We start from the raw sequence: 144179 nt of genomic DNA, 5'->3' as shown, positions 1-144179 counted from the left end.
GAGCAGCCGGTGTGTTTGTGCAGTGAACTCAAAAGCAGACACGGGAGAAATTAACTGATGATCAAACAAAAAGCATGCCTGTATTATGGCTGATACAAAAAAAACCCAGAAAAATAAGGAGAGGCAAAACAAGGCTGAAACTAAACTGAAACCTAAACAGGGACTGAACTAAACTAACTACAAAGACAATGACATGAGACATAACATGAAACCTGAACAGGAGTATGTAAAACCTTGAACTTGAAGTAACTTAAACATGAAATGAGCATGAACCTGAACAAGTGAAAGCAAACACTCTGTGACCTGACCTGACCTGACCTGGAGACAAACAGACATCCCAACACTAAACAGAGGAAGACAGAGGACTTAAATACACAGAAGGGTAACGAGGGAAGTGGAAACAACTGGGAAAAGGAAAACTAAACACACTCAATATGGAAACTCCAGACCTTTCAAAATAAAACAGGAAACATGGAAAACATGAACTAGGACACGCAAGTATGACACAAGAGGCAGAGAGAGAAGCAAGAGAGAGAGAGAGAGAGAGAGAGAGAGGAAACAGACACAAGAGGAAACATAGGTGACATAAACAAGTAGACATGTGTCAAACATAAACTAGACTAAAACTCAACTAAATCCTAACTAATAATAACAACACAAGAACTTAGCATATTTCCAATATAACATAAGAAATCAAACATATAAAATACATTAAAAATGATCCTGACACTTTATTTTTTACTTTACTTTCTCACATAGCTTAATACAGGGCTACCACATAACACAAAGGTAACATACTGTCTCTATGCTATCATTCTGTTCAAAAAAGTTTGACTGGCATCAGTAACTTGTCAAAGAAATAGAAGCAGTCCCATGTGACCAGTGATTCTTCCTTTTACAGTGTGATACATGGTGTCATTATATCAGCCTGCCATATTGTCACAGTTCTGAAACATCTCGTTTGGCAGTGCAATTTAAACTTTTCATTTTAAAGTCTGAATGTCCTACTGAGTCATTCAGCAATTCCTGATTTAAAGCTATAACTTTGCAGACACTTACAAAATATTATGTCAGCTGCCTACTGGTGAATTGTATTGCTCACCTATTGTCATGTTGGCCCTGTCAATTTCCACATTGTATCAGAACCTGATTTCCCTAACCTGGATTTTCCGTGGTCTGTATGAGAAGTCATGCTGCATGTATCACATTTAGCAGAAAATATCAGATCTGTGTCACCCATGACGTGTGACAGAACTCCAAATGTGGAGCTTTTCAGCTGTAGTGTGACTGTGCCCTTGTCTTTCCATCTGTCTACCCTGGCTCTCTCTCTCTGTGTACCCTGTTGGTTGTGTCTGTCTGCCTGATTCTGTCACCTTTCTATCATTTTCTCAGTGTCTCTTTCTCCCTCGTCTGGTCTCCTTGACTGCCCCATTTAAACTACTTCTGCTTTCCCTCTATGCTGTCTCTCCCTCTCTTCTTTCCTTGTTCCTTCTCTTCTGACACCATCATTTTGTCCCCTCAGAATTGGTCTCTGCCTTCAATCCCATATGGATTAACATACATTACACATTTCACAGGGTGCTGTGTAATAAAAGACTGCATTCAGCTTGTCACTCCGAGAGCAGAAAGCAGTATGTACCTTTCCCCAAGGTCAGGACAGACCTGAATAGCCCACCTTAATTCATTTTGGGGGTGTGCCAGTATAGGCTACTTTGGCATGCCGTCTTTTTTTGCATCGCCTAGTGGCCCAGGTGTTGCTTTTAGATTACACTGTATGCTCACAAAGGGGAAGAGGAGGCCTGTAATCAGGTTAGCTGGATAAAGACACACTACACCTCTCCTTCTTCATAAAATTACACCTATTGTCAACACTCAGGACCATTTACCTCTGAGGCTCTCTGACAAACAATATGGAGTAGTGCCTGACTATGTCTGGCTATGTGTGCAAGGGTAGACATAAGAGTGATGTGGCTGGAGGTGCACTGACTTTTGGAAGAGACAAGACAGCAGGCCTCTGTGAAGGTGTAAATAGGTAGCTGGAACAGCAGCACAACATGACAAAAGGATACCATGTTTGAACAACTACCTACACCCTTTTCCATCTTCCTGGGATTCTTTTTTATTTTATTTTTATTCTATCTATCTATCTATCTATCTATCTATCTATCTATCTATCTATCTATCTATCTATCTATCTATCTATCTATCTATCTATCTATCTATCTATCTATCTATCTATCTATCTATCTATCTATCTATCTGTCTGTCTGTCTGTCTGTCTGTCTGTCTGTCTGTCTGTCTGTCTGTCTGTCTGTCTGTCTGTCTGTCTGTCTGTCTGTCTGTCTGTCTGTCTGTGAAACTATCAGAAAAAACTCATTCAAATAAACTGGATCAGTGCCATTTCACACCATTACTTCACCACCCCAGCGGTCAAAAAATAATTGATAGTGTTATAGGAAGACCAGGCATATATCATTAACTTTTATATCACAGTGTTTCTGTGGGTGAATACTAAATTGAACAGACCTAAGGGCAATGTACAGAAAGACATAAATATTGCTCTGCTTTTTGGAGTGTAGGAAATTCCAATTATTTTTGATATTCCCATTGAGTTTGATTGCTCCATTAAAAAACAATGTTAAAAAAACAATTTACAATTTAAATGTACAATTTAAAAATGAATAAATAAATAAAAGAGCGCATTCAAATTCTGGGCATTCATATTTAAACTGGAACCTTGTCTAGTTTATATTCCTGGAATTTACTTTCCATATTCTAAAACAAATCCACAAACACCTCTTTTTAGAAAATAATATCTTGTGGTTTTTGCTTTTGTCTGAAAACTTTTGAAGCATTCTGCCTTCTCATTAGGCTACTCGTCAAGTTATGCGCTGGAAATGCAGTATTTTGCTTAAAAGGCAAGGCAGGAAACATTAGTGTGAGGATCAGACTGGATTTTAGCTCCAGTATAACAACCATGTCAAACCTTCAACATTCCAATTTTTCACAGACTGCAACTTGGTTTCATATATACAGTTTTTTTTATTGGTTTGGCGCAGTTTTCACAAGCAATTGGTACATTTTCAAAACTCTTAGTACTTATAGCACAACAGATCATCAAAAGTACACCTTTTTCAAACATTTCAGCATATTTTCAATTGTGTTAGTACAATACACATAATGACGAAATATCTTTTTCTTTTTCTTTTTTTTTTTTTCTTTTTTTTTTCTTTTTTTTTTGGCCTGTCCCGTTTGGCTCTTTTGCCATCAGAATTGTTGTCTAAAGGCAAAGAAAGATGCCCAACGGATTTACTTTACCAAACTGACCATCCCAGCCTTGCCGTAATGGTCCATTTGATTCACCTTTTATTGTTTATTTTATTTTCACTTACTGAATACGGGACAGACTTGACTGGGGGAAAGAAGGGGAGAAAGAAAGAGGGAAAGAGAAACAGCTGAGAAGAGGGATGGGGGAGAAGGGCAAAAACCAAAAACCAACAGAATGAGCAGAAAAAAAGAAAAAAAAAGAAATAAAAAATGCATATATCAATCACCTGGATCACCTGCTGAGAAAGAAAAAAGAAAACAAGCAGAAGAGAACAAGAGTAATAGAATAAACAGCATCACAATGATATATGGGAATATGACAGTAAATACTAAATATTAAACATTATTGTGCAGCACATAAGATCAACAGAACACAGTGTGCTTTGAGGTAGGAGCCAAAAAGGGTGTAGTTTGTGGGTGTGATCACCCGTGTGTACACCTGTGAGCATGGACGCGCTTGTTTTTAAAAGGTTCCTTCATGTAATGATCTGCTAGAGGGTGTGGGGGGGCCACAGCCCCGTCCTCCAGGGCATGAAGCAGGTATGGAGGAGATCAAAACTCCAGACATCCAGAGGCCCCCAGAACACAGACAAAATATCATTTTCACTACACAAAATAAGTGTTTCATCTAAATAAATGTTTCGTTCACAGTTACTGCCTTTCATAATGTTGTCACTATAAAATTTTTGATTTGCATCTCTTATTATTCAGTTTACAGTTTTTTCTGAATGCTTAAACCCTAACTGTGATTCCTGTAGCACAATCTCTAAAACTATTCAGACTTATAGCAAAACCACTCACTGAGTTTGCAAAACTAAAAGCACAAAGACTGCTTTGCACTCAGTTTGCAATTTTGTAACACACTTTGCAAAACTGTAGGCACAATTCACTGCACAACACTCAATTACCAAATTTCCAACACACTCCTAGCAAAAGTATACACATGTATGGCTATCATTAACACTAATTTGCCAACTGTCTGGCACACTTTCACATGTGAAAACTTTTTTAGATAATTAGTTCACTTTGCAATCAGCCTAAGCACTATAATACAGGTAAGCTGTGTGTGCGGAGTACAATGGAGGGAGCAGAAAGAGTGAGAAGTAGAGGAGGCCGAGGAAGAGGACGTGGAGGTGAAGAAGTAGGATGAAGAGGACGACAAGGACAAGGAGGAGCAAGAGGAAGACGAGGAGGAGGGAGAGGAAGATGAGGAGGGGGGAGAGGAAGGGTAGGAAGAGTAAGAAATAGAATTGCTGATGACATCAGAGCTACAATAGTGGACCATGTAATCAACCGTGGAATGACCCTGAGGGTAGCTGGCCAACGGGTCCAGCCTAACTCGAGCCGCTACACTGTAGCAAGTACCATAAGGACATCTTGAAATGAGAATCGGTTAGTACAGTCACTTCGCACAAAGATTTGTAGCACTGCCATATGCCAATGAGAAACACACCAATACCATTGATGTAAAAATACTGAAATTGTTACTTTACAGAATTGCTAGATGACCAGATGCTGGGGGCAGAGGAAGCATGTTCACTGCAGACCAAGTAACCCATATAGTCATTATGGCGATTGCAAATAATCCTATACTTGGAAATAAACACTTGTGTTTGTTTTGATGTACTTGAAGTTTGGATCCCTCTATGCTTATGGGTCTATGACAGAAGTATGAGCTCAAACTGACATAGCCTACCTTGTGCACAGAGAAAGCAAAAGCCAGATGTGTTTTGTATTCATACCATCAGTGTGCAGTTGGCGCATTGTGTGCTTAGTAGATGATGGCTTGTGTGTACTGTTTGATACGGAAACACCATTTTTACGAAGGTGTGAAGAGTTAATCTAGCTGTGTTTGCTTTTGCAAGAGAACTACAATGTTTTGATTATTGGGTGACAGGTTTTCTTATTTGTGTGAAGAGTTTTGCAAAATTAGCCAATAGTTACAAAAAATGTGCTTAAGCAATCAGAAAAAACTGTAATACATTTTTCTGTCATTTAATTCAACCGATCTTAATGTTTAATCAATGAATCTTTCATTATGTCCATGGATTTTCAACTTGACTGATTGTTGTCTGGTCATTTGTAAGTTCCTTTTCAGAGGAACAATGTCCAGGTGAAACAACTGCGTTCAGAATATATTCAGGTACAACACTAAACTGGCATGCAATTACTGTAACAGAGGGTGATGGAGCTGGACGCTGCTGTGAATCATCACAAGTATATTTTTGTTGATGAGGCCGCTTTCAATCTAGCAAAAACTAGACACAGAGGACGTAACCTTATTGGGCTACCATCCACGTCCCTGGACAACGTGGGGGGAACATCTCAATGTGTGCAGCTATATCTGAAGATGGTGTGGTAGGCTGTAGACCAGTTCTAGGGTCATACAACACTGAACACCTGATAGTTTTTTTTTAAATGAACTGGAGCAGGCCTGTCAGGGAGAAGACATCGTCTATGTTGTTGTATGGGACAATGTCAGCTTCCACCATGCACAGCTGGTTCAGGAATGGTTTCAAACACACCATATTCCCCTTTCCTCAACCCAATTGAGAAATTCTTCTCTACATGGAGGTGGAAGGTGTATGATCGCCATCCCCATGAGCATGTCTCCCTTCTTCAAGCCATGTGTGGAGCTTGTGGTGATATAACTGCTGAGCAATGTCAAGCCTGGATTCGTCTTGCCAGGAGATTTTTCCCACGGTGCCTGAACAACGAAGACATCCACTGGGATGTTGATGAAAACTTATGGCCCAATGTTAATGACCGGCTTGATTAATTGTATAAAAGTGATAAAAATAAAATAAAAAAATATATTGTGCTTATGTAAATGACTTGTTGTTTTTTCTCCCTTTTTCATGTGTGTGTGTGTGTATATGTGTATATATACATATATATATATATGTATATATATACATGTATATATATATATATATATATATATATATATATTTTTTTTTTTTTTTTTTTTTTTTTTTTTTTGGTTATGCCTGAACATAAGTGTAATATTTGCTGTGTAAAGTTTTACAGTTCAGTTACACTCATTCATCACCAAGGACAATTTGAAACGCTTACCTTGTATTATTTGCTCCTGAATGAAATGATTGGTAAAAGTACTACGTTGAAAAAAGATCTTACTGTTTTGTCTGGGTGAGTAAAGCAAATGTTCTCAGAATATATCACAATGATCATATGTTCTGCAACAATGATTAAGTGGAATGAAAATATGTGCAAATACAATGAACTCATGACATCAGATTTGAAAGAATGACTAGTGGTGTTACAAATGTGATCAAATGTGAGTTTTGTACTGAGAGATTTGAAAATGCACACTTTAGTTGTGAAAATAGTACCAAACCAATTAAAAAAAAACTGTAAAGTAAATGTAGAGCTTCGATTAATGGACAAAATAGGTAAAAAAATATTTTACCTGTCAGCAAAAATGACTGAACCCCAATGCCAAGCAGACACTAAAACTGAACAAGAAGGATCCTGATGAGGGTACAACACCTTTGAACTACTTCCCTCCTGTCTCTTCTCATTGCAGCAAAGCTAAGTAGGAATATTAGTCAGCCTACGAACAAAGCTTAGAAGGAGCAACATCAGCAGATCAATGCACAAATTACCGGTTGATGCAGTTGGCTAAGACTCTAAAACTAGGTAGAACAAGCTGAGCATCACCTGGATAGATTATAAGAAAGCCCCAAATACCCCACACATTCAAGTGCTTGGTACTATGCAAGGCTATACAAGGTTACTGATAACCTCCATCAAGAACTTGGTGTGGCAATGGAAAATAATGCTGGAAGCCAAGGTCAATATACTAGTCATCTCCAAGTGCAGTAGCTCCTGTACACAGATGACATCATGCTTAAGTCCTGACCCATTTTACCAGAATCTACTGAATTCACAAAGAGGGTGAATGTGATCAGGACTTAGCTTATAGTTACCAAGTTAACATTACCAAAGGGAAGGATAATAAACTTACAGGACTAAGTTTGCTAAGAAGGAAGAAAAAGATCTAAGCTATGAATGTGTTTTTCTTGCCAGTCATCAGATACCCAACTGCAGTACTTAAATGGCCACAGGAGGAGACAAAACCAACTACATGTCAAAGCAAAAAAAAAAAAAAACCTCCTCATGATGCACGGAGGGTTTGTGAGGAAGTAAAATAGGGTGGGAGAGGATTAGTGAGTGTCAGAGTCACACTCCAGGATGAAACAAGAATCACAGGCTACATAGTAACAGGCTGTAAGATATAACCTGAGACAGCATAAACTCAGAGGCATAAGCAAGTGGCTGGGACAGTGGACAGAAACATCTCTGCCACATATGGATTACAAATCCCCAAGTCCCAGTGAAACTCACCTCGGAAAGTGGTTAAAAAGAGCAGAGCCAAGATCCTGTGGGACTTGTTTCAGACAGAAAAGAGGCTGCTGGCTACATATTGTTTGTGCGGGTATATATACATAAATAAAGCAATGTCAGCACCACCTATGTGTGTTTGCCTGATATAATTTTGTTGATGTTGCACTCATTTTATTTATTTTATTGCTGTGCATTGTAAGATTTCTCAGGGTGTTCCATTTCCTTTCGTTTTTGTCCCCCGCATGCTAATCCTATTTTACAAAAACAGGTGAGGCTGCACGATGTAGGCAGGGAAGCAGGTGACATACATCTGCACCATTAAGCCTCATTAAACCTCTGGGTGTTCGCTTTATGCTGTAGATGTTTCGCAGCTCTTGTTTTTATACATCAAACCTTGTAACCACGCAAACAAAGGAGCTCACTAGGATTTGTTTTGTTTTCTGAAATAAAGATATGGTGGGAAAAAAGGATTCTTATTGAATATTTTGATTTTTTAGGAAGTTTTCTGATTGATTAATTAACCATAGCAACAATTGAAAGTAAAGTCTGAAATGGCAATCTGTGCATTTTCTTATTTTTGTAAATATGTGCCAGTAAGGCGTATCAATTATGGATGATGAATAATGTATGTAAGCGCTAGATCTGTCTGCAAACTCCACATCCCGGAGTTGCGTATTAATTGATTTCATGTAATCAAACTTTCTTTGCATGTTTGCAGCGACTCAGTGTTACCAACTGACAAACTGACTGGATTGGGGATTTAAAATGAATAACACAAATCAGCTTACTCACAATAACACAAAGGTCCGCTGAATACAGAGAGGCTCTGTCAGCACTTTGCAAGAGGCGGCAGCAGGAAACGAGTTTCACTGACAGTGTAAATCATAGATCAGTTCATTAACAAAATGGCACTGATGGATTTACACTGGGGTCAGAACATTACCAAGCGCCTGGAGGATCCTGGCTCTTTTCTACAACCTTGTGCAATGTTCCACCTTTGTATCCTTTTTCGCTGAACATTTTAATTCTCTGTTCCACACCTCAGGCACAAGTAGAGGAGATTTTCACCTACAAAGGCCACGAGTGAGAGAAGCTTCCTTTAACTGGAAGGATGGCAGAAAACTTCACAGCCCAACAAAAATGTAAAAAAGGAATTAATGTGGCAAATACACCACCTTACATCGGTCCATCCATTTTCTTGGGGTTGTGGGGGTGTTGGGGGAGAAGGGTGGGATTGAGACCCTGGACTTTCTGCTAATGGCTCAGTCACGCTAGAGAAAAATGGGACAGCAACCTCCTTGCAGCAAGTAAAAATCACTGATTTTCCAATTATCGCATTGAATTTTATCACCTTTGGTTACCGTAGTAACTAGTTTCAATTGCAAGGTCACCTGGTGGGAGACAACTGTTTACTGCTATGTCACATCATTGTCAATAAAGATTTCAGATCATTTTACACATTAATTCACCAGTTATTGACAGATGGAATCAAACTGTGCACTGCCAACTTAATGCATATATTTTTATGTGACCAGGTAAAGCTGAGCAGAGGATGAGTGGGCGGCATCGCCTCCACATTGCCAGAATGTTCATGCCATGTGCATTTCAATATAAACAGGAGGCCTTGAATCTTACTGAATGCAATATATGGATAAATAGTCAAACTCCCAAAGTGCCTTTTGTAAAGTGCATCTAATGAGCATAAATAGGTGAAAAGACAAAAAAAACCCAGACTGATGGAATGAATATGTGATGATTATCGTTTTACGCATTCAGTAATAATGTGTGGCTCACACATAACATATGGGATATGGAGCTGTGCATGAGTGATTCAAGTGAGTGACGAGTTTTTAGAAAAAAATCATGTGTGTATGACAAGCTGGAATAGTAACCGGTGACTTACAGAATACTTCTGCCTCCACAAAAGCTTCAGCTCTGGCATGAATTACCTTTGTTTTGAAAGTCAAAAAGGGCATTCATGATGTATACAGAAACTCTTCAGTAGCATTAGATTTGTATTATGAGATATAGTATAATGGTTTGATCTCTGGGCAATTAATTTATAATTTATTTTGCCGGTTTTGACTAATGACTTGCTTAATTGCTTTACTTTCATGATGTCACATTTATTCACATCTCTGTGCTTGCACAATCACTGTGTTATGATCATTTATTTATAACCTTATTTATTAGCTGTGTCTAAATCCAGCTTAAAATAACTTCCAGCCAACCCAAAAAGATGTGTGTGTTGTTATCAGAGCTGCTCAGTGTTGGTTGTGCTGTTATGGGCCTGCTGTTGCTTTATTGTGGCAGCTTTTTTTTTTTTTCTTCTGAGAAAGAAACAGCCACTGCCCGTAGAGAGAAACTCGGTCCGTGCAAGGTCAAATAAAGGTGAAGCTCTTGGCCGTCTGGCCCCAGCGTATATTCTGCTTCACTACTGTGTGAGAAGTGTATTCTGGGCTGTGCTCTCACTTCACCAGAGTGGAATGAGTGTCACTCCTCTGAGAGGAGCTGTCACAGGCAGGAAATGTGCTCCAAGAGGACAAAGGCAAAGTGTCCACAACTGACGGCCAATATCTGACACAGAGAGCTGTGAAGAAATGAACGGATGCACGAAAGAGAAAAGCAAAAAGGCAATCCCTCTTAACTAGAAAGCTGGGGAGGGGGAGATTTTATCAAATCTTGCGGCAGGTATTTATTCGACATGAATTAAATTCTGTTCACAGAACAGTTTCTCCTTCAGGATATACAAGAGCGAAAATAGATTTACAGTTTACGCCTGGAAAATTCTGCACCAGCAATAAGTAAACATGATTAAAACCCATTAAGTAGAACGTGGTTGGAATTTCAGCTGTGTGTTTTTGTTTCTTTGCGTTTGTTTTCCAGATTCATTTAAATGATTGAGGTCTGATATGGGGAATGTTTCCATCATTATAACAGTTTGATTTTGTTTCTGAGCTTTGCATCTCAACTCCTGTTCAAGATGTACCTTTGGAGCAAGATGCCCATTATTTCTGATCTGTTGGGTAAGAAGAAAATGAACAAATTACAAAGTTTCCCCATATTTATTAAATGTAGAAAAGTAAGAGAACATACACACAATTTATAGCAGTGATATACCACATATCTGATACCACAATGTTAGGGTTATTCCTATAATATTATATTAATGTTGCTCCTGAACTATCGCCACAGCCAACCAACCTCAGTGTTGGGATGTTAGAGCTCTGAAAAATATGAAATGCAACTTTGTAGTGCAAACAGTAAACGGGGGTGGTTAAAACACAGAACATTAACCCCGACACTGGTGTCTGTGTCCTGTGGAGGGGGGTTGACTTCGGACCAAAAGAAAATGTGGAATTATTCATTTGTGCTCAGTGGATGTAATATTTTAAAAAAGATTTGGTTGTGAGTCAGAATTTGGTTAAGTTTAGAAATTATAAATTAAAATACAACATAGTACAACAAAACTAAATAAGACTAAAAAAATAAAACAAGTTGGGTTTAGAAAAAGGTCATGGTTTCCATTAAAATAGTCTTTTTTATGTTACCCATTTATTAAAAAATAATTGTCATTATAGCGAAAGGCATAAAAACAAACCCCCACGTGCAGTCTCTTTCTCCAGGTACAAACCTTTGTCAAAAGAGTTATCAGTAGAGATGGCACGATACCACTTTTTTATGTCCGATACCGATATCATACATTTGGATATCTGCCGATACCGATATGAATCTGATATAGTGTTTTTTAATCAACAAAACTGTTTTTTTTTAAATATCTTGCTGCATTTTGTATAAGTTCATACTCAAGTTTAAAACAACAACTACACTAAAGCTATTCTGTTATACCTATATGCAAAAAAAAAAAAATTTCATAGTTCAGCAATACTGATCAATCTAATAAACTTAAACCTACACCATCCTTCCTATTCTGGTATTTTAAAGAGTACTTAGCGTAAATATTAAGCAACCTAACTAATAGGGTTCCAACTCCCAGCAACAACAAAAATAAATAAATAAAAAATAGGGAACCACCCCTCACGCTCCACCTCATGATGCTTAATCGACGTAATCAACCTTAATTTGATGCAGTGTGAAAAAAAAATGCACAGAAATCAATTATTTTTCAAGAAATATTAAATAGATTCAACATCTTTCTTCAACAAAATTGCAGACTGCACAGATGGTACCTTCCCAAAGGAAAAAGTACTATAGCTTACTAGGGTATATATATTAGACTTAATAGTCACTATGTACAGTAATTGACTTCTATTCATTTTACATCAAATTAAAACTTTGGGTGTCAGATAATTATTTATTAAAAGCTAGACATTTTAAATGAGAATAAGAAAGAAAAGTATGTCTTTGTGCCCCCTTTTCCCTGTTAATGCCCTATCGGCCCCCCTGGCTAAACTTTGCTAGATCCGCCCCTGCACAGTTACCAGCTGTAAGCTATATAGAAAAAGATCCTGGAGTAGAAAGTAATAATAAATAAATTCTAACAACAGCTGATCAAGCTTAAACGTGCTGCTGTTGTTCAGCTGCTGGTTTCCTCTTTCTGGTGCAAAGTGGGCCAAAAACAAACCAGAGAGACGGACTCGCGACAGAAAAGCCGATCAGCTGATCGTTAAGCAGTTTCATGATTGAAGTAGCAGCAGGAGAGGGAGGAAGAGAGAAGAGGCAGTTGCTCCATATGTTGTTAAGCTTATCGCTAAAATGCTTTACAAACATTCAGAGATGGACTTACACACTTGCTTTACTTCTCTCGGGGATAATTTTGTCGGAGATGAAATGCCGGGTTGCTAGCGAAGCTCCACATGCTATCCAGACCACCGACAGGTCCGGCATGCCACAGCGCTCTATCACGTGATGCATACTGCTCCGACGTGCTAATGTTCTGAGGTGAGTTACGGCGTGTTGCAAGTTTTGTGAGGTGCTTTCGTGATATTTAATGGATCGGATTACATTTTTTTATTTTTCTCCGATATCCGATCCAGTAATTTAGGTCAGTATCGGACTGATACCGATACGTAATATCGGATCGGTCCATCTCTAGTTATCAGTCAAAAAACTGATGTTGTAGAAGCAAGACCATTAAATATCTGATATGATAAATAATTTTGAATGGCGGACAAGGATGTTAGGAACAAATTATTTACAGTCCAGCTATGAGGCTCCTTAAGACCCTCCAGATGAGGCAGTTTGCTCGAGCTATCAGCAACCAGTGCTTTTCTAATACAGGTTTCACAATATCCATCACACTGGTTCTTCTTTTGTAGGCTGGAGAGATTAAAAGAAAGTCAGAATTTCAGTAGTGAGCAGGCTTTGGTAGTTCAGAAGAATATGGGGATGATTCACATGCATGTATACCTGCTCTGGAAGCACCACGTCATTGCCAGCGGATGCTGAGACACACAGTCACCTGCTGAGGGGACAGAGATTTTTAGAGTGAGTCAGCGGTAACAGAATGTTTTGAATGAATCAGAGCACAATCTGTCCTCTGTGCACTTGAGAAGCTGAGTGGCATCAATAAAAAATAATCCAAACAGGGCAGTGAGTCAGTGGGAGATGTCTGCAGAATCTCTCTCTGTCTTGGACACTGGTCCAAGCCTGGATAAAATCGATGGTCTGACTGATGTTATGGGTCAAAATATTCCATGAATAGAATAGTTTAATTTTGATCTTCTAAACCTGCTGCTAATAGGGCTACAAGCACAATCACACTACCCTAGCGAGGATTAAGATTTTATTTATATAATTTTCACCAAGAGTTGTATTTTTTAAACTGAGGTTTTCTGTGAGGATATTGGTCCGAATAAAAAACCTGATGAGCCTTGCTCCTATCTATGTCACCTATAGATGGAAGAGTTTTTTTCTCCAATCAAATGAATATAAAAAGCACTCACTGTAAACCTGCATAAAGATCTTTTACACCAGCGGCTCATGTGGAAAGCAGTTATCAGGGATTCTGCTGTGTCAAAGTAGTAAAAAAGTACTAGGACTTTGTTGCTAAAGTTACAGTAGCTCGTTCATGTCCTGCCAAAATATGTAGTATTTGCCTCGTGCTACCATCTTAGTTTAGAAAGCTTTGTATGATTTCTCTCTCACATAACGTCCTGATCCAAAGCAAAGTGCAATGTAATTATACTAAAAGTTTGTTTTGTGAAATATACACAGAGAACTATTTACATCATTTAGCGCTTTTTTTGATTAAAGGGCATGCGCACGTGCATGGACTTACACGTGTGCTCGGAGATGCACATGTGCACAGTGAGTGCATTTCTCTTTGTGTTCCTTATGTGGTTTCGTATGCTCAAGAATTATTGTGCGCTTATACGTGTGCACTCGATACTGAAGACAGAGAAACGTGCATTGGAAGCAGAGTGGTGGAGGCAAGGGCAACATGACAGCACGCTTGGCTTGTTCAGCTGGTGACCCCGCTCATCACCTACCTCCAGGCTCTGCCTCTTCAAAAAACAATAGAATATTTACTGTGCCCGTCCAAGCAGTGGGCTGTGTGGATTGGAAGCCGCCCAAAAATTCAAGTTTATTAAAGTATCTGTATGTGGGAGACTTGGTGTATATAGCCAAAAAATAAATAAATTCTAGATTCAGCACCATCAAAGGCGTTGAACAATCACATTACTGCATGCTTTGTTTTGGTGTGGGGGTTTGTACATGACAGGGATTGTTTCAGCCATGCCTCCGTTGTAATTTAACAGGAGTTTATACTATTTTGTCATTCTTTAGCTTATGTATGTTTTTTAAAAAAGGACAGAGAAAACTTTTTAAAAAATGGTTAGTGTTTACAGTGATGTTTTAACTGAGTTTGATGTGTTTTCTGTGGTTTATTTACTCCAGTTTTATCTGAATAGAATCATCGAAGCATTATACTGTATTCAATTATAAATTCCCAGATAACATAAAAGTAATCCATTAGTTGCACTTATGAGAATATGGTGTAAGGTGCTAATATAAAAATGAAGGCACTAATGTGCTGCCTTTAATTTGATACTTCCCTGCAGGACCTGTTATGTGCTCTAAAAGCATTTACTACTCTACTGTAGGGTCGTACCTTTGTTGCCTTGGGTGCAGTTTATGGTAATCAGACATTATCTTACAGATTAAATGGTGAGATATGTTTGGTATTGTGTAGTAAGTGTGCCACAAACTCCGTAATGCCATAATCATGTATGTGGTAGGATACAGACTTTGAAATTATGACAGTAAGTGATAAAAGACAAATTCAGCTTTGTTTCATCTTGCTTTTCATCGTCACACAACCTGTACCAAACTGTCACAGCCTTAGAATAGCACAGTTTGCTGTAATATCTTTCAGTGTAACAAAAGCTGAGTTTGCACGAATACAAAAACCTGAAAATTTCAGGCAGATAAATTGTAAGGTGAAGCGTGAGTGAGAGTGTGTGTGTTTGTGTGTGTGTGTGTGTGGGGGGGGGGGGGGGGGGTGCAAACAAAACAGAAAAATGATAGGACTGAAGTTCAGTTTAGAGGCCCACTCAAGGCGATGCTAAATGAGAGAGACAAACGGCGCCGAGTTGGAAAGGCGTATCTGATGAGATTCTGTGAGCATACACCACTCAGAAAACCTCTGAATGGTAGCAAATTGTTAATACAAAAGATTCATTGATATGACTCAAGCATTGAATTATACACTGTCAGAGAAAAATATAGCAGAAGTGTCTCTTTTGTAGTAAAAAGCCAATGCATTCTCTAAAAGTAATTTATTTGGGCATTCATTTTGCTCTTTGTTTACACAGGGCAAGTTAAAAAAACAACAAAAAAAACGATAATAATATCCAGAGGATATTGCTGGCTTCTCTAAAGTATTTTTTTTTTTCTATTAAAATATCTTCTGGTTTCAATTCAAGTCAGTTTAATTTATATATCGCACAAAACCCCAACAACAGTTGTCTTAAGGCACGTTGTATTGTAAGGTAAACACAATAATACAGAGAAAAACCCCACAATCAGACCACTCCCCATGAGCAAGTACTTGATGAGAGTGGGAACGAGAAAATCCCTTTTAACAGGAAGAAACCTTCAGAAGAAAAATACTTTGTGTTTTGTTTATTTTATTGAATAAATGAAGCATTTATTCAATAACAATGTCAATGAAATTAATATTCTTTTAGTAGTAAAAGCCTGGCATCAGAAACTAATGTTGGCTGCTCAATAAATCAAAGCTCATTGACCAGAACTGGATATTATTCTGATCAGTTATGGTTCTTGATAAACTTTTGACCACTCAACTGGAGCTTTGTTTTCCACTGCAACAGCCACGCTGGATAACAAGCTTTAAGGCAGACTTGTAAAACTGAGTTGGGAGATAGATTGTACATGTTTTACTTTAAAGAGCGATCCATGAATCCATTCGCCATGAGACATTTGTGTATTCAAAGATTTTTAGTTTGTTTTGTTGTTTTCTTTACACATGCCAGTAAAGCTGTGAAGTCAATAACAGAGAACTTCAGAAAGTCTAAGAAATGAAAAGAGGGCTGCAGCTACAGTGCACCATATATTTCTTCATCCAAAGCTCAATGTGATGGAGCTGAGATGGAATCGCTGAAGCACTATACTGTATTAAATTATGAATTCCCAGATACCATAAAAGTAATGCATTAGTTGTACATATGAGACTACTGGCCTAAGGTGCTATTATAAAAACAAAAGCAGTTATGTGTTGGTTTTAATTTGATACTCCCCTGCAGGACGTGTTATGTCCTCTAAAAGCTTTTACTATTCTGCTCCAGGTTTGTATTGTGGGTGCTTTAGATGCAGTTTATGGTAATCGCCGGGAGTGGCTACAGACATTCTGTATGTTAGTAGAAGTACAGATAATAGCGTTAAAACATACATAAATACATAAAGTGCTGATTCAACTTCTTTACTCAAGTAAAAGTGAAAAAGTACAGGTTCTGATATGTACTTAAAAGTATGAAAGTAAAAGTAGGATTATTCTCAGTCAGTTTTAGTGGCTCAGTGTGGGGAAAAGACTCAGTTCACAATCATTTCTATTTAGAGCTCCAGCAATCCTCTGTCTCTATGTTTTTACATGCTAGTTTTTATTTTGTGGCCTGTGTGCTTGTGTAGAAAACACTACTTTGTGATGCATGAAATAACCTGTCAATATTTTAAATGCTAACATGTAGCTAAATGTACTTTTTATATATTCATATTCGTTCATTTTTATTGTTGCCATAGGATCAAGGGAAGAAAATGATGCAGGACTTTGTCACGGCACTTTTATTGCACTCTTATAAATGTGAACTTGAATATAGGTGAAATCAGAGCCGTTCTTGTAAGTGTGCCCTAACCTCTGTTAATGTTCTTGTATGTGTCTTTCAACTCTCCTGAAGCCCAGATCATATTTCATGTTTTTATTGAAAAGAGCGCCCATTTGAGTTCATAATCGCCTCTGCATTACGCCAGGGGCTATTTCTCTCTCACGCGCGTCTGATTTATGTTTTAGTGATCTCTGCTTGTGGGCTCACATACTGTGTGAGTGCCGCTCGTGTCTGACCTGGATATCTCCGAGCGTTATAAAGTACTACAGGGAGTCTCGGGGTTTGAGAAATTGTGTGGATGGGGCAGTGCTGTGAGTATACATCTATTGTTAATAGGCCCTCAGCCCTAAGGGCCTCCTTCAGGGCCACATTAGGGGCTTCAGTAAACTGTTAGCCTCAACTTATTGTCAGTAAAAGAGCAAACCGTGGATACTGAAAACCAGGCGCAGTGGTGATTTCTCCATCTTCCATGCATTAGATATACACCGGTAGCCCCCTGAGGTTGATGGGGGATTTTGTCTGGTGCAGTGAACGCAATGCTCTTGGTTAACCACGTCACATTAAAGTTTTTGGTTGCTTGTTTTCTCATCTTTCCACAGTCCATCTGAGGGAGGTACGGCTGCTCTGTTAAAGCAGACTTACTTGTGGTTGTTTTCCAGAGTGTAATTTGCACATCAGGGAGAATGTTCCAGCTGTGATGAAAGGAAACTGATTTATAATTCATGAAGTTGTAAATTACTGTGCAACAGGCTAATGGGATATGTGCTGTTATGTAATGAAACGCAGCATAATGAAATTTAGGAATATTGTATGACCCTTTAAATGGCAACTCGAGTTTTTCAATAAATTTGGGCGTTAAGCTATGCGTGTCGAGTTTGTTCCGCTTTACTAGAAATAAAATTAGAATACAGACAACCACCACTGTGTTCAAAGTAAGGTGCTCTTTAAGAATTTATATCTACCTGGCAGCCTGAAAATAAATCAGTGGTATTATAAACAAAACAGCCTAACTCCGTTCTGAAATATCCAGTGCTCTCTTGTCACTGTCAGTGGCTACAATGGAAATAATTGACACTCTTTTGAAGTGATGCTTAAGACTCGGTTCCAGCGCAGGTCAGACATTCTTGAAAAATAAGTCATTAAAACTGGGAGATAAAAGAAAGGTAGAGGAGCAGATAAGCAGAGAAAGAGTGGACCAAAAAAAGACAGCACAACACAAGCACAAGCATGCTAAGGAAGCACGACTTCTTTGTTCTAACACCACGCTCAGGGAAAAAGGCTACATCAATGATGTTGGCTGTTTCCCTCAAATAGCATAAAAGAGAGGGGGTGGGGGGGTATGAGAGCCAGGCGAGAGGAGGGAGAAAGAGAGTGTAATCCATTTGAGATTCTGGAAAGGACTCAGTCCTCCCTGTCACTCGTCCATCCTTCCCAGGAAACACAAAGAGCATTATGCATGAAGCCCAGAAGGTCTCCGAGCACGCACCATGCTGTCGCCCAGCTCCACCATACAAAGTCACTCTGACACCATTTCTCCAGGAATTCACAATGCTGCATAACACAATGAAATACATCCAAATCAATGAGGGGTTAAGAGGTGATAATTCTTACAGCTTTCAGCCTTGACCACCTCCTCAGCGCTCCTATTGAAGTGTGACTAACAGCCAGTCACCTTTCAGATATGACATCTTTTTCCCTGTGGGTAGAGTTTGAATAAAAAATAGCATGGGGGAGAAAGATATGAAAGATATTTAAATCCATTGTCCTTTTCTTTTGAAGTCTCAAAGTGCTGTCTTGGGTTTTTTAGATTTCTGTGGGTTTTCTCTCATGTGCAAGTGCAAAACTTCCTTATTCTGCTCTAAAGTTGAGCGAAGAGATACAAGATAGGGATGTGGCAACCACCCAAACATTGTGCAGGTACCTTTTACAGATAAAGTTAGAGTAAAATCCACAGAAGGGAGGGTAAATAAAAAAAAGATAAAGGCTGAGTCAGATCATATGCCGAACAAGCTATGTGATGGCATGCCCCGATAAGACGAAGAAACAAAGAAGAGCTGCATTCACCTTTCTGTGTGTGTGTGTGTGTGTGTGTGTGTGTGTGTGTGTGTGTGTGTGTGTAAATATATATATGCATACACTTATATAAAATGCCGGCATGTTAGGCAATCTGGGACTGAATCAGTCGTAGATCCTAGCGTTCCAGACATCCATGCTGATGGTAACATGTCCTATTTTTGACTGCTTCCCATAGTCATCTTAATGCTTAACAACCATGTAATGTTTTGTGAATCAACTTCTGAAAAAGCTACCCATTTTATAACACCTGAAAGACTTTTGATGGCTTAGTAATGATAAGGAATAAGGTGTAGTACTGATTAGGCAAACAAAAAGAGCATGCAACAAATGCAACTGTCACTCACTATTGTGTAAGCATGTGCAAACAATTTTACCATACAGTAATTAAAAAGGAGAGATTTATATGCAAATTTGTATTATTATTAAAATCAACATGAGGTCAGTCCATCTCTTTAATCTGAGCATGGCTCCAGAATACCATAATCACCTCCTGAGTTTTTCAGATTTATAGTATACTAGAGATGGCACGATACCACTTTTTTATGTCCGATACCGATATCATAAATTTGGATATCTGCCGATACCAATATGAATCCGATATAATGTTTTTTAATCAATAAAAATGTTTTTTTTAATATCTTGCTGCTTTTTTTATAAGTTCATACTCAAGTTACAAAAACAAACACTAAAGCTATTCTGGTATACCTGTACTGTATGTAAAAAATACACTGCACCCAAAATATTTCATAGTTCAGCAAAACTGATCAATCTAATAACCTTAAACCTACTCCATCCTTCCTATTCTGGTATTTTAAAGAGTACTTAGCAGAAATATTAAGCAACCTAACTAATAGGGTTGCAAACTTCCAGCAAAAAAAAAAAAAAAAAATAGGGAACCACCCCACACCCTCCACCTCATGATGCTTAATCGACGTAATCAACTTTAATTTGATGCAGGTTGGAGAAAAAAAATGCACATAAATCAATTATTTTTCAAGAATAATTAAATAGATTCAGCATCTTTCTTCAACAGAATTGCAGACGGCACAGATGGAAAAAGTAGTATAGCTTACTAGGGTATATTAGACTTAATAGTTACTATATACAGTAATGGACTTCTATACATTTTTCATCAGATTAAAACTTTGAGTGTAAGATTCGGATAATTATTTATTAAAAGCTACATATTTTAAATGAGAATAAGAAAGAAAAGTATGTCTTTGTGCCCCCTTTTCCCTGTTAATGCCCTATCGGCCCCCCTGGCTAAACTTTGCTAGATCCGCCCCTGCACAGTTACCAGCTGTCAGCTACATAGAAAAAGATCCTGGTGTAGAAAGTAATAATAAATAAATTCTAACAACAGCTTATCAAGCTGAAACGTGCTGCTGTTGTTCAGCTGCTGGTTTCCTCTTTATGGTGCAAAGTGGGCCAAAAACAAAGAAGAGAGACGGACTCACGACAGAAAAGCCGATCAGCTGATCATTGATCAGTTTCATGATTGAAGTAGCAGCAGGAGAGGGAGGAAGAGAGAGAGGCAGTTGCTCCATATGTTGTTAAGCTTATCGCTAAAATGCTTTACAAACATTCAGAGATGAACTTACACACTTGCTTTACTTCTCTCGGGATAAATTTGTCGGAGATGAAATGCCGGTTTGGTAGCGAGGCTCCAAATGCTCAACCACAGCAGCTCTATCACGTGAGAACACTGCTCCTACGTGCTACGGTTATGAGGCGAGTTACGGCGTGTCGCAAGTTTTGTGAGGTGCTTTTTGAAATAACGGATCGATTACATTTTTTATTTCTCTCTGATATCCTATCCAGTAATTTAGGTCAGTATTGGACCGATACCGATACGTAATATCGGATCGATCCATCTCTATAGTATACCTATTCTTTATTTTCAACTTTGTAACATTTTAATGATTGTAACCTTATTTTTTCCATCTGTGAATCGATTCATGTCTTTTACACACTTCAGAATATCCAGATATCAGGTTATAGAGCCTTTTCCACTCCATAAAATCCACATTTTGGCTCCTTAGATCAACGCATCGTCCACGCAGGAAACGAAGTGCACATGGGCTGCGTTTAGGCTACTGGATTTTAGGGGACATCATTCATCAACCACAAAACAAAGATTTAGATTAAAGGGATTACTTTTCCTGGTGAACTCCAGTTTTACAGCCAGGTGATGCCTGTTCCCGTGTTATTTTGTGACAGATGAATCAGACATAATATCAGAAGTGATTGAAGTGTTGAACTTGTGCTTTTTAGCTTTTCACTATAATTGTAAATTGGAGGTCCAAAGAGATAGTGCAAGTGAAAGAGGGCATCATCAAGCAAAAAAAAAACAAATAAACCTAACCCTCTCAGAGACAAAAACTGTCTGGTGCATTGTTAGAAAAAAAAATAATTCACTCAGCAAGACCAAGATGATTGAAAGACGACAGAAGACAACTTGAAGTGCATGATGAGAGAATTATTTCTGCCAAAAAAACAACTTCACAACATCTAAGCAAGTCATGAATATTCTTAGTGAGGTAGCTGTATCACTGTGAAGTTCTACGATGTAAAACCACTGGATGCACTCAAGAACAAGAACGTGAGTTTGAAAACATCTAAAAGAGCCTGGACGGTTTACGTTAGTAATATTTTGACAAAGTAAACCATTATTATCTTGTACCAGAATGATGGGATGAGAAAAGTATGGAGAAGGAGAGAAAAGTTATGATCCAAAAAGTAACATATTGACTGTCAAACACGGTGGAGGCAGTGTTTATGGCTGCCAGTGGAACTGAGCTACTAGTGTATACCTGACTGCTGATAGAAGTAGGAAGAAGAAAATATAGTGAAGTGTACAGGGCTATACTCTCTGCTTAGGTTCACACAAATGATGCAAAACTGATCAGACAGCACTTTATAGGGTACATGGATAATGATCCAAAGCAAACTGCAAAAGCAACCAAATCTTAGTTTCTCATGGTAAAGAAATTGGATATTTTTCAGTGGAAGGTCAGACACCTGTTCCACCTAACAGGTGGATGCTTTCATGTTTTCATTAATAAATACAAAACTGAAGGACCCACAACTGAAGCAAGCTGCAGTAAAGGTCTGGCAAAGCCTCTCAAGGGAGGAAGCACAAACACACTAGTGATGTCTATGGGCTGTAGACTTCAGGCTTATGTTGACTGCAGAGGATTTTTTGATATATTGTTGGATTGTTCATTTGAGCCTCTAAAAATAGGAGCGTATGTATTAACACAGCTGAAATTTTTAAATGATTAATGTAAACTGGCTTCTGTAAGACTGAAAGCTGAAAGTCTGCACTTCAGTAGCATCTTGATTGCTTGCTTTAAACTCCACTGTTATGGTGTCGAGAGGCAAAATTACAAAAATTACAAAATTGCATAATTTGTTGGACAAAGCATCTTTACCCAACAGATTTTGGGCTTGTATATCTTTTTTTCTTCTTTACTCTACATAAAAAGCAGTGTGTTCCATTGCTCTTATATGACTTCTGCATTATGCTTAAAATTGGCCTGAGATGCACTGTTGTTAGCTGGTAATTACACATAATTACCAGCTAATAATATAAACTGCAGGCTGCGCTGCTTCACAGGAAACTGCTTTTGTTACCTTTTGAGAATCAGTCCTTTGTCTGCTTGACTGGGCTTATCATACACGTGGCTTTAAAATCAGTCTGAAAGAAAAATCTGGTGTTTGTTGCTCGAGGCTCTGTGTTGTCCTGACAATGTTTACAATGGCTCATTTTGTGAAACCGGTAGTAGACAGTTGTCCCTGGCCTGAAAGTAAGGTAAGAAAGAAAAAAGTTGTAGACCCCTTTACTATTTTATCTTCCCTCCACAGCATGTGAAGAGAGCAGACTGTAATGCCAGTGCGCAAGAAAATATTTATGATTTTATTCTATCCATCCATTCATCATGCAGATGTTCAAAGAAGTTGAAACTAAGGAACGGCGGCTTGAAACACACATGTCAATTTAGAATTCTTCTGTGTCACACCACAGCCCGAGCCAGTGCAGGCAAATATTGGTTTTGTGTCAAAAAGCTACTTGAAAGTTGGATGTGTTAATCTTCCTGCTAATGGCCTAGCAAAGGCCTCCTTATTATTCTAGTCCCAGCCTCCCTCTACTGAGGGTGTCTTCACAAGGTTAATTAGTGGAGGGTCCCCCGAGGTTCCCCATGCGATGTGGGCTTAGGATAGTGGAGGTGCCTCTACACAAACAAGGTTAATGGAGCCTCAGATAACTCCCTCCTACTTTTTCCCTCATCCACATGCATCCACATGGAGAGTGTTACTGTGCTTTATTCATTCATCTGCCTTTGAGGTGGAAGGGCTGTTTGCCTGGGAAGTCTGAAGTATAAGGTATTAGCCATTGAAATGACATTTGCATCTGCTCGTGGTCATTGCTTATTTAAGTAATGTTTCAGCTGGCAATGCGAAATGGCAGTATGGTAAACAGCCAACTGCTGTTTCCAGCAATAAGAAGTTAAATCATCATGTGTCAGCATGCAGAAAGAGCAGCAACGGGAGAACATTTTCAGGGCAGAAAAATGCATTTGGATATCATTTTTACCCGGAAAACCATTTCGGGAACTATCATCCATCAATGATCTCGCAGCGTAGCAGCTTTTCTGATGTAGGCAATAATGTTCTATTGAGCTAATCCCAAGCCCACGGGTGTATATGTCATCATTTCCCGAGAGACAGAGGCGGTAACACAAGGCTTAAATCAAAGAAATAACCCAAGAGTGGAGGAGGCCCTTCGAAGGTCACTATGTCACAAAAAAAACCTTTGCATCCAGAGTAAATGTGAGCCCACTCCGAATAGCACCCCTGAATAAAGTGTGTCTTTAAGTCATTCCCTACCGGCACGCATATCTGAACGTCTCTCCTGGGATGGCAGGCATGCAACTGCAGATGGTAATCGCAGCGACTCGCACTTGGATGATAGCTCATGTGCTATTAACGTGTTTACTTTACATACCACATGCTAAGAGAGCAGGCCAACGTAGATTTGTGTGTGTCCGCCTACACATCTTGTTGTCCAAGTTGAGATAGCACCTCAGAGGGAAAACGACGGCAAGCTGCTTCTTTGAGGTCACAGGCGAGGAGGGTGTTGATATGCTGGAGGTCTGTAAGGGGAGTGAAAGGCAGCAGAGGAGCAGGTAAAAGTTTTAAAGCATGACCCAGTCCTCCTTTGGTGACGAAGGTGGCACAGCAGGTGGTGAGGCTTGTGAAGGGATCTGGCTCCTCTTACACTCATATGCACATCTAAGCACTCTCTCTGCCTCTGCTGGCCTTGTCACCACTGAGCTCTGAGTGTTGGTGTTTGTGTGGGGAGGATGTGCAGCTTTTTGTTTTTTTCTGTGTGTCCATGCATGTTTGTGTGCTTGGTTTTGTTTGGACTATGAATTCCATGCTCCCCAGTGCACTGAGCCATGCTGTGTGTGATACTGAAGCCTGAAATAAAACAGGGCCATCTATTGAAGCCAGCTTTTTTAGATGTCACCCCTCCTCGTGCTGTTGAAGTTGAGAGTTTGTCAACATTTGCTTTCCTTTGTGGGAATCCAACTAAGCCTCTCTAACCCCCCGCTCCTTCTGCACTGCAGCAGAACCCCTTAATGCAAAGGATCTACTTAGTATCGCCGTTGCTACATGCATTTCCTCCCAAGCATTTATGATTAGCAGATCAATCACCTCCACGAATGCTCGGACTTTCTGCGCTATCGCAATATTATCTCGCTCCAGCTTTGATCAAAGCTAGTTATTTCCACCCAGGAAGCAAATGCAAAACCTGCAGGAGCATCACGCGCTCACAGGCCCAACACTTCACAAGCTTTGTTTGATGCATCTGTCTCTAAGCATGGGACTGACTATGTTATTCCACAACACATTAATGGAGGGCCTCCAGCTGAGTATGGCTGACAGACATCTGGGGGAGAGAGACAGCTAAGATGTGGCAGCTCCTGTTGCTGTATTGATTCCCTCTCCAGCTCTGACATTCAGAGCAGACACAAGCCAAGCTTTGGCAGTCTTATGTTCTTGGGCTGTTATGGATTTTACGGTAGAAAAGTGAAAGTTATAGAGGGTAATGCTGAGGTATGTCAGTCGACCCTTGGGAAAAGTCTACCCCGCTTTTCTTCCGGAGTAAAATATGTTTGCTGTGTCATAATCTTTCCAAACTCTCTGGGAGAAATGAGGATAAAAGAAAGGTCTTGGACTCATGCATATGCATTGTCGTGACATTGTGAACTCTAAGGGTTAGCACAGAAAATGATGAGTAACTATGTTTGCCGTCTGTCATATCAAAAGATGTGCTGAGCACAGGGTGGCAATGACCCGATCCCACTCTTTCACTTTCTCTCTTGTCTGATCTCTGTCGCTCTCAGCTCTCCGTAGCATCTTCCTTGCCTATTTTAATTTCCCTGTCAGGCAGTCTGCTTTCTGTCTGTTTGGCTAAGCTGCAAGATTCCTTGCTTGTTGACTCAGCAGTTAAGTGCATTAATTCCCCATCTCTCTCGTTACTTTGGCATTCTGTCAGGTAGAAAACAAAACTCTCCTCTGGCTAGTCAATGCCACATGATTCTGTACATAAACATAGTATAAAACAGCCTTTAAAACATGAGTTTTCACTGAGATCGCCGCTCTGTTACAAGCCTACTTTTGGAACTTGTATGCAAAGTTAGTCCCTTACTCTTAAATGCTCGGCATGGACTTTTGGCCTCACTGCATATATATATACATTTATTCAGAGAGGTCACACTTAGTAAGTTGGTGCTTGTCCATTTCTGCTTTGTGTGAATGGAGACTGAATAAAATGAACACACTGATCTGCATTCAGTCCAAAAAATAAAGGGTCATTGAAGTGTCCAGGTTCTATGTCAGCGTGACACTGACAGACAGCCAAGCAAACCTTCTGGATGCTTTTAGTTTCATCTTTCTCTTCCGTGTGATCTGCTATGCTGTCCAACCAGTCACGTTAATGAGAGGGGCAAAGTGTTGCTGAAACGGCCTCATTGACGTTTGAAGAGGTATAGTCAGGATCACTGTGGAGAATTCTCTTTTGAGCTCACATGCGGGAAGTGTGGTTAACAGACAGCTCAGAGATAAGCAGAGACACACAGAGAAGAAGGGGCAGAGAAAGCCGAAACAAAGAGACACTGGAAGAACAACAAGGGCAAGAAACGACTTAAAGTAGCACGGTCAGTGCAAACAGAGAAAAAGAGAGAGGCACCCGAGACACGAATTAAAAAGAAAAAGATGGCAGAGGAGCAGAGACTGACAGTGTGGTCCAGACTCTGGGCATGCTCAGTGTGTCAGCTCCTCGCCTGATCACTGCAGGTTGTTAGCCAACCACCCCTCTGCTATTTTGGTGACAGAAGCATCAGGGCTAACCGCACAACCTGTTGGGAACTGTGAGTTTTCATCCCTGGTATTTTCATGGCTGTCAAGTTATTGAGTGGAAACTGACAATGGATAATTGAGTGAAACCACAAATTAGTTGCCCTGCCTGCACACTTACTCATGTTGCTCCCGGGAGAAAAAAAAGGGTGGGGGAAAAAAAGAACGATAAGACAAGATCACATATGTTATAAGATAAGATAAGATAAGACTTTATTGATCCCACAACGGGGAAATTGTTGCGTCACCTCAGCTCAGGTACAGATATCAGAAGGAAATACAAAAATACAAATAAGTACAATAAACTATATAGCTTGATATAGCTATTGTACCACTCACCACCCGCTGGTGCAGGGTCCGCTCTTCGGCAAAGGTTTCTCCATTTGGTTCTGTCCAAGGCGTCCTCAGGTTTCAAAAATAAAACTATGAAGACACTTAAAATAAATTTCCTGTGGTGGGAAACTATTTTGTGCAACTTTTTTGTATTTACAGTTTTGAGGGATAAGCCTCTTAAATTTCTCTAACTAGAAATATATGTTAAAAAAACAAAAAGGATTTTCAATTTTTTTGTAGTTTATTGCACTTTTTTGCAAGTTATGTAATTACTATGCACTTAATGCATGCATATTATTAAAATGTGGGCTATAATCGTTGTATTGATGTATATCATCTTAAGGGCAGGGATAGCTCAGTAGGTAAAGTGGTCACCCCATGATCGGAAGGTCGGCGGTTCGAATCCACTTAACGGCTACCCTGAGGTACCCCTGAGCAAGGTACCGTCCCTACACACTGCTCCCCGGGCGCCTGCTTAGTGGGCTGCCCACTGCTTCACTGAGTGAATGGGTCAAATGCAGAGAAAAACAAGTAATTTCCCCATGGGGATCAATAAAGTATCCATTATTATTATTATTATTATTATTATTGAAATGCTCCCAAAAATGGCACTACAACATATAAATTTATAAAATATACTCTGGCGGACTTGGTTCTATAGGTCTTAAAGGGTTAACAGAGTCCTGCAGACTCCGAAGGACCTCAGTCTCCTCAGCAGGTGGAGTCGACTTCTTATACAGGATGTCTGTATTTGTAGTCCAGTGCAGTTTATTGTTGAGGTGAACACCCAGGTACTTATAAGAGTCCACTATCTCAATGTCTTTCCCTTGGATGTTCACCGATGTTGTAGGGGGTGACTTCCTCCTGGAGTCTATGATCATCTCCTTTGTCTTGCCAGCGTTGATTTGGAGTACGTTGGTCTCACAACAGCCAACAAAGTCACTGACGACCCCCCTGTATTCCTGATCATTCCCGTCTGATACGCATCCAATGATGGCTGTATCATCTGAGAACTTCTGTAGATGACAATCGTCCGAATTATAACAGAAGTCTGAAGTGTAAAGGCTGAAGAGGAAAGGTGAGAGAACCGTGCCCTGTGGTGCCCCCGTGCTGCAGATTACCACCTCGGACACACAGTCATGGAGCCTCATATACTGTGGTCTGTTGGTAAGGTAGTCGATGGTCCATGCAGTCAGCTGTTTGCCTACTCCGGCTCCCTCCAGCTTTCCTCTCAGTAGTGCAGGTTGGTTGGTGTTGAAAGCACTGGAGAAGTCAAAAAACATGATCCTCACAGTGCTCCCCGCCTGCTCTAGGTGAGAGAGGGATCAGTGTAACAGGTAGATGACAGCGTCATCCACCCCCATTCCAGAATGGTAGGCGAACTGCAGGGGGTCCATCACTGAGCCCACCAGTGGCCGAAGGTGGTGCAGGATGGTCTTCATCAGATGAGAAGTCAAGGCAACAGGCCTGAAGTGGTTGGGCTCCCTGGGGTGTGCAATTTCTGGCACCGGAACCACACAGGAAGTCTTCCACAGTTCAGGAACCCTCTCCAGGCTCAGGCTCAGGTTGAAGATGTACAGGGCCACCTGACAGAGCTGGTCTGCACAGTCCCTGAGCAGTCTGGAGCAGATTCCATCCGGACCTGCTGCCTTCCTTGCCTTCGTCCTCTTAAGCTGATTTCTCACCTGATCAGCTGTGAAGTAGATGTGAGGCTGGGCTGGAGTGGGGGGTGGGGCTGGCTTTGTTGTGGGTAGATGTGTTATGTATCTGAAATGAACACAAGCTGCTTTAGTCACACTGTTTTGTGCTATAAAACATTCAGCCATTTTCTTCCATTTATCCAAATCAGAGTAAGTGGAAGGGAAAAAGATGAGGTACACGGTGGGCAGGTTGCTAATCTTTCACAGAGCTAAAACTTAGTGTTAATTTAGAGTGACTAGTTATCCTAAAGCCACTAATTGCATGTCTTTGGACTGTGGGAGAAAGCTAGATTACTCAGAGAGAACCCACACAGACAGGGGGGAGAACATGCAAGCTCCACACCGAAGGGCCCCAGACCTTCTTGCTGTGAGGTAACAGTGCAACACACATCCTACCTCACGATTCACCTGAATCCTAGTGAAACATTTTAAGAATTTTATGTGTGATTAAAATGTTTTTTTTTTAATTAACTTTTGTTTTAGTCAAAGAAAGGAGGCACAAACAGCAAATACCCTGCTTTTCTGGTGCATTTAAAAAGTATCACTGACTTGAAAATCAGCACGTACTTCTAGTTGTGTATTCATATATGTAGATATCGTTGTACTTTGTGAACTGCCCATTGAAAACAAATTCAATTTGTGTTAGAAAGTTTAGGTAGTTTTGAAAAGAATACAAAGCAACAATAGCTGCTTTGTATTCTGGGATTAAAATGACATGATTGCTCCGAGTGCAGACAAAAACACAGGTTTTGTTCTGAGCGACAGGACAACATCTCAAATTTAAAAAAAAAGCTGAATTGTATTAGTTAGGGCCATTGATATTCTGACAGTCCTGTTTGAATATCAGTTCCTTGGAGAGAAGAAAATGTCCCTGGTGAGAGAGAGAGAAAAAGAAACAAAATGCTTTAAAACGCTCACGCGAATCATCTTTTAGTCATTCTGCTGGGCTCCCACTCTCAGTGATTTTGTTTTTTTTAATACTTAAGTTACACACGCCACTCTTCACTGACACAAAGACACTGGGTGGACTTTTTATACATTCGGTAGGATTTGTTGACACACCCAGATATTATGCTGGTGCAGCAATTTTCACTTCATTTGTGCAGTTACTGTGCTAAGGTTTTTTTTTTTTTTTTTTAAAGCTGGCAACCACAGAATATTTTCAATGTGTGAAATATGGATCACTGACTTCCAAAAAGCTCTCACCCACAAGCTGGGGGGGAGGTTAAGAGCAAAAAAAAAAAAAAAAAAAATCAAATAAACATGAGGCAAATTCTCTCCCCGTTGACATCAAAGTGGCTCACATTTGCAAATTTTTCTTCTTTCAAAGTTTTTCAGGGGTTTATCATTTCAACTTACTTATTGACCATAAAAGGTCTCCAGAAAAAGAAAAAAAAAGATCCTTTGGTTGTAGCTGTTCATCATCATCTCCTCCCCTCCGTCATGTCCTCTCTAGCCTGCTGACACTGATGGTTTCTAAGTGAGTATCTCATCCAACTCTCCCTCTCTCTCTCTCCTCCTGTCATAATCACTGCTCTTTATGATCGGTTTGCCCTCTCTGCCCTTTCAAGATGCGGCGTGTAATGAGGGCTCTGGAGAACTATGTGAGTGGGCTATTTAGCTATTCAGACAAGATCAGCTCACACATCCCACGCTCTCTCTCGCTCGACTCCCTACCAATACCTTTCAGCTGAGTGCAGTGATTGTTTGTCCTGCTCACAAGGTCACACTGTGGATGGAGCCGGAGCAGCTCCGCATTCAACATCCATGACGGGCCTTTTAGTGTCTGCTCACCACATGGAAATTGAATGATTAAAATGGGCGATTTAAATATTCAATTCGATACTACTGTCAAATTATTTTGTATAGCTTAATAGCTGCAAAGGCAACATAAAGGGTCAGTTTTCTCAAATTAAAATAATAATTATAACATAAAAGACATATTTCCTCCCACCAAAATCTGTGCACGCCGTATGAATCCATCATATTTTACACCACCAGCAGCAGCTTTTCTTTTTTTTTTTTTTGCAATACTGCCAGAACTCATTAACCTTGAGTTTCAAGTACTGCTTGTACATGCTGTTTGCAGACACATTAATAAGCAGCAAATAATATTATTTCTATTAAGGCCCCCCAAAAAACTTGAAACTTACTCTGCAACCTTCCCCACCCACTGGATAAACAAATTATGTCCATGAGTGCTTATAGATGAACCTGTACAAATTCTTCCTGCAATTCATGTCCAGTCTGCTTGTGTGGGTTTTCCTCCCACAGTGCAAAGCCAAGCATGTTACATTAATTGTGGAGTTGATCCCCAGTTAAGAAAACGAATGGATGCATTTCCAGCAATGAGACTGAAACTAATACACACACACATCCTCCCCATCCATCCAAGCAATCAACCCCAAACGCAAAACAAAGACTGTATGCACTATGTGAGTCAGCACATTATAAATCCAAGTTATACATATATGCAGTAAAAATGTTTAGTTTGTTTGTGCTCTTTTCTTATGTCCTTTGATTCTTAACATTAGTGGAAAATTAACTCATATTGCTGTTTTTAATAATATGATTTATTATGATTTTCAGTTGTGATTGTTCATCACACATTAGTAACATAACTATTTTAAATCATATCCAATTTACCACATAAAAGTGTTAAATTGGAACAGATCGAAAGCGCATCAAATCTGACTTTTTTGACCCAATGCGACCCATGTGCGATCATGCTATGACAGTGTGAACGGCACAAATCCGATATTTTCAAATCCGATCTGGGTCACTTTCGTATGTGGTACTGAATCCGATACATAGCTGATGTTTCAGAAAGCAACTGCTGTGTGAACGGTCATGTCGCATTAAATCCGTCTTTTACGTCACTGACACAAGACAGACGCCAATTATCAGCGCCCGAGAAGACACTGTGAACGCTTCCTGGCCATCCAGTGTAGATGTTGAAACTGTTGGGAAAACAACTTTGAAGAAACGTGAACATTTTATTTGTACTGTATAATCTGCAGATTCTGACAGAAATCTGCAAATATCCTTTGGAGCACCGCTCCTCTCTAAAACAGCAATAAGGATAATTATTAAGGCCATATGTAAATAACAAAATAACTTAAAGCAAAATTGGGAAACGTAAAGTCCGAAACAAGTCTTTATATTAAGGGTCTAAACAGAGCGCGTTGTGTGTGACGTCTTCTTTTGCTTTGAGGGTTCACACTAGAGCGCATTTGCTGTCACATTTTATTTGTAGTGTGAACAAGCAGACAAGAAAATCGGATTTGATCAAAAAATCGGAACTGAGCATTAAGACCTGCAGTGTGAACGTAGCCTAAGATTCAAAGCTTATTACATTAGAAAAAAGGAAAAAAAGAAAAAACCTGCATGTGTAACATGAGTTTAATAATAGAATCTAAACTCTTCTTCAGTTGGTTAAAAACCACAAATTCCCAGAGATATTCTGAGGACAGAAACTCAGGGTCCTGTGTGGCAGTTGTAACACTGCACACGCTAACATGTACTACTTATGTAACGTGTAAGGGAGAAAATGAACATTAAAACTTAATAACAACAAGTTTTACAATCTTTGGTTTTACCCCACATATTGCTCAGTTACAGTATTTGGTCTAATGCTTAGATGACCCCATTAAGACCTCAGTAAGATCTAGATTGCTCAAAACAGCGATGCCCATCTTGCGCAGTGTCCACTGAGGGACACATACCAGGCTGGACATTTCTTCCTGTTAGAAGCGAGTTTTTCCTTCCCACTGTCACCAAGTGCTTGCTCATAGAGGGTCATCTGATTGTTGGGTAATAGAGAATAGAGAAGTCACAAGTTAGGACTAGTAATACTCCTAACTTTACAATATAAAGCGCCTTGAAGGATTTGATTTTAGACAAAGAGAAATTGCTAGATCGTTAGATTTTTAATCTACTCTGTTCTCACCTCTGTCCCTGTAGTTTAGACTAAGCGCAAACAATGTCCATGCCTGCTAAACGTGCACACCTGCCTCCACCGTGTGCATGCGTCTTTTAGAAGCACCGCCCACCTCTGATTCTTGACCTATGATCGCTCATAGGCTTTCAGCGTCATCTCCCGTTGGACTTGCGTGTCAACATGGCGGCTTCCATGGCATCCCAGGCTGTAGCGAAAGGACTGAGGATAGCTACTTCAAAGCACATACTTCTTGATAAAGCGAAGGTAGCGTCACAGCTTCTCTTGCTGATGTTACGGTCTGCTGCTCGGGCTGGGTGGCTTCGTCGCTGACAGCGTCTCACGGCTAGGGTTAGCAAGTTAGCATGTGTGAGCGGACAGAGGTTTGACAGATCAAAGTTGAACAGTGTGACAGTTCACAGGTGACGTAACAATGCCGTCTTCAAGTCCTGCAGTAGCTCTAATCATGGAGGCTGTTAAATATACGCGCTGCTCTACAAATGATAGTTATTCGGCAAGAGCTTGTTTGAGTAAAGCTTTTCTAATGCGCTCCTGCATGTGAATGTTACTCGTGTACACTGTCTGTCACTATAACTGTGAGTCTGTAAGTTTGTGCGTTTAAGATATTTTTAATTTTTCTTTATTGCGTATAATTGAACTGCAAGGGTCTTCTCGTCAGTAAGTTATTTTGCATGCTTAGGTTCAGCACTTCTACAGTGGGCTGTGTGACCTCTGATGAGCAAAAGTCATAGTGAACAAAACCTCCAGCCTGGCCCCATTTCAGATAAGACCCGAGTAAAAAAGGTTAACCCTTGCACTTTGAGCTTCCAGCATGTGCGTGTGAGCTGGCAACAGCAGCCAGCAGAATTCGCCTGATTAGAGTTGTCTAAGTACACAGTGGCAAATGCTTACAGTTGCACAGTTTCTCATTTAGCAAACAAAGCATTTGGTCTGGTAATTGCAAAGAGTCTTAAACATGCTGCCAGAGCTGCAAGACATAAATCCCCACACCCCTGCACTGTATTGACTAACAAACAAACCCAGTCACACAGAGTTGTGCTTTCATAATACATTTCAAAGCTCCAGGACGAACAGATGAATAAATTAGCATGATATGCTGTACTGTCAGTTTGATGCTTTTCTGCGCAGTCGGTATCTGAGAACTGGTCTTTCAGGTTGAGGTGCTTGCATAGGTATTTGGAACATTAGTACAAATCACCATAGTGGGTGGACAAAGCAGGGACATCTCATGCTGTGTTTACCTTTCATATTTACTCCCAGATGGATTCAAATGGATGGTAACTTATCATCAAACAGATTTCATGTGCAGTGTGGTAGAGTATTTTTTTATATAGGTGTTGTACCTGGAGGAAAGGTGATTGACTGAAAAATAATTGTGCTTTATGCTGATAGAAAAGAAAATATGTAAATTGAACTTCTTCTTTTATCCAAATTTGTCCAGATTAGCTTGGTAAGCTCCTAATACTAAAACTATTAGACATAATTACATGCTACGTCTCAGTATCAGAATTCATTATTATTGCTTTTCAGCTTTAATATTATGACTTATTACAAAGTATTGTCAGAAACGCATGGAGGTTTTCTTTTTGTGTTTTTGATATGTCTTGTGTTAAACTAGTTGCTTGCTTCTCTGCAACCATTACTAAAGTATAGAGAGGCCAAGTAATGGCCCACACTTTACTCCGATTATAAACCTGCATATATCTGTGCGTCATGCCTCCCCCCCCCCCCCCCCCCCCCCCCTTTTCTTCATGTGGCTATTGCACATAGCTGCATTACTTTCTTAGTCCTTCCAAAATGTGGGCAACCTACAGCTTACCTTGCCGGAACATCTTGGATTGGATGCTGCTTTGATAATGTGCTCTTCACACTGTGCCTTCTATTTAGCCATGTGTCTGTGTCTGTGTTGTTTTTTTTCATGATTGAAAACCTTTGGTTAATGTTATTACCTAAATAAAAACAATGTCCCAACCAAGGCAACAAATTGCATGAAACATTTCCATTATTTCTTTTCTCATTTTCCACCAACACATTCCTTAGAGCAGGGAATGGGACCCCCTGTAAAGGCTGCAATTATTATAATTTTTTTCCTCCAGCATTAGAAAAAATGTTCTATAGGATTACTAAATCTGCTATTATTATATATCAAATATAAGTGTTTTTTATTTATTTAAAAAAAAATATTTTTCATCCATCTAAGAAAGCAACTGTCAGTTTGCTAGTGGACGACAACTTCGCTCTTATTTTGAAAGGTCATTTGGCGTTTAAAATCTGGCCTTTCCAACTCCTGTTTTTCCAACTGGCTATCTTGCTAGCCGGGGGTGGAAAAAGAAGTGTATTTCTTTTTTAGCACTTACAGCACCAACTATATGAAATATCTCTGAAATTGAGGAACCTGCATCAATAACCAGCCTATCTGCATAAGGTAAAATTTAGATATGTCAGTGGAGGCCTGAGACCTGGCCTGAACTGTTCCTTTAAAAAGTAAACTCTAACAAAAGTTTTTATCTCATGTTTACTGGCTCTTTACCTGCTCGTCTTCTGCTTCTTTCACTTCTTTCGCTTCTGTCTCTCTCTTTCTCTCGTTCGGGCCAGGTGATAAGAGTAATGATCGGGGATTTTCTCTGGTGTGTAGCACAGTATCAGGGCCTGAACAGATTAACAGTCAGGTATCGCTACAATAGAATCAAATCAGCTTTGACAGTATGTCAGCTAAGCTGTGGAATTCAATTTGCAATGATTTGTCACCAACAATGCACAGGACATTGCAATATTCAGATGGTTAGGCTCCAAGATACTCCTTAAAGGAGGAGTGAGATGTTATTTTTTTTTCTCTCACACTCTCTCTCTCTCTCATAAATCAAATCTCCTGAATTCTTGTCTGCACACCGAGATAATCCTCGGGTTGTTTTTCACTGTCGCTGCACAGGGATGAATTTGTAAACCTTTGCTAAGTTTTTATTTTTTGTGTGGCGAGCGTGCTTGGTAATACCCCAACTGTGTTGAAGCCCAGCGTGGTTTGAAGGGGTACACTGGGAAGAAAGGTGTCTCAATGAGACTCAGTCCTGAATATTTTACAGAACAGGGTGGAGAGCCCTCTGCTTGCAACGGCTTCTTTTGCTGGAACTTCAAACGACGGGAGGCTCCCCCATCTGTCTCAGCAAGAACACATTTACATTTCCTCCCCGCAAGGGATACTGGAGGACGAAGTTGGCTCTAACTGGATTTGAATATCGTTCGCCAAGGTTAATAGCCATTTCTGTAGCTGGTGAGGTGCTTAGGCTTTTTCAATAATTTAGAGCGGCTGCAGTCATTAGGAAATGTTGCCAGCCTCTGCAATGAGTAAATGCGCTCCTATCAGCTTAACTTATGCTGTTGTGCCTGTGTAGATAATGAGGGAGAAGTGGGAGTAATGCTGAAAATTACTTGAGAAAACAATGTCAGTGATGGCTGACAGGCGTAATTCATTAAAAGTGCAGTATATTGAAGATCATGTTCAGCTTCTCTATCATCTGTGAAATGAGACCTTCAAAGATTGAGTTTTCCTGGAACTACCCTTTGTGCAAGTCATACGGATCCGATTCATTGAAAATTCTGACTGGGTCTGGCTGGCTGATCTCTCTGTGCCATAAAGGCGGTGATTCCACTAGCACTGCGTGAGTGAAGAGACTGTGTTACAGAGCACAATGGCTGCTGCCACTTGTAATAAGTACGCTGTAGTACTCTTTGCACAGTTTTGCCTAGATATCGACCATCTCGCCTGCTTAACCTTGGCATGCATGCCATGATCATTTTTAAAGTGGTGACGGCATATTAATCTGAACTTATTGATGAACAAGATAATTAAGCCATCAGCTAAAAGCAGTGCGTGGCTGTTAAAGCACAAGGGGAAGGCTTTTGCAATTCATGAGCTGTGACTGAAGGTTTGTGCCTGTGGCAAAGTTCACAGATATATGGGACTGAACTTTGCCACAGTTGCGCATCCTTGTATTAACTTCTCCTTATTTACTGCATTATCTTCCCTTTAGACCTGACACCTTTGAATCTGACTCCCTCCTCATATTAACTATGCTAATTACTGAAATCCCTATCTGTAGAGACACAACAGTCAGGTTTTCCTTTCTTAAGCCTGTCTGCAGGAGATTAGACCTGCCCTGCCTAAAGACCTGCCAATGATGCAAATCTCACTGATCTAAATCCTGGAGCCATGCTCTACTGCTTCCGTCTCTATCTCTGCTCCGCTGTTCTATCCCCGGCTCTGTAACAGGCAGATGTCATTTCTCTCTCCTTACTAAAATGGTCTGAGCGTGACCTTTTTAAAAGGCAAGGGCAAAAAAAAAAAAGCTACAAGTGGCTGCTAGCAGTAATAAGAGCAACAGCGCATCTTTTGTGCAATAACCAGACCCAAATTTAATTTATCACTTTTTTTATTTATTTGTTTTGTCCATGTGATCAGAAAGGTAAATTCAGAAAAAGTAAAGTTCTATAGTATAAAGTGCCTTTCTCTGGTAGCTACAACAGAATGAATATGCCAATCATTTGAAACGCTTTAACATGCATAACTTTTTAAAGGGGGTTATGTAACCTGCAATTTTATTTATTTATTTATTTATTTATTTATTTATTTGATAAACTAAATAACCTATTCATGCTTTCATCCAAATCTATAGAGGCACTGCCACAGTTGAGGGGTAGAGAGAGGCACTTGTGCCACGAACACTCAAGCACTATATTAATTAGAGCAGATAAGGCTCTTTGAATTAGTCCACTAAAGCTTCATGAGGCATACTCGTGCTGCTTTAAATGGAAAGCATGGCTGTGATTCATACTGGCATGTTTGTGAACACAGCTTCTTCGCGTCGTCCATCTCTCTTATTTTATGTCACCTCTAGCACAGCTTACTACGCAGCGCTTGTCTTATCGCAAGACAGTTTGTATTTATGAGTTGCAACGAAGTAGCCAAGTGCCACCTCATTAACAGAGTAACACTGTGCGATCAGTATAGCAGTGACTCTGATAGTCACACAGAGGACTGCTCAATGTGATTCAGCATGTGCGAGTGCGAATGGACACTATAAATTTCCCCTTTTAATTTTTCCTTGGATGGTTAGCTGAATGGATGGGGAAAAGAGATGAGTTCATAACCTGAATGGGAACAAATCAATTACATAGAATTGATGAACTGGCAATCTGTTAATTTCTTAAACATTTGATAATGCCCCTTAAGGAGCATTCTGGTTAATTAAGTCTGCAGTCATTTGTCTTAACTAATTAGGCAGTGTCATTTCAAAGGGTTAGGGACTGGCCATGACAAATAATGAGGATTTTAACCTCACCAGACATCTGGGAATACCACTTAATAATATGTGATATTCGGTGACTGTGATTCGCAGTTTGGAACAAGTGCATTGGTTTGTAATAGGTGAGAGTAAGGACTCATTTTTGTGCAGAAAAAATGGGACTTAACAGCCAATAATAACATGTCAGTGTGTTGCCAAAATTGCTCAAAAATGCTTAACTCTATTGTGATACATTAAAGAAAAATGTCCTTGTATACGGTTTAATGCATCGGTATTGAAACATACTGTTGTCCTGAAAAGTAATTGTTTCTGTACAACAATAACAACAATAACAAAAAAGATGTGCATGGGAGGGCATGAGTGGGGAGAGCCAACCAAGTGGGGAGTGCCAACCAAACCTCATTTAAAAATCTGGCCTTGTCAGCTCTTGTTGTGAGAAGTAGGTGCCACTTTTCACTGAGTGTATGATAAGCTGCAGCTGCTTGAAGTGCATGCCGCTCCAGTCCTCAAGTTAGTGATATTGTCTGTAAAGTGTCTAGATAAGCCTGAAACTAGGTTTAACAGATATACAAAGCATATCTGATATCAATATGCTTATTTCTTATATTCTATGTAAAGTAGAATAGAATATATTGGTATTTCGTTATTCCCCCAGGCATATATGCAAATTGGGCATTTATTTTACTTTCTATTCTATTCTACTAATCTTCCTTAAAGAAAAAGAAAGTTATCACTCTGAAACTGTAGCATGGGATTTGTAAAAAATAAACAAACAAAAAACACTGATTAGTTTCTATTTAGAAGACAAAACCAAAAAAAATGAGTCAACAGTTGAATATGGAAGCCCGTTTCCACCACTAAAAAAAAAAAGGATCCATAACTCGAAATTTCGAGTTATGGATCCTGGAAATGACGTCATTTCCTTGTTACCCGGAAGCTGAAGCCCTCGGGTACAAATGCTACAGCTAAGCTACCGGTATTACATCCAGTCATGAATGCACAGATTGCTGAGTATTTTCAGCGTGGTTTCAAAAATGATGAAATCCTTGTGTTATTAGCTGAATCACATGGCGTTACTATCAGCAAACGTACTCGCGAAAGCGCCAATTTGTTGCGATCAAGTTTTGAGTGCATGTTACTCTGTGCCATATGCTTCCGGGTAACAAGAAAGTGACCTCATTCACGTAGATTACTGATTGGCAGAACTAAGTTGAAATTTCGAGTTATGGATACTTTTTTGTTTGTTTGTTTGTTTGTTTGTTTGTTTGTTTGTTTGTTTTAGTGGCGGAAATGGGCTTCCATAATTGAAAAACCCCGGTAAGACCTGAATTGGAGATTCACCCATTTTAAGTTTAGCATCTTTAAAGACAATATATTCCGCACGTCTTTGAAATGCAACTGAAATTTATTGCTAGTCTGCTTGTCAATGTGCCCACTAATACAATCTGAACAGGATTTTTGGTTTCGTTGTTAAATGTGCTGAAGACTAATTGTAAATGTTCTGGAATATTGTTGCCCAGTCCCTAATGACTGTGACCTGGTGTAGCTAAAACCAAAGAAATGTTTTTTGATGAGAAAAATGTTATTAGATTTTCATCAGAGCTCCCCTTTTTTTTCTGGCTGTGCATTATATGTGCTTAGGTTTGAGCATGTGGCAGCAGTGCATTCATACACTAGATGAAACTGAATCCTTTTTGCAATTACAGATGCTGTTTGATAAAACAATCTGTTGTTCTTTTTACAGAGCTTGCACGTGGACTTGGCACTGAGGAATGTATTTTATCTTTATTTTATTGATGCTGACCTTTCATTTTCTAGTGTTTGACAGCCTTACAAACTAGGAAAACTTCAGAATATGTTTTATGTGCCATAAAACCGCTGGTCTTGCTTTGAGGACCTGTTTCCCAGACATGTATTAAGCTTAGTTCAAGGTCTTTTCTTCAGTCGATATTTTTAAAAAGTTAATCCAGGACTGGGCTCAATACATATCTGGGGAGCTGGATGAAGATGTTCTTCAGCACTTGAATTAATAATAATAATGATTTTAAAGGCACAGACTATTGTTTTTGACGCTCATTATTCTTTAAATGTTGAGTTCCAGATGTCATCAGGGATGGAAGTTTAGTGCTACCTATTGGGAAAACTAATGGATACAAAGTGTCCTTTGTCCTATCTTTAATTGGATCTTTAAAATAATTACAGCTCTGAATGTCATTGTGTCTGTCTTTCTTTTCCCCATGAATCATGGTGACAGTGTGGGAGAAGTAGATCTGCTGTTTGCTTTGTGTTTGATGTACAGGACATGCTGGTGTTAGACTCCTGTCTTTCATTTACATTGGCCTGTTGGCAATTATGGTTTTACCATAGCAGCATCCAGTTATGTTTTTCTGTCTTCTTATTCAAGCACATTAGTATGCTAACATCTGTTAATTATTTCAGAATATCAAAGTACAGCTGGGGGTGATTGGCACATTGGTAATGGTGATTTATATGTTCATAAATGTCCAACTTATCAGTGGCTCCCCTGAGATATCACAGCTCATCCTTAAGGGAGCGTGAATTCAATAGCTGTCAAATGTAAATCTCATAATGGTGCTTTATATGAAAAGTCAGGAGGTGAAGGTAAAACATAGTATATGTGTAGTTAAAATCCACTAGATATTTTGGCAGTTCATTGCAGACATTCTTTCATGTAATAAGGAGGGGGACCAGCAGATTCACGTTTCCAGCTGCAGAGCTTTCTTCCTGCTGGAAATAAAAACATAATTCTTTGTTTTCACTGTAATAGATTCTAGGTGTAGCAGTGCACCTATGGCAGTTTGCTGCAACTGACAGCATATACAAACAAAAATTAACTTTTGCATAACTCCATTTTAATAATTGTATGACATTATTAAACTTCACAACTTTTCCCAAACTACTATAAGTTTAAGGATCTTTTCTCACTTACTCATCTGAAAATAAAGTGCTCCGATATTAGAAACCGGCATAAATACTTAACTGAAAGTGAGCTGCTGTACATTCATCTTCACCTGACGTATTTGACTTTACAAGACTAAATCAGGTGCAACAGATTTATATAACAAAACCAATGTCAGTTTCTTACATCATTTTTTCAGAGGTAAAATATCGACCCCGTTTTCTCTTTAACTCTATAAATCTCTCTCCATAATTTTCCTCATACCTGCTTTGGTCCTTTGCTCATGCTGAGGCTGCTGACTTCTGAGGTTTAGATTGAGTTTAGCGTTAGCTACTTTTCCTTTGTTAGCTTCTTTAAAATGTCCACGTTCAGGTGATGCAGAGGAGTTAAGCATTGGACTACGTTTGTCTTTATAAATGTTTTTCAGACTCGTCCATCTGTACTTGAATTTATGTCCTCACAGTGAAGAGTTTCCATGGTGAAGACATGTTAGCTTGTGGATTTAAATGTGCGCACAACTATAGACCAGCTTGTAATCAAACATCTGGGAGGCTGTTTGGCTGGTCATTGGTCTCTACTGAGAATGCTGGAAATCGGTTGATTTAAATCATGGATTGATCGATGCATCTCTAATAAAAAATGTCTGCTTTTTTCTGAAAATGGAGAATAAAATAAACACAGCAGGCCATTTCAGAATTTGGCAAGTTAGGAATTCTAAGCAGTCATTAAAAGAACAACAATGAGGTCTTTCATAATGCTTAAATATTTCAAAAGTCCCTTTGACACGTCCTGATTGGACTGTTGCAAACTTTAGAGCTCTGAAAGGAGTGTCACGCAGGTTGCATCGATACAGATTTGCAGTGTCCTCATGAATATGCCTGCTTAAAATTGCCTTAGTCTCTCAAATGTTGTCAATAGCCTTTCTTTATTTTTGCATAGAAACTAGTAAGGATCAATCCAGGGTTGACTTGTTGAAAATTTCCTGTAATGGAACTCACTTTGTCCTGCCATCAGGGCTTTTGATTGATGATAGGCTTTTTGTAAGTGGGATGGTGTCTTGTTCAAGGTGCATTTCTGACTCAGTGCAGCTGTTTACTGCCTTAATGTAGCTCTTCACAGTGTATGTAAGAGATTTATCTGTGTATATATAATGTATAAACTTACTAAGTAAATAATTCAGTGAGATAATGTAAGGTTATTTGTTTTTATTTCTTTTTATTGAGTTTTGAAAGGTGATGACTGACAGTGGCTCCTGTTAAAGTACGTCTCCTGCTTCAGTGCAGCCTCTTCACAAAGTCATTTCATCACTAGTGTAACAATAGATACCATTAGGTTCTCATATTGCTCACATTTCTATATAACAGTTTCCATAAAGTACTGAGTTTTATTATCGCTTTGTTTGTCTGTTTTTAAGAATGGTTTTAATATAACTGTTACAAAGGTAATATTTTTGGAAAGCTGCTGAGCTTGTTTGAATAAATGTTATAATAGGATAGCTGGAAACTAGAGTTTTTTGGGGGGAAATAGTGAAATTGATTTATCAGATGATTTTCTTTATGCATCACTTGACACTTTGTTAGTTACACCCTGTTAGTACTGGGTTTGGACTCCTTTTTGGACTCACCACTGTCTTCGCGGCATCAATCCAGCAGCAATACTCAGATCGGCTGTACAAACCAAGTACAGTTCACACGGTCCTATGTGAACTGTACCTCAGTTTGATGTTTTTAGCTCGCACTTGGTGTGTGTGGTCTTCTGCTTTTATAGCCCTATGCTTCAAGTTTGATGTGTTGAGCATTCAGAGATGCTCTTCTGCACACCACAGTTGTAACAAGTGGTTATTTGAGCCGTCCTATCAGCTTGAAGGATTCGATCTCCTGTGATCTCGGGCATCAAGAGGCCATTCAGACCTCTGTAAACACTAGTGATGGTTGTGGGGAAATACCCCAGTAGATCAGCAGATTCTGAAATAGTTACACCAGCCTGTCTAGCACCAACAACTGTGGCACATTCATAGTCACTTAAATCAGCTTTTTCCTTATACTGATGTTCAGACTGAACCAAAGCAGGTTCTTGACCATGTCTAGATGCCTAAATGCAATGAATTGGTTCCATGTGATAAGCTAATTTGTGTTAATGAGCAGTTGAAGAGATGTACCTAACAAAATTATACTTTGCATACAACATCTTAGTTATATAGATAATGGTAACTGGTCATTTTTATGAACCTTCCAGCAACCTCTTTGAAAAAATATTAACATAAGGTGAAGACACTGCTTAACTGTGCACCATTGCTACATGTGCAGCAGTGTGGGGAGCATTATAAACAATGGAGTCAGAACCACTCTTAATTTGATTTTTCAATAATCAAATGAATCGTTTTAAATATGCCATTTAATATTTTGTGAGTACATATGTATGATGTAATTACTACGAGGATACGTGAATTTCATTACATTGCCAAAAGAAAACGTGTGGCGGAGTCTTTCTTTTACAGCCGCAGTGCTGAAGTCTCTTGTATGATAAATCGCTTGTGTTGAGAGATAATGTTCCTGTACTGTTAACACCTGCCAAATCAGAATCACATCTTCACTCACTATTCGCTGGATCCTGTCTAGACTTACTTCCAAGAAACAAATGTGTTGTTTGACCCGCCGTGTCAACCCTTTGAATTTTTGAGTAACAGATTGACGAGCAGTGCAGCATTGACGCTCGGCTGTTTATGGGCCTGATCAGAGGTGATTGCCTGCTTTGTAACCTTCCCCTGTAAATTAAGGCTTATGGCTCCAATAAATTTTCAAGGGAGCTGGAACTGCTCTGTCAGATGGTGACTTTTTGACATTGTTCTACTCTCATAGTGATAAAGACAACTGCTCTAAATTAGCCTTAGGATATTGACTCCTTAAGTTTAACAGAAGGGCAAATGACAAAGTAGTGGCATGTCTTGAAATGACTTTGCAAAGTGCCAAGATCAGACATACCCTAACTGTGGTGACACTTCTCACAACAAGTGTTGTTTGACATTGTGCATCCTGCTCTCAACTAAGCATGAGACTGCACAATTCTGTTCCTCTTAGGAGGAAGAGAAGTCCTGATGTTGCACGATGCCGCGCTGATAACCATATGGTCCAGCCAGAGAGGTGTTTTGGGACTAGTGTTGTACATACCAAGATTTTGTCCTTCAACACCACTGGTGGATCAGTACAGCTGCGACAAGGACTTGGCAATCTGATGCATCTGCTGCCATAGCACTATCTGTCCTTCCTGTGCCTCTTTGTGCGAGGGCACAACCAGTGAGTGTTCTGGAAAGAGAGCGCCTGCATGTCTATTCTGCTCATTTCAGTGTTGCAACTATTCTTGTTTGCTTGTTTGTTTTTTGCGTGTAAATCTCATCAGAATTTAGTGCAGGGAATTCAACGTATGAACTGTGGTCTTTAGATTTGTTTACCTTTTTGCAATTCTTTCATTTATGCTAACTATCTAATAAGGTGCCTTTGATGTGAATCGTTTTTGCAGATACTTATGGAGCAAAGGACCATGTCAGGTTGTTTTTGGCTCTTTGTCACATACACGTGAATGTGTATCATCTATTTGTTTAATTACACTTCATCGTGTCTTTTCAAATCTAATATAACCACAGTACACTGAGCACTGACTCACTTAAGGCATATTTTTTGATTTTTCTATTTTTCTATTTTTGCAATTCCATCAGAACATAAGCGTGTGCAAAGCTCCTCTCTTTTATCGTACTTTTCTAGACAAATTTTATTCGCACTTTACAGCAATAACCTTGTGCACCAATACTTTGTTGGAGTTTTACTTTACTGTGTTAAAGGGAAGAAAATTTAAATGTTGATCAAGTAAGTAAGCAGACAACCCATCAAGATATGGCTAAATGTTTGATGTTTGCTTTTAGCATTAAATGAAAAGCCCTGTTAGGATCCATCTTTTCTACAGTGTATTGCTGTGACATTTTCTGATCACTCGCTGAATGTCAGGACTCTTGCTGCAAGCATGCCAAAAGCAAAATCTTTCTCAGAATAAGTGCTTACTCAGTTTAACTTCAGCTTCCCTTTCCTCTGCCTAATTTAAATTTTATAGTTAAGTTATTTTTCCGTGCTTTTGCATCAAATCTAAAATGCAGTTGCACAGGTATAAAGAAGACAAGGTTGAGCTAATAATAGAGTGGTATGGCATTAATACTGTATGACTTTGTGGTTAGTTTGGGGTTATTCCTACCTCCTGGACATTTGCGTGTTCCTGTCCTGAAGGGAAAACCGGAGACAATTTGTGTGGGCCTGCGATGGTTTGTCAGTGGGCCAAGTTCTTCGAAAGTATGGCTGGAATGAGAAAGGGGACTTTTTGATTTACAGAGGAAAATTGTTCCTTCAGTTTTTTTTTTCTTCTGCCTCCTCTTACCTTCATATATTAATATAGAGATCATTATTTATCATTGTCACCACTCCACCTCTCTTTCTCCAGTGTGCCCCACTTCCTTCACTTAAATGCATCCATATGAGAGATCTTGAGTGCTTTTGTCTGTAGAGAGGTTTGCTCTGAATACTTTATCCCATCTTGGGCCCATTGCATACAACTTTGTTTGTGCCAGTGTCTAGTCTAGTCACCATTGTGCACAGCAAACCTTATGTCTATTCTTGTCATCTTTGTGTGTGCATTAAGAATAAGTAGAGCAGTAGTTAGGCTGAAGGACTGTGTAGGATCGTCTCTAGAGTGCTGCTGATGATAATTACTGTAGAGAGTGTGTCTCGAGGGACTGCAGGCCAGCTGCCTGCTTGCCTCCCTGCCTTACTGCCATACTGTCATCCAACACTTGCAGCTTTTTTGTTTTTTTTCCAGGGCAACCATGCAGTACTCAGATTATTTCTCTTCCTGTCAAGATGTCAGCACTATCATGACTTTCTTGTCTGAGTGCAGGATTAGAAATGGCTGAAACCATAACTGTTTCAATGATTAGTCCGAAAGGAATTTTAAAGTAGTGATATCTTTATATGGTTCACAGTATCTATTGTTAAGGTGGCAAATATATCTGTGCTCTGAGTTGCAGCATCTGGGGAATTGGCTAGTATAAAAGGTTTTGCAATACTGTAATTCCCATTTGACACTTTTCTTTAAGCCTTACTGTTTTCCTGTTACTCAACTTTGAAATAACAGAGTTTATGCAATAGCCTTGCATAAATATTAGCATTACAGAATGACAGTTAACTAAAATGTTCCTGTACTTTAAAATCTGTCAGTGATCGAATGTACCGTCCTCTCTGTTTAAATATTTTTAAAAAAGAAAGAAAAAAAGTAGTAGTAACGTAGGCCGGGCAGTTAATTGATGTTTCTTTTTTAATTAAAACAAAGTAAATTGAAAATGAAATGAAAGCAATAATTAAGAAACGGTAATTGCAACACTGTGATAAAGATTATTGTGCAGCATTTCCTTTGCAGTCACGCTGTTGTGTATCCTTGTTGTAAATCCATCACACTTCTTTTACAGTGGTACATTTTTGTTGCTCCCTAAAACCAAAACTTGGTGTTATATTTAAAGTTCAAGAAAATCTAGTGCAAATTTCCATGAATTACTTTTGTTCACTTTCATAGCATTTCTTTTTGTCTCACCCATGTTACTCAGAGAACCAGGGTTATATTGATGACCTTACGTTTCCAGATTCGGAAACTAAATAAGCATCAAATAAACATGATTTAAATATTGACCTGCAAAATTTTAAATAAGACTTCAGTATTAATCAACAGCCCTTACTTGAGGATTTTATGCCAAGGCACAGTGACCTCGTTATGGGGGTGCATGTTTGCTCAACACCATCCTACGTTACTTCACTATGTGGATTTTTACATTAATTTGTCTCCCATTTTTATATTGTTATCAGCAGTAAGAGCCCATCTTTGATACAGACTATTTGTCTGTGGATCTGCGACACAGTAAAATGTGCCTCAGGTTTCTTTCCATTCTCTGGTGTTTTGCCCAAGGTAACTGTCAGTGCCTGGAGGGCCACCTCAATCCCTACCTGACTTTCTCAGTATGCAGGGGTTGTTATTTTAGGAAGTCTGGATATCTTTTTCACCCTCGCTCACCCTTTCTTTGGGTGACAGTGAAGCCTTATTAGTTTGAATTTATTTAACTTTCCTGAGTAGTTTTTCTAGACCACAACAGTGTTTCTAATAATATATGCATAAGTCAAAGATAGTTGAAGATGCCTCCTGTGGAGGAGAATAAACACTGACACTTTGGGTTTTTTATTTTCTTTTTTCAGATTAAGTAGACAAAAATTAATTGACATGGTAACTGTTAATGAAAATAGTCACTGGTACAAACACTCAATTAGTATGCTGTTTTATGATGCTGATGTATTTGTGGATGACTCTTAACCTCTGTAAAAATGAAACCTCAAGTTAGAATAATACACTGCAGACTAATACATGAAATTGTTTCATGCACAAACTTGCACTTGTGTAGTTGAGGTTGACTACACACTGGCATTACTGATGAGCATAAGAGCTTGGATACTTTGCAAGTATCTATATACATACCATCTGACCATACTGTGATGCGTCTTAGGTCACTCGGATCAAAGCATTTAGCTGTCTGGTTAATACGTGTTGGTGTGATCTGATGATACTTCCTATTAAGGTGTTTAACCTGGCCCTGGGAAGGGTCCCATTTGCCACTTTCTTTTAAGCCCATTATAGAGTAAAAGATTGACAGATGGAGTTATTCATTTAGGCAGCAGAGCTGATCCTCCTGGGGCAAACAGTTGGGTGGCAACGGAAGTGGATGTTTTAAGAGAGAGGGCCCTGCAGGTACCTGACAGCAGTCAAGTGAGTCGGCAAAACAGAGGAAACGTGTTTTGCAGCTTGGTTTGTTAAGGCTGTATGAGATTTTCCGCTAAAGTGGACATAAAGGAGTGAGCGACAGGCAGAAAAAAAGAGTAAAGTTTTAAAGTCATACACATCAGCCAAGTTTTTGGCCAATACCACGCAGTACAGTTAATTTCCTGCCCTTCCTTTGAACCCCATCCACGCACTGTGAAAGAATGACATTATCAGAATGTGCTGCATTAGAGGGATATGGGTAATAGACTTGGAAGCATATATGTGTACAGTACAAGCTGTAATAGCTAAAACATATAAATAGTGTAGTATTACAAACAGTACTGCAGAGGTGACCTGCACATGCCCCTGTTTAGTGTAGGCCAGTATACATCAGCGTGCGCTGCTCTCCAAGAAAACAACCTATTTTGGCTGTAATGAAGTCTCTCGACAGGCTCTCACAAGAGCTGGAATGGAGAAAGCATGCTAATAGTGTGCTGTGGCACAGAGAGGATTGGTTTTGGCATGAATTGTGGATTACTGGTCTTGCAGTTTTGTTTTCAGTCGAGGTCCACCGATGATTGTAGATTGAAAAGGTTTAACTTGGCTATTGCCTATTTAAGGGACCATGTCAAGATCATTATCCTTTAATCACTAATAACCATTAAGTGCTAGTCGGGGTTACATTTTACTCCGTCTATCAGTAAATGGTTGAAAGAACATCTCTCTCTTTCAATTCCCTCACTCTTGTGTGTTCCCCCTTCGTGAATGATGGAGTGACTGATGACTTTAAAAAACACACAGTGGCCTTTTCACGCCCCATGAACCACTGAATCAAATTGCAGCCTAAAAATGCAGACACAGTCCATGTGCGTGCGCTCAAGTGAACAAAAAATGGCTTCTATTGTTGCCTGTTTGGTCCCTACTGTAAGAAGCTTTCAAAAATGTAGTTTCTGCTCCTCTGTCTTTATTCCTCTTGAATTCAAACTACATTATTCATTCACTGCGCACGGGTCTCACGCTGTTTGCAAGTGTGAGCAAGAAACATATAAACATGTTTGCTTGCTTGCAAACATTTTTACCATAATCTGAAGAGGTCCAAATAGTTAAACATGACTTAGTACGCAGAAGAACATGATTCTGTTATGGTTGGTTTTTTTTTGTTGTTTTTTTACCACATCACAAATCCTTAGTCTGTTTATGAAAAAGTCTATAAATAATTTGTTAGACTTATGTCATAAACTTTAGACAAAATGGCATTGTTTTGTTTTTTTTCTTGCCATGAGTCATCGAGAAATCGACAATGCTTCCTTAAGCACAGTTCCTGGTTTGTAGCATTTGACGTTGTTGCATTGATCTTTTGACAGTCTGTTACTAACAGAGTTTCAATAGTACACAAAAGCAGTGGATTATGTCACAAGTGATCATTGTCTTCTACATTTTAGATCACTTATGTGGCCCTTATGCTCATGCAGGTGTCCCTGAATAACTAATGTATTCTCTAACAGCATCCCATCTCAGTTTAACTCGACTGAGTCAGCAATAACATATTGTGTTGCAGTCCTAATGTTATCCTGATGTAAGTTTAATCTTTACCGGGTAGACAAATAGAAATACTGAAGCATTCTTTCTGTGCCGGCCGTGATTTAGTTCATAGTTCTTGTTTTTCCTTTACTTTAATGGAGTTTCTCTTCTTAATGACTCCCCAAAGACCTTTGCTGTGAAAACATTTGCATCCAGGCTCACATACAAGCCTGCTGGTGCAGAGGGATTCTAACTCTAACACAGTCTATGTCTCACTGTCGCATTAAAAAGCCAATTTCTTTTTAATAGCAACAACAGCTGGAGCTGACAGGACCGGTGTCTTGCTGATGGAGCAAACGGCTTCTTAGCTGTCCTGCAGTTTAAGCCCAAATGCCTGCCTCATTACAGGAAAAGAGAGCGTAAAATAGTTGGAGAGGAGGGAGGAGAGGAGTAGAAGATATATCCTATACTTGCTATGTGTTGTTAGACATGTTTTGGTATTGTTTAATGTAAAGAAAACACAGCAGAGTAGACAGGCTTGGCGATGTTAAGGTGAGGGGAAAAAATTGCCATTGTTAGATGTGGTGGGAGCCTATTTGCACTATTAACTTTGTTTCATTTACACTTTTACTCTTTCTACCTCGATCTTTCATCTAGTGCACCTGGTTGAGTCCGAGGAGATGGCTGAATCTACAGGAGTACCAGAGCAAGAAGCTGATGCAAGAGAGTGGCGTAGCTGTCCAGCGCTTCTATGTGGCTGACACAGCTTCTGAGGCACTGGAGGCTGCAAAGAGACTCAGTAAGTAGAGGACACACATACAGAGACATGTGATTCACTTATGTCAGCAGCTGCAATACGTTGTTGTTTAATATTGGTTTGTACCAGTGCTCATTCGTGGATTTCACTGATACATTACTTGAAGCTGTATGTTCAATGATTATTTGGGATCTGTCACAGTTTTTCACATTTATGGTAAATGGCCTGTATTTGTATAGCGCTTTTCTAGTCCCTAAGGACACACCTGTCATCCACCCATTCACACACACACACATTCACACACTGGTGATGGCAAGCTACATTGTAGCCACAGCCGCCCTGGGACGCACTGACAGAGGCGAGGCTGCTGGACACTGGCGCCACCGGACCCTCTGACCACCACCAGTAGGCAACAGGTGAAGTGTCTTGCCCAAAGACACAATCACCGAGACTGTCCAAGCCGGGGCTCGAACCGGCAACCTTCCGATTACAAGGCGAACTCCCAACTCTTGAGCCACGATCGCCCCCAATTTAATGAAAAGCAAGTTTAAGGTCAGTCTCAAATAAACTGGTGAGTCTGTGTTATAGCGGTCAGAATTGTGTTATTTTCAATTATTTTCATGCAGTATAGATTCAGCAAGTGCACTTGACTGTATTGCATTTGTAGCTCTCTTTTAAACACAGATGTAGTGAGGGATAAGCTAATTCCTAATTATTCTCTTACTGTAGTTTTAATGAGTTAGTGTAATGGTAAACGGTAATTGTATTGCTGTACCCAGTAAAACCTTAACGGTCCTATTTGTGCCGCATGGCTCTTTGGCCCTGCTACCCAATGTGCAAATGGCTGTGTTTGCAATTTAACAAGGCTCGAAGTTTTATCATGTTAAATTCCATCTTTGCTGTTTGCGTACGTGTGGGAGCTTGTGTTTTTGTGGTAGTGCCTGCTCAGTTTTTCATCACGGCATTCATCCATACTAATTTGTTTCGCAACCTCTCATATGAAGTTTCATATATAAGTGTCAAGCTTTTGTTTGGGTGTGTGTGTGTTGTATAAAATTCAACTTGCTGCCTCACACAGTCATACAATGTAAGGTAGTGGCCAAAATTGTGATTTTTCTTTTTCTGTTTTTGTACTTGTGGTACAAATTTTCACAGATGCATTGTAAGCACAGTGTTAAGCACACATACATATGTGTGTGAACCTACATCTGTCCTCTACCTTCCCTGTTCTACTTTCCTTTCACACACCAAATTGTCCAACACGTATAGTGTGTATTTCCACCCCCAGCTTTATATTTTATTCAGTGTCCTCTCTAGCTACAGCAGCAGCTTTCTGATAGTGCCTCCAGGTTGGTTGTCAGCCAGTGAGGTGCCACTCTTACTGCTGCCTTTGGGCTCAAGCGCCTGGGGCGCTGCTTTCAGTGGCCCTGGTTAAGATGCTGGCAAAGATCAACTGAATAGGGGAAGAGAATATATATTTTCATGACAGTATCTAGAATGTATTGCTTGGTAGGGGATGAAATGGAGAGTCGGAAAACTTGGACAGAAAAGTTCGAAGGGTAAAATGTAATTTTTCTGCACTTACATAGCTTATTTTACACATACCTGAATTTTAAGGCCATGTTTTTCTTGTTCACTCATTAACAAACACATTAAAACACAAATGGCAGCGTTCACCTGCCATCAGGAACAACTTGGGGTTCACTCTGTTGCTAGCTCTGCCATTAGTTTACATTCCACACTACCACCTAAATTACAGCACAACAGTGGAATGGACAGTCTAATGAAACCATCAGACAGCCTTAAAGGCATGTGTGCTCTCAATTCAGACAGCATTTGTCCATTGACAGTACATGCACTCACCAACCATTCACATATTCAGGTTTTCTTTGTCATGCAAATACTGAAAGGTGATTTAAGTGAGTTTCAATGTGGCATGGTTGTAAGTGCCACATTAGTTAATGGGCTGGTCCGTGTATTTCAGGAACTGCTGAACTACTGGGATTTTTCCGCACAACCATCTCTTGTATTTCATAGAGAATGGTCTTTAAAAGAAGAAATATCCAGTGAGCAGCATTTCTCTGGAGAAAAATGACTTGTTCATGTCAGCAGTCAGAGGAGAATGACCAGAGTGCTTCTAGCTGACAGGAACGAAACAAAGAATCACTCGTTAGAACCAGGGTATGCAGAAGACCGTCTCTGAAAGAAAAACATAATAGAACCTTGAAGAAGATGGGCTACAGCAGCAGAAGACCACACCGGGTGGCACTGACTCATTAAAGTTAGAGAGAAGATTGGAAAAACATTGCCTGGCTTGATTCTTGATGTCTGCTGCAGCATTTGGGGGTGGCAGCAGCTCAGGAGGTAGAGCAGGTCATCTACTGATTTGAAGGTTGGTGGTTTGATGCCAAACATCCTTGGGCAAGATACTAACCCCAAGTTGCTCTGTGATGCATCCATCTGAGTATGAATGTGTGCCAATGTTAGAGCACTTAAAGCAGGGGTGGGCAACTCCAGCCCTCAAGGGTTGATGTCCTGCAGGTTTTAGATCTCACCCTGGGTCAACACACCTGAATCAAGTGATTAGTTCATTACCAGCCTCTGGAGAACTTCAAGACATGTGGTACGAGGAGGTAATTTAGCCATTTAAATCAGCTGTGTTGGATCAGGGATGCATCTGGTGTGAGTAGGTTAATGTGACATGTTGTATAAAGCGCTTTGAGCGCTCCAGGAGAGTAGAAAAGCGCTATATAAGAATCAGTCCATTTACGAATTACATTTGGATTGTGGTCATATGGCATAAACAACTTCCATCCTGCCATCATCAATTAAAGTGCTAATAGTGAGGAAATGGGTTTGCATTATCTTGGTGCACTCTTAGTATCAGTTTAGCATTGTGGCCTCCACAGTCACCAGTTCTCAATTTCATGTAGTTTTATTGATCTTATTTCTTATCATATCATAAACAAATCGCATGAGCAGTCACAAAATTATGAGCTGAAAATTGGTAGGAACACATTCAAATTACAGCTCCCGCAGCTGACTGGGACCTTTTTTATGTTACTAATGCATTTCCAGTGTCCCTGACAACAAATATGTTAACCCAAGTTTTTGCAGTAATTTCAAGTCAGCTTGGTTAACCAATCCCTTGCTTCCCATAGTCCCTCAGAGCAGCTTTGCCCTAATATCTCTATTCATGCACTGGGCTTTGGTTGGTCCTTATCTGTGTGTGTCTTGCAGTTTTTGTGCCCTTTGACTACTGCTGGCTCGCTAATAAAGCATGCAAGTGAGCATCCACATATGGTTCATTTCTTCAGACACACACTGACTGACTTTGTCTGGGCCATTTTAGGTCATACATAAATGTGTTAGAAAGTAAAAAAGGCAGAGATTAATAGTCTTTAGTTGAGATTTGTGGTGCTGATATACAAGCCGAGGCTGTGCCAAGCTTTGTGTCTGAGGCTGTGATGGGAAGGCAGGGAATGGAGCCAGCCTAGGATGAAGATCTATTTCATGGCTTTCCACTGTAGAGGACACGTGGTATGGCTCTCTACAAAAGATATGGATGTTTGGGGTATCTGAGCTGATCAGAGTGACTCACATGGATTTCGATGTCCTGCTGCGAACCCCTGACGTACACACAATTGAATGAACTCATCAAACATTGAAGCACGGGCACAGATGAATGACATTCATGGAGTAGGCTTGCTTCTATGAGCACACAAACACTCAAACATTCACACCAACTAGTACACTCCTCTCTGCTCTCCTCTCTTAACCGTGAAGTGGTTAAATTGGCAGTTCAGTCACAGCAATGTTACACAGGAAAAAAAACTCTCATTCCTCTCATGGACTGTGGAGTGGTCCAGCTCTGGTAAGGTGGGCACAGACCGATTTGTTCTATTGCTGCTGAGGACAAACAGATTTTATCCTTCTCTATCAAAGCATTAAAAACATGTATCTGGAGCAGACTTTTAATTCGCTTTAACTTGAATGACACTCTTAGGGGAGAGTTTGCATTGCGTCAGATGGGTGATTCGCTACCAGGTAATGGCTCATAGAAAGTAGAGTTTGATTTCTTTAGTGTTGTACTGGGTGAGTCCTGCAGGGAGCTTTTGTGATGGCTGGTCCACTGGGACACTGAAAACGTTACCACACTAACTGCTGCTGTCGGTCCAAAACCAGTGACCCACATCCACTATTCACATTCACAAGCTACTAATTTTTGTATTTTGTGTGTGTATATGCATGTACAGATTACAGTTTACATCTACAAATTACACTTTTCCATCTAAGTATTTCTTAATCTAACCTTAATATGTAAATACTTTAAATGAAAGTTAGAGTTTGTACCATATTGCCTGATAATGCCTGATTTGGAACAGATTGTTTTCTTTAGGTAGATTTTCATCACCATAACCCAAAAATTTTAATATGCAAGTAGGAAATCAATCCTGTCATTTGAAGACTGCATCGTCTCAGATGCTGTGCCTGGAGCGACCCCCTGCTTGGGCTTACAGCAACCTGATGCTCGTATTCCCACGGGGATCACTTTGAGCTTCCACCTTCCACATCTGTTCTTTTTGTTCCTTCAGCTCCTGGTGCTTCTCGACGTTCTCATGCTCCTTCTTGGGATTACCACATCTATCACTGCTAATGTTTTTTGCTTGTCAGCCACCACCATGTCACCGTGGAACTGCTTAAAGTTGAATTCCTGCAGGATCTTAGCTCTGCTGTTCTCGAGCAGTTTTGCTTGTATGTTCCGGGTGGATTTTGGTACGTCTTGCCTATATTGGACAGAGAGCTTTTTGTACACTATCCTTGCTATATAACCGATCAGCTGCAGACCAGTTTTATTTTATATCTCCTTGAGTTTATTCAGATAAATTGCATAACACGATCTTGTTACAATGGAATGTTCTCCTGGGAAACTTTGCGCCCTGGCATTCATGTGGATGTTAGTTTGACACATACTGCTTACCTAAGCATTGTGCAGACAAAGCACAGCACACTATAGCAATGACGCTTTCCATAGGGACCCCAAGTAGGACAGCGTGGCCTGCCTCAGAGTATCACAGGCTCACAATTGTGTACAAAGCCCAAGGTGTTGACCCAGCTTTCAAACTCATCAGAGCCACCTTTAATCCAAAATTTAAGGTGCAGGCCAGAGATGATTCCTATCTAGGAGCCACAACCCAGCAGTTCACTGGGCCTAAAAGATCTTTGGGCAACATCCTACGCCAGAAACAGCACATCCCAGATATCCTGTGTCCATGCCAAACAGGGCAAAGTGGTTTTAGTGAAATTAAAACCTAACTAGAAGGAACAGTGCCATCTTAAAAGCAAGCAATCATACTTAATATAAACACCATTGCTATTTTTTGTTCTGCATACTGCACTTTATAAAGACAGTTTAAAGAAATAACTTTTTAGTGCATTTTTGAAAGCGCTGTTTCTTATCTGCTAAGGCCTAAAACTTTCATAGGCAGAGATTTTTCACAAATGCTTTGTTTGAGATGTCACAGTAACTGCAGTAATGAATATAGATTTTGTGTTTGCCTTCGAAGCAGATTTGCACGGCCATGCACACAAATATACAAACACACATACCTGTGCCCTGCTACTGCCAAAGAGAATATGATTATGCAGTCCACTTTGTGTGTCGCCACCCGCCTGACAGATGCATCTGCAGAGCAAATCTTGATGGATTTTCAGTCTGAATTCTAAATCAAAACCACATTTTCCCTCTCTTTTCTTGGTACGAAAGCCCTTCATGTCTGCCATTTCCTCTGCCTCCCACAGAACTCGTTCATTGACAGAGCAGTGATGGGAAAAAACATCGGTCTGGATTCTTATCTTAACCGCATGTTGAGCCTGTGTGATGAATGGGAGCAACATATACTTGTGTATATGTACAGCTTACATCAGATGGCAAAGTGTTCTCTTTTAGCATTGTCATCTTCCTGACTTTCCTTTCAGAAATTGTGCTGCAGTCATATTCTCTGCGTCCTTCATTTTTCCCTTTCTTGTTTTCAGTTTTATACTTTAATCTTTTCGTACTCCTCGCTCACCTCAGTCTCCCTCTGCTGCTCTCTTCCTCTCTTTGTGCTTAGCACAGCCTCACTGCCAGAATGACAATTAACAGAGGAAGGAAATATTTTAATTTATTTTTTTTCCCACTGCTATGAATATTCAGTGTAAACAGTTTTTATGCATGGCTGTCAAATCTCATGTGTGCTTATTAAAAGGATGGTTGGTTTGATATGTTGGCTTACTGAATAATAGCAAGCTACCTTGACATTAGCCAACCCTTTGATGAGGCAGGTTTATGTGTGTGTTTATGCAGTTTTGCAAATTTGGTTATTCTTGTATATTTTGTGATGTTGCTGGATAGGAGAGGGAACGAGAGCTCTATGGGATGTTCCCAGCTCACAGACACATTTACATTGGTTTCCACTTTTTTCCCCTCTGAAGTTGAGGTACTTTAAAAGCACTCAGATTGTCGGATGACATAGACGTCAATCTCAGAATAAAAACCGTGTGTGTGTGGGGGGGGGGGGGAGGGGGTTATTCTATATATAGTGGTTTATGTTCTTAGAAGTGAAAGAGGCTCTTTTGTTGGTCAGGATCTATTGTACTCAAGGGAAAGAAGCTCATATTGTTTTTTGTACGTATTGTATCAGTAAAACTAGCTTCCATACATTTTGTTGAACTTTGAAGTGAACAAAAAACCCAATATAAACAACAGCTAAATAACAACCTAATTACAGCTGCATACAATAGTTACATGGGCTGTAAAAGCCAAAAATTCTGTCAGATGTGGAAATTTGCAAAAGTCTTAAGCCACCCCTCATTTTTTAAAAAGTATTTTGTTAGGAAGATTTTTATTTTAATTTTAAATTGTTCTTTGGGAATCACCTTGTTGGTGCTGGTACTGTTTTTATGCTTGTCAAACTCCGCTGTTTTTGGCTTTTTTTTTTCCTAGATTCATTGCTAATGGGAACAAATTTGTTTTTGTGATAGGCTGCTAGTATCAAAATTATCAAAATAAAATAAACTGTTTACGGCAATATTTTTTCATCGTTTTGATGGTCACTGTAGTGGCTGTATTAATTTCTTAAAGTGCTCTCTTTCTCTTGTAATATAACCACACTACGGACGGACAAGCGCCTGTTTTTATGTGTTGTCGTTAGCAACAACGACGGTAAAACCATCGCGTGTCCGCTTGTTTATTTTCCATATAAACCTTTCACAATAAAGCTCAAGATCCTGTTGAGACTTTTCAAAATAAACTGAATCACGTGAAAGATGCAGAGTGTTTACGGATGAGAAGTAAAAAGGAGCTGTCAGGTGCTAAAAAATAAACCTTGGACTCAAACGTTAGAACAGGCTTTTCCCCGCAGCACGGCGTCTAATGAATACTCACAAAGAAAACGGCGGCCGTTACAACTTATGTCTAAAAATGTATCGTTTCAAGCATCGGTTAAAACACTCGACTTCAGGTACATGACGCGCAGCTGGAAACACTTCACGCAAGTCGAGCTGCCCGAGATTCACAGAATTTACAGAAAATGTTAAATTTTTGTGATTTATATCGTTATCGGGACGATAGATGTCTTGTATCGGGATATGAGATTTTGGTCATATTGCACAGCCCTACAGTAGTATTATAAAATACTATATTTTTATCACATGCATGACAACATGATCATAATTCGGTCGTGGGGAAAAAAAAGTGTCCCGCTGTATTTCCTGTTCACTCCTTACTTGAATGATCTTTAAACCTTAGAGCTTTCATCAGACTGTCATGCTCTAACCAAACCTTAACCGCCACATCTCCGTATCTCAAGTTTCCATACGCAGCATAACCTCATCAAAGCTCAACCTATATTTACGGTATGTTGAGCCAACACTTTCTGTACAATTCATATGAAATATGCTTAGTGTAGTGAATTCAGAAACTGTGCTTCCAGATGCAGTAAATGAATTAAATGTAGGTTATATGCTCGTTTAGATGATTGGTGTTTGTATGTGTAATGTTGCTCCAGCAGCCAGTTTCTGATATAATCACTGCAACCATCCTAGTTTTGTGTGACTGGTTTTGAACTGTCTTTTTTTTTTTTTTTTTTGTATCAGATATACGTTTGATTTGTAGTACATGCTCTATCCGTTCAACATCGGAAGAATAACAGCATGAATGAGCATTTTGTTTTTCATCCATTTTTCGTGGAATCTGGATTTTCAGGGTCGACTGAGTACTTTGTGAGTGCTTAGCTGATTTCCTGCACAGCAAGTTTAGCATTTTCTTTTTCAAGTTTTCTTCAACAAAATTGGAACAAAACAAAAAAAAAAGGTCTTTCCATTTCTGAACTACTTGGCTCCTGTAATTGTTGCTTGCAGGTGTATTATTTATATTTGTCTTTCTTCATAATTCAGCAAAATGTGGAAATTCAACAAGAGTATATTTGACAGACTTTAGGTAAAGCACCGCTTTAGGCGAAGCACCACTTCTGTGTAGATGCCAAAATATATGTGGGAAAGGCTTGATATTTCAGTAGATGCTGAAACAGTTACTGCTGACATTTTGATTCACTATTTGTTTAACAATTGTAGGATTGAACAAGTTATTTTACTGCTATTTTATTATCAGTATTATTATTGCATTATAACCACGTAACAAGCATTGCATTAAAGCATATATTGAAGCTGTTAACATTACATTAAAGTCTGTTATTTCAGGTGGTATCATAATCATATAATAATCTTTCATTGCAGGAGCAACTGTAATCATTTTATACACATTGCATTTTGGTGCTTATTAAAGAGTTGAAGCTCGGTCAGTTAATTGATGGTCAGAAGCCTCGTCCGGCGCGATGTCCGGCCGATCTATTGAGTAAAGTGGCCTAGAGCTATGGAAAGATTGCATACAGGCTTACAATACATATATCACATATAATCTAAAAACAGGCCTGAATAAAGGCCTGAGTGTATTCAACAACCTGCTGCGTTTGAGTTTGTTTGGTAACAGATGACTCAGAATAAGTCAGGAAGTATACTTCTGAAATGTCTTTGTTTCCTCTGTAAAGTGTGCATTTTTTGGTGGTTATTTTGAGGAGCTGTCTGGATGAGGCTATTTGAATAACCAGGTTGTTCATTGTTATCTTTTTCTTTTGTATTCTTTTATTAAGTTTTAAGTAGTATCATTTGATTAAAACATTTATTCAATATATTACACATATAGTTTCAGTTGTGTACGTGCGTGCCTTCGGTCTGGTGGAAAGGTTACAAGGTTTAGCTGGTGAGGTGAGAGGTGAAACTGAGTGCATTTCAGGTCAACACAAACGCACACCCACACGTCAGACGTGTTGATACATCACAATAGTTCATTAGTCTTAACTAAACTCCTTACAGTCTTACAAGGTATGACATAACACACACATACACTTTTGCTGGTGATGCGAATGGTTCCACTTCCTCTGGCAGGGTGCAGAGAAACATTTACACCTCCAACTGAGCCTGGCGCTGCTGCATGAGATCATCTAGAGGGTACCATATGCCTCTACACCAACCCCACACACGGCCTAGCCAGTGCCATCTGTCACGAAAATGCACTTTTCCACCATGGGCATCACCACAAGTCATTTTGAGGAGTTCCTTATCCAACCATGACGCACCTCACCTGAGTCCTCCATCACGCTCCCCTCCGATCTGTCTAGACTGGCCTGTTTGCCACCAGAAATTCTGTGCTGTGCTTTCTGTGTTTATTTTTTTTGTTCTTATTTTTATTTAATATTAGATAATTGGGGTGTTTGTCGATCATTATAGCTGCTTGAACATCTTGTTTTATTGTAGCTTTATTTCTTAATGAACATGGGACATCGTTGCATTGGATTAATACAAAAGGGTGAGCATGAGGCATTCTTAAAATTCCCTATTACATCAGATTTGTTTTTTTCCTAATGAATAATGCAAGTAAAAATGTGTGCTGGTTAAATCTTAGTGAAAAATAATTTAACAGCAATTATTGTATGTGTGTTCAGTTACTGTTCAATTATAAAGTGCCAGAACTGCATAAAGTCATTGGGGCTAAACTGACGGGCTAGAACTTTGTTGTGAAGGTCAAGATTTCTTATTCAGCTGATCACACCTTCATAGCTGATAAATTGTATGACTCTACAGACTTGGTGGTAACACTCGGCAGCCGTGTGCTGTTCACACTGAGGATCTAAAAATGAAGCAAACAGATCAGGCTCGGGTGGTTTCTATTTCTTTCCAAACCTTCACACCTTCCTGACATTTCACCAGGCTTAATGCTCCGCTATGGTACTTTGTAGTGTAGTTGGGGGATATGACTAATTACTCGATTCAATGGTTAAACTAGGTAGACTAGTCTGTCAAACTAGTGCCATTACACAGCTTTTTTTTTCCCCAGTGAGGCAGTAAATGTTACATTATAGCAGACTCCACTGATGAAAGTCGGTATTTTTGTTTGCAAAAGTCAGAAAATGGAGCACAGACTTTTCTAAGTGTTAAAAATCACTGCTTTAGTCAGCAAAGCCTGGCAGGTTGGAAATGAGGTCTTTCTTTTTCAGTATGTTATTTTCTTAAGTAGCAGTGTTTCTTGCACAAATAGGTACATTTAACGGTCATCAGAGGGAAACCCAACCTGCCACCTCGTCTCAGAAATGAACATCTGCTGTAAATGGCACTATATGAAGCGATATTTGTAAGCAAGGTCTGGATGAGTCAAAATTGAGTACTTTGGCCATGATCACCAAAGGTGTGATTAGAGTAAATATGGTTTACAATTTTATGAAAAGAAAAGCTTGAAGAATTAAAGTGAAAAATTCTCGACTTTAAGCCTCTAAGGCAGCTACTGTAGTGGCAGAGGAAACATTGCACGGATAGAGGGAAGACGGCATTTGTTTAAAGAGCAGTAAATACTGGATGCAAATGTCATGCAGTTTAGAGGATGAAGTAAAGGCCTGAATGGAGAATCATCCTGGGAAGTTATGAGTGGAAACATTTTGGATTCAGCACCACAGATCAAAAGGGTGTGGATGGAGGAAAGACAGTTTGCTCTTTTGTATAAAGGCAACTGTCTTGCATCGACACAACCACAATAACATATCCAACACTGCATCTTAGCTTGCCATTGAATTGAATTAGTGGAAATTTTACTAAATGAAATGAATTCTACATCTTAAGTAGTTTAAAATTAGGTTACATGAGATGCATTCAAATGAAGTGAAATACATTTCATTATCTTTTCTTTAATTCAAACTTGAATGAAAAATGAATGCGAGTGCCAATCCAACTGTGTTTTTTTTTTTTTTCTTCTTCCTTTTTTGGATTTCAACCAGAGAAATAAATAGAAATCTGCACATATTGCTGACTTCTCGAAAGCTTGTGCTTGGCAGCTACTACACCTGACCTGCATGAAACAGACTGTGAACTAACAGATTTTATATGCATAAATATACATTAAGCAAAAATGGTGAAAATTGAATTGATGAACAAACTGCAATGCATGTAATTGAATCTAACCCACTGTACAAACGTGAGCTTTGATTGACTTGGTATCATATATGTATTGTAGGACTTGACAATCAGAAATATGTTGAAACCTTGTCGTGGGCTTTGAGTATTTATATGGCACATTAGCGTTACTCATGCTTCAGTTCACTTGAGCTCTTTTATTCCTTTGTGTCCCAAAACTTGTGCAGTTGTAGAGCCATTATCTGAATAATACTCAGCCTAAATTGCATGTTTTATTAAGGCTATTCCATGATTCATTGAGCAGTGAATTTGTAAGAAGCAACGCAGTGATATTTTCTCTCTGTTGTGTGTGTGTGTGTGTGTGTGTGTGTGTGTGTGTGTGTGTGTGTGTGTGTGTGTGTGCGTGTTCTCTCCAGTTCACATCCAATTTTTGCCTACCTTGATTTGGATAGCAGTGCTGTGTAAGACCTGGGTCTTTTGTCATCAAATTCTATTATACTCAGCTCTGTGTGTGATAACTCTCCCGTTCTATCAATGACAAATGTTTGGACATATCTTGCACTTCAATAGAGGGTTGAAAACGGGGGGAAAAGGTACTGTACACATCGCGTGCACATGGGGCCCTTCTTCCTTTTCAGCGAGGGACAGACAAATATTTTACTGTCAAACATGGTTAAAACACGGAAAATGGCCAGACCTCTCCTCGCTGTGCACATCCTCCCTTCTCATTCACACTGTCCCCACTGGAGCTGCTTCATGCACTTCAACATTTCAAGCGCCTTTTAAGACCACTTTCATCTTCCCCCTTCAGAAAATGAGGCAGAGTCTCTGGTGAAAAGCGCTGACAGTAGCAGTTAGCGTTGAGTAGTGTTGGCTCAACCACAGCTCTTTTTCTTCTGTCTTTGTCTGAAGTATTGAGAGATGAGACGACCCTCTCAGAAGTTGGTCTGTGTGACTGTGTAGACCAGCTGGAGCCCTCATTGCGTCCTCTCCTCGTTGGTCTGCTGGACAGAGGACACCGAAGCAGCTGCTCATCTATCAAGCCACTTGATGTTACAACGGGTTCTCGCACTTCATGAGAATATGCAGCCTGAGCCTCTGAATTTTGCGCTTGTTTCGCTGCCATCTTTGTGCTCTTGCTGCCAGCAATTTCCATCAGAGTCTTTGTCATTTCCACCTCTACTGTTTCCAGTGTAAACATTATGTGGTGAGTGGAGCTGTGCTGAGATTGGGTCTGTTTGGTGTCAACCATTCAGATGGGTGAGCTTGTGAATCACTGAACAAACACACAGGGGAAGATGTATTTGCTAGCTCACTACCTCTTTTTTGACATGCAAGCCTATATATGAAAGAGCTGTTTAAGTGGTTCATGTCTTGAGTCTGTGGCTTCCAGATAGACATTTTTTTTGAACACACCACTATCTTTTGGATATTTAATGTTTGCTGACCAACAGTGCATAATTAATAATACTCAGTCTTTGTGTTGACTGCACAGTGTAATGTATAGTTTGCAGTAAAAACATGTTTGGAAAATCCGTCAGGTCATTGGCTGCAGCTGCTAAGAGACTGATATGAAATATTTGTGCCCAAATGATAAGAAACTGACAAATTTGTAGCTGTTAGCTGTAATTTGGCATGCCTCAGCCTTTTCTCCAATTTCCCTTAATAATAACTTCTTGATTGCCATCCTACCACTGAGACCATTTCTGATGAGGGTTAAGGGCAAGTCTTTCAGATACAAGTCATCTTTTGTCTTCTACTTGTCCAGTTTCCTCAATATTTTTTAAGAACGCACTGCACACCATGCCGAGATGTGCCACATGTTTGGGTAATAGCACTTTGGAAATCACCGTGCTGTTCCAAAAATATTTTATGCCTGTCAGACTGTTATCTTTGGCAGTTTTCCTAGAGTCAAATAATAAAATGAGAACAAATTGTGTTTTGGCAAGAGGCTTAAGTGCCTAAAGATACAATTTAAAATGGGTTCTTTGGTAAATTGTCTGTTATGTGTAGAGACAATCCTGGTTCATCCCATTTAGAACTTGTTGCACACGTTCTAAATGGGATGAGTTACATAGCTCTTAAATTGTGATTGTGAAGTTAAAACAGCATTGGAGTTTCTTATGTATTGAAACCACACAGTGCGCTGTTGCCTTCTTCTTTAGTCACTCTTTTCAGCCTTGTAATGTCTTTGTCACAGAACTATCCAGTTATATATGTTGTATACTATATACGTGTGAAAGTGTCTTTTTTCTTTTCTTCCACAATACGTGTTGACTTTATTCATATTTAAGTCGTGAGTGTATTATAGCATGAGTGTGTTTTGAGTGTTTTGAGACGTACAATGCAAAACTTTTTTTTTTTTACTGTACATTTGTTTATTTTTCTTTCCCATATGATTTTTCTTTTTCATTCGTCCCTTACTTCAGGCTGTTGTTGCTCACTCCTACTCGCAGCTCCCCTTATTTTTAGTATTTCCTAAACACCCCCTCAAAATGTGCCCAGACCTTCTGTAAAATCATCATAGATGGTACTCATTTGCCAGTTTAATCACATCGGAGGGGATAAGTAAACAAAAGCAGGTTGTTAGCTGGAGCCAACTGCAGATATCTGCGTCTCACTCACTGCAGGGCTCCTGCTGATGGACTGAACAGCTCTCGCCCCTCCATAGTGCTGCTCTGTCACACAGGAAGACAGATGTTAGCCTGCAGTTTTTCACTACCTGCCAAGATAACACGCATAGCACGCAATGAGGAGAGAAAGTGGGGGTGGGGAGGGGGTGTGAAACAAAAGGTTATTAACACAGACACAGCGACCCGCCGACTTGGAGACAAAGCAGAAAACCACCCGTAGGCAGCATGATAGCTGTGAAGACACATGCGCATAAAAACGTCGAGAATTTTCAAGCACAATATGAGCGTTCCAAAATAAACAAGCAGATGCACATTACACTGCCCTCTCCAAGGACCTGTTGTTATCCATTACATTAGCTGGCTCTTAGGTCTTGCGTTGGTTTTAAAAAGGGGGAAAAAAGCAATGCATCTGAAATAGTCTTAACAGCTGTAAATAGGCTTTGCAGGGTAAAGCAGCCTGTCTCTCAAAGAGCTGATTTCCGTAAGCAGCTTAGTGTTTCCACCTCCTCATTACGCACCACAACCTTTTCATGTTGTGGAATTATTTTTCACACGTCTTCTCTATCGTATTAGGATGATACTAATGTGCCAGTGAGCGTGCCGCCTATTGTTTGTTGTCAGGGCACATCGGGTAAACATGGGGCACCTGGTCGTGCCGGAGTTGAAAGTAGTTCGAGCAGATACAGAAATTGTGGAGTAAAATGTGCAAGCTCGGCTGTGCTTCATTGTAGTGAGCTCCAGCCATTAGATACGTTTCATTAGTCATCAGTGGAATTGGCATTGCGTTCCTCCTGCCCACTAATGCAGCAGCAGATGTCTGTAGATTTTAGAGTTTTTCTCTGCAGTTGTTAATGCTGAAGTGAAGAAATTGTATCAGTCAATAAAAGGGCCTCTCAGCTAGTTAAACTTTTTTTAATTTATTTTTTACTCTTTTTCTTTTTTTTCTGGCGATCTTGTCTTTAACAAGTTGATTTTTTTTTTTTTTTGTGTTAACTGTTTCCCGATGAGCCTCGATACAAGTAAATGTCTTCACCCTGGTTTTTGCTCCGAGACGAATGATTCGCCCTGCAGATATCTCCATGGTCATTTAGCACCCATTGCTCCACAACACCATTATCATTATGATCACCCTTCTGCTTGCATGGCAATTAAAAAAAAAAAAAAGAAAGAAAAAGGGGGAAAAAAGACTGAGAGGAGACCGGGGGCATCTCAAGTTGTCATTAGAGGTGCTGTCCTGTGTCTGAAATTCAGGTGGACTTGTCCTCTAATGAGGACTCAGCTGTCATGCAAGCCGTGACTGGAGGAGTGTCACAAAGAGGTGCCATTGTTGGTCAGGGAAACTGATATTCTTTTTCCACTGAGTAGCACCGAGATGCATCATTAGATGCAGAGACACATGGACACTGGGCTTAACCAGACAAGACAGTGACATGATAATTATTTATTTAGTTGTAGCGAACAAAGAGGATAAATGTTGCAGTCTTTGGCTATTTTGGTGTTCAAATCTGTTTGTTAGAGTCTTGTTAGGCCCATATATCTGGTTGAACTGACGCGCCAGTAGTAAGAGGGCTTTTACCAAGCGCGCTTATGATTTATAAATGTTGGTTGACTTTTCAACCTCAACTGAACAGGCAACATATTCTGCTTAAAGAATTTCAAGACCATTATATGTCAAGGTAGATGCAAAACAGAGAGATTTTATTTTCCTGTCTCTCCTTTTGGTTCACTTGCCATCGCTGCATGAATAGAAAACCATTTAATGTCTGACCTTTTCACAGTCTGGTAGAATTGGGGGAAAAAAGGTAAAAGTTTAGAGAAAGCGGAACTTTTTCCAAGATAATGTCAGCTTTATCTGCTGCGCTTACAGCCCCATCTTCTAAAAATCTGTATTCCTTTGTTAAAAACAATGATTTTACTGTATTCAATTAGACATTTGATGGCACAAAGAAAAATTGTCGAATACTGAAACTGGGAAATTTCATTGTTATTTGACTAGTGTGCTGATTTTAAAGTGCTAGCCCTGTAAGAGACAGGCTGTCCCAGGTGTATCCCAGCCCTGAATGGGATAAGCAGGGAATGATGGATGCATGCCGACCAGTTTATAAAAATCTTTTGCCGTTAACAAGTTATTTATGAGCACAGCTTAAAAAAACTAAAAAAAAGTTTGATGATTTGTCTCTGTGTTGTTGTTTTTTAATTAAATTTAGGCTTTAAATGATTCGCAAATGATTTCCTTTTGTTTTGATTTACATTTTACATCGCATTCCAGCATTTCTGGAAATGGGAGTCGTAAATGAAATCATTATACAAGCAGTCATTAAACATGACCCGCTCTGTGCACTTGCCCTAATGGTGCCTAAGTGTAATTAAAATAAAATGTGTTGATAAGGCTATTACACTAGGCATTTTACAGAACTAAGCGCTGGCCCTAAATTTGCCTTTTAATTCACATGAAAGGTAAAAACCCGGCGCACATATTCACTTTTGTGCTTAAACAATTAGTAAAGCTTATTAGATGGTTTCTTTGTTTCGGATCATTAGTTTCCTGCGTTGCCTATGGTGCCGTAGTAGATTATGAGTCCATTTTCACAATATTACTGATACATAGTTGTGACACAGCCAAAAATCACTGCGGCAAAGTGACTCATAAACTAGAGTCGACAGAGTCACTAGCTTTCTTGACATCAATATGCAGCTGACAGCATAATTGAAGTTATTTAAAGGTACGCTATGTGCTTCTAGATGGAAGCAAATGGAGGTGCAGATTGTTTTGTTTTTTTCCTCCTACTTATCGTAAAATAGCTCTATACTGGGAAAGTATAATTGTGCCTACGCTACTTGTTTTAATGATCCTGTAGACTGACATTTCCGGCCTCCTTTTTTTTTTTTTTTCTTCTTCTAAAGAACAGATTCCACCTGTTCGACAGCAATCAGCGCTGTCTGGCATCATAATCGAGCACAGATGTTGAGGGTTTGACTGCGTTTCTTTTTATTTTTTTTATTTACTGTCTTTCCTCTGGTGTTAATGGTATTTATCCATAGGAAGGCTGAGACTCAGACTGGCTGTGTTTGATTGTAGCTGTTCGTGGCTTGTGTTTGTTTTCTCCTTACTCCCAAGAGTTTGATTAGTCTTCCCCATTTAGCCGCCGCATTACTTTCATTACAGCACACGAGTGTCGGGGAGGGCCACCCTGATCTTTTTCTCTCTCCTTGCAGATGGTAGCCTCATCTTACTCTCTCCGGATTGGCGCATAGCCCGCATCTGTCCCTTACCAGGCAGCATTCCCCCTCATGGCGCAGCCTCGAAGGCTTAATTAAATATCAGACCAAAGCTAACTGTGCTGTTGGCCGCTCATGAGCTACATGCAGAGGGAGGAGGGTGGGGGAAGAGAATAGCCTTTCAAAGTGCACAGAAAGAACGGGGTGAAAGAGACACCGACTGCAGAAGTAACGTCCTCTTTGCCAGCTGCCTTCACTGGCAAGCAGACTGGGAGTTGATTTGCTCTCATTACTGGGAAATAAGTAAAGCCTGAGGATGATGACCGCATTACTCAAATTGCATACGATGAGATCGGAGATGTTGTGCAATGTTAATCTCCTTCCGTGTGTCCCCAAGAAATGGAAAATAAATGAAGATGAAAATCTAGCTCCATTTCTTCACAGAGGGCCATGCATGATACAAATGGAAGCAGTTAGCTGATTATGAAACACTGTCTCCCTCCGACTAAGAAGAGGATTCTCGTTCAGCTGATAAGCAAACTAATATCAGTCTGAGGAGATTTTTTTTTTTAAATTATTGTGGCTGGATAACAGAAAGGGATTGTTCACTTAGCCAGTACTGTAAAGAAAACATACAACAAAGCAACGTAATCAGAACATAGAAAATGTTCCTGTGATAAAACACCCACCTGTGTCACCTTTCAGATGTTTAGAGCTAAATATTGCATTTTTTCCACTGTGTGAACATCTTGAGCTGTGACTCATCAGCAGCGCTTGCTGGTGTCTTTATTAACTTCAGACACGTGCCCTTGTTTCTGCTTTTTCTTTACAGTTTGACATAAGAAAACTTTGACTTGTTTCAGATTTTTTTTTACATTTTATTACTCCTTTTCCATCCTGTCCTCACGCTGCTCTCATTATGGACCAACCTTTTTCTCTCAGTGTTAGAAGCCATCTCTTGTCTGCCATACTACCAGCTAATGGTCACACTGCTCTTTCACTCTGATCTTTAAGGACATTGTTATAATTTCCATGCATTTCAACTGAGATTGATGTTTCAGTGTTAAACAGCATTATTTGTAAGATTCTACATGGTGTGTGTGAGAGAGAGACCGAGAGAGATGGGAAGAGGCAAGTGTGTCCTTTTTAATCATGCTGTCTTTGTGATTGGTAATACTCACAGTTTATCACATTATATCTGCTTCTTCTGTTTTTCCTCTAAAGTTTTCTCTTATTATCAGCACATTACAGCTTCTGTGGCTATTCATAAATGCTGAAATTGCTTATATATCTTATTGTGTGCAGATTGGCTTCACTTACTAGTGCAGCAAGAATGAACACCTGCCTTGTTCTCACACCATTACCTTCCTTAACACGCCACATACCCTTTTCTTCTTCTATATATTTTAGTGTACTTGCTATGACGTCTTATCTTAGTTCTTTACCTTTCTTCACACCTCAATGATGCAACCTCCCTGCTGGGCCACATCCTTGTTCTTTAACTTGCTTCTTTTTTCTATATATTATTTCTTCTTTTTAAAGCAAAAGTCATTTCCTCTGTGCTGTCCCTCTCCGCTGCACATGCCCGCAGGACATGCTTTCTCATCTTGCTTTGAACTCTTTTTAATTTTGTGCAGTAGCAGTTTTTTTATTAACATATTTATTCATTTATAACTGCTCTCAAAGCCTTTTGCATACGAGCTCACCTTTCATTCTCTCTCCATCTCTTCATGCTTTCGCTTCCCCTCTCCCCTCAGCCTTTAACTCTCCTCGCAGAACGGGCCTCACTAATGCAGTGTTAGTTTAATCCCTGTCACTCTGTCCAAGCCTGTATTCCCTGGGTCCTTTTTCCCCCCCCCCCCCCTTTTTCCTCCTTTTTTTTGTTTTAAACTGCAGCAACAGTGAACATGGAAAACATTTTTAGCCCCTCCAGCTTCACCAGGTCCTCGATCTATTCCGCCCTTCCCTTAGACGTCAAGAGTTTTTATTTTTTTAAATGCCATCAAGGGAGGAGCCAAGGTCAAGGTGTCTTCTTAACCACGTTTCTACGCCCCCTCCACCCACTTCCCAACGTGCTGGCAGCCACCTGTCAAAGGTTGAACTCTCCCCACCTAGATAATAATAACCTAACTGTAGACCATCTTTCATCAAGTGTCCTCTGATCCATTTGAATAGTGCGGGATTGTGGGTAAGATGCGGAAGAGAGAGCTCAGAGACGACCTCCTGATGCGACTGCTTGGAAGGTGGCAGTGACAGCGAAGGGGATGCTGGGTGGTTAAGTAATTAGGGCAAGGTCATGTTTCCAAACTTCCAAGACTTCAATGCTTTACCAAGTTTTTATTTTCCTTCTTCCTTATGTGGATCTTTTAATTCTTAAATTTATCATAATGGCAATCACCCCAGAAATGGTAATCCTCTGTCAGTGTGTCCACCACTTTAGCTTATATGTTAAATTCAATCACCTGAAATTGGTAGACATTTCTGTTCTTCAGAAGCTCTCCTGTACTGTTTAGCATAGCCACCAGGATTTTGACTTCTTTGGGAAAGTAGTTCTACTAATACTCTGATAACTCCAAAATGATCATCACAGTTATTTTAATCAGTACTGACATCGCAGTTAGTGGCTCTACATTGTGTAGTGCTTTATACTTCTGCCCAACAGCAGAAGCTCCCTGGTTAAAATCCCAGCAGGAGACACAAATTCCAGAGAGGTTTTATCAGGAAGGGCGTCTAATGTTAAATAAATAAATATCTGCCAAATCAAATGTGAAGCTACCGGCTGTGGCGACCCCTTTTTGAATAAGAGAGCAGCTGAAAGGAGCTTTATTGACATTATGATTAAGCATGGAGCTTAGTGACAAAAATGCTTTGTAAGTATAACACTGCTTTTTCATCCAGGTTGTGTTCCTGCTAATGTCCCTTCATATTGTTCGTATTTACCATTTTCAGCAGCTGAGACAGATGTTTGTTTGTTTTTTCACATTAGTTTCGTATTTCTTTGACCTTTGAGCTAACACCAGCATCAGGTCAGAGGTTTTTATTTTCCTTTGCTTTTTATTTATTTAAAAAATGCATTTCAGAGATCCAGTTTACCTCAGTGAGTGAACAGGTGATCATATGCCACAAGGCTATAGTGCAGCAGCCCAGGTTCAAGCTGACCTGTGTCTCCTTCTCTCTCTTCTGTCTCCCCACTTTTTTTGTCTGTTTTCACTGCTGTACTATCAAATAAAGGTTAAAATGCCCCAAAAAATAATCTTTAAAAGATGCATTTATGCTGTTGACAAGTTAAACCACCTGTACTTTTTCTTTAAAAAACATTAATTAATGGACTTAAGTGTCCATTGATAAAACTGGTATGTTCTTTACTGGACTATAAACAGATGAATGTCTCATTGGGAGCCCTTAGATCTGGAATGCACTATAATTGGTGTTTAAGGAAGTCTTATCTGAAATGTATATGAAAGGATGTTGTCCACGAGTCCTGTTGGGTTGGTGGGAAGGTTAAGACCTGTCACTGTCTGAGCCAAGAAGAATAACATTAGGTTACAAAAGATATTTATTTTCCACCATCCGGCTGTCTGTAGACTTAATAGAGTTAACTTTGTGATGCATTACAACAGGACCTTAGTATAAACTAAAGTCAAAGTCTTGCAGATGATCACTCTGCTAAGGAATGTTAGCCAGCCTTCTGTTTTCTTCCTCCCTCTTTCCTTCCTTCAATCATATGGACAAATAATTGACAGGCTCAAGGGTGCGTTCAAGGGCATGAGCTTATATCTTAAGTGCTCCGTCTGACTTTCTCTTCTCCTCCTTTTGTCTCGTTCCCTCTCTCTATCTCTCTGTCTGTCTCACTCTGTTGTTCAGATGCCAAAGAGATCGTGCTGAAAGCTCAGATTCTGGCCGGGGGCAGAGGCAAGGGTGTGTTCGACAGCGGCCTTAAAGGTGGAGTGCACTTAACGAAGGAGTAAGTATGCCCCTACGTGCATTTCACACTGTGAGTTACTGTAGGAAATAGATTGATGTTATTTTCTCCAACAACAGCGGCTTTTACAGCGAGGAGGCTCAAAGAGCTTTCTGAAGATGCTCCCTAGGCACAAAGACACAGTCAGGATTACTCGGGCTGCAAATAAACATTTTTCTTTCTTCCACTGTCTCGTTTTCGAACAACTACCCTCAATTAAATGTTGAAAAAGGGGCTTTAAGGTCGACTGAAGCATTACTCACCCCATTTTCAGTTTCCCCGCTCGGGTTTATTGGGTTTTGTGCTACTATTTTGTTCCTGCTCAGAGTTGCGAAGTGTGATGGATGTATTTCTTCAATGAGGGCTCACTCTGAAATCTTATGCATTTTTCAAAAGGCTAAACAAATCTTAAAAGAGCTTTACTTTGCTCAGGAACTGCATTTCCCTCCACCAAGTTTCCCCCGTATAAAATACATAAATAAAAAAAAAAAAATGCTGTCTTCTTAGTAAAGGTAGCTACAACTTGCTGCCACCGCAAAGGCAGAAAGGTGATTTATGACAATTGTCCCAAGCATGTATCATCATCACCCTACTTCGGGGTTCGGAAAGGCCGGAAACTTTTTCAAAGTGAGATACAGTGAAGTTCATCGTCCCCAGACAGTGACATGAGTGCACAGTTCACCTTCCTCTCATCTATCAAAGGATGAGTACAACCCCGAGCTTCATTTGTATTCACTTGCAAAAGCAGAGCAGGCTAACAGAAGCAGCCTCAGCATGCGTGCTGCTTTTAAATGGAGAGAAAATGCGGAGTTTGATTCACAGCAGTGTGCACGTGTACCCAAAAGCTGTCCTTCATCAGAATATTTTGGACTAATACCGAGAAAGTGCTGAGACATATTTCTTTTCAACCGAACAAAGTTATTGAGAGGGGAAGAAATGCGCTTTCATCTGTAGACCCCTCCTGCTTTTTCCACCTTTATTTTAGAAGTCTTTTATTTTTTGGCTTTATGATAAAGATTTATTTCAAAGAAGTGATATTGTTTGACCTACAACCTCTGTCCTTTAGCCCCGCTGTCGTTGGTGAGCTGGCCAATAAGATGCTGGGTTTCAACCTGACTACTAAGCAGACACCAAAAGAGGGAGTGAAAGTGAAAACGGTGAGCCACTGCAGAGACAGAGGGAAGGAAAAGATCTCTACCCTCACTATCTTTTCTTGCCTTTTTTTGACCTCATTTCAAGTCATTTTGAGTCCAGTAATTAATTTCTGTCATATTAATATCAGTTTTGTTGTTGTTGTTTTGTGCTCAGTTTTAATAGTAGCTAGCCCCCGATGTTTACTTTTGGGTTGCACTAGCTGGTGTTATGGCTCATTGCATAAATTGAACAGAACCCACTGTGAATTTAAAGTGTCTGGTAAACAACTGTTTCTGTGCGCCACTAACAAGCAGGAATACTATTTTCTCTGCTCGCATGCTGCATGTCGTCCCCCCTGAAAACAGACGTTTTCCAGGTGACGAAGCCGTTTCAGTCTGTGGCTTGTTTGTGTGTCCTGCTGCCTTCCTCTTTGTCTCTCCTCATCTCTGTTTCTGTTTCCCCTGTAAAGTTTACGTTGAATCAAATGAGCATCACACATCATTTTTATTGACGGCGGCTAGAGAAAATTCAACAAGCTCAGAGTTAACTCGCTGTCTGAGGCAGAAGGCAAAGGCGGATAAAAGACACAAACATATGGCCAAAACCTGGATTAGATCTGACTGAGAAGAGAAGTGAAAACCAATTGGACATCTACAATCATTGTCTTACCAAGAAAATCTCACACAGCACAGAAATCTGACGTGGCAAAGAGCCGCCTAACGGCTCGAGTACAATAACGGTGTAGTCAGAACCCGGCGTTTCCGATGACAGCCAGAGCTCAGCTGTCAACCTGCCAATGGGAGCACACACCAACGCTCAACCCGTCCTACAACACAGATAAGGGGCAGCACTCGTGTATCTGTGTGGATTTTCACTCTCATAGCTCTGAATGAGAGATGAGGAAACGAGGCGGGACAGGTGAGCGAGGCAGAGAAAGATAGAAATAGACTGTGGAGAAAAGAATAGGTTTAGTTTGAGAGAAGAAACTGGTATAAGTCAAACGACAGGCAACTTAAAAGGTTGTTTGAGTGAGTGGGGAAAACAACTTTCGGACAAGAAGATAGGAGCGCTGTCTGTTAACACGGAGCGCAGAAAAGCCGATCCATCCTCATTCACTGGGCGATAAGGTGGAAGCAGAACATAAGGGCTGTGCATGTTCAAACAAACACCCCTTCCACCAAACCTGCACCCCATTAACCACCACAGAACTGATAGTTTCCTGTCAAGTCTTTTTTTCCTTTCCTTTTCAAATGGGCTTCCTGCTTGCTTCCTCCTGCCCCTCTTTCTGAATGAACACACAATCCCTCTCTATTTGCCTCTGTTTCTTTTATTCATAACAGATGACATTTCCTCAGAGCTGTTGCACGTAGATTGTGCCAATCTCTGCACTCTGCTTATGTTCTTGTTTTGTACAGCTAGTTGTAAATGTGTTACTTTTAAAAGATAAAGTTAAACATTTTCGGAGTTTTTGTAAATACTGGTCGGAATAAAGGGGAACACAAATGACTTATTTCCCTTTTTTCCCCCTTAATAATAATGTTTTCTTAGTGATGTCAGATCAGTAACATAGCTACCTTCTTCTATCCAGCCCCTCTGTTTTTGCTTTGCAATGTGCAGGTGATGGTTGCTGAGGCCCTGGATATTACCAGGGAGACATATTTTGCCATCCTAATGGACCGCTCCTTCAATGGTCCTGTCATGGTAGGAAGCCCCCAGGGAGGTATGGATATCGAGGAGGTGGCTGCCAGCACCCCAGAACTCATCTTTAAGGTATAACATTTCTGCTTTTCAGTCATTTCTAAGTTGTCAGTGATTACCAGCTACAAGAATAAGAAAGAGGGGGGGGAAAAAAAACTTGAGAGCAGTCCAAACTTCCTTGAATTAGACATCTTACCATGATGCTTGTTCTTTACTGGCACAGTGGAGCTCTTTATAATCCCCTCACCATCTTACTTTAAAACTGATAAAGGTTTTGGTGGGGGGGGGTGTTGAAATCATACCGAGTTTCCAGATGGAAGCTGAGATCTGTTCGCGCACACACAGCAGAAGCTGAACACGGCACACGCATACAGGAACACACTGGAGTTTAACATGTGCAAACACACACAGCCTTCGATGTTTTCTTTTGCCATTAATGAGATTTTATTTACAGTTTCTCGACAGCACGGCCTCATCGTCGTTAGCAGATGTAACCTTGAAGCGTTTACAGATGGCTACCTCCAAAGGTTATATACGTGTATCTTATTTTGCTAATGTGCGTTGTGAAACATCAAGCTGAGACAATTACGTTACATTAACTTCACCAAAGACTGTAGAGTTTCTATAAATGAGAAATGCGTGGTTTTACTATCAAACAAAATGATTAAAATAGTTATTGTCCAGCCCTGTTTGGTGCTACAGACTGTCTGTACAGATGGATGAGATGTCACCAATAGGTGAAGCAGTAATGATGTTGTAAATAGGAGATGGGCAGTGAAGATTAGGCTGCTGAAGTCATGTTTCCTACCAGATGAAATGCAAACACTTGGGTTTTGCTGAAGGATGATGGTGTCAAAGTGAGCACCATCAAGTTGACTTTTTTTTTAAATAAAAACCTAATTTCCACATTGATACATGAAATTATCATTACTATGAGATTCATAATAAACTGAATCTGCTTCACTACAGTTTGATTTTGCACTTCCACATCTAACCAGCACTTGGAACACAGACGTGCCTCCACAGGAGCGTGCACACAGGTTCATGCCCGGACTTTTGCACTGCTTTGAAATGGATGTGTCTGCGGAGCAGTGACACTGATCCATCATCATCAAAAGAGAGAAAACAGGAGGATATATTAGGCTGCCAGGCTGACTTTTTGTCCTCCTTTATCCTGGAGCTTAATGTGACTGCAGTTTCTTTATATATGGTCTCCTTAACTTTTTGTTTCCCCGCGGGGGTTTCTGTCAGTGAAGAACGTGCATAGGAATAGTTGGTGAAAAGTGCAGAAGAAGCAGGTGAGATATTTTAAATGGAATAAAACTGTAGGTGTGAGGTAAATAAGTAAAAGAGCCAGCAAGTCTTATTTATATATGTTCAGCTTCTAATCAGCCACCGTTTCTCTCTGAACCATGTGCTTTTTTGGGTCACACACTCTGCTTTATGGAGGACGGATAACCTCCTCTGCCAACAATGATGCTATCAGTCATCAGCAGTGCTAAAGGGGGAGGATAGAACGATTTGAATATGGAGCCAATTGCCCAATCCTAATAAACACACATGCCCAGAACTTCCCACAGATCAGTCGATGCATTATGCATAAATTACCTGCATGTTATAAAAACCCAGTGGAATGTGGGTAAAGGATCTAAAAGGATAGATCTGGATCACTTGGTGATGGATATGCTCCCTGAAATTTTATTATGTTACACCATGTTACTGTACTCCTGCTTTGTGCAAGCTATAACTCTGGTGTCTGATTCTGGTTTTGTACAGTTTACGTATTTTGTGGTCTACAAAGGAAAATGAATGACATGGTTTAGGAAAGAAACAGTTCGTACATGTGCAGATGCTCCACTAGTACCTCAGGGATTGCTTCAGCTACTACAAATAAGCACTCATTAATAAGATAATCATAAGCATTTATAAAAAGTTTGATGAGTGTGATGAGCACTTTTAGATATATTTTTGGGAGGTATTGTGATCATCTTCATAGACAGCCTATTGCTGTTAGAGAGTTGGTCCATTCTGTGTATGATTATCAGAAATATATTGCATAGTTTATTTAGGATATAGCCTAATGTTTACTTCTTGTCTTCGTTTGTTTGTCTTCCTCTGTCTTGCATATTCTCTACAAATCTACCAGGAAGCCATAGATATCTTTGAAGGTGTGAGAGACGACCAGGCACTTCGCATGGCAGCTAATTTGGGTTTCAAAGGAGCTCTGCAGAGACAGGTAATGGGCCCATGGAAGGCTTTAAAGTCACAAAGAAGGATCAGTGATTCTGACATTCATATATATGTAGGCAGGCAGATGCTTGCCCAGTCATAAATAGGCCATACTTTGGCTATTATTAGTTTTCCAGAGGCAAGTTGTGAAGTGTCATTATACTATGCTGACTTGCCAGGTGGTCTGTTGTCATACTTGGCAGTGAGGCACAGCACTGTGCCAGGCTTAGGGAGCTTACAGTACTAACGATATCATTATTTGGTAGAACATGGCACACACTGATTTTGTGAGTGAATCATGCGTTAGCCACTAAAACTCATCTCAGTGGGCCAGTTATGATTTTGAGGACAGTGAAACAAACATTTTCTCTCCTCTCCCCAAAGTTTTGAGTCATGTTCAGGCATTTTCTCTGAAAATAAAGCTGAGGAAGAATAGCACAGCAGTAGGCCAAGCTCACAGTCTGAATAAAATGTGTGCTCGGTTAAGATTACTTTAGATCTTTTTTTTTTTTTGCCTCTTAGTATTAAACCCTATTTTTATGGCAAAATTTCAAGTATTTATTTCTGGGCAAATTTACACAAATTTTGATTTTTATTCAGATTTTCTATGTGTTGTTTCACATTTGCCGTCACGAGCACTGGAAAAAACCGTTAACTTCTGGTTTGTGTGATTGCTATTGTTAGCAAATCCATGCAGGCTGTTGCCCATATACAGTATAAAAAAAGGCTGAATTGTGTCTGTGGGTTAACGGCACCTTGCCGGGGAGGTGACAGGTGTGTTTACAGTGTCTGTGAGCTATGAAAGGCTTCACAGTGTGGGCCTAAAGCCACACAGCAGCCAGACTTTCGGCCTTGCATGCCATGTCAAGAATGTAAGCCGACGTCACAGCTTTGTGCTGGAAAAGGACAGAAAATCTGCAAGTCATGTTTCCATCACTGCAGATTGAAGGCAGAGCCGATAAATACCCAGAAACGCCGTCAAGCAGACTAGAGTCATTTGACCGATGATAAATGCAGCTGTACCCTTTCCCGCTGTAGAGAAAAGTCAGATGTTTGTCCAGTATAAAAAGGGCTTAATTTGTTTTCTTTTGCACAAGCTCTGACTGGCATGAGAAATCAGATAACTCAAATCCTAGCACATAGAATAATGAAATATATAAATTACAAAAAAAGTAAAAATCAAATCTGCCTTTGTGAAGCAAACTTGATTTGATGACATTTTTATTGCATCCTTTTTTATGGCCTGTTTTTGCTGGATACTGAAAGGAAATTGATTTTAAACAGGGAATGGGAGAAATAGAAAATTATTGGTTAATTGTGTGCATTGTTAGTGCGCTTCTCCATGGTTGCTGTTTGTCAGTTGCCAAGCTGTTTAATTCAGACATAATTACAGCATTTCTAAAATACCTTTACTGTTTTGAAGGAGCTGTGTGGCGACGGGAGCTTTGTGCAGATACAATTTTTTGCGCGTCTGTCTGCACTGTCAGACTGCCTTTGTCACTAAAGAAGCAAAGCTATAGAGAATTAAAAAGAGGTTCCTTTTAAAAGGAGGATTTCATTGATAATGTTTAAGTGCAGTTGTGTTTAATATCCCGTATTCTCACTGACAACATTTGTTTTCCACATTGTAAATATCAGTTTTTTAAATGCACAAGGCACATTAGCAAAACAGGTATGCATCGATACTACATCTATGTGCAATCAAGTGAAAGGTGTGCTAACACCAGGTAATTTAACTTTGCCTTCCTTACACATTAATGCCATAAAAAGACACGGCGATGTTGAAGGTGATTTGCCATGTTTTATGTAGCCTGTGTGGGAGGCTGAGCAGCCTTGTCAGGGCTGACTACTCAGAGCCGAACCATCAGGTAATTACTGTCCTCTGTGGACCTCACAGGCAGCAGATCAGATTAAGAGGCTCTATGATCTGTTCCTGAAAGTCGACGCCACTCAAGTTGAAGTCAATCCTCTCGGAGAGACTCCCGAAGGACAAGGTACTTTGTATCATTTTTTAAAAACATACTTGCCTGTATGTTTGTTTGTTTCATGTGTGTCTTTGGATGTTTCCCGTCCTGCTGTCTGTAATTTCTATTAAACATTTTACACGCAGAACTCAGCATTTCAGCATCACGATGCTGCCACATATTAATCACCGACTGCGAGACAGAGGCAGCACTTCGCTCCTCTGGTCTAAATGCATTTCAGAATGTGAAGTGTACTGTAATTGCAACACACTGACATCAGCTTCTTGTCAGCATGACTTTGTCTGGATCAAAATCCAAATGGCTTCAGGGAGCAGAGCTTTCCATATTCACAGCATGTTCATGTTTGTTGATGTTTCCTAGTTGCTGATGATTAACTGAAGGCATATAATCTATCATCAGCAAGTAATGAGGGACTACGAATAGCAGCAGCGGCAGCTTCAGACGCAGCCTTTTAATTTATGGTCGGCGAAGATTAACCACTTTGAGATGTTCTGTGAAACTCTTATGGGCTCTGAGTGGAGCATTAATGAAATAAAGTAAAGTATCATAATTAAAAATATATTGACATAGGTAACTTTGCATGACCGTTTGTAGTTTTTGAATTGATCAGCGTTTATTTCATATTTATTATTTTCATATTTATTTCATATTTTGCATGCGCACAAGATGTTCTGTGTAATCCCAGCAAATCTTTATAGGAAAGCTAACAACAAATAATGCTGTTTATATTTATAAATATATCAAGTATAAATGTTAAGATTTCCAAAATAATAGGAAGAAATAGTAGTTCCCAAGTTAAAAACGTTGCATCGGGGAATGCCCCTAAAGCACTTTAGAAACCACAAAAACTATTTAATTTATCATACTGTTCACTTGTTCTATTCTCAAAGGAATTATTTTCTATAATTGTGTCGTTGTAAACTGGCCTTATTCCAAATGCATGTGCTCAGCCAAAAGTACTTAACTTGGAATATGTCTGTAAGTGTCTCTGAATGGATGAAAGGGAGATTATTAAAAGGTTGAGCAATTATCATCTTCACTCGACAATGTTTATTGGAGTGAAGCTTAGCCTATTACACGCTCAGTCTATTGAAATTAACTTTCAGTAATTATATTCAAGATAAATTTATTGTGTCGTCAAGCAATAAATATTGTCTCTTAACTCTTTGTACTTCATGTATAAATGATCAGATGAGACACATGAGCCAAATGACAAACTGTAAAATAGTAATGCTAAATTTTCTAAGAAACGATTAAGGTGTTGGCCTTGATCAACATGTCTGACTTTGTGCTGCTGCAGAAGTAGTTACGGCTGCCACGATTAGTCGACTAGTCACGATTACGTCGACTATCAAAATCGTCAACGACTGATTTAAGTCGACGCGTCATTTGAAGCTTTGTAAGATACCAAAAGACGCAGGAATAAGTAGTAGGATTTAAGAGTGTAATAACGGACTGAAACAGAAGATGGCAGCACTGCATGTACAAGGATGCCAGCTGCCGTTAAACCCCGAAGAAGGAGGAGCTGTGTCCCAGACAGTGTTGCCAACTTAGTGACTTTGTCGCTATATTTAGCGAGTTTTCAGACCCCTTAGCGACTTTTTTTCTAAAAAAAAAAATCGCTAAAATAAGACGTGAAAGCACGTATCGCTTTTACTCTCAACAAGCAGCGGGTGCTGTAACGCAGTCAGTTCTTCTTTTACTCTTTTACTGTTATGCTGTTTTGTGGATTACAAGGTTTAAAACTACTTATAAACACAGACACAAAGTAACTCCACCAGAGCGCCTATTTCGGGTCACTTTTGCCGGTCCAAGCCCGGGTAAAGGAGCAGGGTTGGAATTGTGACATTAAAAAAACAATAATTGCTAAAAGAAATTTAATTTGTAGTTCTAAACTCTAAATGCATTTAGGACGTTTTTTACTCACTTTATGTCTCTTCCACGATGTTATTTCTCTCTCCAACAACATAGGTTACAATTAGATTAGCATGACCAATTATGCAAATTAGGCGATGACGTCATTTAGCGACTTCTAGCGACTTTTAGGACAACCAATAGCGATTTTCCTTACTGAGGAGTTGGCAACACTGGTCCCAGAATTCATAGCGCAGCCCAGCTCAGTTTCCAACAATGGCGGCAGCTAGTTAGTTTTAACTTTACTCTTATTATTCTTTCTGGGTCACAAAATAAACGTTTAACATATTTTCAGGCAAGAATGTAGCTGTGTAAACCTCAAATATCTGCTCAGTTTATCAAGACACCACATATTTTCAAAAGCGCTCCGACGTTTTCGGAGATGTCTGTTACCCACTAGCTCGATAGCTAGCCGGGGGCAAGGCTCACTAGAGCCCGTGAGAACACCGGACTCCCGGCAAATCGTTTTCAAACCCACCGCGGTCTTTCGCTACTCAGGTTAAACATGATATATAAGTCACTTAGATAACTTGGAAATGTTATTGTTTGGCTTTTTTTTAGTGTTTTATTTGTTCCTGAGTTAATCGGTTTGGCTGAGATCAAAGTTATAGTTTTTACACAGCTGAATAAACGTCAAGCAGACAGCTGATTATCAGAAGTGTGAGATGCTCGAGAATATACTCCGTTGTCCTGTTATATTTTAGATAGCAAGGAGTTTATTAAACTTCACTGAAACAATCTGCAAATTTCATTCAAATTGAATAAACTATCATCTTGTCTTTATTTTTAGTTAGCACCTTAAACACTTAAAGCTGTAAGCTAATGATAGTTATATAAGAGCAGATGCTGCTGGTGCAATAAGCTGTAGTTTTACGTCTAATACTTGCATGATCTGATTAGTCGACTAATCGCAAAAATAATCTGTGACTAGTCGACTATCAAAATAATTGTTTGTGGCAGCCCTAAAAGTAGTTAATAAAAAGATGGGATATTTCAGTCATTGAAAAGTGTCTTAGATTAGTAATTTAGAAGTACAGTCTTAAATCCCCCCTTATTTCTTTATATTTTGCTAGGATAATGGAAAAAGGGGTGCAGTGATTTACTGAAACACGCAAACATCCATGGAAATACAATATATAAGGCAAAGAGAGAGTTAATTAAATTCTACTGAGCTTAAAACTCAACATTTGGTAAGACCAACTTTATCTTGAGCACAGCCTGAACTCTCTAAGCAAACCTTTCTTGGCATTTCCTGAAGTAATCCTCAGAAATAGATCTCAAAGCTTCTTGAAGGACATTCAAAGCTCTTCTTTGGATGTTGGCTGCCTGTTCAGTTCAGCAATGTTGCTGATTGGACTCCGGGGACAGTGACTGTTGTGTCTGAGTGATGGTGTTTCACTGTGTGTTTTCTCTATCCAGGTATATTTTTACTGCATTGACGGTTTGTTCGGGATCGTAATGTTAAAAAAAATGAAAGTGCTGCCAGTCAGATAGTTTCCTGATGGTATTGCTTGATGGATCAAAATTTGAAGTGAATGAAATACAGCCAAAATCATGACACAGCCTCCACTGTGTTTTACAGATGGCTCCAGACACTCACTGTTGTATGTTTTTCCTGACTTCCTCCAGACGGGTTGAACCAAAAATTTCAAATGCGCTTTCATCACTCCGTCAGCCCTGCAGCCGCTAATTTTCAGCCCAGTGGTATTTGGCCTTTTCTACCCCGTTTCCCTTCATTAAGAATTCTTGATTCAATGAAGAGTGGATGGATCTCAAGTCTGTTCATTTTCTTTTTAGGCTTGCTACTTCTTTTGTCCTCCATGTATCCAGTTTCCTTAATAATGCCAAGATACTCACATACAAGTTATATGAATCCACAACAGTAGTTCATCCTTGAGTCGAGTAACTTTTTTTTCATATACTTGAATGTATCATAGGTCAGTGTTAAAGGGCTTAACAAGACAAAAATTCCTCTGAAAATGGTCAGGTACAAGGACTGGAGAGAAAAGGCAACTTTTAATGGTTTAATGAAAAACTTTGAAAGGCCTTCAGAAAGCCTGGAGCACTATTGATCAAAAAAATTTTTAAAAATTACAAGAAAGTCTGTCTTCTTGGAGGAAAAAGATAAAGACATGATTCAAGATTTTTGCACAGTAGAATACAATTGGATCCAATATCTACCAGGATTGTTCAATTTTAAAGTAAAATACCATTTCACGGCCCCTTACTTTATTTGAAAGTCACCAAGAGCAGTTCACATTTCTGTCCTCCTCTCATTTGTAGCAGGCACTAGCAAACTGTTGTGTCCAGTAAGAGTAATGTAAGAGTAAAGTTTCTGCTTCTATAATTTCTTGATGTATTTTTCCTGTATGGCGTAATCCCTGTTGGAAGCAAGCACTTCCAGTCACACAGAAGAACAGAGATATGGGTAAATTTCAGTCACCTTGATTTCCCCTAGTGACAAAAATGGAGGTTAGCAGGAAAACAATTCAAGTGCTCGTCATTCACATGAGAAGGCTGTTATAGGAAGTCACAAAGCATTATTCCAGCGCTTGTGACGCTGCCAAACGTTGGTTTTTGTTTTTATTTTTCTCTCAAAGAAATAAGAGTGATTGTCTTGTCTTTGGAGCTGAACACAGATTGAGTGTGATGTGTCATACACTATTACAGCGTTGCAGAAGATGCATCACTTCTTTGATCCTTAGTTTCCTCAAAAAAAAGATGCTTGCTCAAAGTTATCAAACACTCACACGACAATGTTTTTGTGTGATTCGTTATGAATATTAATGCAGAAAATGAGTCCTTAAAAAAACTGAATTTATACGAGGGGTATGATTTTTTTTTTCTTTTTTTTTTTAAAGAAGGAAGACGCAGGTGTTGTGATTGAAGCAGGCTTTGTAGAAGGGCTTCACATTAACATCAGCTCATTCTTTGCTTCGATTTGTTCACACGTCGCAAGGGAGCACAGCTATTTTCTTGCAGGCTTTCGACAGACGTGTTTGGAGAAGGAAAATTTCTCAAGGGTGGAAAATTTGTATTTTTTTGTCTCGTTTGGTAATAGCTGAATACATTTTGTAGATAGACTGCAATAATGGATGTGTCAAAACAGAACAAAAAGGAATTGTGTAGTGAGGAAAACGCTTCACCTGGAGGACGCAGCATGCCGACTCCCCAGTCCCAGGAGAGTCTGCCGGCTCAATGTGTCTTGTGTCCATGTATGTTGCTCATGTTGCACTCATAAAATATTTGCACATTTCAATATTTTCCTTCCTTTCCTCAGTTTCGCATCAGGATTGCCTGAATGTTTAAATGTAATTAGCCATTAAGTGGAATAGTTAATATTGAAGGTGCTATAGAACATTACCGTAGTTCATTTTAAAGCAAAGTGTGGAAAATACTGTGAGGCCTGAGACTGAAAACTGGACTGGAGAATATAAAGTCAGCACAAGCAGCTGGTTAGCAAAGCAAAAACTGGAACTAGGAGACGTGGTCCTCCATTTGGATGTCATTTTTATACTTTAGGTTTTGTATTAAATTAATTGAGCTTCAATATCGGGGTGAATTTGTTACCTTTCCCCCTACTTTCCTGGTTTTAATAATAAGCTGAGCTAACTGACTTCTGGCTCCAGCTACAAATTTAGCAAATAGACGTGACTTTTCAAATTCTCACCAAGACGGCAAATAACTGTATTTCTTTTGAATGTCCAGTTATCCCTTTCAGTTAGAGTCACTATTTAAGTGTAAGCGCTTCTACTAATTTGTTACATTATTAGTGTGCGGTATTTTCAGGTGGCTTTAAGAGTGTAGAGTCTTTGAAATACACACTCTTTGATGTGTAAAGGAAATGTCCATTTGCTATAATAGTCTTTTCCTTAGAGGCAGTGTCAAAACCACATACCTTAGTGAGCCTGAAATAATTAAGACCAGCAGACTGAGGGGACACCCTGGAGTTCATTACTTTCAGGTTTTAGAAATGGTAATTAGGGTTTTTTTTTAATGTCTGGATTCTGCTTCCTCTTTCTCACTTGTTCTATTTTTCCCCCATTGCTGTCTTTTACCCATCCCTTACCGTAGTGGTTTGCTTTGATGCTAAGATCAACTTTGATGACAACGCTGAGTTCCGTCAGAAAAACGTGTTTGCCATGGATGACATGACGGAGGCCGACCCCACGGAGATGGCTGCAGCAAAGTGGGACCTTAAATATATCGGACTGGATGGGAACATTGCCTGCTTTGGTAAGGAAGCGAATCTCTCCATCAGACCCGACACACCTGCTTGCACATACACCACCCAATAAAGGAGTTCTCCCCTCCTGCCATGTGGCTTTAATGTGTCTCTTAAGTAGAGTAAGCGAAAAGCTCAGACACAGTTAAAACTTAGTCAAACTAACGGCAGTCTGTGCTCTCCTCCAGTCCACATTACAAGCAGCTTTCTGAAGACTCCAGAAGGATTGCTGCCATAACCAATGCGTTCTAATTAGCTATAATCCACCCAGAAAGTCTCCTGTGAGCCAGATTGTTAGCATTCTCATTAAAGGCCCCCTCTCTTGTCATAAATCAAAGCTTTTACAGTGTACAACTGCACTAACAGGTGCTCTCACTTCTTACCCCGTAGCCTCATAAACACATTAGTTGTCTGTTAACACTTCTCCTCCATTCTGCACACAAACCCCATTCTGCATCCCCAGCTCCCAGGCTCTCCTAAAGTAACAACAGCTTTTAAGGCCCCGCAACTTCCTTGAGAGCTCCGTAAGCCACCAAAGTGACAGCTGTTAAAGCGAATTTCCCTTTTATTGAGACCTCGGTTGGGGAGCTTGCCAGGACGCAAGTTCAGCTTGGCTAAACCAAATTATGTAGGACATTTTTGTGCACTTGGCTCCTGCACAACTCAGCAGGGCAGAGGCACAGGCAGTTGGCTAAATGATGACATAGTCCACAGTCCAAAAGCATAGCACAACCTCTTCTAATCAACACTCTCTTCTCTGAAGTCGGGAGCTGAGTTGTAATCAAATTTTCTCTGTGTTGCTTGACTTGAATGTTTCTGATTAGAAGATTTCCAGCAGATTCACTTTTTAAGTGTGGCATTTTTTTCCAGCTATTTGCTCGTATTTAGTGGATGACTTAGCACTGAATTCCTTTGCGGGTTATTATAGTTCATGCCATCTTTCCTTCAGTGTCAGTAATGTTACTTTAATTAACTCGTGTCTGCATGTATCGCACTTTGTTCTCAGGCACGTCTGTTTCAATATCCGAATATTAGCCTTTATTTAATGTTCAAATTGTTATACTTTAGCCTCAATTATCGTTAACACAAATATGTGAAAGTGCATAAAAACGAGTGCCTAATTATTACATTACATTGTCGTAACAGTGAATGGAGCTGGTTTGGCCATGGCCACGTGTGACATCATTGACCTGCATGGAGGAAAGCCAGCAAACTTCCTGGACCTGGGTGGTGGAGTCAAAGAGAAACAGGTGTACGAGGCTTTTAAGCTGCTCACTGCCGACCCAAAGGTAGGAACAAACTGTTAACAAAGAGGTCGCTTGCCTGCTTCTTGAACAGCTTGACTGTAACAGTTGAGTACATAAGCTAAATTGGTTACTGATTTTTAAAGCACAGCTTGGAAGAAAAAGCAATTTTACCACCTGTTGAATTGCGTTTGATATTGCAGTCATGTATTTTGTCACAGTACATTCATAAAGCTCTATCTGTCTGGTTAGAGCTTTGTCAGTGCAACTCATTAGTCTGGGGACCTTGGCATATGCCCATGTTTAACTTAGGAAAACAGACTCTGGGAGGCTGTGTGATTATATGCCATCATTTCAGTTACTGTGGCATGATAAATTGGCGCTCTGTATTCTGCAGTAACTGCGCTTGTAAAGAAAGGCTAAGACGTGCAACCGCGTGCGCTGTGAACACGCAATAACGGGCGCATATGCAGCTCAGATTTAATGCACATATAAAACTTTAAATGAAAAGCATGCGACAGAAATTCTCGCGGCTGTGAATGAGTGGCAGCTCGGGGTGTTTTACAAGTGATTCTGCTCCATGTTCGGAAAGCTAATAATTCCAAGCTAAACAACGTAAGCCTTGTAACGATACCGCAGTGCTGATTGTGTGTTGACAGTTATCACATCGCTAAATCCCTCACTGCTGTCACTCCTGTATCCCAGGAATGATCACGGGTTCGCTCTCTGGGGCGTCTCTACTTGGTTGTGTTGAATACAGAGTAGAATTAGATTGAAATTCAGTCCTCAGCTCACTTTTTTTTTAAAAATCTTTCTTTAAAAAAAAGCACATGCTGACTTGATTTGGCAGTACATATTTTTGAAGAATTAGCTTCGCATCTAGTTTAAAAAGCTGTCTTGCCAGCTGGAATTTCCTCAAATGGCTTTCCAGGACAGGTTACTAAACAATACAGCTACAGTACGCTGTAAGTGCATGTGATACATAGTCTAGTCTTAAAATAGATATTCTGTATATATTACACATACCAGAAAGCTTTATTTCATCTAAAGCTCATTCGAAACACTGAAGTAGGATTTTTCATGGTAGCAGTGTTGCACACCTTTTGTTGATGAATGTTAAAAACTTGCTAACCTTAACACTCCAGCAGGTGATACATTGCCTGACTCGAAAAATCCACTGTGTGATCGATTTTGGTCTCACAAAATCAGCCCGGCAGACTGTGGAGAAAAATAAAAATGAATATGGTGGTTAAAAAAGAAATGCAATCAACAGGGGAGATTTGCTGCTCTCTTCCCCTGAGGGAGCCACATTTTTATTATTATTATACCCTTTTAAAACAAGTTGGATATCTTCAAAGGCGAGATCAGGTTTTAGTCTGTATCCACTGGCCCCCTCACCATCAAACACTCCTCCTGTTCCTCTTTCTCTCTCTTTTTTTTTTTTGTCTTGGGTTGATTCCCCAAATCCAGATGGGGGAGTAGACCTGCTGCCTGTCCCTCCTGCTGCTGTGTATGGAAACGGAGACGGGAAGCTCCTCCCTAACAGGGAAAAAAATAGAGGAGGATTGACATTAAACTGGGTTGGAAGCACCATTAGCATTTCAACCAGGGGAGCTGAGAAACCTGCTCTGATCTGTGGAGGGAATGTTAATCATTTCACAATAAGAGCATGCTGCTCATTTGCATTTGGTTTTTCTTTTTTTCCTCCCCACAAATTACTACTCCCAAATATTTAAAGGATATATGAGCAGTAAGTAACAGTAAAATCATACCCTGGGTAAACGTGGATGGGATGAGGTGCCGAGGCAAAATTGATCGGCTCGGAGCGTCAGTAAATTCTGTTTTTCCTTATTTGCCTTAAACATCAAGGCTTCAGTGCTTATTTCCTTCAAATGCGCAGCCCTTTGTTTAGTATTTATTCAAAGTTTAGAGTCTCAGACAGCCTGGTCTACTTGCATTTCACATCATTATTTTTCTACTGATTTAAAAAAACAAAACTTTTGCTGCTTTTGCATAATAGTGTTGATAGAGTGCCTTATAGGAATGCTTACTTCCACTGGCACTGAATAAAATGAGTTTGGTAGCTGCTGTGAGGAAGGCCAGAAATGTTCTGTTGCATATGTGAACATTTTTTTTTTATTAGGAACCACTGCAACTTTTGAGTGCCAAGATTAAAATGGTTTATGTCCTGCGAAGAAAAAATGATAGAAGCCCATTCAGCAGGAAATATTACACTGTAATGACAGAGAGAAAAAAGAAGGGGAAAAACAGGTATTTTTGGGGTCCGTCTCTTCTTTCTGGCTTTCTTCCTCGGTTGCTTTTTCCGCTTTTGTCTCCCTCCCTCCCCTCTGTCTTCCTCGCGCTCTCTCCCTCTCAATCTCCGCTTTGATGTCTCAGGCTCATTGTGCTGAGAGGAGTGGATGCGACGCGAGTGTACCGCTGGCACTGAATAGCAGAGATGGAGCATGAGATGACAAAGGCTTCCTTTTCTTGTTTGCTCACTTCCCCAGAATCTACCCTTAAAGCATTCATTACCTTCAAATTATTATGTTGTGAATGAAAGGGGAAGAGAAAACCGATAAAATGGAGGGATACCGCATGAGAAGTGGGAACAAGACGAGAAAGAAAGTGGGAATGAAATTAATGCGAGAAAAATAAGCGAATCATAGAGCTGTATGTCAGCCCCCCCACCCCATCCTACCCAAGTGTGTGCAAGTGCGTGTTCGCGTTAACTATGTGAGATGTTATGTAGCTCAGCTGGGTCTACTAGACCAATAAGGTTTGTTTGAATTTAGGCCCCCGGCTTTTTTAACAGGAACATATTTATCTTCCATGCTAAAATAAATAGCTCCACTTTCTTCACATCCACGCGTGGAACAGTTTGATGACAGAATGCCTGAATTTATTAAGGTTTCCCTCACATCACCTGTAGGCACAGGAGCAGGCAGCAAATACCAACAGCCAAATAACCTCGTTATTGCCTTGCGCCTGTGCCGTAAAGAAGGTGGCAGATGGATGTTTTGTCCAACTCAACATCCATTTTGTTCTCCGGGCTTAAGGCTGTTTTCTATAATTTTTATAGGCTAGAGTAAATGATGACATTTTCCTAAAACACACTCTTGTTGTGGCTAGATGCCCGTATCAGGGCCGCCATTATATCAACCTACTAATTGTCAAGGCGGCTTATTTTGTGATTTATTGTGTCGCCGTTACGTAATTAATATTCTATTCAAGTAGGCCGAGCGTTTTCGTAATACTTTAACCTTTCATTCCCATATTCATGCGTCTCACTGCGAGTGCATAAAGGAGCCTTTTTCAAAGGTTTATTACAATGCGAAACATCTAAAGCCCTGATCTTATCCTCGACTACGGCAAACTCTGTGTTTTCAGATGAATGAGAAAATAAGCACGTACGGCAGCCTGTCGGTAAATGAACATGTCGTGCTGACTCACGAGTGTGTGTGGGAAGCTTGGTTAACATTACACTGAGTTTGTGCATGTCATGTGTTTACAGATTAGCCTTTCGTTCCAAATTTACTGTAATGCAAACTAAAGTCTGCAGCAGAGAGGCAGCGCGGTGATCCTGGGGATGAATACTGAGGTTCTTTCTGTTTCTTGACCGACAGTTCCCAATTTCCATTTTACAATTTATGAAAACTACAGAATCCAAAGCAGTCCGACTTTAAAAATGAACTGGCTTTCGGTGTAGATAACGTCTTCCCCTTCCAGAATAAGGTGGTGTTGCGGTGTTGCTCGAAGGAGAGTTAAATTTTCAGAGTGAGCGAGCTGTCAGGGTTCTGCCGCCCACTCAGTTGTTTCTGCGTGTGTTCAAAGAGATGGCGATAAAGAAAGAACAAAAGTATAATGTGTTTAAAGTTGTAAATAATATAAAACTGGGAAATTACACATTTATGTATCAAATATGATAATAATGAAAACAGCTATTCCTACATTGTGACCTTAAACATACAGGCAGTGTTTGTTTCTGCGTCTTATGACAGATTTTCTTCTTTCTTCTTTGTACATTGTTACCTTTAGGCTTGTTGCATACTGCAGTAGTTTGTCACATCTCTGCGTTGTTTGAGGTGAAGCAGGGACGCTATGAGGTGGAAGAGGCACAGACGGGCACATTAGCATTAGTCAGCCGGGGGGACCCGCCTCTGAGGCAAAAACAAGAGTCGCGTACATATTCATTTTTTGGCGTTGCATAATCACACTGCCGATCGTGAAACATCTTTTAGCTCGCACTGGTTTGTGTGTGAGTGTGAGTGTGAAGGCAGTTTGAAATGCTGAGACTCACCTGTGTGTATGTAATTTCGAGTTTCTCCCTCAGAGAGCTCTCCCTCCATTCTCACTTGCTCTCTCCCTCCCTCTCGCTCTCTTTGTGTGGGATTATTATGCGTGTCGCTCCAGCCCCCCTCATTGCCCTCAAAGAAAACTACACACAATTTTACCTCTTTCCAGCTCAGTGACTCTGCTTTAACTCACCTGTGGTTCCCCTTTAACCACTTTCCTCGTTGTTGCAGTGACACTCCCGAGCCCTGCCGGCTCTAAGCCCCATCTCACCCTCTACAGGGAACACACCACTATTACTACCTTTCCAGCTCTGTCTTATGTTATCTGTGAAACAGTCTTTACTGGTGTTATACACCACTACTTATGTGCTGATGTATACCCAGGCATTTCCTGTCTGCTCCTGCTAGTCTGTCATTTCACTAGTTCTTCTTGTGTTTTCTGCTTCTCCTTCTCCACCTTTTATCTCTCCTTCTTTGTGCTTCTTCTTTCTTCCCAGCAGACTTTCATCTCACTAAATCCTGTTAAAGTCAATGTGAAGAGCTACCTTCAGTTTCATGCCTGCTAGTTAAATCCTGCAGGTGCCCAGGCACTGTTTCTCATCCCTGTATGGAGATGTCTGTACCCGTGTCCAGTGTGCTCCACATGTATGCAGACAGAGAAAAGGGAAGAGGGCTCAGGTCCAAGCCAGGTGAGCCAGAGAAATGTGTCATGAAAAGCCCATCATCCTTTCCTCACTGAAAAGAAGGAAAAGAGCTCTGTGTTACAGGGCTGTTTCCTAAGGGTGTTACAACACAGTTTGCAATGAAAACCATACAGCTCTTCCTGTCACTCTTAAGAAATGCAAATAGGTGCAGATAAATGCTTGTGTCGTGGCACAGCCACATCATACAGACGCACACACACGTAGTCCTCATGGGAGCCAAACAACTTTTAATCACAACAGTCACCTGCGATATTAGAGTCCCATGCTGCGTTATTTTAGTAGGAAAGAAATCACCTTTCCGCCTGGAGCCAAAGGCCTTTGGGAGATTCTGGTCCCCTGTGTTATAAACACAAGCAATGCGAGCTGGTGAGAAAAGGAGAGAAAGAAGAAAACAAGCTACCTCAGTAATGGGGTTCATTCCCAGTGTGCAGAGTATTACACAAGTACTAAATAGGGGGCCAGACATAAAGGGACGCATGCTTAGTCCAGTCAACGCACTGGGGCAGCTATATTGAGGCCAAGCTGCAGGAAGAGTGAGCACTGCTCGAGACAGGCAGACAGTTTGTGCGCTCCGAGGGAGCTGTGGCTCTCTGTTTTCCAGTTACTGGTTGCGTAGGTCATTTGAGAAAGCCTCCATCTCATATTGTGTTTTCCTGCAGATTTGCTTATAGTGCATTTAAGTCCCGTAGTGATGGATATAGGGTTAGGTTCTGTGTGCGTCTTTGAGGACCTTTTCGTCTCCAGCTCATTTAAAATCAGTGCAGCAATGTAAGAAGCTTCTATTATAGGCTAACCTTAGAGTACACTGACCCTGGCGATAGTCTGTGAAATGTATTCACCTTTTCTTTGCTATTTGAACATATAGTTTTTGAATGCATGTGCGTATAAATTTCAGTGCTTTCCATTCTGAGCTCCCAAGATTGAGGGCAAAAGTTCAAAACCCCTTTGTGCAGCTTTATAAAATACACATGTACAGGCTGAGGCAGCATGGGTGAACATACTTGATGAGACCTTACCTGTTAGGGAAAATATTCTAAAACACTTCTTCAGTAAAGACTCAGAGAAGAGAAACACACAGAACTTCTTGCTAGCAAGGGCAGCCTCCAGACTGAGACTCGCACTAAGAAACTGCCCCAATCTTTATTTATACTTCAGTAGGTGTGTGTGTGTGTGTGTGTGTGTGTGTGTGTGTGTGTGTGTGTGTGTGTGTGTGTGTGTGTGTGTGTGTGTGTGTGTGTGTGTGTGTGTGTGTGTGTGTGTGTCCTGCTGATCAAAGGGTCATGAGAGCACAAAAGGTACATCCTTGGTCAGGAAAGGGGGTAGTCTCCCCCACCCTAGATAACATGGTGAGGAAGTCCAGCAGTTCATCTATATGTAAAGAAGCACTTAAACTAAAACAGACATAGCTACGTTAATCCTGCCGTAAAACAATAAAACAAGGTATGAGCTCTCATGCTCCCAGACGTGGGGGTGCATTCCTGGGATGCACCCCAAGCCTGCAGCCTGTTAGAGATCACACACAATTAATTATATGCCTCTAAGTATACATGGTTGAATATTTCCTAATACAAATAACTACATGCAGTATTCTACCATATGCAAACTTATATCACTAAAAGATTATACTGACTACTAAATACAATTTTCCATTGACATTACCTCACGGCAGTATTTTAAGTTCAGCTTCCGAATTAACTTTTGGTGTTTCACAATTTTTAACATGACTTCTAACAAGAGAAGTCAGGAAGAAGCAGATGTTTGTTTTTTATCACATTTTTCCCCAATAGTTTTAATGAGTGCACCCATGAAACCAAGAGAATACATGTCACACACAGCAGCTGGTGTGTTGAAGTGTTGATTGGTAGAGACACGAGATGGCATATGGATTCATGCTTGTTTCGGTTTATAGAGATATATGCATTTTGTGTGTGTGTGTGTGTGTGTGTGTGTGTGTGTGTGAATCAATACCAATGTTGGCAGAGCTCTGTTTCTGTTTTCAGCTTGTGCATGTTTAGCTTTGGCTGTTAGCTTTACATTTGTAAACTGTGCTGCAGTTGTAACATGAGAGAATTGCAGATGGTGTCTTATACCTCTTTGCAGTGTGTTGGATGAAAGCAGTAGATTTATGCTTATAACCAGCCTAACTATATTTTCTTAATTTTCTCTATTTGGGTTTTGAAGCAGTTCAGGCTCGGAACAGATGAGGGATTTTGAGAGGCCAGTAAAGATCCCGTAACACTGAGATTAACAGTAAAATGTTAATACGCCCGGAAACACGTTAATATTAGCCATTTAACTATTATTACTAGCCATATTAGCCACATGCTAAGTTATTATTTAGGTAGCAGTTGTTGGCAGTGGCTAACTATTAAACTATAACATTAGTGAGGAAGCTAGGAAACAAACAGCATAAGTTCTGCCTGTCTTTAAGTCTAATAGAGGCAGTTAACAGGATAACGCAAGTATTTATGTGTATAAAGTTTAATGCTTTTCGTAAATTCCCAGAATGAAGTTGAGAAAAGTCTACTAGCAACTACAATATGTGCTTTACTTTTATATGTGTTGCATGAAAGAACAAGAGTATGATGATGAAATGCGAACTGCATCCAGAAACAGAAACTACTGCACAGCCAGCATGCTAACACAAAGCTAGCCAAAAACTCAGACTGACGTTAAAGGGCCCAGCAGCCTGACCCTGAATATCAACCCTAAATTTCCACCTGTACATGTTTCTACAGTAGGATCACTGTGCCTTTAAAGTTTCTCTCAGCTAGTTCTAATCTTTACTTGGTGTTTTTAGTTTTGCTTACTTACGTAAAAACTAAAAGAAAGCTCGTATGTGTGTCCTCATTAGGATTGGGATTTATGTTGGTGTGTGGGACTGTAGCCAAAAATTTATGTTAACTTGTACTTTTTTATTACAGAGTGCGTCTCAGGTCATTTGTCAGAGTAACATGGAAACAATGTAACAAATTACTTTCTCTGGTGAGTAATTAAGTAATATCCTGTGTCACTTTTATGAAAGCTAATGAGTCAAGTGTGATACATTACTTTTTTGAGTAACCCGACACTCTTGATCAGTACAAAAAATATGGTGCCCAGTCACCAGAAGCATACAAAATTTTGGCTTTTGTCAGGGTTTTTTTTTTTTTTTTTTTTTTTTGCACAAATACTTCATATGTGGATATCTTAGAGTTCAGTTACTCTGTCACTGTCATTTACATTATTGTTTGTATTGTTCTAATCTTTATTTTTAAAAAGTGCCTTTTCCCTTTGCTTTTTTCACCTCATGGTATCAGAAAGAGTATCAACTATCAATAATTTTCTGGTCAGTATCAAGTTTAAAAATGTAGTATCATGACAACTCTGTACTAGTTTCTTATCTTAACCAGAATCACAGAAGTCTCAGAAAACGAGTATGTTGTAGTAGGTCGTATAAGCACACCATGCCAGAAGTACTTGACCTATTTGGACTTGAGCCTGAGTTACAAATGCATATCCTCTGTCGGCACGTTGATGCAGGTTAAACAAACACCGCGGGTCTGTCTGTGTGGTTTGACCCTCCTCTCCACCTGGGTTTGATGTGGGTCAAATGCTGCCCAGCTTTGGTCACTTTCTGTTGCTGTCTGAAGTGGAAAGAGTCTTAACTTTTAAGTGTCATTTACCAATTGGCTGAAGGAGGAGTGAGAGCACGGATGAGGGCAGAGAGAGAAAAAGCGATTAAAAAGCTGGAAAGAAAGAGAGAAATTTTGCACACCTTGGTGTTGAAGAGAGAGGGAGGGGTGAAACGAACTTTTTCCTGCATGTAATTCTGTGTCATTTTCAGCCTTAACTGTGAAATGTGAAGCACCTCGCTCCTAGCAAGGATAATTTAAAGGCTGCTCCGTGAGTGGCTTTAATGCAGATTGAACGAGAGTGAAATAGATCTGTGACACGCACAAGCGTGCTCTCTTGAAAGCAGTATTGAGTGGGTGAATGTTGAGACAGGTCAATGAGATGTGAACTGAGAATGAAAAAGTCAAATGTACAGGCATGATGAATAAGCACAAAAATATATGCTTTCCACCACAGAAAAGGGATGTTTAAGCCGTAAGTGAAGAACAAACAGTACTTTTAGACTAACTATTGTATACTCTCTCTCTTATTTCTGTGCTTAATTTGAGGGCTCGAACTGTCCAGACATGTACAATGGAACTGATGAGTTGTCAGATTGATTTGCCCTTCAGGGAGCTGTCGTCTTCTCCACTTGATCTGGGTTGGAACAGCACAGCGTGCTTTTAAAGACTCATGTCATTTTCCACAGCACCATCAGCAGACAACACTATTAACCTAACCATCATGTATTCAAGAAGACCGTGGATCGCTAATGTATTCACCTCATCCCAGCACCTTGACTTGGCACCAATTTGTCCCCTATTGAGACACACACACTCGTGCACACATGCACACAGAGACGAAAAGACAAAGAGGGAGACGGGTCCCATGGGTATGTCTGATTGAGCTTTCTCCTGTCTGCCATTCCTCATCCGAGGGAAATCAATAGAGGATCTGGGATTGGAGCTTGAGCTAATTGAGCTCTGCTCTCTCTGTTCTCTTATTGCTGCCAGGAGCATTTTGTCATCACAGCACCTGGTTCACACCACGGGGCCAGGGGGAGCTAGTCAGCGATCAGATAGGGCCTTTGGATGCCACAGGGAGGTGAGCTGCATGTGATTGAGCAACCTTGTGAAGTCAAGCACTCAGAGGAAGGGCATACCAAAGACGCTCTTCATTTATTTTCATTTGCTTCTTTGAAAGCGGCTTTACGTCTGCTCCTTTTCACCTGATGATAAAGGAAGTGGAAATACATTTTTAGTTTTGTAAAGTTTAATCATTTCGACAGTGATTATCACGTTGGGCAGATCCTTGTTAGAACTCTGTATCGTATTGGTCATTGCATCTATCTGCATGTATTTTACATCTCACTATTGGCTACAAAAAACTCAGAGAATAATTAAAAGGCTTCAAACTTAAACCTGTTGTCGTGCCAGTTTAAACCCCGATGCTTTTTCGCCCTGAATATCACAGCGTGAATGCAGCAGTTTTGTTGTGTTTACACACCACACAGGGTTTCAACATAGTCACCCACGATAATGGCTCAAATTAAATGTGGCATGCTGTTGCTAGCCAGTGTTCTCCTCTTCTGAGTGTTGAGTAAATGAAGATTTCTTCCATCCAAACCATCTGCTGTCATCACTCCACCCTTTGCCTCCTCTTCCCATCCTTCCATCTGTCCATGTTCCAAGACTTGAGAGAGTATGACCATCACAGACTTTTCCCTGTGCAGCTCTGAGAGACATTGCTGCAGAAATGTGACTCCCTCATTTCATGCTCCTCTGGCGCGTATGTGTGCACACAGGCGCGGGAGGGGGTGGATTATATGTGGCCACTCGAACACTCAGTCGATGAGATCAATCGTGCTCGGTGAGCCATGTATTGACACCACAAACACTGTACCCTCTCCTGCTCTCATGCTATCAAGGTGGAGGTCGGTGGTGCGCAGGTTAATTTCAGTGAAAGCTGGCGAAAGTTTGACGAGCAAACATGGCAGCTAGCTAGCTCTTTTTGGCTAGAGGTGACCAAAGTGCACCTCATTAACTGCAGTATGAGTCACTGTAAGATGCATCACTCATCACTCATCACTCAAGGAGATGCATGTACTTTAAAAAGGGCTAATATTTTAATAGCAGCATGTATTTGCTTGAACAAACTCTGAAATTTCATTCAGTTTACATTTTCCAGCTCCTGCAGGCTGCTGTGTTATAGGATTCTGCAGCTGAACACAATATTATCACACAATATTTTTGTTCAGTCGCATGAATGAGAGCTGAGATTCTGCACTTTAAGCATTTATTCATCATGAAATTGAAACTTGAATATGTTTTGGTACACTGCGAAAAATTGTGCCAGCTTCCAGAAATATGTGAACTTAACTGTCTTTTCTGGTCACGCTGCTTCTTTCTGTGCTGGATTTTCACTGCGGCTGGGGCTGAGGCAGCACCTCCATACACAGCAGACTAAAAATACTGAAACTGCATGAAATATCAACGCTTAGTTTAAGAATATGTTAGGTTATTTCTTTTGCTGTTGTGATATTTATCTGAACATATTTAATCTGCACCACTTTTTGTGTATGCATGTGGTGTGTTTGCCTGTAGATTTCATTCTTAGGGATTGCGTTTATTCTAACAAGGCCCTAGGCTCTGAATAACTCACATTAACCTTCTGATTTTAGTCAGACTTGGCTCTAAATACCTCCCCTCCCACTGCCCTCTCTGCTGTTGATGCCTCATGAGCTTTGACAGGGTCACAGGTTAAAACATCATCTCCTTTCCTCTAGCTCCTTTGTGCCATGCACCTCTATAATGTCCTCAGAATGAGCAACATTAAAGGACAACTGTTTTAGCTTCTTTGTCCACACTGTAAGTAAATAAAAGTAGGATTGTGCTAATGCTTGTAGTTTCAAAAAGAAAGCCACCCAAATTCTGAAAATCCCAAAGCATTTGCTCTTAAAATGCGGCGCCTTCCCACAGATGCTGTCGCTTCATAAACCGTTCCTGGATACACTATCTGTTTAGATGTCCTGTCTCTTCTCAGCGCCCCTGCTCGTCATGTTTCAGGTAGTTGCTGCTTTGTATGGCGAGACATGCCGGCAGCAGTACAGCGAGAGATTATTGTCACAGTAATTGGCTTTTCCAGGCCTGATTTGATACGAGCCTCTTGTCTGATCCACACACTTCTTTATTATCAAGCGTAATGGAAAGACGATGAGGCTCCCATAAAACGCTTGGCTCGTCATATCTCCAGAGAAATCGCCTCTCGCGTTTTGTCTCCATACTCCGGGTCAGGATAGATGGCCTTATATCTGTGTGAAGACTGAAAACCCGTAGAGGCGCACACACTAGCATTAGGCGTACTGGATCTGCACACATGAGAAGAAAAATGGTCTTTTTCTATACTTCCTGTATTAATTTTAAGGTAAAGTTACATTAAAGGATCTTGACATGGATAATAGTTTTTGATACCAATACCTAAACAGTTCTGCTATAGGTCTGATTCTTTATCACACATTTGCTGAGTTTGACTCAAATGGGACTTTAATGTCATTGTTTTGCTTTGTGCAGCTGTCAAATAACACAAAGTTTCTAGGAATATTATTTTAAAGGATAATTTAAACTGTGTTCTGGATTTCCATCCCTGTTTAGAAGTGCTGGTTGGTGCATAAGAGCGAGAGCATCAGGCCTAAACAAAAGCGCACATCACCCTCACCAATGAAATTAAACAAGTGCATGTGAATTAGATCAATAACTGAGTAACCACCAAATGATGATAATGATTGTCAGGCCAATACTGATGCTATTAGTATTTGTTCAGCAGGTGATGCTGTTTTTTTGTTTTGCTTTTGACTTTATTACTCCCTCTTCGATAACTAAAATACTTCATTATTATTGTTGTTGTTGTTGTTTAAAAACAGACTGGTACTCTGCTATCTGGATTTCACAGTGCTGTATGTGAAGTGACTCACAGTTTCATTTCGCTCCATTCTTGTGGCCGGCCCGCCTATCAAAACTCCGATCAGATAAACTCTGACAGATTTCATTTTCTTCAGAGGACAACATTACACTTCTACATGTTTACACAGCAAATTGTTGTGTGCGGTTTTATTAATGTTTAAAATCTCATATATTAAACCCTTAATCGCCATTTTGCTAGTACGCACTGCGGCACATTTCCCTTATCCAGATTTTATTGTCCCTGCGTTCCCCATAAGTGACAGCTGGTTGGAAGAATTTGCTATCAGATTGCATGATCCAGTTCAATTCCTGGTACTCTGTCCAAGCTGACATGACTGTCTGCTGCTGTGGCAGTCTGCCTTGTTCACCAAGCAGCAGAGGCAGTGTTGAACACGGCTCTCCTCCATTATTATCTCAGTCACTATCTGCTACTGCCAGAGGAAGATACAGATGGACAAGAGATTTTCGCAGGGAAAATGGAAAAGTACTGTGAAGGCACGGGAAAAAAATGTTTTTATTTCTTTGAGATTGTTTGAAATAAAAATAAATTATTTCAGTTTCATTTCTGTAGTTTGTGTTCGGGGCTCAACTTTACCATTACCACCTGGTGAAGTCTGCTGGCAGCTAGGGTTTCATTTCTTATACGATGTCACATTCACACATTTTTAAGTGCTGATTCTACATTTTTATAGAATTTCCTCCATGACTTTGCTGATTCACTCACTGGGTTTTAAAGTCCCTCAAGCTGAGCATGTTTGCCATTGCTGTCATAGTGGATGCAAGGAGCAAGGGTTGCAACGGACTGAGACCAAGGCCACTGCATGCTCATACAGCAGGGAGTAGGCCTGCACTCAGAGCTCACTTTGTAATTTAAATGTAGTGGCAGGAGTTTACAATATATCATGTATATTGTTTATATTGATATACCAGCATAGTTGGATGATGAATTTACAAAAAGAGTTTCTTTATTTACACATCCAAGATATTGATGAGGAGAACCAACTGCTTGCTTACTGCGTAATTCTGATCTAAAGCAATCAATCAATCAATCAAGGCTTTATTCGCTACGTGCAGGTTGCCCTGCAGTTAAATAAGGACCCCCCCCCCCCCGACCTTACACACACAACACAGACATCACATGGGGATACAGGTCGGAGATCGGTAGCGTTACAGAAAAAACACTGAGGACAGCATGAGAACGGGTAACAAAAAAACTACTCTGCACAAAAAAGCACATAAATGTCCACAGCACAACATTATGGAACACGTGACAAGCCACAGGGTCAAGTGGGGGGTGAGGAGTAATCCGAAGCAAACACAGCAGCCATCCTGCCCAGCGCTACCATTCCAGCGCGGGCTCAGTTCCCAGGAGGGAACAAGCATCGAAGGCGTTTGGAAAGGGAGGGGGGGATGAGTGTGTGCATATCAGTGTACATGTATATGTGTGCGTGTCCAGAGTTCAGCTGAGACGGTGTCCTTCATCCTGCTAGGCTAAGTAAACAGTCTTCCAGCCAACCCAGGTGGCCTCACATGGAATGGGAAGGAACAATCTAAACGCAGTCATTATCAGGGTGTTTTTGTTCGGCTCCAGCCTTGCGACCGCAGCTGGCGCCGAAAGGGTCTCCGCATGAAGTGATGGTGTTTTTTACTTTAGTGCTAACAGCTCATATGAATTTCAAAGCAGTTCTAACAGTCCAACACTGGTCTCTCAATCTCCCGTTGGAGAGCCGCGAGCTTCTCCGTGATGTTATCAAACTTGCGCTCTGTGATGTTATTCCGAGCGAACCCCTCCAAGATGTAATCCAGTCTGCACTCAGAGATCTTATTCTGAGTATTCACGGCAGCCGTAAGCTTCTCCAAGATCTTATCCGTGCTGCACTCAATGAGCCCGTTTTGAGAAACTCACGCCTCGTCCCATCGTTTCAATCCCAGCGGGCAGCCTTGTGGGGGTTTGAACAGCCAGTTCCGCTTTCTTAATTCTTCGATAAGTCAGGGCCAAGCCAGCTCCGATCAGCAAGAGCCCTGTTACCATGGTTCCGAATAGATAGTTAGATATCTTCATCACTCAGGCTCACCCGAGCTCAAACTTCTCGTTGAGAAAGGGGTGTCAATTGCATTTAGGGACCAGTTGATCAAATCCATAATTCCTCTTTTAGGTTTTAGAGAACAGACTGTGAGAGAGTGTTCCAGGGAAAAGTAATAAAAAACACGAGACTAGACAAGGACACAAGAGGCTAAGCAGGGAAGCTAAGGGAGAGGAGTCAAGAGCAAGAGCAAAAGCATACCACAAAAGCAATCAGCGAGCTGCTCAAGGCAACAAAAAAAGCGATGTTCTTCATGACAAAGTCAGTCACTTGATCTCAACCCAACAGATCAAATATTTCAGTTACTACAGAGAAAACTAAAGCCAGAGAGACCCACATATAAGCAGCACCTGAAAGTAGCTGCAGTAACAGACTGGAAGAGCATCTCAATGGAGTAAAAATGGCATTTGGCGATGTTCATGGGCTCTAGACTACAGGTGCTCATTAATAGAATAGAATAGAATAATCCTTTAATTGTCCCACAAGGGGAAAATTGGTTGTAACAGCAGCAAGAAAAACACATACACAAGCAAACAGGACACAGAACAGAAACATAGTTTTTTACATTTACATCATGAACAGTAGTTACCAAAAAAGAGTACTGTACAGTAATTAAAATAAAATGACTGCAAATGATTTGTTGTTACAAGCATACCTCATATTTAAAACGTTAGTCTGTCCAAATACTTTTGAGCCTCTGAAAATGGCACACTACACCACAGTGATTGTATTCATAAACTGTTAATGCACTGTGTTAGTTAAACCCCTTGAATCAGTCTATATTTCAGTCACATCTTGACTGTTTGAAATCCACTGTGCTGGTGTGCAGAGAGAAAACTACAAAAATTGCGTCATTGTCCAAATACTACTCATGGACCTTGCACTGTGTATTTTTGGTTAGCATTAAACGAGAGGGTACAAAGCACTAACATACCTGGTTTTAAATGAATTGAATCAAATGCCATTGAAAAATATAATTATCTGAATCCCAAAGGGATGCACTCGCTATTGATCCACTGATATTGTGCTTGTTTCCTTACCTACAACAGATTGTCATTTCAACAGCCGTATGACACTCATTCTTTGTTTATTTGTTGTAGCAAGCATAGTGAGGAGTACTGGGAGAAAATGAGTAAAAGCGAGTCGGCGTGAAAAGAGCAACCAAATGGAAAGTGAGAAAGCGCAAAGGATGAGAAGAAAAGGAGGGAATGTGTATGTAGTGTGTAGAGGGTGGTAAAATGGGTGGAGGAGTGGGGCTGGGAGAGGAGTTCTAGCAGTGATTACATTGTCCATCAGGCCACAGGACGGCCTGCATCAGCCCGCAGGATTGATGTTTGACAGAATAATTAGAAAACTGTCGCAGCCTGTAATCACTGAAGCTCATCTTCCCGAAGAAGACTTCCATTCACTTTGTGCCACACATACACACACACATATACAGACTAGTGGGAACCATCTGTGGTTGACTGGTATATGGGACAGTGGGTTGATAGAGTGGTAAGATGGGAGTGTTCCTGTTTATTCTTAAGAAAGTGAAAGACTTTATCTGCAGCAGTGGAGACAGGAGGCGAGCGTGGCGCCTCACTCACTGGTTGGCTGACGGCAGGAGTGGGGAATGCGCTGGTGATTTTAAAGGTGCCGCTGGTAGGATTTATGGCATGGCAAAAAATGAATTAAATGGAGTTTTATTACAGTGGGTGGCAGAATGAATGAGATGTGGGACCAAGAAAAAAAAACCTCACTTTGACTATTTCATTCATGGGTGGATGACTGGTTGTGTGAAGCGCTTTGGGGTCCTTAGGGACTAGTAAAGCGCTATACAAATACAGGCCATTTACCATTACTAGTGTGTTTGCTATAGGAGTGACTAGATCTGCAATGCTAGTCAAAGTGGACACAGTGTATTTGCAGTAGCCCATAGTGAATGGTAGGACATGAGTAACCCATCATTACTAAGCTGTGACACACCAGTGAACATGCTTAAGAGTAGTGGATGGTAACTAAAATCTAATCACACCTTAACTGTGTTTCCTTAAAGGTACAGGTTTGCTTTTGCCTCTGGCATTTGTTCATAACACCAACAATTAATCCTTACCAAGTATCATAAGCTATAATGAATAAGGCTTATATTTAAATAAACACACCAGTGTGAGATGGAGTAATTACAGTGAACTACACTGAGTCAGTGGAAAGTGTATTGAACAAAGCACTCTCATTACAAGAACAATTTAAGCAGGTGCTCTGGAACTTTCAGCCCTTGCATGTTTTTTTCATTTAAGCCTAAAAGATGCATAACAACAGATATTGTAATCTAGTTATTAGATTGTAATAGATTATCTTGAAAGTTTGATATTGCTATTCAAACTCCCAGTTTCAATGCCTGTTGATGGTTTATTTATCAGCAGTATAATATTAAGGCTTTCCTTGATTCAGCTACATGTTGAGTCTGTGACAGCCCTGTTTTGTGATTATTGCACATCAACTAGCATTAGCGCCTCCAGGTAAGAGGTCACAACATTAAACATGTCATTCTTACACAGCTTTTAAACAGGCTTGTGGAGTCTTTCCCAGCTTTGAGTGAGGGGACAGGATACACTCAGGATAAGTTGGCATATTAAAGTTAAGTTAAAACACAACCAACCCCAATATCAAATAGTACAACAACCTCTGTTTCATTATTAGGCCAACACTGCAGGAGGAAAGACAGAATATCAGGTCAGCAAGATAGCCCAAAACATTCAAATGAAAGAACTAGATGTTGGTCTTGAAATGATAGACGAGCGGCACAGTTTCCATATTTAAACAGACAAGTTTATGTAGGATGAACTGGACAGAAGGATGAAAGCAAAGCAACCTACAAGTGGAGCACTTTGCAGAAAGAGTATTGAGATCAACTTTCAACTGTTTTTTTGTTTTGTCTTGTTTGTTTGTTTGCCACAAGTATAATTAATTATGAGATTTAAACCTTACAGAGATTTTCAGTAGATGCAGCCATGTCATTGATTTGAAAATTCTGCGTTTCTTCGTTCTTGACTTATTGCATTCACAAACTTGGGTGTCCACACCGCCCCGCTATATACCAAACTCAAAAGATTAAGAGGTGTTTTTCATAAAAAATTACAGCACACAAATAACAAAAATGGCAACACTATTTTTGATCTAATGAAGTGCCAAAAACAAACAATAAATAAATAAATAAATAAATGGATAACTGGTAGTGAGTCTTTTGTGTGCACACAGTCTGTGTCAACACACAGGGGAACACTGAGACTTCAGAACATTTTCACTGTGTTTGTCTCATTCAGCCACATATTTGTTTCAAATAACTTTCAGATTTTTCACATAAAAAGCAGCACAGATTTTGTCCCTCATCATTTCAGCTGCAAGCACTTTATAAGGTGAACATTGAAACTGAATAGAAATCAGACCTAGCTTCATTCTTCAGATCATTCTCCTTCTGCTGGTCTAACAGCACAGGTCACAGCTAGTCTTCTCCAGCATCATTGCTCTAGTTTAGTGTATCCCAGCCACTGTGCCATGGCACACAGGTGTGAGAAATGATCAGGTGTGCTGTGGAAGATTATCTGGTTCCACCTGATTAGTACTCTAAGCGATCGGGGCGAGTAACGGGCAGAACAATTGTATTCTCTTCCAGTAGAGGGCAGTACAACTACCTGCTCTAATAAGGCATTTAAACATACACAGGCATAACAATACTGCGTGTATAAATATGAATATATAAAGTTGATGACTGTGAAAGTAAAATAGATCATTGTAATCAATTTCTTGTTTGCTCCCAAACCTGTAACACATTAGCTTGCACTTGAAGTTCAAAGGTCACATTATATGGCCTTCCTGTTATTCACAAGGCCCCCAGACAAGACTTTCATTGATCTGAAATCTACTCTGCATCTTCCTTCTCTCCCCAGGCTTTTATTGGTTTCTCTGATCCCTTTAATACCTGAGCAAACCATTAATGGCTAATTGATATGCTGCACCGTTCTCCTGAACTCCATCAAAGTATGCATGGCAAAATGTCAGCCATAAAGCCATTGGTTGCCCCCACCCCCTCCCCCCTCCCTTCCTCTAAGACACACGAGAAATCCTTTGCATTTGCATATGTGAACAGGCCACATCTCTATTTGATGAGACTTCAGGACATGGGAATTTTTTATGTAAGAGCTCTCAGTGCAGGAGAATAAAAGGCATGAGCTGGGGTTGCTAACATGCCCAATCAGTGTGTGTATCTGTGTCTGGCTTCCTGTAAATTAAACCCTGATTGTGCCCATCTGTTTCGACCAGGTTTGGATGTTCCTGGCAATTTAGCACCCACTTTCCCAGACCTTGTTGCAGCCACAGGGGTTGGGAAGGAGAGAAAGCTGGAATAGAGAGCAAATTGGGTCTATTCTATCAATTTCTGAATTACTCATTTAGCTGGGGCTGAGTGCCGTAGAGAAATCGTCATCTCCATTCATTAGCTGCTGTGATTTGGTCATTGACAAGAATGATGAATGAATAAGTGGGTTTGTTGGAAGGAGTTCTGTACTGTATGCAGAGGCTTGCTTTTCATTAAGCTTTTCTCTCGATTTTGGCATTTATAAAAGGACATATGAACTTTGACGTCAGTGCAACTACTATACTGTTCTCTCTAAGTATGTTCTAGGGATCTAATATGCCATCCTTTTGGTGCACGTAGCTGATTTCATATACTAAATTCTCACTCTACACCATATTCACCTGCCCCTTGCTTAATTGGCTGCCCTTCCATTCTTTCACAGCTTAGGTACGGTTTGTGCTTATGTATTCTTAGAAAACTTGCGCTGCGTTGGTGTAGTACTTGTAAGATGCGTTAAGGTGAAAATTGTAGTTGCGGTGCCACTTAATTGTGAGGGGGAGGAATGTGAAGTCCTGAATGAACACTAGAGAAGTTCTGTAAAAATCTTTTTCCCTTCCCTGTCAGCTTGTTTAAGAGCAGTTATTCCACTTTAAAAAAAAAAAGACTTTGTTTCTTTTTTTTCTAACTATGCAGAGTCTTGGAAATTATTACAGCAAAATCAAGCTTACAGTCTTTTAACCTGAAGATTATTCTGTGTTTGGTCTCATTTACAATCACTCTTCTCTCCTGTGCTCAGTGTGTGTGTGTGTGTGTGTGTGTGTGTGTGTGTGTGTGTGTGTGTGTGTGTGTGTGCGTGCGCGTGTGTGTAAGCGCTTTGTTCTGTTTAACTGACTGTCCTCCGAGTTGTCCGGCTAACTTCCACACCAGGATTACCTGTTGAGCATTTTTGAGCATTAGTGTTAACTATTTGTTTACACCAATGTTTACTTAGAAGTCATCTGCTCTGTTACTTTTTTGTTAAGTTGTTTATAGTGGAATGCACTTCACTGAAAGCGAGCAGTCAGGCCTGCTCTGTCGGACACGTAAATGGTGGGGAGGTGACTAAAGATGAGAGTTTGGGCGATGATTTGCCTTGCAAAGCACACCCATCTGCCCTCTCGATGGCTCATTGGCTCCCAAGATCAGGTGCTATCTGAACTGGAATCATTTGGATAATTGACCTTCTGTGTGCATACATTAGAATAAATTAATTCTGATTGGCCGTGCAGCATTAGGAACAAAGCGGGAAATGTTGGCTCTTTTATATTCAACTCCTGGTGTGTTGTACCCAGTCTCTTAGGTGATTATGTATGCCATTCCCCAAACTATTATGCATTTCTTCAGTTTAATAAAATAATTCTTGCTCTGAGCAGAGTAGAGCACAACAGACACACACCAGTACTCAACTTTTTAAAGCTTCAGCCTGACTTTGCAAAAAAGTATCCATCCTACCATATGTCTATGCACTTATGCAAATTTCTATACATATTTCACGAGTAAAGGTCAGTGATGTATACCAATCTGTGTGTCTGGCAAAGAATAAGAATAATATTCCTGCTTTCATCATTTGCGTTCTTGTCTTCCAAGTTGTTGTTTAGTTTGTTTTTTTCAAATCTCCAAATGACCTTGCTATTCCAGTGAAAGTGGTTACACTGTGTGTGCGCACCAGGCCCGTGTAGCTTTGTATGTGTCGTTGCTGCGTGATGGACAGCCATTAACCCTTGTTCAAGGGGTTGAGGAATATTTATGTCTGCCTGTCAGCAGTAGCACGACACCCTCCGGGGATGAATAATATGCCTGCCCTACACTGGCTCCTATTGTTGAGTCTAATTCACACCAAAATGGTTTGTGTGTGCATGTTGGTGCGCCTGCTGATAGGTTTACAGTGTGTACGTGTGCATGTGTCAGTTCGGGGCTCTCTGATACCCTGAGGTGAACAGCAGGAGATGAGTTCTACATCCCTCACTGACATCTGACAAACGTCCCGCTCACCACAGAGGTCGGTCTCTCCTCGCCTTGCGTCATGCATGGCATCTCTGTTGCCTCGTAACTGTTCTTTCCTTTTTCTCTCCGTGTAACCTTCAGTGTGCACAAATATATAAAAGGATTTTAATCCTGATTATGTCAACATTAGGATTGGATTGAAAAGGTTGTTCAAAGGTCCCGAAACCTATAGCCTGGAAGAGTTTGCAATTTGTATGGTGACTGTATAGAAAGTGGAACATGGTCTTAGGGCCTTCATAACTAATTATCAAATCCCTTCATTTTACTATTATTAAATCTCGTGTCTACCATCGTTTCCAAATTCATGTTTTTTTTTCCTCCCTCTGAGTGTGACATATTTTCATAGATGGCTCTAAAAGGTCTCCCAAACATTGCTGTTAAAAATGCCTTCTGGATTGCTTTCACTCACCGCAGTAAGCTTTAGGGCCTGTAGTGAATGACTTTTGCTGCCAATGGGATCATTTCTACTCTCAGCCTACATGCAGTGCTGCTCCAGCCTCTGCTGCTGTGAGGTTGTCAAGGTCTAAGAAGAAGAGAAATTTTGTGGAATAAAATAAATACTTATACAGCTGACCCAGAATCAGTCGATACTCTGACACCAATCAATGCAAAAAATTACTATCAGATGAGATACTCGTTTGTAGCAGTATCAGTACTAACGACACCATTTTTGCCTCCTCCAGCTGATCCACAACTTCACACAACACCTGCAGACTTGCAGACACACAGCCCCTCCTCTGACATTCATAACACTAAATAACACTTTAAGTTATTCTCAGAGACCAGTAAAGCTCTCGTTTAAACAAGATTGAAGTATTGAATAGTTATCATAAATGTTAACTTGGCCACATTAACATTTGTGATTCCCACTCAATAGGTCTCTGAGGAATCAAAAGTAATATTGAGTCGTCATTATCGAGCTTGAAATTCTGGTATCATGACGACCCTAGCATGACCTTAGTGCCACTCGGATCAGATTTGTCTGTTCACTGTGACGATTTGAGTACTCGTCCCTTTAATGTAACATTGGCCCACCGTATGAATTCGTTGAAACACATTCAGAAACTAAGTATGCATTCCTAGTCTAATCAAGCTCCTCTAGCCCAAAACGTGTTCCAGATAAAGTCACGTCTAAACGCGTGAACATTTTAAAACTGTGCTAATGTTTAATGTTCGTTCACATTTTTAAGGTTCTTCAAAATGCTATCCTGGCTTTTTACAAAAAAAATGTGCTTCTTTACAAGGTCTGCTGTGGTGGTTTTTGCACCGGAGATTCTTAAGTGAGACTTTCATCCTTCTCGGTTGTTTAAAAGGATTAACTGGCAGCGTAAAAGAATGTGGAGTAACATGCTTACTGCTCAACTCCTGCTTCATTAGAACTATCCAGTGCTTTCAGAGTATCTTAACCTGTCCTTCATAGCTTTCAACAACAAAGTTTTTCCCCGTCCGCACCTCTAAGCCAGCAACATCAGCTCCCTGCTCCTATCTGCATGACAAAGAGGAAGTATATTTTGTAAAGCTGACCTTCAGAGGCACCTTCTGGGTTTTCATGTACTTGAAGTGCATTTAAAGACAAATACACATAAACTCTGTGACACTATTCATAAAATGTGTACATTATCAAAGTTATAGGTGTTGTTGTGGGAGCAATTATTCATAATTTTCCCCACTCTATTATACCCATGTACTCAAATAAAATGCTAGAGTTGTCTCTGTAACACAGCAGCGTGGATAAGATTACATACTTTACCAAATACAACTTCACAAACACATTCTGTTTGGCCTAAGGCACTGAAATGTTTGGTCTTAAACTCAAACTCTGTCAAGATGAAAGCTTATTTTTGTGTGTGTGAATCATAATAATGTAAATGACAGCTGAATGAGTTCACAGTGTATTGTTGGGATGTATTTCATAGAAAATACAGTTTTGTTTTTTATAACTTTTTGGGTCTGATAAGTTGTGAGAGTCTCGTCTCTCTTAAATTTGAAATTTGATTTCCATGAATACTAGATATTCATTCTGCTTATAAATCTGAGGGGAGGTGAAAGGGTCACATAATCATTGTGATGGTTTAGTAGCTAAGAATAAGAATAAAGCTTCAGTTACACAGTGACATCTTTATTTAAAGCTTCTTAAATGTTGGTACAGGTGATAACCATCACCTAACTGCATCCAGGAAACTCTTGATCTAGCCTTTTTTTTTTCTTCTTTTTTTTGTCTTCAGAATCAGAATGCATTGGTCAAGTTTGTGTACATGTGCAAGGAATTAGGCTTGAATTTTCTTTGGTCTCAGTAGAAACAGAATAGACAAACAGACAATTGCAACATGACATGAACAACAGCTACATGTGTAGCATATTTATATTTAAATATTCAGTCGTGTAAAGTGCAAAAATATTGAAATAAATTATGGAATAATATCTCTTCTTATTGAAGTGATGTTTCCTGGAGCTCGGTGGACACTTGGCCTTTGGTTACTATTACTTATTAACTGAGTGTCTCTTAGAAAAAAAAGGACATAAGTAGTAAATCCAGAAGTACTTGGATTGTACACAGTTGCACTTGTAGTTTTACAGTATTCCTTGTTCCTTGTACAGCCATTTATTAAAACATGTGCAATCTTACATATAAATACATTATGTAAGACAAAAGCAAGTTAATATATCAGCAATTGTACAAGTGGAAGCTTTCCAGATGGTTTTGCATGGTTGCTGAAAAATCGACGGTGTATTTCTGTTTTCATAAATCCATCGATTTTGACAGGATCACCAACACCACTGGCTGAAATGCAGCCATGAACCAGTGTTTACAGCTAACTCCCTCACACTCACTGTTGTACCTCTCATACCTCAGCCTTTTCTTAATGGCTTCTTTACAGTCACCATTCAACTCAGACCTTTTCTGGTGAGGCTTCATTGAAAAGTAGACGGATCAACTGAATGGCCAGATGCATCTCTCAGGTCTAATAGCTAGCATGTTATTGGTACAAAATTACTATTTTATGCCTGTTATTTTTGCTATCTGTCATAGATTCATCTAAAAAAAAAATGGGAACAAATTACATGTTCTTGCAACAGGCTTTTAGTAACAAAGTGTCCAAAGATACAATTTCAGATTGTAGACAAAACACCGGTTCCCTTGATTTAGATTCGTTTTTTATGCTTGAATGGTTCACAGATTGGTGAAAAACAAAAAACATCCCTCTGAAAATGGTCAGGTACAATATCCAAAGAAAGAATTTGGAGACCTCCATAAAGCCTTTGAGAACTTTTAAAAAGTGTAAGACCGTCTGGTTCCTTGGAAGGAGAATATAAAGAAATTAGGGGCCGCTCAAGAGCTTTGCGCAGTACTGTACGTTGATCCAGTCATTTAACCCCAAGAAATGAGATGGTTAATAGTAAGATCTGCTGTGGTGTTTACATTGGTCTGTCTACAGTTAAATGTGTTTGATTCTTATATTTAACAACAGAGAGAGAAAAGAGAGAAAGAATCACATCCTGAATGACAGAGTAGAAAAAGTGGTAAAGACGTGTCACTAGAGATCCCCAAAAGTCCCACAAGAAGAGAAACTTGTCACAAAATGTTAGCAAATCACAAAATGAGTTTCATGAAAAAATGCTTTGCTTGTTTTTTCTACTTTACTGAGGAAAAATCAAAGAAAATCTTTAATTGTAGGGCGGTGGAGCCCCTCTAAAATAATCCTCTCAGTCACGACACATTGCACAGTTTTTGTGTTTGCTTGGCATATTAGACAGTTTTGGTTAATTAGCATTATTTGTGCCTCTCACACCTGTCGAACATGTTTAAACTAATCTTAATGGGAATGCCTGGCAGTGGCTGGATCAGAAGGCAAATGATTACAATCATTAAACTCCACATGCTGTATGATTTTTATCTCCCGACTGTCGACACCAACTGGCCCACACTGGAACAGATTTGATCCCACTTGGTCCAATCAGTCATTACATCCAAATCATAGCTATTAGTGGCCCAGAAATTGTAATGTATATTCACCTCCTACTCTTTTTTTTTCTTTATTCAGCCAGAGATTTTTGTGTACATACTCATTGCATTACTTTGACAAAACCACAGAGTGCAATGACTGATTCCAGAACAGTGCAAAAGTTTGTGAGAATAAGATCAGACGAGCAATGAGAAACGAGATATGTTAAAGGCCGTTTTCAGGATCCATTCTGTGGTCACACAGGTTACGCCAGACCTCAGTTTGGTTTTTTCCTCATTTCCCTCTCCCTTTCTGTACCTACCAATACCTTCACACAAACTGATTTTGGCTGGAAGCAAAGCCATCTTTTCCTTGATTGGTTTCTATTCTTTCGCCTGCAGGGAAAAAAAGGAATCCCAGGGGGCTCTAGGTTGGAGGTGGCTGAGTGCTCATAAAAGACTCTTGGCCAGGACATATGTGAGAGGACTCAAAGATGTGGATGAAAGCGTGCAAGACATTTCGATGCATACTCAAGTTAAGGCTCTGAAATAGTGCTCCGTCGCGTTGCTCTCAGGATGATTTGTTTTCAGAAAAGAGAATTGATGCCAATAATAAAAACGATGACTATCTGTTAAACTGCTGTTCAGTAGATGGTTAAAGTTGGGTTAAATACAGTCACTCTGAAAGCATGTAATCATTGCACAGCTTTTAAATTGGCACAGAAACAGGAACATAAAGGAGTATGTGTAGTTAGTAAACTTAGTTTAGTGATTACATCCTTATGTCCTCCAGATGTAACCCCATCAATCAGACAGGTATCCAGCTGCCTGTTGCGGTAGGTTTTTACCATCAGCTGAAACTTCAGACGCCACTGTCTGTCAAAAGGTGTCTCTGCCAGTGACATGGCCAATCTTTGACATAATGCTCAGTCTGTCTCTCTGCAGTCCCAAGAAGGGGCTGTCATGCTTCAGCAGGCCGGATAATTATTTCCCTCTTATCCCTCCTTGCCAGGGCCAATCCTAGCCTTCAATAGAAGTCAGGGCCTGCACCACTTCCCATCAGTTCTTTCTGTCTCTTTTCTTCTCCATCTCCCTTCTTCCATCTGTTTCACTTCACCTCACTCTCTGACTTTAAGACCTTCTTTTTTCCTCAGTCTGTCTTTATGTCATTCTCTCTTTCCTGTTCTGTATCGTCTCTAAGAATAGATTTGCATGGTAAAATAGATACTCCGTTTGACAGAATCAGTGGTCATAATGGCAAATGTTCCATAAAATTGCCGTGTGGGGTGTTTGATTCTGTGAAGTGGTCATTTAATGCAAAGCTTGTAGAAGAGTTGGGTTTCCCAGAGATGACAGTGTTACATGATGGAGCTCCTTGATTTTTAAAAATGCTGAATTTAATTCAGTAGGTGCTGTCAGGAGTTTGGATGCTCATTACTCCTCTTGGCGTTGTTCACTGGACCACTCACTGAATGAATGAAACACTCTGATAGAGGGAAATACATAGCATTATTCGGATGTATTGAATGAATGAATTCCTAGTTTTTGGACCTTTTTATCAGCATTTTAGAACCCAGCTGCTGAACCTGGACCTTTCAGATGTTTTTCTATAAACGTCAAAATAAAGTAAATGACCCTGCTGCCATTTGTGAGATTAGGCTCTAATATGGAATTTATAAGCAATTTACCCATCTCAGTATCTCAAACAAGGCTAAAAAGAAGGAAAAGAAAGCATGCTAGAATACTGTGAACAGGCTCAAGTCACTCCTCATTTCTTTATATTTTGCATCCAAGTAGCCGGTCTTTCTTTCCATTTTTAAAGTGCTCTTCTGGAGTACTTTTAAAGTTTTTCCCAACTCAACTTGCTGATACAGTATGGCTCAATCAATGACAATTGCAAGCATATTTGGGGGAGAGCAAAGTAATCCAGATGCATAAAGAGATTGCTTGGGTTTACGGTCAGTGAGGAAAACCTCCTCCAGGCTGCAGGAACCAAGTTTTCTTTTTTATAGGCATGGTGAAAAGCATCTTATTCCATTCTTTGAAATGGATGATGACTTTGTTGATTGTGCTGATGGTGAAGGTCTTTTGAGTGCAATGGTTGTGAGTACAGTGCAGACAAGTGAAGGCTGTTCATTAACGAATCAAATATAAATGTGTCTTACTGCATAATGGCAAATACTTTGCATCTATGCCAATTCGTCTTTCTGTTAAAATTGAAAAAACAAGCAAAAGAAAATGTGCAGATCATGTTGGAGAAGCTGAAATCCAGTGAGCACAAATGGACCATATGTGAAAAAATGAATTCGCATTTTGTGACAAAATTAGAATTTAATATTTTATTTGGTATTTTTTTAACTCTGCCTCACTGAGTTAGGTAAGTTTTTTTTTTTTCTTTTTAGTTTTTTGAAACTAGATCTAGTTTTTAGCTCCCTTTGAGTTGTTCTTTTACAAAGTTTAAGCTATTTGAGTGTAGAAACTAAACATATACCAAGAAATCCAAAACAACTCAGTGCCCATCTAAGACAATTTAATGCTTTCCACTTCAAACACGGGCAGAAACAGAATAATCGTTTCTCGCCAACTGCTCCTCCTTTCATTCCAAGATGTTTTACTAGAGCCAGCAGGCCTACCTTGATTTGGAAGCCGTCCATGTTAACCTGTGGCCCCAGGACCAAGAACTGGGCCCCCAGTGGATCGAAAACAAATAAACAAGACCTGCCAGAGCAGGCGGTGACAGTACAGGCTGTCTTCAGTAGATAAGACAGAACAATAGCCCTTAATAGGCCACAGAGAGACACACACCCATCTCCATCCCTGCCTTTTTTTATACTCTATCTTGCTTGCTGGTAACAAAGGGAACAAGATTCTTTCCCTCTTCTATCCTGCTGAGAGATTAGCGGTGCTTAACAGCGGTATGGGCATAAAAATGTGTATTTGAGTGATAATTCAGCAACGCACGCACAACTCATCACAAGGAGCCTCGCAGAATGAGAAGGAATACAATGCCTTTATTCCCTTCTGGGCTAAAATTTGGAGGAGAAAAGTACATCATGTTTGTTTGCTACTTAACAGTGTATGGAAATGAGCACCAAGACATCCCCAACATGGAATGGTGCTTTCTAAAGTTGTCCTCATTTTTCAGTCAGTACAGATGACTGTTTCAGTATATACTGATCCAGATCTGTGCCCATAATAATTACACACAGTGGGGGTTTTCCCAGACATGTATTCAACATATGTTTTATAAAAAGCTCAGACAGCAAGACTACAATGAAGGTCCACATGAGCATGGTGAATTGTCTGAGTTATAGCTTTCTTGTCCTAAGTGCAGTTAGTGGGGTGTATAATAGCAGGCAGAAAAGCCTGTTTCTCCTGTGAAGGCCCCCTTTTTTTGACTTTGACACAAAAAAAACCTTGGCAGAGTATCTGAATGCCAGCAGCAATGATCCTATTTTCTAAAATTTGAATCATTTCAGCGGCACCCAGGTAGAAGGTAACAGCTCATGCTGCAACTCTGCCTGAAAGAACACACAAAGATCCTCTAAAAGAGTGAGCTGGCACATTATACCTGATGCCTTTATGCTGAGCTCTGATGAAAGAAATCCACCCCGCTGCCAACTTTGCTCACCTGAAATGAATGCCTTTAAGGAAAGAGACTGTAGCGTTTTACCGTCTGTTGCAGAAGTACAGAAATGCGATGTTGAAGGTTTGAGGCGGATTGAGGGGCGCAGCGCTATTTCAAACCTTGAAATCTGGATTTCTGAGATGCTGAAAGGATACGTGGTGCAGGGGAGTTTGTCGTTTAATTGTACAGGACATCAAACAAATGGGCTTGGCACTAAATTTGGCTCCCATTCTTTTTGTTTCCCCTGTTGTTGCATTTTAACCCCACAGCTCACTAACCTGCGGAGAAGCAAAGTAATTCATACCTAATGTGCCGTTTTCATTCCACCACAAAGGAACCGTACGCTTGACCTCACCATATTATACATTTTGAAACCGAGTGACTCATTCCAGGGCAGAATATCTTTAGAAAAATGAATAGTTAGAACTGCCGTCGCTGCCTTGTTCCCTCCTGCCGCACGGTTCTGTATTTAACGTATATCTGCGATTTCTGCTTGGAAAATATAGCAGCTGAAGAGTATTTATATCAAATGTCTGCTTATTTGTCTCTTTGTACGAGGTGCTCCTTTGGGATGTACACATTGTCATAAAACGAAACGGGAGAAGAAGGGAAAAAAATAAAACGAACTTTCAGCAAAGTGCAACTTATTCCTCGCCACATCCATATTTCTATAAACTGCATTTACTTTTGTGGCCAGCAACATAAATCATGCCTTATATATCATTAATATACATGGGTGTCAATAGGAGATGCATGAATGGAAGAAATATGGTTCATCCCCACAGAGACAGAGTTGAAAAATGGGCTGTGGACGGGGTGAGAATAGAGGCTTCTCTAGTGAAGCTGCAAAAGGCGTCTAAATCTCTGCTGCCCCCAAGTGGGACTCCATATAATGGAGGGTGTGTGTGTTTGCGACACTAAACAACTGTGATACAATATGTGCAGCTTGAGCCACCAGAAATAAAGAAACGCACTGTTATCGTAAATCGGTGCCCCATTTTGCTGTTGCTCAGTGTCAGCTGTGTAACGCGAGGAGCACTCCAACAAAACTGTCACATTAAATGCGATACATTGTTAACGCACTGCACTGTGCATGCGAAGTCATGGCCGATGATACGAGCATTGTTTGCTCACTGGTAATACAAACAACTCCAATGATTATCTTCCCTCAGCGGGTCATTTTTTCTCTCCACATTTGATCTTTCTTTAAAGCTCTGTTTATGCTCTGGATTTTATTTATTTATTTTTCATCTATTGTACGTTGCTGCCGGTCAGGATAAAAATTGGGTGCGTGCATCGACTCGAGCATTATAATTTGGTTGATTATGTTTTCTGTGGATAATATCCAGTTGTTGTTGTTGCCTGTTGTTTGCCACACCTGCACGGGGTAATGTAAAAACACACACTTTCATACTTGTGCCCTAAGGCAGGATGTAGTGTATATGGCCAAAAAAAGAGGAAAAAATATAGACAAGCATGGACTTGGTGAACTCTGCATCACATCAGCTGCCAGTGAGTCTTTGTCTTTGATGGTAACGAGTGAGTAAATGTTATTGCTAATATATTGCATATGTTTCCTTTAAAATGTATGTAAATTTACCCATATTTCACCTCCACATTAACCTATATGTGGTCCTTCCCCTGTAGACCCATTATTGCAAACACACAGGTCATACAATGTGTGGTGGAGCAGATTCATGATTGTGCAGTGATGTCAGTCATAAACATAGACAGTAATGAACAGCAGGGATAATTCAAAGCTTCTCCTTTTAGATGTTTTACAATAGGTAGAATTTTTTAACATTATATTGACTTTTCAAACTATTCATGGTGCAAAGTACAAAGTGAACATAAAATAAATAAAAAGACAGAAAAATGCAGAAATAAAACGCCCTCCTCTCCTACCTTTTCCGTTTCAACTTCACATGAGGAAAATATGGATATGTATATGTAATGACATATAATAGCTTTCCTTTTTACAGAATTTTTTTCTTTCAACGCCGTGCCTTAAAGCAGAGAGCGCAGCCTTTGTTGCAGCAGTCTTTTCTTTTTTTAGCATTCGGAGGTTATTTTGCAGCATTTTGCAGATATGGGTAACATAAAAGAATTGTAAGATTAATTTACAATAATGAAATTAGACTCATAGAAGTAAAAGAGAAAACAAAATGATTATAAAAGTGAAAAGGTGCTTTCCATTTTTGAGCAGTTTGTAATTCTGGGAAAGGATGAGCAAGTGTGCTTGTAAATATTATCTTAATAAAATGCATTTAGTTTGTTACTGTTTAAATGATGGGAATATTATAACAGGGAGAGATGAAGTACTAGAAGTACCTGAAGCTGCTGAGTGGCACAGTTATCATTGTTTAGAGTGTATCGTCAGCTTTCCCGTAGACTGGGATTGTGACTTCATTGGAGTCAAAAACTACAGCACACATAATTCAAACTGCCTCTACCCCGTCCATAATTCTCCATAAAGCTCCTCATCATACAGCATTACTCTCTAATCAGGAGGCCGTGTTTCATTTGATCACCTTTGCGTTTTATTGAAACATCAAACTGTTATTTTCAAGTTTGAGACTATCGATTCCCGGCCTCTTCCTCTTGTTTGTTTGTTTTTGCATTTCAGGGCAAATTCCCTGTGCGATGCACTTAATCAGCACAAAATGGGTCTCGGTGTGAATCTTTCTCGGTGTCTTTGCGTGGTAAATGAGTTTTTATAGTCCTGCCTATGTTTGTGTTTGTTCGGGAGCGCTCTCCTGGTCTTGTGCCATTCTCCGCCGTTCGTACGGAGATGCTCATTTGGATAGCATATAGAGGACAATGCCATGGCGACACTCTGATAGCTATCCAAGTCCTTGATCTTCTCTCCCTGTAAACATCATTACCACACACTGACAACATACACATGCACAACAGGCACGCACACACAAGCACACAAACACACACCCACAAGCTGCTCATCCAAATCGCTGCTAACAGATTAGCAGTGATTATAAACAAACATGGAGGATTAATCCTGTGTGCTCTCAGTCTACTTTTCCACTGAGCTAGCTAGGGTAATTACCAAGTGCTAGATTGTCAGTGTGTAATCACACACACATGCAAACACACACACATACAAGCTGCAATACTTCTCTATTTGGTGATATCACTTTTGTGCTTGTTTTGTAAGAAAGTTGAGCGTGTCTTCATTGATATTTTAGGGCAGCTGTGCTCTGGTAAAGATGATGGGATGTTAAGTCACTTTCCAATAACCTGACAGCATCTGAACAGGTCACTGATGTGTTGTAATGCACAAACTGGACACTTTTCTATAAAGGTACAACATATATATCCATATATCATTTACATAACACTTTGCACAGAGGCTCAAACAAGATTATCCTAGTTCAGAAACACACACTGCTGTATCGTGCCCTAAACAGCCAAACAGAACAGCCTTTTGTCATGAGACACACTTTTGACACTGTCTCGCAGTCTTAGTCTGCCCGTGCTGACAGAACAGACAAAGCTGCTCCTTTGTGGAACAAAATGTGTTTTTATGCACACCTGACAAAGTGTGAACTTCACACTTCTTCCACCTTTCACTGCCAGCAGAGTGCAAAGATGCACTCTGTATGTCTCTGTGTGAGTTTGCCTTTTTCACTTTGCCCTACAACTTTACAGTAAAGTCTTCACCCCAATGAAAACTTACCAGCAAAAAAAATAATCGTGATAAATTACCCCTGAGACACTGAGAGGATTGGCCATGTTGCGTACAATACTGTGTACTCCACGTAGGGCTGGGCCATATTATACCGTTCACGGTAATACCGGTATAATGTTAGGCAACGATAGGAAAATGAAATATCGCGATAGAATGGGAGTAAAACGCGCGTGCGCAGTGCCTTTGTTTTCATACGCACATGGCCGATTGTTGAGTGAAACAGATGAACCAGAATTGGTTTGTAAAAATGGTGCAACTTCAGTGATGTGGAACTGGTTTGGTGTTTGTCCGTCAGATACACAACAAAGCACATTTTTTTGCAGAACATGCAAGCGGCCGTTGTTATTGTCGTATTTGTCGGACTAAGATGCTCTTAAATCTGGGAGTAATCTGGGTCCTAAACTCCGTATGCTTCAGGTCAAACAACACTGCAGCATCACTGAGAGTTAAAAACTGTCTAAATTCTTTCATCTTTAATAAAACGATCAGCATTGCTGCTTTACCAGGTGTAACTATAAAGTTTAACTTCCAGGCATCCATGAAAACAAAAGTTATTACATTTAACGGAGTTAGAAGTTAGCAGGAAGCTAGCGGAAGTTAGCTCGCTAGTTTCGCTAGTTACCTAAGCATGATATTGCATGTTCTGACTGAGAGATTTCTGAAAAAAATCAAACGTACAGCTCTGCTATCACTTCCAACATGAATGAAGACAGGAAACTAAACAGCAGTGACGTTTGTAGGGTTACTGAAGTTGGGCTAGCTGGTATATAATGATGTGCTACGTGATCGCTAGCGACACAGCTATGTTAGCATAACATAAACAGTGAAGCTGGAGGACGAACACTAACACTTTTCCACTTATAAAAGTTAACGTGAAGGTTCTTCATGGTTAGAGACAAATGCAATCGCATGGCAGGATGCTGTAAACGGACCAAACTTCAGTCAGGAGAACAACTAGGGTTGCCAACTCCCTGAAAAATAAATAAGGGACACCTCGTGGCCAGGGCCGGGCAACCCAGTTGTCTTCACCCTTCCCAGTGTGGTAGCTCTTTTTTTGTGTGTGAAATTATTTTTTAACCATTTGACTTGAACTTGATTTAAGCAGATGCATATTCTTTGTGATATGACCATATGGGAAACAAATGATCATTTAGCCATTTATTTTTAGCTCACAATGACAACATTAACACAGTAAAACAGGTCTCTTTCTTAAACAGAAGCCTGTCATGCTTAACTTTTGAGAATATAAGTAAATCTTTCTTTAAAAGAACTCTGTCCTACTTAACTTAAAATTATATAAATTAATAGAAAGCAATAGAACGAAAAATATTCTTGTAACAGTGCACATTTAGTGCATTTAGTACAGTTGGCTTCAGCTGAGGTATTATTTCAGCTTTTCTAAAGCTAATCAGCTGCTCCTGTTTGTAAACCCACTTGTTCCCATGATTACGTATCTTAACTCATCATCATTATTCATCTATGTATTACTTTTATGTATTAGTGATCTATTTGTTGTAATCATCTATCCTTGCAGTTGTTTATTACACAAAATAAATTATATTATTACACTTCTGGCCACATAGCCCTGATATTCACTGCACATGCCCATATTAACCTTAACCAGAGGGTTTAAAAAAAACAAACCAGTGTTTACATACCATATCTGCTTCTGCCGTGGCCTGGCGGACAAAAAATTGGTAAAGGGTTCCCCGAGCTTTCACGCCCCTCATGTTCTTCATGTGCCCACCACTAGAAGCATGCCTATGGAAAAAGTGCGCCAGCACACAGTGCAGTGCGCTTTATAGTGCACTTTTCCAGCCAGGTGTTTTCCTTTTCCCATTCCTCCCTGTACTTTTGCAGCCTTTTTTTTTTCTTTCTCTGAGCGAACAAACATTGCTGCTCTAATGCTGGGCTCACACTGTGCGATTTTTGGCCCATTTTGAGCCGATTTTTGAGTCGTGCGACCGATTTGGTGATCAGCCCGATTTTGGCCTTCATCGTGCATCGTGTAGTATACGTGGGGTAACGAGAAGCGATTAACACCTCACGACCAGCTCCCGATCATCAATCGCTCATGAGGGTGTCACTGCAGCTGCTCACGCGCAAACACGTAAACATCGGTGAAAAAGACATTGCAGCACGGCTGTGCAGCGTGTGATCTGGACACAAGCGATGGGGGCACAACTTGTAGAACTTTGGAAAGCTCATCCGAGCCTTTTCCATGTGGCATCACAAAATTATCACGACCACAACAACCGTGAAAATAGTTGGATTTACACTGTTGCTCAATCACAGCTGCCTGATCATGTTTTTCATTAGCAATTTAGCAAAGTTGATGTGGTGGTGTGTCTGTGTGAGTGAAAGACAGAGAGAGCGAGCGACAGATTTTCTGTTATAACCTTCATTTTATGGACGCACAGTGTGCCGTCCGAGACTTGCACCGCAGTGTCGGCGTTTGTTTCCCTGTTGGCCATGCTTGTTGCTGTGGTCATCGGTTGTCTTCCGGTATTTTCTCCGTAAGCGACCTTTCCTCAACCAATGAGATGAGCGGTAATCTGACTTGTCATACTCGAATTGTCATAAGTGTGCTGTCAGCTCATTGGTCACAAAGCAGGAGAGGGGCTGGGAATTATGTTTTCAAACAAAGCGTTAATTCCATTAAAAGTTATAGACTACTTTTGATTCTCACTGTATTACGGGACAAAGTGCGTCCCTTATTAGCTCAATACGGGACGTGTACTTTTGTTTCTAAATACGGGACGATTCCGTTTTTTAAGGGACGGTTGGCAACCCTAAGAACAACTGAGATAATCCATCCACAATACGAGGTTAGTCATTAATATACTGCAACAACATGGGAATAGAGCAGCTGCCAGAGAATTCAACATTAATGAATCAATGGTACAGAAGTGGAGGAAGCAAGAAGAATGAGTTTAATAAAGTTTGATTTATCTGACTGCTTTGTTTCGCTTAATGTGCCTTATAATCCTGTGCACCTTATGGTCCGAAAAATACGTACTGCACACTGCAGTTTAATGTTGCAAAGCACCTCTTTTTAACTTCAGTGGATATTATACATGGTTATGCTCAGGATATGTCAGCCCATTTCTACTGGAAATGCCTTTTGGTTAAACTTTCAGCAAGGAATTTGCATTTGCACTGTTACATTTTTATAAAGCTTTAATGTACATAAAAACCAGCTTCTTGTTTAAGTGAAAATAAATGGAAGGTTGTCTTTTTGCGCTAGTAATGTTGTGGAGTTGTATTTTGTCTCGCATCAATTATATCGTCAGTTATATCGTTATCGCAAATTTTCAAATATATATCGTGATAAATATTTTTGGCCATATCGCCCTGCTCTAACTCCACGTAGGACATTTTTTTTTAATCAAAAAGCAAGACTTTACCAGTTTGTCACATCATTGTTGAGGAATTTCATCCCCTCTTCTTTGCAACATTACTTCAGTTCAGAGTGTTTGCTTATGCACAGCTCTCTTAAGGTCCCACTGCAGTTTTTCAGTCAGATTGAGGTCTGAACTTTGAGTCAGCGCACCTCCTTAATTCTTTCCTGTTTTAGTTATTCAGTTGTAGATTTGTTGCTGTGGTTGGGATCAATGATGGTTGTCAGACAGACTGTCTCATGTTTGACTCTCGAGTACTTTGGTATACAGAGGAGTTCATGGTCGACTCGAAGGCTGCAAGGTTCCCAGGCCCTGTGGCTGTGAATCAAACCCAAACCATCACCGTTGTTATGACTAGGGCTGGGTATCGTCACTGATTTCTAGAATCGATTCGATTCCAATTCACAAGGTTCCGAATCGATTCGATCCACGATTCTATTCAATTCGATTCGATTTGAAATTGGGAAATTTTGCCTCAGACAGTGAGAAATATTATAATTCAGATCAGTACATTTACATATTTTTGTATCTATAAAAAGGAAGCTGACACTCGCAAGACTTTATCAAAGGTGTAAGCATCACAGCAGATGCCTTTGTGTCAAAGTAGCTGAAGATAAAACACAAAAATATGAAGGTGATTTTCCTGGCCTGGGATTTTATAAAAATATTCTGCAGTACATCAAAAACGAAAGAAAACCATTAATCAACATATGAACATTACCTCTGAAGTTACAGCGGTTTTATTAGAGACACAGCTAAGCGTTTTGCATTTTGCATAATTTTTAAAAGTTTACATTTGTTCAGTATTGAACGGCAGAAATTAGTCTTTCTTTTCGGTCGTAAGTAAAAGGGAAAAAAACGTCGGCCGACAGCGCTGTAAGAACGGTAGACTTGTGCGTAACAAGCAAGCGAATAATGCAGAAAACAGATTTTTAGATGGGAAACTGTTCTTGAAGTATACAGAGAAAGCGAGAGAGAGAGAGAGAGCTGTGCATGAAGTGTGGTGGAAGCAAAACAGCAAAAGTCAGAGTGAATTCATGACGATGTTTTTGTGAAGCGTAGTTTGGATCTTCTTTTGCTGCTGGTTTGGTCAATAATGTTTGGAGAGATCAAACTAACATCTTTAGAATCAGCGCAAAAAGGGCGTAAACACAAAGCGCGGACCCACCGAAACATCTGAATCAGCGAGCTGTCAGCTTTCAGCCCCGACCGTGTCTGTGCCGTCGGGTGAGAAAGGCGACATCTCACTGATTCTGATGCGTCGGCGGGTCCGAGCTTTGTGTTTACGTCTTTGTGCAGAATCTGTGTTCCTACTCTCATTTACAGTTATGAGTTGGTATGAGGTGTTTGTGCTTATACGCTATGTTTGGGTTTCACCAAACAATCCAAAGGACATTAGAGTCTCTTTCAATAGTGTTTGCATGGACATTCTTACCTTGCACAAAAAAGTCCATATGCAAAATTATTTTCAGATTCATGAAATGTGCACACCAGCTTATGTGTTCTTTACACCGTGCATCTGTTAGTGAAACACAGTCATGTTAAACCAACAGGCTTAGTATTAGTAAAAGTAGTAATTTCAGCACTAACAGTATTTTTATTCAGCTTTGAAAAAAACTTGTTTAGTTTCAAAGACAGCCAGACCTTTGTCATTGAAATGTCTGTATGCATAGTTCGTGCATAAACTTGTGCATACACATTGTTTCAATGAGGTTCATTGTTCCAAAATTTGTGCTTTGTGAGAAGAGGCTTTTTCTAATTGTACTGTCGTGAACTTTAACATTTAACAGCTCGTAGAGTCTGAGATGTCGGTCTTAGGTTTTGTTGCACTTTCTCTGATCGCTGCACAGCCTGATCTTGCAGTGAATTTGCTGGGACATCCACTCCTGGAAAGATTGGCTGCTGTCTTGATCGTTTTCCACTTGTGAATAATCTTTCTCAGTGTGGAATGATGGACTAAAAATTTTTCGCAAATGGCTGTATAACCCTTGATAACCCATTGATGGACAGCAACTAGAGCAGGGCGATATGGCCAAAAATATTTATCACGATATATATTTGAAAATTTGCGATAATGATATAACTGACGATATAATTGATGCGAGACAAAATACAACTCTACAACATTACTAGCGCAAAAAGACAACCTTCCATTTATTTTCACTTAAACAAGAAGCTGGTTTTTATGTACATTAAAGCTTTATAAAAATGTAACAGTGCAAATGCAAATTCCTTGCTGAAAGTTTAACCAAAAGGCATTTCCAGTAGAAATGGGCTGACATATCCTGAGCATAACCATGTATAATATCCACTGAAGTTAAAAAGAGGTGCTTTGCAACATTAAACTGCAGTGTGCAGTACGTATTTTTCGGACCATAAGGTGCACAGGATTATAAGGCACATTAAGCGAAACAAAGCAGTCAGATAAATCAAACTTTATTAAACTCATTCTTCTTGCTTCCTCCACTTCTGTACCTTTGATTCATTAATGTTGATTTCTCTGGCAGCTGCTCTATTCCCATGTTGTTGCAGTATATTAATAACTAACCTCGTATTGTGGATGGATTATCTTAGTTGTTCTCCTGACTGAAGTTTGGTCCGTTTACAGCATCCTGCCATGCGATTGCATTTGTCTCTAACTATCAGGAACCTTAACATTAATTTTTATAAGTGGAAAAGTGGTAGTGTTCCTCCTCCAACTTCACTGTTTATGTTATGCTAACGTAGCTGTGTCGCTAGCGATCACGTAGCACATCATTATATACCAGCTAGCCCAACTTCAGTAACCCTACAAACGTCACTGCTGTTTAGTTTCCTGTCTTCATTTATGTTGGAAGTGATAGCAGAGCTGTACGTTTGAATTTTTTCAGAAATCTCTCAGTCAGAACATGCAATATCATGCTTAGGTAACTAGCGAAACTAGCGAGCTAACTTCTGCTAGCTTCCTGCTAACTTCTAACTCCATTAAATGTAATACATTTTGTTTTCATGGATGCCTGGAAGTTAAACTTTATAGTTACACCTGGTAAAGCAGCAATGCTGATCGTTTTATTAAAGATGAAAGAATTTAGAGATTTTTTAACTCTCAGTGATGCTGCAGTGTTTGACCTGAAGCATACGGAGTTTAGGACCCAGATTACTCCCAGATTTAAGAGCATCTTAGTCCGACAAATACGACAATAACGACGGCCGCTTGCATGTTCTGCAAAAAAATGTGCTTTGTCGTGTATCTGACGGACAAACACCAAACCAGTTCCACATCACTGAAGTTGCACCATTTTTACAAACCAATTCTGGTTCATCTGTTTCACTCAACAATTGGCCATGTGCGTATGAAAACAAAGGCACTGCGCATGCGCGTTTTACTCATATTCTATCTATATTCTATATTTCATTTTCCTATCGTTGCCTAACATTATACCGGTATTACCGTGAACGGTATAATATGGCCCAGCCCTAACAGCAACAGTGGTCTGTAAGATCACAGCTGACATCTCTTTGTCCTCAGCATTGTACACACCTTTGCTGCTCTGGACCAGCAAACTGCCAAAGCTTCTGCTTGTTCAGAGGCACTCACACTCACTAATTATCAGTTAATCAAGTGCATTTAATTAGCAGGACCTGGCAGCTACTTACTCTCTTTATTCCTATAGAAGCAATAAGGGAATTCTTGGTTTTTCATGTACTGCTTTTGCATTTTAGCTCAGTTTTTGATAAAGAAATACTGACACGCAGTAATTTGTCATGTTTTGTTATCTGAGGTTGCAGTTACCTCATTTTAAGACCAGCTAAGGACCAGATTATTTCTATTTTGTCTTTATAAGTAAGACATTATCATCTAATGATATAATTGAATGTCTTATTTAGTACATGTCTGAATGAAGCCGCTAGGATTCCCAACAAGACATGCTCTGCTGTTTGTTTAAATGATGTTTCTTGCTATTGCACAAAGATGGTACAGCTGAAACTTGCCTTTATCTTATTTCATTTCACTTGCTGTTTATTGTTGGGTTAATTCTTTTTTTGTCTATTGTCTTCTTTCACAGGTTGAAGCCATCCTGGTCAACATTTTTGGGGGCATTGTTAATTGTGCCATCATTGCCAACGGCATCACCAAGGCTTGCCGAGAGCTGGAGCTCAAAGTGCCGCTGGTGGTCAGGCTGGAAGGTAAAACAGCACTTGACACTCACCAACACTGGAACACATGCACAAAAGTTTTTGTTTTGCCTCTCTGACGCTGTTAGTAAGTCATCGGCAGTTGGCACTTCCAGTTAAACCAAACAGACTGCATCATTTCTCTTAGGCACATCTAGCCTCCAGCGAAAGAATTTCACATTAATGAGCATTTAATGATTGGGGGTTAATACGCTATAACATGCAACTAGGTTCACAGCTGTGTCGCTCGTCACAGTTGTTCACCTTGACCTGGCGCATGAGTAACATCATCATCATGTAAACACAAGTTCCTTTTGTCTTGCTTTTACATATATGTGTCAGTAAGTTTTATTTTTCTTGAACTGTACCTAAAGTCTCCTTTGCTCAGGGTACAGCTGGTTCGAGTTTATATGGACTGAGAATATAGCTTGCAGTATCGTTTTATGAATATTTTCAATTTCAAAGGTACAAAGAAACTCATTCCCCACCTAGTTTTAAACTTTGGAGCCATTGTATTATTGCTGCTGTACTCTCAGGAGCATATCCATCTTCATTGTGGCCCAGTGTCCCAGAAAGAACAGCAGTGCATTTCTCATAGATGTCACATTCTGCTGCACCTGTCATTAGCAGCAGCCAGAATAACTGTAGAGACGGCACTGATTGGCTCACCTTTCACCTCTATATGCTAATAAAACCTGCTCAGCTGTGTGTGTTTGCCCGAGTGTGTGTGTGTGGGGAATGGCAGTGGTGACTCAGAGGCATAGGGCCAGTTGGTGGTTAGCTTAATTGTCAAGATCCTGCCGAGTGGTGTGTCCAGAGCACAGAGCAGGGGAGAGTGTGTGTGTTAGCGCTTAGCATTTCATGCTGTATGTCTGCACACATCTGCTATTTGTAGGTCAGGGCGTGTAAGCTGTTTCTAGAAGCCAACTGTGTGTCGAGGTGCTGTGCAGTAGTGAGGGCATGGTTGTTCAGAGCACGATGTAGTGTGAGAATTTTACTCTTAACTGTCATTTCCACTACTTTCCCCTAAAGTCGAATAAAAATGTCATGCAGGTATGTACATCTACCCCATGGCTGTAAAAACTTTGCGTCTGAACCAAAAATAATATTGTTGACTGGAGTTCAAACACCCCAAGTTCAAGATGCACATTTGTCTCTTTAGAATACACAACTACAGAACAAACTAGACTGGCAATCTGCACGGATCCTTAATTATCCACCACACATTTCTGATAGTAGCCATAATTCAATATGACTCTCAGACAGTCCAGAAAGTCACTTCTGGTGGATGCCGGATGGTCCAAACACGTCACCCTGACCGAGGCCTAATCCAAGCCTTAGTTGTGGGTCATTACATCCTGGGCTGCAGTCTTGTGGAGAGGATTGGCTCTGAATCAATCAGCTCAGCTTGCTAGGCTGTCTGCCGGGCATTGAAAACGGCCCAACGTTCTTCAACAGGATCAGAATGGATTAACAGGCACACTTTTAATTGGAAAGGCCCTAAAGAGCCAGGGTTGATTGCACTGGCAGAGAATTATGTGCTCCCATATGTGGGGAAGAGAGGCCATGTGGTCTAGTTCTTGATAGAGTTGTGTTAGTTGATAGAGTATGCATGAAGTGTTTGATGTGGGCTGATTGAGTTGATCTAAAACAGTCTGTAATTATCATCGCTAGCACTTAGACTCATCTGGTGAAAACTGAGCAGAGAACACGCAGACACACTGTCGTTATTGAAGGTATAGAAAGGAAGCGATACCTAAGGAGGTGCTGTACTGCCCTCTTTGGCTACAGTGTGCGCATGGTCATCCTGTGTTTCTCTGCAGGTTTGTCTGCCTCTTAAAAAACCTTTGGCATCCAAGAAAAAGGTGACTACATTCATTTAACTCTGTTCTGAGGTGTCCCCCAACTCTCTGTCAAAGAGTGGAGAATGTTCTGCTTGAGCAAGATTTGAAGGCCCTGTTTCAATGGATGAGATTTCAACATCAGTCCTGACAGCATCATTATAGCTTAACTAATTGCTGCAGCTATATGCATATCCACATACATAAATATAGAGTAATATACATTCACACACTGGTTGATTTGGGGGGGGGGGGGTTCTGTCTTTGATTTCACATATATTACACATTTTTTCATTTTTGTAGTGCTTTTTAAAAATAGCTATTAACTTACCCTCACATAGTGTAAATCTCGCTATTTGCCTCTCACAAAGAATCTGACAAGAATTGATTAAATCATGAGAATGAATGTCATGCACATTATACAAGTATGCAAATAGGGAACAGTGTTAAGATACTAAGATACTCTCTGTTAGAGTTAGCACTGATGAAAACATGAAATCTGGTGGTGCAGTAAGCTGCTCTTAAATAACAGATAATACAAAAAACTGAATAAAAAATGTAATGTGTTATGTTTGTTTTAATCATGTAGACCAGGGGTCGGCAACCTTTCTAATGGCGAGTGCCATTTAAAATTTCCTCAGAAGTCAGTGTGCCATATGATTGCATTAGCAATAAATTTAATAACGCTCTATATGAACAGTTACACAATATATAGACCCACTTTATAGAATTATATTTGTTTACAGATTTTGGCAGCTATCAGTGAATAGTTATCAGATATTTTGAAACAAAAAAAAAGAAAAAGACACTTATTATCCATAACAGCACATGAACTGTACAACAGAAAATACAAATGCTATTTATGGTCTCCTCACAACAATGATAAGAAAAATAAACTAAGCCAATGTGGCATGTCTGTTAATACAGAGACACACATGTTAATGTGATCTCTGGTCTCCCACTCAGAGACACAGGTCTTCGAGTGTCCAGCATTCAGACGGCTACCTGAGGACTAATGTGAGAGGAAATCTGCGCACACAGATATGTACAGCCAAATACTGTCAATAAGGCCTCTGCAATGTTCTGAAGACAGTTAAACTTCTCAGGTAGTGATGTCCAGCAGGTGAAAATGCAAGCTCCATGAACACGCACAGCTGTGGATTCCAGCTACGTCGATGTCGCATTAACTGGCATCAACTCAGCCAGTTAATGTGAGACAAATCCAGCTGCTCATTAAAGATTTCTGGTTTGATCAGAAAAGAAAACATTGGTCCAAACACCTGAGAGCACCACTGGTGCGGCCATTTATTTTTTGATGCATCTTCTCAGATTAATTCACTGCGTGTCGTGTCCACGGCTGGACTGGGACAAAAAATCAGCCCGGGCATTTTGACTACAGACCGGCCCACCAGGTATTAAAGCCATAAAGCCTTTGAATGAAAACAAACGCTGTTGTGACAGTGATGTACAGTCTTGTTGGTATATGCATGATTTCTGTAAATTTTACATCAGATAAAAACTGTGGTTGTAAGCTTCAGATAATTATTTAATAACAGCCAGACATCTTAAATGAGAATAAGAAAGTATTTCCTTGTGCCCCCCTTTCCCTCTTAATGCCCTACCTGGGCCCCTGGCAAAACTTTGGTAGATCCGCCCCTGCACAGTTACCAGCTGTCAGCTACTTAGAAAAGGATCCTGGTGTTATTTGTCTCTCAGAAACAGTTCATAACTTCAACTCATTCATGTCACCTAAAAGGTAAACCTGTTTCTCCATCACCTGTCCAGCTCTGATGATTCAGTAAGGACATCTCCTGGATTCATCTTCATGTTTCCCTCTCACCAGATATACAAACCGATATCATGAGCAGCAGCTTTTACAGCTGTGGCTCCAGCAAACATCAGCTGATACTAGAAAGTAATATCAAATTCCAAATTCTAACAGCAGCTGATCAAGCTTAAACATGCTGCTGTTGTTTAGCGCGAAATCCGCTGGTTTCTTCTTTCTGGCGCAAAGTGGAAGATAAACAAACAAGAGAGGAAAGCCGATCAGCTGATCATTGATCAGTTTCATGATTGAAGTAGAAACAGGAGAGGGAGGGGGAGAGAATGAGAGAAGAAGAGGCAGCTGTGCAGCAAAGACACAGAATAACTCCAGCTTTGTGTCTTTTTTTTTCATTCTAGCTGAAGTACGGGACAAACTGCGTCCCCTCTCAGCTCAATACGAAACATGTAATATTTTCTCTGAATGAGGGACCATTCCATTTTTTAAGGAGCCGTTGGCAACTCTACTAACTAACCTTATGAATAAAATAAAGTTCACTTTAGTTCAGTAACATCATAGCACCCACCCAGCTGTATATAAACTCCGTCATGCTAGCTCACGCAGTATGAGTTATTGTAACTGACTGTAAAAAGTCAGCACAACGAAAATAAACTCCACCTAAACTTGGTTTATATCTGACCCAGACAGACTGCAGGTCATAACTTCATACCTGAAGTTCAGTTCACCTGACACTCGGACCGGCGGCCGCCTCGGGTCCCTCCTCCTCCTGCCTCCCCTTTCTCTCATCCACCTGTTGGCCTCCACCACTTGCTAATGTTACTGAATCTGTGGAAGCTACGCCATAGCCACCACCAAACAACTGAGTTATTTTTACACACCGGCCACATCTGGCCAATCCAACACCTTTCATTGTTTATACCGTTACAAAAAATAAAAAATCATCGGGTCCCGAGCAAATGCCCGGTATGCCCAATGGCCAGTCCAGCTATGGTCGTGCTATCAGTTAACCCTTCGCGTCCCAACCGTGGCACGCGTGCCCAGGGTTGCCGACCCCTGATGTAGACTGTCTGGTTGGGGCTGGGTTAAGAGTTGAGTGAGTATGACAACATGCAGTCAGTTAAATAGTTTTCTTTTGGGGGGAGGGTGTATACATCAGCTGCCTGTGGTTCATCTGGCTGGTCTTGAGGCAGAGCGCCCTTCTTTGTTTTAAACTGCTTTTACTAAGTGAGTTACTGGACTGTAGCATTGTGACATTTATGCAGGTTCCCAACACAAAAAGTTAATGATACAGATTATAATGTATGTTAGGACAGTGGCACGAAACAAAAACAGACTAAAATGTTAACTTTTGGTTTGCCATGAGATTTCCTGACAACTGCAATGACATACATACAGTTTACATACATAATTATTTGCTTTATTTGTACTGAGCTTGTGTCTAATTTAAATAAATAAGTCCTCTAAGAACTTCTTTCACAGCGTACCCCAGTATCTTCAGACAGCTGACAGATGGTGGGAATTATGTTAGTGTGACACATCAAAAGCTCTCATTGACAGCCAGGAGATTATTACGTGGGGAACTAATCACTTTCTAGTGTGAAGCAAACCATAACTCACCAGCAGTGCAGACAAGCCACCAACTCAGGAAACCTGAAAAAAACTGTCAGTGGACAGTCTTGCAGAAGCTGCCCGTCTAATTGCCACGTATTAATGACAATTGTAATATTTAAAAGGGAAAAGAAATATCCAGACACGCACAGCCTTACACTGACAATCACTCAGTCACCACATGATTAATTAACCGGTTGGCTTGACTGTGAGAGAAGGTGAAGGGGTTTCCATTTTTTGTTGTGGCAAAGATTTTACCAACAGCAGGCGAAAGAGTTCATTTATCAAGCTCTACATCTTTTTGTTTCCCTTATCTTCTCCTGCTAAGGAAACAGTCTTTATCGTGTCCTTGACACATAAGGAACCTTTACAACTTCAGACTTCCTTTGTATGTGTGACTCTACGGCAACGTGTCCTTCTCTCAGATGACAGCAACGCTAAGCACAGCTTGTTAGGACAAAGCTGCTCACAAATGTAGGATTTGCAGCATCAAGAAAGCTCCTCCAGCACAAGTCTTTGGCACAGCCCCAACCCTTATTATCCCACTGAAGCCTAGTGGCCTGTAAGTCACACGTTAAGGCGTCATTTTTCACAGTAGTCACAGGTACGCTAGTTAATTGCCACATAAATGTGAAAATATTGTGTTGTGATGCTTGCCACCTGCTGAATGCTCTTATGTTGTTTTCTTTGTTAAATGCTGAATCTAATTTAAAATCCTTCTCTTCATGTACAAGGTCTAGAATAATCAGGTCCCATCTTATATTAAAGACCTCACAGTACCACTTTGCCCCATTAGAGCACTTTAGTCTCAGACTGCGGGTTTATTTGCAGTTTCTAGGATATTTACAAGCAGAATGGGAGGCAGAGTCTTCAGTTTTCAGGCCTCTCTTCTGTGGAATCAGCTCCCAGTTTGGGTTATGGAGACAGACAGCCTCTAGTGTTAAGTTTAGGCTTAAAACTTTCCCTTTTGATCAAACATATAGGGAGGACTGGATCAGGTGACCCTGAATCCTCCTTAAGTTACTCTGCAATAGGCCTAGGCTGCTGGGAGATTCCCATGATCACTCGTCTCCTTTCATAAGTAGTGTTCATAAGCTACTCTGTATTTAGTCATTAGTTATTATTAATCCCAGGCTCTCCTCCGAACTCATTGGTGTGGTCTTTCTCCCCTTAGCCCAACCTAGTCATGGCAGATGGCTGCCCCTCCCTGAGCCTGGTTCTGCTGGAAGTTTCTTCCTGTTAAAAGGGAGTTTTTCCTTCCCACTGTCACAACCTTCTTCCTCTAAGGGGTTGTCTAGCTGTTGGGGTTTTCTCTGTATTACTCTAAGGTCTTTAAATTACATTATAAAGCGCCTGGAGGCCACTGTGGTTATGATTTGGTGCTATATAAATAAAGTTGAATTGAACCTAATTAAATTCGGGGGGTTTTGTCGGTTTTTGATTGGATTGAGCACTTTTGAAAAGTGAATTAAAGTTTGATTGAATTTTCAGGAGTTGATTGTTAATAAAGAAAAAAGTTCAGACTAGCAAGTTAGTGTTCTGTGACATTTCTCAGTAATTAACAGGTCAGTTGGACTAATGATCGAGGTCTGGAGAATACGTGTTGTGATGAATTTCTGCAGAAATCTATATTTTTGCCTTCTCTAATGTTCATTTCTTATATTTAAAGATTTAAAACAATCATCTTGCTTTGGTTATTTGTGCATGCTGACTGTGTGCGTTGATGCCCTCTCCAGACTGTGAGTAGGTCTCTGGCAGCACCTAGTGGCTGCAGGTGAACACACACATATCCCCATTCTCCAGTTATACCCTACACTCACACACATATACTCCACACATGCCTTAGTAATTCTGTATCCAGCTGAGCTCAGCCCTTGCTGATGCTGCTGGCGTGAGCTATCAGTGCTCCCTACTGCTCACAGTGGAACTGCAGTCAGCTCTCACCCATACTTGTGCAGAAAAAGACTCCCACAAATGCACGACTCCAACACGACGTGTGATTCTTCCACCACACATGTCCTGAGTAACACACAGATGCTGCACAATCTAAATAATACACTGAATACTCCTGCTGGTCATGAATATGTATCAGCTTGGGGAGAAAAAAATGCATGTTTACTTTTTGTTCCTGTATACACTTTCCATAGGCATATTTGTCTTTCAGAATACCTGCTGCATTATGTATTTGCTGGGGGCCCATATGGCTGCTTCCACTTTCGTCAGTTTTATCTTGTGCCGTTTGAACTTTGTTGTGCTGCAGCTTTGTTTTAATCTTGTGACAGATAAACCTGTCAGTACACAAGCATAGATCCATCAATCTCAGTGAAGTTTGCGGATTAGCCTGTTGAATGTAAAGCATACAGTACTGCACCGCTCTTCTCGCTGCGTGTCCGAATCGAGACGCACACAGTCGCACGGAGAATATCCGCTGTTTGATGTGAAAACGACTTGAGACATCCGATCCCCTGTTTATGCAGCAGAGCAAGAGCTCTTCCTGCTCTTATTCTAATTAATTGCATTGCCGAATTGATTGTTTGGAGTGCGAGCCTGCAGAAATGTGTTTGGAATGACTTATTATACGGCTGGACAAAAGAGATGAAATATTAGGCGTTAAGTGGCAGTGGTAATAGAATTCCTCATGAAAGGTCTATTGATCAGGGTGGCCCGGCCTCCGGAGAATTCACATATCATGCAGTCTTAATTACACGGCAGCCACGAGAGCGAAGGTCAACCTGTGAGCGTCTGAGCATGCACAAACACTCGCACATCGACTCGTTTAACACCCGAGCGAATACAGGGAGACACTAATATACAGAGAATCTCAACACACCCTTTGTCCATATACAGCAAACGTAACGTGTAAAGTCACAATAAAGTGTTTTTCCAGAACCTTTTTTAGAGACTTTTTCAAATGTTGTTCGTTTGAATTTGAAGTAAGAAAAGATCAGACAGGAGTGATCGTCAGTTGAAGTGTTCAGCATGGACACAGAGAGGTGCGTCCACTCAAAATGTAATAAATGAGATCTGAAATCTGATTAAGAAAAACAAACAAATGCAAGTAGTTCGGGGGGAAAAAAAGATAATTAAATGTTTCAGCAGCGTGCTGAGTCTTTGATGGCACATCAGACAGATTCAGTTTTTGTTCTTCATGTGTCGAATCAGTAAATGCCACATAAACAGCTGGCTTTTGTTGTTTTTAGCTGCGAGGGGCCAATTTTGCTTCATTTGACCTTTTGCTCTGCTGCCCCACCAGCACCACCACTTCGTTCACTCCCTCTCTCTTGCTCTCATCCACTCCCCTTCCTGCGTCCCTCCGTCCGCTGAGGCGCCCCCTGCCCTGTGTTGTGACAGGCTTGTCAGGCTTGCATTTGGCCGAGCGGTGTGCAGTGCTGGGAGGCAGCCAGCTCAGTGCGTAGAGCCTCGGGGTTGCACAGAGTATCTCCGAGTGTCTTCCTCTTTCTCTCTCTCTGGTTGGTTGTGGGCCTACTGGGGGCACAGGCATCACCGTATCACCCAGCACCTGCTACCCCTGACCTCACTACAGCCGGGGGAGCTGACACACACACACGCGCGCACACAAATTGCCCTTTTGCCCGTTGTTCACACTCTACGACGTTCGGATCAGCAGTTGCATGTGCCACCATTGACCCATGACTCCATCTGTCTGTGTGGATTGATTCCTCCAGAGGAACTCTTCGTCTTTCACACAGTGTGGTTTTTAACATCCGTGCAGATGGCAGATCAGGTTCACCCTTGTTTAGCCATTTTTGTAATGTTGGTTGTCGCCTGTTGTAACACTGTTTTTCTTCCCTTTTTTTTGCCCCTTTTCAGGGACCAACGTCCACGAGGCTAAAAGGATTCTGACCGAGAGCGGCCTGCCCATCTTGGCAGCAGATGACCTGGATGATGCCGCCAAGAAAGCGGTGGCAGCCATCAAGAAATAGAGAATCCTGCAGGACGTCTCATTCCAGCCTCAGCACAGCACCATCAGCCTTTTCTTCCACATGCAGACCTCCAAAACCTTGAGCCTTTGCGTGCATTTCTCACTTTAAATGCCAACTGAGATCCAGATCACGAGCACTTACAGGATTCTGCCATTACACTGGTTTCCTCTCTGCAGATCAGATCAGCTGCAGTTTCTTTAATCATTAAAATGTGCATTAGTTAGGAAGAACCACTGACATATTCAGGCTAACATATTGAAAGGACACCCAACACTTTGTCCATTCCATTAGCTTTCTTGTCTTTATTTTTCAGCAAAATATGAAGTGGGAAAGACATTTTCCATCTTCACATCCAGCCCTGGCATCCACTGAGTTGTTGCCATGTTATCGCACACCATTCATAAGCTGTGATATCATTCAGTGGTACTTGCTGAAACCGAGATGAATGGAAGCTGTAAACACTTTCTTACTTCGTCCACGTTGGTTACCAAGCCTGGTCTGCGTTTCAAATGAAGTAGATGGCGTACTCACTCTGAATTTGTGCATCATGTCTTATTTATAAAGTGCTACTATGAGACGTCCATTATCTGCTCTAATCCTGTGCCTGTCCAGTGAAAGCTAATGAGGCATCACAGGTGTCGAGAAAATGAATAATTAAAAACAAAGAATTGTACTTTTTTATAATCATGAATGGATGTTGACAGGATGTCTGAAATACAATGAGAAAATGCAATTTGTGACATTAAACAAAAAATGTTTTAAAAACTACACTTTAGTGTGTTGAATTTGTCCGGCCCATATCGGAGTATCCTGATGGAGGAAAAACTGGCAGAAGGTGGAAAGTAAGGCGGAAAAAGAAATTCTGCTGAATTTCCCGGGTATTTCTGAAGGAAGCACACTCCCAGAATAAATGTGATGTCAGTGAGGAGAGCAGATCCTCAGCAGTTTGCAGTTTTCTTAACACTATTGACTGCATGAGCACATATTTTGCAAATGTTTTTCCAAGTAAATCAAGCTGCTTCTTCAACGGGCAAGTATTTTTTTTTTTTTTCCAACAAGGGAAAAAGAGACTTGGATGTAATTTATAGTGAAAAGTTTTAATATAAGCAGTTTTTTTTTTTCATTCTTGTAATAGATCTCCCTTTTTCTTTTCAGGAGGATGACACAGATGTAGACATCTCAAAAACTCATGTATCAAATATGACACAGAAGGGATTAAGGGGTTAAGCGATCCAGAGGCCAAAGCTCATCTTTGTGTTGAAGTGTCAGTTGTCTAAAGATATTTAGTTTCTTAAGATTTCTACCATATATTTTCAGGTCTTCTTTCTTAAATGTTTAGAATTTTACGTTTAGAACGTATAAATGTTACGTTTATTATTTTTCCATTCTTCAGTAGTTCAATAAATCAGGATTTTGACAGAGCTCAGAAACTGTTTGTTACAGATTCCATGGTAACTGTAAAACTAAAGTCACTAGAAACGCCCTCATGTGTATCCAAAAATATAGTCTACATGATATCATTTAAATCTTTTTTTGTTTCTTTGCCATTTTCTTTTTGAACAACCCTGCCTTCTTTCTTGCTTTTCGTCTGCACATCAGTGTACGCGTACACTTAAACTCCTCAAATCATCCACCTGCAGTCTTCTAATGAAATTCAAGTGTACGTCGTCCCAGGAGAGACTTGAAAAGAGTGATTGTCCTTCATAGGGCCCGTGTGAGCGCTACAGAAAGTTGACTGAGACCTCTTCCTGTCAGACACACTGACTGTGTGATGGATTATCTGTCAGGCAATCTGAGAGGGCTCACAGGATCGACTGCCACCTCCAGGAAAGACGCACGCAGAGAGCACTTTTCTCGTCCTGCCTGCACCGGAGAAGAACACCAAGTGTGACTCAAACTGAAGCTTTTCTCTACAGCGCTTTTTTTTTTCTTGGGCAAAGTCAGGAGGACTCCAGAAGGGCCTCTTGGAAACTGCTGCCATAGCTACACGTCTTTGTGACATGTTTATTGACAGGCTATATTTAGAAACAAAAAAAAGATGTTGCCTAACTACTGAAATTTCTTTTCACTGTATTAATTCTTAGCATCCCTATCGCTGAGAGTCATCTCACAGCACAAACTCGGAGCTCTGAGGCTCTGTGCTGCATCGTGCCAGCCAGCCAAGCCGTAAAAATGGGCTGAAGGGTTCAATAATTGCCTTATTTCATGCTCTTCCCTCCGTGTGTCAGAAATATCCCCGCTGATGGATTGGACGGAGGAATTTAAGGCTTGTTAAAGCGGGCTTCTTGAGCCCTGATATTGTTTAATTCAGTGTCAAGCTGGAGGTCACAACGGAATGTGCACACTGATTTACTGGGCAAAATTAGTGCCGCTCCTTCATATAAATATAGATGAGGGGGGAAAGAAGCTTTGGAGGTCAGTCTGACGACTTCTATCGTGTAGCCCGCTGCTTTTAACTCTGCTAATACCTCCGGAGGTGGGAGACACGGGGGTGTTGTTGTAAATGACCCTTTGGATGGGCTGCTCCTTTAATTAAGCTGAATTATTATGCCGCGGGAGTTTTATTTTCCCGCTCTCGGTGGCTGGCTTTATTTGCCTCTGTAATTGTCCAGTTTGCTTTCTCAAAACAGGGCAGGTTTGTTATGTGCTTTCTGAATTGATGTCAGGATGGTAATTGCCACTTTACCGAAGCTGCTTTCAGTGTTTAAGCGTGTTGGGGGAAAAGCGTCCACTCGTGAAAAGCGTTCTTTCAGACAACCGGGTCAAGGCCGTCTCTGAGGAAGTATTGGATATTTATTGAGTAATTTGGAAGCGGCAACTATGAACATATTAGTTCATAAAAAAGCAATAGTGAGATGAATTGCCTCCGGCTATTGTACTTCATTTTTCAGGGACAAGGGGTTGCTCAATATTTACAATTTTCTGCCTGTGAATCTGTCGACCAAGCGGTGGATAGATGAGGACAATGAGCCTGTGTGTGTGTGTCAATTGATTGTTATATCAGTTCCTGTAAGCGCTGTGAACACATGTTTATGCATGAGCTCTAAAAACCGCCAAGGTAGCTCTGCTCTGTGGGATCATACAAACACACAAACATTGTTTTCCTTTTCTCGGTCATGGAAATGCCAAGTGAGATGGAAGGTCGGGCCTCGCCCTCTCCACGGCCATTATTGTCTTACCAAAACCCTGAAATCATAAAAAAATAGCTGTCGACAGATTTTATGGAGCAAAAGCAATACAGCGAGGTAAAAACGTCAAGTGAAGGAGGAGCCTTGGCTGGCAGCAGCGTGCTTTGTTACAGCGCCGCTGTAGAAGTCCTCAGATTTGGCCTTGGCTCACAGATGAGCAGAAAAATCCATTTCCCCTCTCTCCAAACTGTTGTCAGTGTGTCTGTAATGGAAGGACTTAGAATCGATTTAAATTACCTTGGCTGTCTCGAGAAATTGAGCGAAGAGGAGGCAGATTTAAAAAGTTGCAATAAGCAACACTCCTCTTTCCATGACAATCTCTTGTTTTCAGCCTGTCTCCCAGCTGCTTCCACAATCAATACAATTTCTGCATCTCTTTCAGTTTCCAAAGTTTAAACACGCAAGATAATTTTTTGGGGGGATGTTTCCTGTTGATTTGGACCAAAGCATTTTAAACTTCCTTTCCATCCATCAAACACCAATTTGCTCCCTCAGTTTTTTGTCATCTGACCCTCTAACCTGATTTATAATAGTTTTGCTTAAAACCTACTGCCCTCTGTCTTTGTTGACTTTCTCCTTTGGTTCCCTTTTCTTTTTTTACATTTCTAATCAACCTTATTACTTCCAGGTAGTGCAGTGGGGCCGTGGTTAGCACTGTTCCCACACAGCAAGAAAGTCCTGGGTTCAAAGTCTAGGCCGGGGCCTTTCTGTGTGGGTTCTCTCAGGGCGCTCCAGCTTCCCTCCAGTCCAAAGACGTACTTGAGGTTAGGTTAATATGAGATTTTAAATTGTCTGTAGGTGATCATTACTTCTCTCCCTTCTTCTTTGTTTATCTATTCAGGCTTTGTCCTCTCTAATTTTTCCTTCATTCTTACTCCTCCCATCTTCATCTATTGTTTTTTGTTTTGCTTTGTTCTCCATCCAGAGGTATGTCATCCTCTTTACGTCAGGTCAGGATGGGCATATGACATGAAATTCTGCTTGTGGTTGAACCCTAAGTTCTGATGTAGGGGAGCAGTGGGGGGAAATTACGTAATTAGAAATACACTCCCTGGAATCACACGGGTGCTCTGATAGACTGAGCTCTGGTAACTGTGGAGGCCATTTGAGTTCAGTGAAGTCATTGCACTGTTCAAGACATCAGTTTGAAATGATTTGAGTTTTGTGACTCAATGTGTTATCCTGCTAGAAGGATTGACATGGTCAGTAATTATGCTCAGGTAGGCTGTGGCATTTAAGCAATGTTCAGTTGCTACTAAAAGGCCCAAAATGAGTCAAGAAAATAACCCACACACAATTACACCATCACCAATGGCCTGAAAGATGAGAATATTAAAAGAAGCATGTGTGCAGGCGGGACCGTGTGGTGAATAACTGTGTCCAAGGCATCAGCTGCAAGCACAGTCAGGCTGCTGCACATGAAAACTGAACTCGCTTGACAGTATTTTGTATTTTACTGCCTACAAAATTGAATTAGTTATTAGCTGAAGTTAGTGCAAAAAACGGTTCCAGGTGGTTCTACCTCAGCACCTTCACTCTTCCATCCTTCCCTCTACATTTCAAAAACATATGAAATCCCTTCCAAACCATTTTTGCACATGCTTTAAACTGCAGTCCTGATCAGAGTTGCAAAGATGCACTCAGTCTGGAAACTCTGGCATCTCAAATGAGACTTCAAAGTGTTTTCTGTGTCGCTCGCAGTGCAGCATACAGTGATCAGATCAAATCAATAGTGCTGAGCAGAATCCATGAGTGCCATGAAGGACAGCATGGAGAACAACGGTGGGTTAACAGATGTCCAAATACATTATTTTGTAGCACTTTGAGGTGAGATGTCAATACAGGAAAAGCTAGAAGGAAAGCCACATCACCATCATACCTACGTGCTGACTGATGGCTTAACAAGGTCCTCAAAGCTTCTGTAATTACAGAGTGCAATACAAACAGCAGGAACAGACAAAGGGAGGCAGGGTACATAAACTACATAAACGCTGCATAAACCTGCTTTCTTTTTCTCATCTCTATTCTGACTTATAAACCTTCCCCTCAACGCATCCTCATTTTTTGGTAAGCGTCCTACGTCATCAACAAGCCAGCATCAAGTGTGTCAGTGTGGAAAAGAAATCTACTCCTGCAGTGGGTGTAGTTAAAAGCTCATTTAGTTGACCTCTGAAAAAGCTTCCACCGCTTAATTAAAACGGAGGCAACAGTTTCAGATTGCTCCCAAGTTATCCTGGTGGAGCGCTCAGCAGGTGTTCACCTGACACTCTCAGGCGCTCAGTTTTCCCACAATGCCATGCTTTGAGGCCGTTCTTTACTGCACTTCTTGCATTTTCCTTATCTTTCTTCATATGGCTGAAGGTGTGTATGCTGATGAACATTAAGTACACACCCAGTGACGTGATCTGTCTCCGTTCATCGTACTGGTTGCAGTGTGTTTGCACACACCCCTCGGGGCGAAGGTGACTTTGGCAGTTAATAGGTGTAACGTTAGCTTTGCCGTCTCATGCTCAGGCTGAATATATGAAATGTGTGTGTTCGTGTGTGTGTCGAGCGTTATCACCATCAAATGATTCTGCCCACAACGCGCGCTGAACGGGGGGCACCAAAGGAAAGTGGCCCGTCACCTGTGATTTTGGCAACGATATAAAGCAGAGCAGTACCAGCAAAATGAAGGCCGCTCTCACAAATCCAGCTATGAAGAGAAACGGTAAATAAGGTAATGAGGTTTAGTAAGTGTGCTAGATGTGCCTTGTGGAGGATGCAGCGGAAGCCTGAATAGGTCTGATTGTGTTTATTCTTATGTTTGCTCTGTGGATGTGTGTCAGAATCCACAGGAACATCAAATTGGTGCATATTTGCACCTGTGTTTGTATGTGTGTGTGTTTATTCACTGTGGGAAGATTTGATGAGGCATTTGTGTAGGGAAATGTGCTTGAAGGTTTGTTTGTGTTCAGGGTTGCGAGTGAATTGCTTTCTGTAAAAAAGTAAACTCGTGACGGTTTAGTGCACGTCAGCCTGGAGTATTTAAATCATATGGTAGCGATTAGCATGATATGAATCCGCTGACTAATTGTAAACTTTGCCTCACCTTTGTTTACCTGCTGCTGTTTTGCTGAGTACACAGGCTCGCTGCATTCACGCTGGACTGCGCATTCATTAGTGGGAGCTCAAACTGTAGAGCACAGCCATCTTCTTCTTTTCTTGACTGCTTACCAGCCTCCGTGGAGCAGTTTGGGATTAAAAGCCTTGATCGTAAACATATTAATGGCATTTGGTCAAGATGGTGCTTACTAGAGCTGTGCAGGAGGTACACACTCTTGGTTCTGTCTTTACACAGACGTTTATTATGTAGGAGGGCATTATTTGTTTCTTACAAAGCAAACCTTAACAGATAATAATATGGGGTAAGGCAAGTATTAAGTAAGGATTTGAAATGTGTTGATATATTTCAGAAACTAGATTTTTGTGATTTTTTTTTTCACCATGCAGGGTAACCAGTAAACACAAACGCCCATTAAGCCCACCAGGGAGTATCAACTTATATATAAATAGCCCTGAAGGCACAAAAGCGATCTCTCCACTAAGGCGTGCAGTTCTAAAAGTATAGTTGTTACACACAGAGTAATAAAAGAAAGAACTAATCTTCATTTTATCTGCCCAAGTGTATTTGTGCTGGAAAATCAGACACTCACTTTGTAATGTGCACCTGTTCAATTGCGCTTTAACACAAATACCTAATCAGTCAATCACATGGCAGCAATTAAGTGCATTTAGGCACAAGGACATGATCAAGACGACCTCATCAGAATGGGGGACAAAGGTGATTTAAGGGACTTTGAATGTTTCTGAAAATGCTGATCTACTGAGATTTTCCTGCACAACTATCTCTGGAGAGAAAATATCAATTGAACAGCAGTTCTCTGGGTAAAAATGATTTCTTGTTGTCAGTGTCCAGAGGAGAATGGCCAGATGCCTCCGAGCTGATAGGAAGGCAAGACTAACTGAAACAACCACTTTACAAGCAAGGTATGCAGAAGAGCATCTCTGAAAATGCAACACGTTGAACCTTGAAGTGGACTGTTTGCAGCAGCAGAAGACCACTCTGGGTATCACTCCTGCCAGCTGAGAACAAGAAACCGAGGCTACAGTTTTTGCATGGGGTCACTAAATTTGGACCACAGAAATGTTGCTGGATCTAACAAGCTTTCATTTCAGACAGTTGGATTGAAGGGCCAGAATCATCCGGCCAAGCATCCACCCATCCATCCATCCCCTGGATAATGCACCACATCACAAACTGGTTTCTTGAACTTGATAATTCTCTTAATAATTAATTAACTTAATAATTTCCCTGTATTTTAACTGCCTCTACAATCACCAGATCCTTGTGTAAAGGTGCTTTAACCTTTGGTGGAATGAAAGATTCTCGTCATGGATGTGCAGCCAACAAATCTGCAGCAACTGTGCGATGCTATCATATCAGTACAGACCGAAATCTCCAAGGGAGATTTCTAGCACCTGGCATCTGTGCCACAAAAAATTAAAACGCCAAGACATCAATATACTACTCAGTATATTAGTCATCTGACAATCAATCAAAACCTTTGAAAAAAGTTCAGGAAATTTCCTCCTGAGAATCTGCAAATCATGCACAACAATGTGTGTGAGAAAAAGACGTAGTTTAGGAAAGAAAGCGGAGCCTACTTTCCCTAGATGAACACATTACCTACATCCAAAGAATCTTTCAAACACTTCCCCTTGTAAAATTCTCTATTACATGGGTCAATAGAGGGCAATGGGAGAAGAATAAATACCCACCCCTCTCCCATAGACTGCAGCCCTCTTCATTGCCTGCACACAAACATGCACACACGCGCCGGCTGACACTCGCTGTCAGCCCATCTGATTGCCTGTTAGGCAGTCTCACCCACCACGACAAGTGCCCTTTATCGCCAAGAACCATTTTCTCCGCCATGTCAGATATGGAGATATTAATAAATGCACAGTGACAGTACTTAGGGAGGCGAGCAGCTATCCTGCCTCTGCAAATTTACCTGCGGGTCACTTTTGTTCGACGGGAAAAAGAAACTACGGAAACAAACAGGTGCGGGTCAAAAACTCATCTCCTCTCCCAGATTAAAAACTCATCTTTCAAGGCAGTGCGCCGTTATTGAGGCTGATTCCCAGTGCTCTCCATGCAAATGGAGGTGTGATTAGACACATGGGAGGGGTAGGGAGGACGTGGCTGGGGATGAGGAGAACAATGTGTCCCTCTGTTCAATTACCCCTGTAAGGATAACTGAGAGATAGAGGGCCAAAGGCTGCCTCTGCCTCAAAACACTCATTAGGAGTCAAGGTTGTGTAGTTAGCACAGGATTCAAAGAAACACACAGCTTCACACTATCCTTGCTATTTGGTAAATTACCAGTAATGCACATAATAATTTCATCATTAGTGTATTTATTAATTTTGTATTTAAGCTATATTAAGGGCTACTTGTGTTACATTTGTGCCTTTTTTTTTTATTAAGAGGGCACTTTTTTATTTATCTGCTATCACTGAATCTTTTCTGGTAGATAAAAACTTATTGTGTCTGTGAAGGTTCATCCAGGTCATCATAGTCTAAGGAGCTTGGAAAGAAAAGTGTCTGGACTTCTTTAAGTTGCTTGAAGACATTTCACCTCTCATCCAAAGCTTCTTAGATGAGAGGTGAAATGCCTTCAAGCAAAAACGTATTGTCTTTATTTACGTTTTCCATATTTATTTGTGTATGTGATCAAATATAAAATAAAAAAAAATATGATGATGATGCAGATCATTAAAGCACTGCTTCAACCCAGCCATGAGATGCCACAAGCCAGTATTTTCCTTGTGCCAGGCCCAATCGCAGATAAATGGAGAGGGTGGCATCGCAAAGGGCAACCAGCAAAAAAACCACAAATGTGTAGTTTTCCATACCAGATTGGTCAGGACCCGGGTTGACGACCACTTCCTGTAATGTTGGCCAACAGGGTGCAGGTGGAAACGCTTCTTGTCTTCCTGTTGGCTGAAGATAAAGGAAGAGAAAAGGGGATGGTGTGTTAGCAGGTATCAAGAGAGAAGAAAAGGCAAGAATCTGAAACTGAGAGTTGGGACTAAATTGTTGGGATTAAATATAAAATTGACTGACTGGTAAAGGTGGAGAGTTGGCTGATGTGATGGAGAAAAAATAAGGTAAATATATTTTGTGTGCAGGAGACCAGGAGGAAGGGAAGCAAAGCCAGCAGCATCAGAGGTGGATTCAACCTGTTCTACCAGGGTGTAGATAAGAGAAATAGAGTAGGGGTAACCTTCAAGAAAGAGTATGTGAAGTAGGTGGAACAGAGCCTGGACAGGTAAAGGTATGCACTGGAGACA

The 144179-nt window shown here is 40.4% G+C and overlaps 1 protein-coding gene across 1 annotated transcript; it reads left to right on the top strand.

Annotated features, from left to right (window-relative positions):
• The first annotated feature begins 32600 nt into the window (after window positions 1-32600).
• Window positions 32601-135360, top strand: suclg2 (succinate-CoA ligase GDP-forming subunit beta). The gene is made up of 11 exons (XM_026168671.1): window positions 32601-32738; window positions 49728-49869; window positions 71043-71142; window positions 72206-72296; window positions 73891-74043; window positions 76118-76207; window positions 78098-78194; window positions 84174-84335; window positions 85471-85613; window positions 125308-125428; window positions 134480-135360. The coding sequence occupies exons 1-11, from the start codon at window positions 32655-32657 to the stop codon at window positions 134590-134592; spliced, it is 1296 nt and encodes a 431-aa protein (XP_026024456.1). The 5' UTR covers window positions 32601-32654; the 3' UTR covers window positions 134593-135360.
• The last annotated feature ends 8819 nt before the right edge of the window (window positions 135361-144179 follow it).

This window comes from Astatotilapia calliptera, chromosome 5, assembly GCF_900246225.1.
Source record: "Astatotilapia calliptera chromosome 5, fAstCal1.2, whole genome shotgun sequence".
Lineage (NCBI taxonomy): Eukaryota > Metazoa > Chordata > Actinopteri > Cichliformes > Cichlidae > Astatotilapia > Astatotilapia calliptera.
Note: the sequence above shows the minus strand (reverse complement) of the source record. Positions and strands in the feature narration are given on the sequence as shown.

What these genes read in the sequence shown, in the direction of transcription:
- suclg2 (XM_026168671.1), top strand. Translation starts at nt 32,655, where the DNA reads ATGGCGGCTTCCATGGCATCCCAGGCTGTAGCGAAAGGACTGAGGATA. An exon ending in GGAGGCTGCAAAGAGACTCA is followed by an intron (nt 49,870 to 71,042) that starts GTAAGTAGAGGA and finishes TCTGTTGTTCAG; the next exon opens with ATGCCAAAGAGATCGTGCTG. An exon ending in GGAGTGCACTTAACGAAGGA is followed by an intron (nt 71,143 to 72,205) that starts GTAAGTATGCCC and finishes TCTGTCCTTTAG; the next exon opens with CCCCGCTGTCGTTGGTGAGC.